We start from the raw sequence: 144179 nt of genomic DNA on the forward strand, positions 1-144179 counted from the left end.
AAACTTAGTAAAATTTCAGCTTAAGATGACAAATTTCTATCATTTATCCAATTATATATCTTAACTTGAGTCACAAAGATACCCTAAAGTGCCAGATTCAACCTTAAAACTTACCAAGTATGCAAAGATAATTACTTACCATGAAGATATTGATTGCATAAGTTTGATTCTCTTAAATATTTCTACATCTTCCCAGGGCTAAGTGTCCCAGGTGATGCAGATCCACTGAGGGAACGGTGATCAACCCAATTCAAGCAAGGTAAGTGTTATAGATTGAATTGTGTCCTCCCATAATATGTGTCAATTTGGCTAGTCCATGATTCCCAGTGTTGTGTGACTGTCCATCACTTTGTCCTCTGAAGTGATTACATATGATGTTAATGAGGTGGAATTAGTGGCAGTTATGTTAATGAAGCAGGACTCACTCTACAAGATCAGGTTGTGTCTTAAGTCAGTCTCTTTTGAGATATAAAAGAGATCTGAGCAGAGAGACAGGGGGACTTCATACCACCAAGAAACAGGAGCCAGGAGAATAGTGCATCCTTTGGAAGACCAGATAAGTTGTGGAATGACAAAAAGGACATCATACATGAAGATTGCAAGACATCATTAAAAAGAAAGACCAAAATGGATGTCAGAAGAGACTCTGAAACTTGTTCTTGAACATCGAGTAGCTAAAGCAAAAGGAAGAAATGATGAAGCAAAAGAGCCGAACAGAAGATTTCAAAGGATGGCTCAAGAAGGCAAAGTAAAGTATTATAATGGAACGTGCAAAGACCTAGAGAGAGAAAACCAAAAGGGAAGAACACACTCAGCATTTCTCAAGCTGAAATAACTGGTGAAAAAATTCATGCCTTGAGTTTCAATATTGAAGGTTTCTGTGGGGAATATACTGAACGACACAGGAAGCATTAAAAGAAGATGGAAGGAATACAGAGTTGCTGTACCAAAAAGAATTGATTGACATTCAAACGTATCAGGAGGTAGCATATGATCAAGAACTGATGGTGCTGAAGGAAGAAGTCCAAGCTGCAATGAAGACACTGGCAAAAAACAAGGCTCCAGGAATTGACAGAATCGAGATGTTAACAAATGGATGCAGTGCTAGAAGTGCAAACTTTGTCCCTGCAAAGAAATTTGGAAGTCAGCTACCTGGCCAACTGACTGGAAGAGATCCATCTTTGTGCCCATTCCAAAGAAAGGTGACCCAATGGAATGCAGAAATTATCAAACAATATCATTAATATCACACACAAGTAAAATTTTGCTGAAGGTCATTCAAAAGCAGTTGCAGTAGCACATCGACAGGGAACTTCCAGATATTCAAGTCAATTCGGAAGAGGATCCAGAACAAGGCATATCATTGCTGATGTCTGATGGATCCTGGCTGAAACCAGAGAATACCAGAAAGATGTTTACCTGTGTTTTATTGATTATGCAAAGGCATTCGACTGTGTGGATCGTAACAAATTATGGATAAAATTGCAAAGAATGGGAATTTCATAACACTTAATTGTGCTCATGAGAAACTTGTATTTAGACCAACAGGCAGTCGTTTGAGCAGAACAAGGGGATATGGTGTTTTAAAGTCAATAAAGGTGTGTGTCAGGGTTGTATTATTTCACCATACATATTCAATCTGTATGCTGAGCAAATAACCTGAGAAGTTGAACTGTATGAAGAATGCAGCATCAGAACTGGAGGAAGACTTATCAATAACTTGCGATATGCAGATGACACAACCTTGCTTGCTGAAAGTGAAGAGAACTGGAAGCACTTACTGATGAAGATCAAAGACCACAGCCTTCAATATGAATTACACCTCAATGTAAAAAAAAAAAAGAAAACAAAAATCCTCACAACTAAACCAATAAGCAACATCATGATAAACAGAGGAAAGACTGAGGTTGTCAAGGATTTCATTTTACTTGGATCCACAATCAATACCAAGCAGCAGTCAAGAAATCAAATGACGCATTGCATTGGGCAAATCTGCTGCAAAAGGTCTCTTTAAAGTGTTAAAAACAAAGATGTCACTTTAAAGACTAAAATGTGCCTCACTCAAGCCATGGTATTTTCAATTGCCTTATATGCATGTAAAAGCTGCACAATGAATAAGGAAGACCAAAGAATCGATGACTTTGAATTGTGGTGTTGGTGAAGAATATTGACTATACCATGGCCTGCCAAAAGAACGAACAAATTTGTCTTGGAAGAACTACAGCCAGAATGCTCTTTAGAAGCAAGGATGGTGAGGTTTCGTCTCACCTACTTTGGACATGTTATCCAGAGGGGCCAGTCCCTTGAGAAGGACATCGTGCTGGTAGAGTAGAGGGTTAGAGAAAAAGAGGAATACCCTCCACAAGGTGGATCGACACAGTGGCTACAATAATGGGCTCAAGCATAACAACGATTTCGATGAATGTGAGGTACCAGGCAATGTTTCGTTCTGTTGTACACAGGGTTGCTATGAGGTGAAACTTACTGGAGGGCACCTAACAATAACAACATTAACAGATACTAGACTTCATTTTCACATCTGTCCATCTACTGGGACCACAGCACTCACTGGTAGGACAGCTGGTGCATTCTGTATCTCTCCCTTGGGTTTTGCGTGCATGCAAATGACTTCCAGGGTCATTCTAATGACAGTCTGGTGCTACACCCATCCATCAGCTGTGCTCTCCTGCTCTTTCCTCTTGTACACATCTGTCGGTTATCTAGTGCTGCCATAACAGAAATACCACAAGTGGGTGGCTTTAACAAGGAGAAGGTTATTCTCTCACAGTCTAGAAGGCTAGCAGTCCAAATTCAGAGTGCCAGCTCCAGGAGAAGGTTTTCTCCTTCTGTTGGCTCTGCGGAAAGGTCCTTTTCATCGATCTTCCCCGGGTCTAGCAGCTTCTAAGCGCAGGGACCCCAAGTCCAAAGAATGAGCTCTGCTCTTGGTGCTGCTTTCTTGGTAGTATGACATTCCCTTGTCTCTCTCTCTGCTTGCTTCTCTCTGTCTTTTTTTTTTTTTAATTTTTTGTTGCACTTTAAATGAAAGTTTACAAATCAAATCAGTCTCTCATACAAAAATTTATGTACACATTGCTATATACTCCTAATTGCTCTCCCCCAATAAGGCAGTCTGCTCCTTCCCTCCACTCTCTTTTCATCTCCATTCCACCAGCTTCTAATCCCCTCTGCCCTCTCATTTCCCCTCCAGATAGGAGATGCCAACATACTCTCAAGTGTCTACTTGACCCAAGAAGCTCATTCTTCACCAGCATCTTTTTCTATCCCATTGTTCACTCCAGTCCCTGTCTGAAGAGTTGGCTTTGGGAATGGTTCCTGTTTTGAGCTAACAGAAGGTCTGGGGGCCATGACCACCTGGGTCCTTCTAGTCTCAGTCAGACCATTAAGTCTGGTCTTTTTATGAGAATTTGGGGTCTGCATCCCACTGCTCTCTTGCTCCCTCGGGGTTCTCTGTTGTGTTCCTTGTCAGGGCAGCCATCAGTTGTAGACAGGAACCATCTAGTTCTCCTGGTCTCAGGCTAATGTAGTCTCTGGTTTACGTGGCCTTTTCTGTCTCTTGGGCTCATAATTACCTTGTATCCTTGGTATGCTTCATTCTCCTTTACTCCAGGTGGCTTGACACCAATTGTTGCATCTTAGATGGCCACTGGCTAGCATTTAAGACCCCAGATGCCACTCTCCAGATGCAGAATGTTTTCTTAATAGATTTTATTATGCCACTTGACTTAGATGTCCCCTGAAAACATGGTCCCCAAACCCCTGCCCGTGCCTTTGAAGCGATCAGTTTATTCAGGAAGCTTCAGGAAACTACTTCGCTTTTGGTTTAGTCCAGTTGTGCTGACCTCTCCTGTACTGTGTGTTGTCTTTCCCTTCACCTAAAATAGTTCTTATCTACTATCTAATTAGTGAATACCCCTCTCCCTCCCCTCTCTCGTAATCATTGAAGAATATTCTCTTCTCCGTTTAAACTATTTCTCGAGTTCTCATAATAGTGCTCTTATACAATATTTGTCCTTCTGCAACTGACTAATTTCGCTCAGCATAATGCCTTCCAGGTTCCTCCATGTTATGAAATGTTTCACAGATTCGTCACTGTTCTTTATCGATGCGTAGTATTCCATTGTGTGAATATACCACAATTTATTTATCCATTCATCCACTGATGGGCACCTTGGTTGCTTCTATCTTTTTGGTATTGTAAACAGTGCTGCAGTGAACATGGGCGTGCATATATCTGATCGTGTAAAGGCTCTTATTTCTCTAGGATATATTCCAAGGAGTGGGATTGCTGGATTGTATGGTAGTTCTATTTCTAGCTTTTTAAGGAAAGGCCAAATCGATTTCCAAAGTGGTTGTACTGTTTTACATTCCCCCAAGCAGTGTAGAAGTGTTCCAATCTCTCCACAGCCTCTCCAACATTTATTATTTTGTGTTTTTTGGATTAATGCCAGCCTTGTTGGAGTGAGATGGAATCTCATTGTAGTTTTGATTTGAACTTCTTTAATGGCTCATGATCGTGAGCATTTCCACATGTATCTGTCAGCTACCTGAATGTCCTCTTTAGTGAAGTGTCTATTTATATTTTTTGCCCATTTTTTAATTGGGTTATTTGTCTTTTTGTAGTTGAGTTTTTGCAGTATCATGTAGATTTTAGAGATCAGGCGCTGATCAGAAATGTCATAGCTAAAAACTTTTTCCCAGTCTATGGGTAGTCTTTTTACTCTTTTGGTGAAGTCTTTTTTTTTTTTTTTTGGATGAGCATAGGTGTTTGATTTTAGGAGCTCCCATTTATCTAGTTTTTCTTCCTCATTGCTAGTAATGTTTTGTATACCGTTTATCCATGTATTAGGGCCCCTAACATTGTCCCTATTTTTTCTTCCCTGATCTTTATCGTTTTAGGTTTTACATTTAGGTCTTTGATCCATTTTGAGTTTGTTTTTGTGCATGGTGTGAGGTATGGGTCTTGTTTCATTTTTTTGCAGTTGGATATCCAGCTATGCCAGCACCATTTGTTAAAAAGACTGTCTTTTCCCCCATTTAACTGATTCGGGGCCTTTGTCAAATATCAACTACTTATATGTGGATATATTTACGTCTGGATTCTCTTCTGTTCCATAGGTCTATGTATCTGTTGTTGTACCAGTACCAGGCTGTTTTGACTACTGTGGCGGTATAATACTTTCTAAAATCAGGTAGAGTGAGGCCTCCCACTTTGTTCTTCTTTTTCAGTGATGCTTTACTTATCCGGGGCCTCTTTCCCTTCCATATGAAGTTGGTGATTTGTTTCCCCATCTCATTAAAAAGTGTCATTGGAATTTGGATCGGAATTGCATTAAATCTATAGATAGTTTTTGGTAGAATAGACGTTTTTACAATGTTAAGTCTTCCTATCCATGAGCAAGGTGTGTTTTTCCACTTATGTAGGTCTCTTTTGGTTTCTTGCAGCAGTATGTTGTAGTTTTCTTTGTATAAGTGTTTTCAATCTCTGGTCAGGTTTATTCCTAAGTATTTTATCTTCTTGGGGGCTACTGTAAATGGCATTTATTTGGTGATTTCCTCTTCGATGTTCTTTTTGTTGGTGTAGAGGAATCTAACTAATTTTTGTGTGTTTGTCTTGTATCCTGATCCTCTACTGAACTCTTCTATTAGTTTCAGTAGTTTTCATGAGGATTCCTTAGGGTTTTCTGTGTATAAGATCATGTCATCTGCAAATAGAGATACTATTACTTCTTTCTTGCCAACCTGGATGCCCTTTATTTCTTTATCTAGCCTACTTGCTCTGCCTAGGACCTCCAGCACAATGTTGAATAAGAGTGGTGATAAACGGCATCCTTGTCTGGTTCCTGATCTCAAGGGGAATGCTTTCAGACTCTCTCCATTTAGGATGATGTTAGCTATTGGCTTTGTGTAAGTGCCCTTCATTATGCTGAGGAATTTTCCTTCTATTCCTATCTTGCTGAGAGTTTTTATCATGAATTGGTGTCGAACTTTGTCAAATGCCTTTTCTGCATCAATTGATAACATCATGTGATTCTTGCCTTTTGTTTTATTTATATGATGGATTACGTTAATTGCTTTTCTATTGTTGAACCACCTCTGCATACCTGGTATGAATCCCACTTGGTCGTGATGAATTATTTTTTTGATATGTTGAATTCTACTGGCTAGAATTTTGTTGAGGATTTTTGCATCTAAGTTCATGAGGGATATAGGTCTGTAATTTTCTTTTTTTTGTGGTGTCCTCACCTGGTTTTGGTATCAGGGATATGCTGGCTTCATAGAATGACTTTGGGAGTATTCCATCCTTTTCTATGCTCTGCAATACCTTTAGTAGTAGTGGTGTTAACTCTTCTCTGAAAGTTTGCTAGAACTCTGCAGTTTAGCCGTCAGGGCCAGGGTTTTTTGTTGTTGTTGTTGTTGGGAGTTTTTTTTTTTTATTAATTTTTCTTTTGTTATGGGTCTATTTAGTTGTTCTACCTCTGTTTGTTTTAGTTTAGGCAGGTAGTGTGTTTCTAGGAATTCATCCAGTTCTTCTAGGTTTTCAAATTTGTTAGAGTACAATTTTTTATAGTAATCTGATATGATTCTTTTAATTTTAGCTTGGTCTGTTGTAATATCACCCAGCTTATTTCTTATTTGGGTTATTTGCTTCCTTTCCTGTTTTTCTTTTGTCAGTTTGGCAAATGGTTTATCAATTTTGCTAATTTTTTCAAAGAACCAGGTTTTGGTCTTGGTAATTCTTTCTCTTGTTTTCTGTTTTCTATTTCATTTAGTTCTGCTGTAATTTTTAACATTTGCTTTCTTTTTGTGTCTGAGGGGTTTCTTTTGTTGCTCTCTTTTTATTCGTTCAAGTTGTAGGGATAATTCTTTGATTTTGGCCCTTTCTTCTTTTGGATGTGTGCATTTATTGTCTTGAAGGGTTCTGTATATTAATCTTTTGTATTGTGCATCCGGTAATTCCAGGAAGGCACTTTCTTCTAGAAGATCCATTGATTCTTTGTTTTGAGAGCTTGTTGAAGTGATCATGGTCTGTTTCTTTATGTGACTTGATATTGACTGTTGTCTCCGAGCCATCTATAAGTTATTGTATTAGCTTATTTTACTTTTGCTTACTGTATCCTAGCTTCTTTCTTTGTTTTGTTTTGATATGCCCAAATGGGTTGCTTGAGTGAGCTAGCTTGATTATTTTTGTCTTTGGCGCTCTAACATCCTATCACCAGATGGCTAGAGGTGTTATCAAGTATGTCAGTCTAGGAGTCCACTGATTTTTCTTGTATGAATTCAGCTGAGGTGTCCAGGTAGCTGATCATCAAATGTGTGGTACAGGCTCTGTCCTACAGTCTTAGAGGGGCAGGGGTGATTGGTGTAGGTACCGGTGTCTGGTTGCAGCAGCGGGTCATGCTGTGAGCAAGGTAGGAAGGTGAGAATCATCCCCCAAGTATCTCTGAGGACTGCGTGTCCCTGTTCCCTAGAGCATACAGGTGGGTGGGTTCTACAGGTGGACCATGGGCACTCAGTGTTTTTGGTTGTAAGGAGTGGGAGTTACCAGTTATCCTTGGGCCCCTGTTGTGGGTGGCTGGGTGATCTGAGTGGAGCCATCAGTCCTTAGGCCCCTGATGTGGGTAGTTGAGGACCCTGTTTAATAGGCAAAGTGGTGTCAAACATCAAACACCCACCTCTCCACAGCACAGCTGAAAACAGGTGTAGTCTGCCAACAAGGGCCTATTCTCCTGAAATAGGTCCACACAGCTCCATGCAGGGGGAAAAGGTACTCAAAGCCCACAGACCATTTCTGCCTGGACAGGAGCTGCTTCTGTCCTGAGCTTCCCAGGTTAGTGGAGCTAGCAAATTATCTTTTCCTCCAACTGCAAATTTATTCCTTCTCCAAGTCCAGGAGGATGGCTCTAGGTGCTCGACAGGGCCTATCTCAGGCCCAGGGAAATCAAGAGCCACTGAAGCCGGCTTGGGCGCGGAGGGGCGTGGTAAAATATACACAAGTACTTAGCTTTTGCTGACAGCGCCATTCCTCTTTGGTTCTGGAGGTGTGAGTAGGCTGTGTTGCTGGCTGCTTCTCCCTGAGGAAACTGCATCCAAATGCTATTATCAGCCCTCAGCTGCCACTCCTGGGAATGGTGCCTGAGGGCTCCTGGCAATTCAGGTCTGGTAACTGCTCTCTGCTTCTGAACCATCTCTTCCTCTCCCTGCTGCTCAGTTCATTTTCTAACTTTGCCTTTGATGTTCAGGGCGGCTAGCTTGTCATAAATATACTTGTTTCACTTGTTTTTTCGGGTCTTTGTTTAAGATGGTTTGCGAGAAGCACCTGTCTGTTCTGCCATCTTTGCCCCACCTCTCACTTCTCCCTTTCATACCTCAAAAGAGATTGGCTTAAGACACAACCTAATCTTTAGATTGAGTCCTGTCTCATTAACATAACTGCCTTTAATCCCACCTCGTTAACTTCATAGAGGTAGGATTTACAACACATGGACAATCGCTTCAGATGACAAAATGGTGGACAATCACACGATACTGGGTTATGGACTAGCCAAGTTGACACACATTTTTAGGGGGACACAATTCAATCCATAGCATTCTACCCTTTGGCCTCTGGAAATTCATGTCCTTGCCACATGTAAAACACATTCACGCCATTGTATCATAGCAAATGTCTTAAATCAATTCTAAGTCCAAAATCTAAAAATTCCTCTTCATCTGTGAAATCTAGAATACAAGTTGTCTGCTTCCAAATACAGGAGCGGAACAAGCAGAAGCTAGATGTTTCCATTATAAATAGGAGAAATTGGATCGAATCCTGCCTCATTAACATAACTGCCACTAATCCCATCTCATTAACATCATAGAGGTAGGATTTACAACACATAGGCCAATCACATCAGATGACAAAATGGTGGATAATCACACAATATTGGGCATCATGGACTAGCCAAGTTGACACACATTTTTGGGGGGGACGCAATTCAATCTATAACACCTACATAATATTTTCTCCTGTACAGCAGGGCTTCCAACTCCGTTTATGACCATCAGTGGTCCTGCCTTCAATGTGCAGCCTCACCTGAAATTAAGCAATAATATCTAACCCTAAATCTCACTTTTTCTCCCTATGTCCCTAACCACCAACGGCCCGTGTGTGATAATTAAAGTCCTATTGAATAAGTGAATGAATGAATGAATTATATACATGATGATAAATGTCATCAAAGCTGTGCATATATAAAATGTTTGCTTTTCCTCTTAAATTTATGTTTGTTTTTCCCCTCTCTTGACAGAACAGACTCAAAAGTTGGTGCTGATCGTAATGACTCCCTTTTGAGGCCCAGACAAGCAGAAGGCACATCTATCATTCAGATTTTATATTTCTCCTTCAGGGCAAAAGATACACTAGCTTAATAGTGGTGACTGCCTTAGAAATGAAAATTCTTCTTGTGCTTCTGTATTTACCAGCTTTCTTCTGGGAACTGTATATTCCTAAAAGATATGTTCTCTCTGTCTCCCTGCCTCTCTCCTTTCTCTCTTTAGTATAAAACACTGCCTTAATAAAAATACCTCCGATTTTGACAATTGCTCGAAACTCCATTGTAATAAACTTAATCTGCCTTTAAAAGACCTGTGAACTTTTTGAAGTATTTTAGACAATGCAGGGGTGTCAGGAAGCTGTTTGTTGTTTGTTTCTCTAGCTCTAAGGATTGCAGTAGATGCAGAATATTACCAAAAAGGTAGCATTTTAGGCAGAGGAGGGTATGTGAAAAATGAAGCTCCATCAGGGTGAAGGACTTTAACGAAGGGCACCTATCGACAGTTTCAAGAACCAGTGGTTGGTTTAATGAAGACAAAGCTTTGAGGTGAATTTCCTCAACTCAGCATATGTCATGGTTCCATCCGCTCCTGCACGTCAAGTGTCTTGAAAACTGGATACGTGCAGCAGCCTCCTCGCATCCTCCTCCCGCATGCTATGTAAGAACCTTGTGGAGAGTGCAGCACTTCTGTTTGCACCGACAGACAAGGGCTCGTCTCTTTGGATCTACGGAAAAGTACATCAGAACTCTATGGACTAATGTAACAATGTCCTTTTAGATTAAAAAATATACATATAAGCGGGCTGTCTCATTGGGGGAGAGCAATTGGGAGTATGTAGCAAGGTGTATATAAGTTTTTGTGTGAGAGACTGACTTGATTTGTAAACTTTCACTTAAAGCAAATAAAAATTATAAAAATATATATATACATATATTTGCAAATACAGCATATGCTTTCAATAAAAAAATGGAGAATAACCCATGTCACTGAACAGCTTGTATAGAAATTGTCAAATGGGAACATCAACTGCTGTGTAAACCTTTATTGAAAACACAATATTATTAAAAAAAAAAAATCAGCGAAACATTTGCATGAAAATACTTCCGTTTAAAATAGCGGTGGGTAGAGCAGTGTGTTAGTAAGCCCCATAGGCAGCTTTTCAACTCCGAGAAAACTTCCCTGTCCAGCACTGAGATCTGAGGCCTGAGGGGGAGGAGGCTCTTATCACAGGGAGATCTTGGAACCAAGCATTGCTTTTTCGGCTAAAGAAAATTCACAGCCTGGCAAATAAAATATAAAATGTTGAAAAAGCTAGGCCAGGCCGACCATGACTCCCTCCTCCCTGCTCCCCACCCCCGCAGTTCAGAGCCACTGAGAGGAGTGGGGGTGGGTGGGGGGAACTGCAAAGAAAGAGAGGAGCTCCAGCCTGGTGTGGGTGATCTGGGACCACTGGGTAGTTGGGGGTGGGGGAAGAAGAGGACTTCTCCTGGGAGATGGCCAGTCCTGGTCCCAGTCCACAGGACACCTGCATGCGGGAGGGTCAGAGCAGAAGGCAAGAGTAGAAAGGTCCAGGTGTGAAGGCCTGAGACCCTCCCCCACGGGAACATCTTAAAGTGGCTGTGCCCTGAGACAGAGGCCCAGAGGGGCTGAGGGGTGCAGATGAACCCAAACGGGTCTTCTGTTTTATGACAAAAACACTAGTATGCTTGGTCAGTGACCAAGGACCAGGCTGGGCCAGGCTACTCAGGAGATGCAGGGTTGGGCCCACGTAGAGGAGTGGCCACTCCAGGCCTGGTCCGGGCCAATTACATCTCAGCCTTTGCAGCATGGGACAGAAGAAGGGCGAATATCAAGGTGCTCTTCCAAGGCCGAGCCCCCTTTGCATTGACCCCACTAGGGATAAAGGGACAGGCATGCCCTGAATTAATGGACTTTTGAACTTGAGATGTTTGAAGAATCACTGGCATGTCTGAGTGGTCCTGGAAGCAAGTAGAACCAGCTTTCTGCTCTCAGGCAGGAGGCAGCAGCAGGAGAAGTTCAGTTCTGGGAGAACGAAGAGTTACATTTTGTATGTCTGTGTCCATGGACCACAAATGTCATCTGCTCTGCTAGGAAGGTCATCACAGAGAATTTGATATTGGTGGAACAGGAAATACTGGAAGTTTATTTTAGAGAATGAGGCCTTCAGTTATGGCCTCCCAGAGCCTCTGAAAGAGAAGGCCTGTAGATTACGCCAACGAAGGCATGGTGGTGAGGAACTATTTCACTTTTCCATGGAGAATCGTCATTAAAGCCTCAGAGATTTGCGTTCTCCATTAGAAATAGCTGATTTCAGTATTCAACGATTTAACATATATTTGTGATGTGCCAAAGAGCATGCTAATTGCTTGAGAACACACTGGTAAGCAAGATACCAGTTTTTAATAATAGTAGAAAACACTTAAGTACCAAGCACATGTATATTAACACATGGGATACTTACAAATTGCCATTTTACAGATGAGGAAACTGATGCAAAAGAGGGTAGAGGGTCAGCGAAAAAGAGGAAGACCCTCAAGGAGATGGACTGACTTCGTGGCTACAAGCTCAAGCATAACAACTGTGAGGATGATGCAGGACCAGCCAGTGTTTCGTTCTGTTGCACAGAGGGTTACTATGAGTCGGTACTAACTCGATGGCACCTAACAACAGCCTTCTGAACTGGGAGAAAATAAATTTCTGCTTTTTGAAGACACTTCTTTATGGTTTTTCTGTTATAACAGCACTAGGTACCTAAGACTGTTACCGTATGCGGATTGGGGGAGCAGTGCTCAGAAAAGGGCACCAGGAAAAGAGCAAAGAGAAATTTCATCATTTCCTGATACTTCCTGGCACTGGTATTAGAAATGATTGCCAGTGAAAACCTGCCTCAGATCAACAACTGAGTGCCTTTCATTTTAAAATGTATTCAGGACACGTTCTTAATTATTTTCAGAAGTCTTGCTCCCTATCTTGAAAATCATGAAAAAATACATGAGCAACAAAAAAGACATAGTGGAGCACCCTCTTAGCTGCCACAAACTGGCTGTCAGAGCTGGGAGCAGTCCTTGGTCTAGTGTTCTGAGCTGTAGGGTGAGGAGACTGATTGAGGCTACCAGTAACCAGTGCCATCTAGTCACCTCTGACTCATGGTGATCTCATGTGTGTAAGAATAAAACTGTGCTCCACAGGCTTTTGAAGACTGGTCTTTCAGAAATAGATTGCCATGCATTTTTTTCAAAGCAACGGTGGGTAGACTGGAACCTTTAACCTTTCAGTGGTTAGCAGCTGAGCTTTAGGGACATTGAGTCCTAAAGCCCTATCCAGCTCTGGCATCCTAATCTTTCCCCGTTGTTTGTAGTTTTTGTCTCTTATACCTTACACCTAAACTCTCAAAGTTTGCGCTTTACTACTAACCGTAAGGTTGGCGGTTAGAACCTACCCGGTGGTTATGTATAAGAAAGGCCTGGCAATCTGCTTCCCCCCATGAGTCAGATGTACTCTGACAGCTTTCTAAAAAATTTTAACCGTACACCTTACGTTTCTCCACAAGGTAATTCAACATTAAGTGCTAACAGACTAAAACTAAAAATGTGTAACCCCATCAGGACGTTAACTGTGTTCTTGCGCGCCCTCCCGTTGTTCTCCTAGGCTGCAGAGTGCCCTCCAGAACAACTGCAGGTGAGCAGTGCTGGGAACCGTACCACTGCGCACCCCACGGTCCCTTCTCCAACGTGCCTGTGTGTATGTTTAGGTGCTGCCAGCATTCACTGTGTTAAAGCACGGAAGATTAGCTTCATTACAGAGCCATCAAAGTTCGGGCTGCAAGCTCCCGTGGAGTAGAGCAGTGTGACCACACCCAAGCATGCCGGCGTCGAGTCTGTATTCCCGTCGCTCGGGGAGCAGCTGCTCCTTAGGCCCGCAGCCCTGAGCCCGGGTCTACGCGTTGGCGAAGACCCGGCCGTCCGCCCCCCGTGCCTTCCCGCAGGAGCGCCCCGCGCCAAATGCGGAAGATTGAGAAAGACAACGAGGTCGCGTTTCCTCCGCTGAAACACACCGCCTCGGTGTCTCCAGGTTCATTTCGAGTCTGGCCCACGCGTCTGCCGGGCCTGGGCCGCGCGCACCACTCCCGCAGCCTGCCTGTATCCGGCTCCCCAGAGTCCTCAGACCTGCACCTCCGGCTATTCCTTTACCGGGGCGCACCGGCAAGGCCCCTCTCCGCGCGCAGGAGGGAGCGCGCCGTCCGGGACGGGGCCTCGGCGCGGGACCCGGCACGGGGCGGGGCCTCAGCACCCGGCAGGCACGGAGTCGGAGCCCCGGCGCGGAAGCTGGCTTGGAGCGGGGCCTCAGCGCAGGGGCGGGACCGCAGCACGGGGGCGGGGCCGGGGTGTCGGGCAGGCGGGGCTGTGTGGCGGGGCTGGGCTGCGGGGCGGGGTGTCCGGGCTGAAGCGCGGGAGGCGCAGAAGGGGTGGAGCGGGCCCGAGGGGCGGGGGCACGACGCGGCCGGAGCTCCCCGGGCTGTCCCGGCTCCCGGCCCTTCTCCGCTGGCACAGCTGTGAGGCGGACGGACTGGCGGGGAAGTTTTTAAGACTGGTTTCAGGGGCAGTGGAGGTGGTGGAAACCGGGGTTCTGCGCCCTCCGTCGCCGCCGGCCTTCTCAGCGACCCACAGTTCCGCAACCGGGAGGAGGCTGGAGGTCGCCGGGCCCGACCGAGGCAGCAATGAAGCCGTGCCGAGAAGACGAGGCGGCGGCGGCCGCGGGGGACCCCTGGAAGGAGTGTTTTGAGGTGGCCGTGCAGCTGGCGCTCCGGGCAGGAAAGGTCAGCGGCTGGCCCAGGTGGGGGGGACGCCCCTTGAGCACCTCCTCTGCGCCCCTGCGCTCTGCGCTCTCTGCAGTACACTTCCTCCTCTGACTCCCTTTCCTCTCTACTTCGTTTCTCCTCTCCACCCCATCTGCTTCCCTGCGCGTCCTCTCCGCCCTCTGCGTGCCCCTTGTCCCTCCGCCCCGTGCGCGCCCCTGCTCCCCCTGCGCGCCCCTCTGCCTTCTTGCGCGCCTCTCTGCCCGGTGCCCTACTGCCCACGCGCGCCCATGTCCTTCCGCCCCTTGCACGCCACTCTGACCCCTGCGCGCCCCTTTCCCTCCGCCCCCCCCCGAGTGCCTCTCAGCCTTCTACGTGCCCCTTGTCCTTACCCCCTCCTGCGCGCCACTCTGCTGCCTTGCGCACCCCCGTCCCTCTGCCCCTTGCGCGTCCCCTCCACCTCCTGCACGACCCCGCGAGCGCCGCTCAGCGCCCGATTGGAGTCGCCCGTTTCCTCCCGCATCCACCCGGGGCAGGCAGGGGAGGACCGGTTCTGGCCAGGTCACGCCCATCGGGAACTTTTCAAGTCCTAAAAAAAAAAATAGTTGGAAGGAAAGGCGCGCTATCTCTGGCGAAGCTGCAGAGAGCCCGGCTCTGCGGGGCGCTGTGCGGGCGCTTCCTGCGGGAGGGCCCGGTGGGGTGGGCGGCGGCCGGCCCGGGCTTCGGGTTCTGTGGGACCGCGTGCCGCTGCCGTCCGCCCGCCGCAATCCGCCAGTGCTGGGTGTGAGACTGTGAAAGGAGCTCTTTGTGTTTTGTTTCCTGGACAAACCTTCCCTTTACCTTCCTTTAGCCCCAAGGAGCTGAGGGAGGTGATCGTCTCCTTTGTCCTGTCCCGTCCTCTTCCCCAGTGGCGGGCGCAGCCACCAGTGAAACTTACCGGACACAGCCTCTCGCCTTCGGCAGTTGAATGGCTAACTGTAGGTTACTTGACCTTTGCGTTTGAGAGAGTAAGTTAGAATATATTAACTATGCAAATCCGCCTAGGACTTTAAAAATCCCTTCAAGGCTAGAATACAGCGCCTGTTTGTTTTGAAGGAGCTTGATGGGTCCAGTGGCCCGGCCGTGAGTGTGCATGTCCCGGAGTTTACTCCCCACCCGCCGAGAGATCTGGCATTGCTGTTGGTCTTTCTTGGAGCATCCCAAGGTTACGCTGACTCTGATTTCGTACCGTGATTAGTACAGACCGCTGGATGGGAAGTTGTTCTACTGACGACCGGTGAGCACCAAGCAGCAGGGCTAAAGAGCGGTGAGCCCAAGCAGCAGGGCTAAAGAGCGGTGAGCCCAAGCAGCAGGGCTAAAGACCGGTGAGCCCAAGCAGCAGGGCTAAAGAACAAACCAAAAAACCAAACTTGTCGCAGTGGAGCTGATTCTGACTCATAGCGACCCTGTAGGGCAGAGTAAATCTGCCCCCACAGAGTTCCAAGGAGCACCTGGTGGATTCGAACTGCCGACCTTTTGGATGGCAGCCATAGCACTTAACCGCTATGCCACCTGGGTTTAGGATACAGTTAAAAATAGAGTGCTGCCCTTTTTCTCATTTTCGTTTTTTGTATGTTTGTTGCCTGCGTTTCCTCAGTACCGAGAGCAGTGCATGAATCATGGTGGCTACCAATTGGTATTGCTAGGTGAGTGGGTGAGTGGGTCCCCCCAGATCTGTCAGGTGTAGGTTGGGTTGATAGGAAGATGGCTTCCTCTGTGTGGTTTGCTTGTTTGTTTAAGGTACATCACTGATTTCTTTTGGGAGATGAAGATGGCCAGAAGGAGTGGTGTGGGCAGATTTTATATCCAAACAGCATTTTTTTTTTTTTTCCTGATCTAATAGTCTGAAAATGCTGTACGAGTTTCACCTATAAGTTAAAATCGGTTGTTAAAATCGGTTGTTACCACTCTTAAATTTGCGGTGTGTTCTTACACACGAAGTAGAGAGTGCTTTACCTTGATGTGACTCCCCTAAAACCAGTTGTCACAGAGTTGACTCCAGCTCAGGGCGATTCCATGTGTGCCAGAGTACACCTGAGCTGCACAGGGTTTCAGTAGCCGATTTTTCAGAAGTACATCTCCAGGCCTTTCTTCCCACATGCCCGTGGGTGAACTCAAACCTGCAACCTCTTGGTTAGCAGCTGAGCATTTTAACTGCACCACCCAGGGACTCCATGACACTTGTGATCCCCTTTAAAAGTTAACCTTCAACGGGAAAGGGCCCTCTTTGTGTTAAATACTAAAGACTCGACCTCAAAAGACTGTGTGACTTGTAAGGAGTGTTGTGAAACTTCACCTTTTGCCTCCATCACCTTTCTTTTTGAGGAAGGAAAGGCCCCACACCACATGGCGGTGAGACAAAACAGGAGCTGCAGGCGGAATGCTTCCTGGAAAGCAGCTCTGCTGTCTGCCTGGAGCCCTGCTCCCCGTCCCGCTCCGACCCCACCTGCTGTCCAGGGAGAGCATCATCAGGATGTTTAGGAACTTTACCCAGTGCCCTGGAATCGATTCCGACTCATAGGAACTTTAGATCCCACAGTAACATTTTCTCCCTTGAGGCTTTGGGGAGAAGCCGGCTCAGGATCCAGAAGCTACTGTGTAAACTAGGGTGAACTAAGTTATGGGTGTCTGTGGCTTTTCAAATTTAGTTGCTTAAAGAAACTGGTTTATTTTATTTAACAAGCTCATAGAGCTTTCAACGTGGCAAGCACAATTCTAAGAGTTTTACAAATTTTAACTTATTTAAGAGATATTTTATGTGTTTGTAACTTGCCAACAACAAGAAAACTTTTTTTTAAAAGAGGGGAGGAGTGCCATTAGGAGTCCGGTCAGGAAGCCTTGGCTCTGGGGCTCTCTTCAGCATTATGCTGATGCTTCCTGCCTGCTGGGCAGTAGGTGAGAGAATAATCGGTGGCTGGGGAAAACAGAAGCCATCCGAGGTCATCGTAACCTAGATGAGAGGGACAGTTGGCTTAATAATGCTCTGGCGATAATCGGGGTGCGAACTGGAGAAAATGTGGGCTCCAGTCCGGTAGCCCAGTGAGGAAGGAAAAGGTGGTTCATGTGGTCGTTTTTGAAGCCCTCCTTAGCTAAAGGAGTGTATGGCACAGTTTGAATGGCCTTGTGGTCCAAATGCCCACTCTCACCAGTGCCCAGGTGCTCTGTTCGTCTTGCTGTGTTTGCCACCCTCAGCTCTCTGTTTTCTACATACTGAAAGATGATGAGCACAGAGGGGTGGACCTCTCAAGAGCTCAGTGTTAGCTGCCCTTGATCATTCAGACATTGCTTCAGGTTAGGGCAGTCCTAGGCCATTTGCTCCAACTTCCCCCTTTGCCCTCTCCTTTTGTCCCACCCAGCGAGAGGCCTCCCTTCCCCAAAGTGCCGCCTTCTCCAAAATGGCTCCCCTGTTCTCTCTCCGTCTTTCCTCCTTGCCCCTCCACCACGCCATCCATCCTTTCAGCTTTTCTGGAGTCATCCCTTTTCTTCCAGTCCCAACCACCTGCACTGCTGTGGGCCAGGGAGCACCCTAGGCTACCTGCAGCCCCACCCCCCCCCCAAAAAAATGCTAATAGCAGTAATCATTGACTTTGGTATTAATCGTTTCTTTCTCTTCTGTGTGAGCAAAAGTTCTTGGAAGACTAAGCCTTTTTAACCCTTTCATTACTACATTTTTTTCTCAAATTTTTTTTATTTGATGGCACGTGTTTTCAGTATTGGAATCCGTGCTTACTAATTGAGTGTGTTTAAATTTTTGGTTGGTAATACGGAGTTTGAGAAATATGATCTGGTAATACAGGCCACCAATGAGGCAAGTGGCACTGTGGCACCCCCAACCTGTAGTACTACAGTATACCAATGTGGCGCCCCCAATTTGTGGTACGGCAGTGTACCAATGTGGCGCCCCCAATCTGTGGCATGGGAGTGTACCGATGAGAACTAGATAGATAATTTGTTGCAGTGCCTTTCCATTAGCTTACATGGGGAACCTCTGGTTTACCAAACACAACACAGAAAAACCAAAATAAACCCATCAGGGCTCCCTAACTGTCACACAGGAAAGCCATAATTATGCTCGCAAGCCTTACCTCAGAGAAGTAAAGGGAAAAAAGGCAAAAGCTTATAAAACTAACACATCTAGGAAGGATCACCCAACAGAATGTTCAACCTGCACAACAGTGAGGCTCCAACTCTGGTCTGCTGAGCTTCATGTCCTTCAAAAGGGACCCACCTCGATGCTAAGTGCATTAGAACCAGAATAATGTCTAATCTCTGAGGACAAAAGGCATAAGAAGTGGCCGACATACTGTGAACCCAATGGGAATGAGAAAGTTTTCATTCTCCTGCAGGCCCAGATTAGGTTTTGTTGGGCCTAAAGCTTATACAATTTGGGGGGCCCACTTTAAGAAAGAAAATACAGAAGTATGAATTCAAAATAGGATTCAAAACTTACTGTTTATTTAGAGTAAGAAAAAAATCAGAACAATATGAATTTTAAGGTGTTCACAAATAATACAAACATCACAAAATTCATAAAAATAACAATTCATTAAAAAAAAAAAGTTTTTGTTGAGTTGATTCAGACTCATGGCGACCTCCTGTGCGTCAGAGTGAACTGTGCTCCACATGGTTTTCAGTGGCTGATTTTTTGGAAGTAGATCACCAGGCCTTTCTTTCAAGTTTCCTTTGGGTGTACTTGAACCTCCAGCCTTTCAGTTAGCAGCCAAGTGCTTTAACTGATGCACCATCCAAGGACCTTGTTTCTTTCCATGATCTGCATATTTTGAGCTGGCATAGATTGCTGCAATTTGATAGTTTGCTCTAGACTGGACTTTGCTTATAGATGCAGTTGTTGCTCAAAGTTCCAACCAGAATGCGTTTTTCAGATCAACGAACATGCATGTCTCCTCTGAGTACTGGTTTGGTAGAGAAAGGCAATTTCAACATTGGCAATCTAAAATGGAGGGAGATAAAGGCATGGAGTGGCCAGCTTACACGTTTGATGGGTGTGCTTATACTCATTGGGGGCACCAGGGAGGATCCCCACTGAACAGATTCCCTTTTTTTCCTGATAGATCTGGGGAAGAGAGGGTGGGGGAGATGCTGATAGGATTATATGATTCAGCTGTGAGCGTTGATTGTTAACAGGTTAATTGTGATTGTAAAATCTGTAATTGTTGAAGCCATAACTAAAAGAATGGCCTAAGGGGAGGAACTGCTGGACTGGAGTACGGTAGCTGAAGGTAAAGCCCTTTAAGGGTTTTGCTATACTGATACTTTGTGAGGCTCAGAGCAAGGGAATAATCTTCTCTTCGGTAAATTTCATCAGACACCAGAAAAGGTAAAGCCAAGACAACTTTTGCAAAACCTGACCAGATCAGATAGACACTTAGAGCAGACCTGAATGGCTGGTACCTGAGAAACCTCACCTTGAGGACTCTGTGCCCTACTGAAGGATTGATTTAAACTAGTAAAATGGTTGGGAGGGGGAAGTTATTCTCCAGGTATGAAAGAACCATGGCTAGAAAAGCCAGGGGGTGGCCTGTGGTGTGATAGGTTACTTTTATATGGCCTTTCTCACCATGGTCTTGTAACTCCTACCAAATTATTGGTGGGACTATGCAAATAAGATGCCTGTGGCCCACCAAGGGAATGGGAGGCCTTGCTAATAATGCAAATATGGTGCATGGCACCCTTGTGGAGTGGGACCATGCAAATATGGTGTACGGAACCCTAACGGGGTTGGTCAGCCGTGCCATCCCATTAGACTTAAAATGAGCCATCCCAGAGGCGGAAAGGAAGGAACTTACTATCACCAAGAAAGAAGAACTTGGAGCGGAATGTGTCCTTTGGGTTCTTCTAGACCCAGGAGACAGAGAAAGAGAGCCGTAACACTGGAGATGGTAAGAAGCAGTGGCAGAGAAATGGCGGCAGCAGAACAAGGAGACTGGCATGAGAAGGCACAATGGGCTTCCCAGCCAATGGAGCAAGGTAGCTACAGTGGGTGTACCAACTCATGGAGCAAGAGAGCAGAGCACCTTCAGGCAAAGGCTTACTCATGAAGTGGCCTGCCTTTGGGCCCTTGTTGGTTGGGCTAAAGAGCTTTGTAACACTTGGCCAAGCCGGGTAGAGTCCAGGCCCAGGGGCTGAGAGAGAGAGAAAGCCTTCCTCTAGAGCGGGCACCTTGAATTTGGACTTCTAGCCTTCTAAATTATAAGAAAATAAATTTCTGTTTGTTAAAGCCCCCACTTGTGGTAATTCTGTTATAGTAGAATTAGGTAACTAAGACAGAATTTGGTACTGAAAAGTGGGGGTGCTGCTCTAACAAATACCTAAAATGTGGAAGTGGTTTTGGAATTGGGTAATAGGTGGAGGCTGGAAGAGTTTTAAGGTGCCTAATAGCCTAGATTGCCTTGAAAAGACTGTTGGTAGAATTATGGATGTCAAAGGCAATTCTGGTGAGGGCTCAGAAGGAAATGAGGAGAGCTAAAGAAAAAGTCTATCTTCTTAGAGAACATATATGGCGTCAGCAACAGAATGTTGCTAGAAATGCACTTCTGCTGAGGCTTTGGAAGAAAATGACGAACATGGGATTGGACAGTGGAGGAAGGGCAATGCCTTTTATGCAGTGGTAAAGAACTCGTCTGAATTATGTTCAAATGTTTGGTGGAAGGTAGAACTTGTAAGTGATAAACTTGGATATTTCACTGAGGAGATTTTTAAGCAAGATCTTAAAGGGACCACATGGTTTCTCCTTGCCACTTATAGTAAAATGTGAGAGGAAGGAGATAGACTTAAAAATGAACTGTGCAAAATGAAAACAGGACTTAAAGATTTGGAAAATTCTGTTGTACAAACTAAGAACACGTGTCCTAGAATTTTCACCAAGGAAGTGGCTACACAATCTTTTGTTAAAGAGATTAAGCCTGTGACTTATGGAGCTAACCAGCTACCACAACAGAAAACCCATCATCTTGGACTGAAGAGTACAGAGAACAAAAGGAAAGAACACTGCCTGCCTCTTGGAATTCTGCAGGCAGGAAACAGGTCAAGATAGCGACATCTGTTATCCTTTAAGAAAAGAAAAGGAGCATCCCTGGAGCAGCTTGGAGATCAGCAGACCCATTGGAAGGATTACAGGAAGAGGACCTTCTCAGTTTCAAAAGGTGGGGCCACAGTCTCTGGGATCTCAAAGAGTAGGGCCACAGCCTCCTAGGTTTCAAAGAGTTGGATCTTTGCCAATTCAGTTCCAGAGTGTGGGGCTGCCATTAAGGTGTGCCACAGGGATACGGCCACTACCTAAAGCTGAGGGGGTGGGGCATGGCAGAAGAACAGGGCCTGTCAGGGCTGAGGGGGTGGGGTTGCCACTTATGGACTGGGAGATGGGGCTGCCCAAAGCTGAGGGAGCAGAGTTGCCTTCTCAGTGGGCCTCAAAGGCAGAGCTGAAGCCCAGAGCCCAGGTGCTTCCACCCGGAATCCAGAGGGCATGGCCAACACCCACATTTTGGAGGACAGGGCCATTGCCTGCATGGTGTCAGAAAAAGAGAGGATTATTTTCAAGCATTGAGAGCTAATGTAATTTATTCTACTGGGTTTTGGATTTGCTTGGTGCTTGTTATCCCTTCTATTTCTCCCATTTGTAATGGGAATGTCTGCCTTGTGCTTGTTGTACCATTGTACTTTGAAATCAGATAACTTGTAATCTAGATTTCACAGGTGTACAGATGAAGAAGAATTTTCCCCAGGATGGAATATGGCTAAAATCTCACTCATATTTGATTTAGATGCTTCAGAAGATGAGATCTTGGACTTAAGAGTTGATTTAAGGCTTTTGGGATGATATGATGGGGTGAGTGTGTTTTGCATGTGGGAAGAACATGAATTTGGGGGGGTCAAAGCATGGAATGTTATGGATCAAATTGTGTTCCCCAAAAATATGCGTTGTAAATCCTAACCTACCCTGGTGGCATAGTAGTTAAGAGCTAAAGCGGCTAACCAACAGGTCGGCAGTTCAAATCCACCAGGTGCTCCTTGGAAACCCTATGGGGCAGTTCTACTCCTTCCTATAGGGTCGTTATGAATTAGAGTCAACTCAATGGCAACGGGCTTGTGGGGTTTTTTTTGTTTGTTTTTTTGTGTGCCTGTGATTATAATCCCACTTGGGAAGGGGTTGTCTTTGTTAATGAGGCAGGATTAGTTCAGAGTGTTCTGGAGTCAATCTCTTTTGAGATATAAAAGAGATTAAACAAGGAAGCCAGCAAGGGGAAATGGGGGAAGAGAGATGCCAAGCCACAGGACCAGAAGCTTAGAAGGGACAAGGGCCTTCCTCTAGAGCCAACAGAGAGAAAGCCTCCCCCTAGAGCCAGCACTCAGAACTTGGACTTCTAGCCTCCTAAACTGTGAGGAAATAAATTTCTGTTTGTTAAAGCTACCCACTTGTGGTATCTCTGTTATAGCAAAACTAGATAAGTAAGACAGCAGCCAAGTACATTAACCATTGCACCACCTAAAGACCTTGTTTCTTTCCATGATCTGCGTATTTTCACCACCAGCTGCCACTGGACATACTCACCTGCCTCTCTGCCCCTGTATTTTAGGTCTCCATGCCAGATCAGTAAGCATAGTGGACTGTTGGAGCATTTCTGGAAGGCACTCATGCGTAAGAATGCCAACAGTAATTTACGGACAGGTGTGACTACAAATCCCACAGATATATCCCATCAAGTCCAAGGTCAATGAGTCTCTCCTCAGCTTTCCTTGAGCCAAAATTGGCCATATCTATTCCAGTACCATCTGACAGTACGTCTGATGGGAGGGAGGTCATGGTGGAAAGAGACAACAGTTAGGTAGACAGTTAAAATAGCTTGTTTATGCAAACTTAAAAAATGTGCTCTTGTATAACCACATGGACACTTTACTAGGGCCTCTTGCAAAGCCTCATGCAGGTAAGGGCCTTGGAGCTTAAGCTTCACTCACTTCATAATGAATTCATCTCTGTTTACGTGTAACATAAAATGGTAGGATAAAGCAGAAAAACAAAATCCAGTACCCCACCCTCAGTACCCCAGATTCACTGCCCGTCTCACTACGCTCACTGGCAGATTACATGCCCAACCCAGCCTTGAGAAGTGGGGGCCGTTGTTCTGACCTACTGCCTGGCCCTTTGTCTGCCAGATCCAGCTACTCAGAGTTTTAAAAAATGGGTTTCATTCTCTTGGTTTCCTGAAAACCATCCTATCCCTCCAAGGCTGGCTCCTGTGATACTCCCTCCTTTATGGACACTTCAGCTAAAAAGGGGCTCCTTCCCATCTGACCTTCTGCACCTCTCCTGGAACTCTACCCCTGCCTGGCCACTAGTCAGTTTTTACTGGCTCTGTGAACTCCTGGGCTGGATGAGTCTTTTGGATGTAACACCCCTCTGTCCACCTCTGGCTCCTAGAACAAAGTGTGCTGTTGGTGGGCTCTGTACCCAGGATTGCTCACTGGTCTCTCTTGCTTTGCCAGCACAGCTTTGTTTTTATTATTATTTTATTGTGCTTTAGGGTGCAAGTTTGTAACTCGAGTTAATTTCTCATACAAAAATATTTGTACATGTATTGTTATGTGACAGTAATTGCAATCTCTATAATGTGACAGCACACCCCCCCTTTCCACCCTGGGTTTCCCATGTCCATTCACTCAGCTCTTATCCCTTTCTGCCTTCTTATCCCTCCTCTGGACAGGAGCTGCCCATTTGGTCTCATGTATCTAATCTTTGTCTGAAGAGTTGGCTTTGGGAATGGTTTTAGTTCTGGGTTAACAGCGAGTCCGGTGCCATATCTTCTGGGGTTCTTCTGGTCTCAGACCAAACCATTAAGTCTGCTCTTTTTACTTGAATTTGAGTTCTGCACCACACTCCTCTCCTGCTCTGTTAGAGACTGTCTGTTGTGTTCCCTGTCAGGGCAGTCATTGGTGGTAGCCAGACACCATCTAGTTCTTCTGGTCTCAGGCTGATAGAGTCTCTGGTTTATGTAGCCCTTTCGTCTCTTGGGCTAATATTTTCCTTGTGTCTTTGGTGTTCTTCATTCTCCTTCGCTCCAGGTAGGTTGGAATCACTTGATGCATCTTAGATGGTTGCTCACAAGCTTTTAATACCCCAGACCCCACTCACCAAAGTAGGATGCAGAACATTTTCTTAATAAACTTTGTTATGCCAGTTGACCTAAATGTCCCCTGAAACCGTAGTCCCCAGACTGCTTCCACTGCTAGTCTGTCCCTCAAAGTGTTTGGTTGTGTTCAGGAAACTTCTTAGCTTTTGGTTTAGTCCAGTTTGTGCTGACTTCCCCTGTATTGTGTGTTGTCCTTCCCTTCACCTAAGATAAAACCCATAATTCTTGTCTACTATCAAAAAAAAAAAAAAAAACTAGTTTTTTTTTTTTTTTATCTAGTTAGTAGTGAATTCCCCTCTTAATCGCTCCCCACCCTCATAACCATCAAAGAGTGTGTTTAAACCTTTTCTTGAGTTCTTACAATAGCGGTCTCATACAATATTTGTCCTTTTGCAGCTGACTAATTTCACTCAGCATAATGCATTCCAGTTTCATCCATGTTGTGAGATGTTTTACGGATTCATCATTGTTCTTTATCATTGCGTAGTATTCCATTGTGTAAGTATATCATAATTTGTTTATCCATTTGTGTATTGACAGGCACCTAAGTTGTTTTCATCTTTTTGCTATTGTGAACAGTGCTGCAGTGAACGTGGGTGTGCATAACCTATTCATGTGACAGCTCTTATTTCTCTAGGGTATATTCTAAGGAGTGGGATTGCTGGTTCCTATGGTACTTCTATTTCTAGCTTCTTAAGGAAGGGCCAAATCGATTTCCAAAGTGGTTGTACCATTTTACATTCCCACCAGCAGTGTATAAGTGTTCTAGTCTCTCCACAAGCTCTCCAACATTTATTATTTTGTGTTTTTTGGATTAATGCCAGTCTTGTTGGAGTGAGATGGTATCTCATTGTAGTTTTGATTGGCATTTCTCTAATTGTTAATGATCGTGAGCATTTCCTCATGTATCTGTTAGCTGTCTGAATGTCTTCTTTGATCAAGTGCCTGTTTATATCCTTTGCCCATTTTTTAATTGGGTTATTTGTTTTTTGTTGGTGGTGTTTTGCAGTATCTTGTAGATTTTAGAGATTAGGCCTTAATCGGATATGTCATAACCCCCAATTTTTTCCCAGTCAGTAGGTTGTGTTTTTACTCTTTTGGTGAAGTCTTTTGATGACCATAAGTGTTTGATTTTTAGGAGCTCCCGGTTATCTAGTTTCTCTTCTGGTGTTTGTGCATTGTTAGTTATGTTTTGCAGTCTGTTTATGCCATGTATTAGGGCTCTTAGTATTGTCCCTCTTTTTTCTTCCATGGTCTTTATCGTTTTAGATTTTATATTTAGGTCTTTGATCTGCCATGAGTTAGTTTTTGCACATGGTGTGAGGTATGGGTCTTGTTTCATTTTTTTGCAGATGGATATCCAGTTATGCTGGCACCGTTTGTTAAAGAGACTGTCTTTTCCCCATTTAATGGACTTTGGGCCTTTGTCAAACATCAGCAGGTGAATGAATTTCCATCTAGATTCTCAATTCTGTCCCTTTGGTCTGTGTAACTGTTGTTGCACCAGTACCAGGCTGTTTTGACTATCATGGTGGTATAATAGTTTCTAAAATCAGGTAGTGTGAGGCCTCCCACTTTGTTCTTCTTTTTCAGTAATGCTTTAATTATCTGGGGCCTCTTCCCTTTTCATATGAGGTTGGCGATTTGTTTCTCCATCTCGTTAAAAAATGTCATTGGAATTTGAATTGGGATTGCATTGTATCTGTAGATCACTTTGGGTAGTATTGACATTTTCATAGAGTTGAGTCTTCCTGTCCATGTGCAAGGTATGTTTTTCCACTTATGTAGGTCTCTCTTGGTTTCTTGCAGTAGTGTCTTGTAGTTTTCTTTGCATAGGGCTTTTACATCTCTGGTTAGATTTATTCCTAAGTATTTTATCTTCTTGAGGGCTATTGTAAATGGTATTGATTTGGTGATTTCCTCTTCAAAGTTCTCTTTGTTGGTGTGGAGGAATCCAACTGAATTTGGTAGGTTTATCTTGTATCCTGATACTTTGCTGGACTCTTCTATTAGTTCCAGTAGTTTTCTTGTGAATTCTTTGGGGTTTTCTGTGTATAAGATCATATCATCTGCAAGTAGGGATACTTTTACTTCTTCCTTACCAATTTGGATGCCCTTTATTTCTTTTTATAGCCTTATTGCTCTGGCTAGTAACTCTATCAAAATGTTGAATAAGAGTAGTGATAAAGGACACCCTTGTCTGGTTCCTGTTCTCAAAGAGAATGCTTTCAGACTCTCCATTTAGGATGATATTGTATAAATGCCCTTTGTTAGGTTGAGGAATTTCTCTTCTATTCCTATTTTGCTGAGAGTTTTTATCATGAATGGCTGTTGGACTTTGTCAGATGCCTTTTCTGCATCAGCTGATATGATTGTGTGGTTCCTGTCTTTTGTTTCATTGATGTGATGCGATGTAATTGTTTCTCTAATGTTAACCGTCCCTGCATACCTGGTATGAATCCCACTTGGTCATGGTGAATTTTTTTTTTTTTTTTTTTTGATATGTTGTTGAGTTCTATTGGCTGAAATTTTGTTGAGGATTTTTGCATTTATGTTCGTGAGGGATATTGGTCTGTAATTTTTTGTGTGTGTGTGGTGTCTTTACCTAGTTTTGGTATCAGGCTATGCTGGCTTCATAGTTCGGGAGTATTCCATCCTTTTCTATGCTGTGAAATACCTTTAGTAGTAGTCGTGTTAACACTTCCTTGAAAGTTTGGTAGAACTCTTCAGTGAAGCCACTGGGGCCAGGGCTTCGTTATCGTTGGGAGTTTTTTGATTACCTCTTCAGTGTCTTCTTTTGTTATACATTTATTTATTTGTTCTAGCTCTGTTTGTGTTAACTTAGGTAGGTAGTGTGTTTCTAGAAATTTGTCCATTTCCTCTAGGTTTTTAAATTTGTTGGAGTACAGTTTTTCATAGTATTCTCTTAAGTTTTTTGTAAAAAATTTTATTGTGTTTTATGTGAAAATTTACAAATCAAATCAGTCTCTCATACAAAAATTTATATACACCTAGCTGTATACTCCTAATTGCTCTTCCCCCAATGAGACAGCACACTCCTTCCCCCCACTCTCTCTCTTTTCGTGTCCATTCGGCCAGCTTCTGACCCCCACTGCTGTCTCATCTCCCCTCCAGACAGGAGATGCCAACATAGTCTCATGTACCTACTTGATCCAAGAAGCTCGTTCTTCACCAGTATCATTTTCTATCCCATTGTCCAGTCCAATCCCTGTCAGAAGAGTTGGCTTTGGGAATGGTTCTTGGGCTGAAAGAAGGCCTGGGGACCATGATCACCAGGGTCCTTCTAGTCTCAGTCAGATCATTCAGTCTGGTCTTTTTACGAGAATTTGGGGTCTGCATCCCACTGCTCTCCTGCTCCCTCAGGGGTTCTCTGTTGTGTTCCCTGTCAGGGCAGTCATTGGTTGTAGCTGGGCACCATCTAGTTCTGGTCTCAGGCTGATATAGTCTCTGGTTTATGTGCCCCTTTCTGTCTCTTGGGCTCATAATTACCTTGTGTCTTTGGTGTTGGTCATTCTCCTTTGCTCCAGGTGGATTGAGACCAATTGATGCGTCTTAGATGGCTACTTGCTAGTGTTTAAGACCCCAGATTCCGCTTGCTAAAGTGGGACGAAGAATGTTTTCTTAATAGATTTTATTATGCCAATTGACTTAGATGTCCCCTGAAACCATGGTCCCCAAACCCCTGCACCTGCTACTCTGGCCTTCGAAGCATTCAGTTTATTCAGGAAGCTTCTTTGCTTTTGGTTTAGTCCAGTTGTGCTAACCTCTCCTGTATTGTGTGTTGTCTTTCCCTTCACCTAAAATAGCTCTTATCTACTATCTAATTGGTGAAAACTCCTCTCCCTACCTCGCTCCCTCCCCCATCTTGTAACCATCAAAGAATATTTTCTTCTTTGTTTAAACTATTTCTTGAGTTCTTATACTAGTGGCTTTATACAGTATTTGTCCTTTTGCAACTGACTAATTTTACTGAACATAATGCCTTCCATATTCCTCCATGTTATGAAGTGTTTCACAGATTCATGAGTGTTCTTTATGGATGCGTAGTGTTCCATTGTGTGAATATATCATAATTTATCCATTCATCCATTAAGGGGCACCTTGGTTGTTTCCATTTTTTTGCTATTGTAAACAGTGCTGCAGTAAACATGGGTGTGCATATATCTGTTCATGTAAAGGCTTTTATTTTTCTAGGATATATTCCAAGGAGTGGGACTGCTGGTTCCTATGGCACTGGGTTTTTTTTTTTTTTTTTTTTTTTATGGTAGTTCTATTTCTAGCTTTTTAAGGACGTGCCAAATCGATTTCCAAAGTGGTTGTACCATTTTGTATTCCCATCAGCAACGTATAAGTGTTCCAGTCTCTTCACAGCCTCTCCAACACTTATTTTGTGTTTTTTGGATTAATGCCAGCCTTGTTGGAGTGAGGTGGAATCTCATCGTAGTTTTGATTTACATTTCTCTAATGGCTAATGATCGTGAGCATTTCCTAATGTACCTGTTAGCTACCTGAATGTCTTTTTCGTGAAGTGCCTGTTCATATCTTTTGCCCATTTTTAATTGGGTTATTTGTCTTTTTGTAGTTGAGTTTTTGCAGTATCATGTAGATTTTAGAGATGAGGTACTGATTGGAAATGTCGTAACTAAAAACTTTTTCCCAGTCTGTAGGTAATTTTTTTACTGTTTTGGTGAAGTCTTTGGATGAGCATAGGTGTTTGATTTTTAGGAGCTCTCAGTTATCTAGTTTTTCTTCTACATTGTTAGTAATGTTTTGTATACTGTTTATGCCATGTATTAAGGCTCCTAATGTTGTCCCTATTTTTTCTTCCCCGATCTTTATCATTTTAGATTTTATATTTAGGTCTTTGATCCATTTTGAGTTTGTTTTTGTGCATGGTGTTAGGTATGGGTCTTGTTTCATTCTTTAGCAGATGGATATCCACTTAGGGCAGCACTATTTGTTAAAAAGACTGTCGTTTCCCCATTTAACAGACTTTGGGCTTTTGTCAAATATCAACTGCTCATATGTGGATGTATTTATGTCTGGATTCTCAATTCTGTTCCATAGGTCCATGTATCTGTTGTCATACCAGTACCAGGCTGTTTTGACTACTGCGGCGGTATAATAGGTTCTAAAATCAGGTAGAGTGAAGCCTCCCACTTTGTTCTTATTTTTCAGTAATGCTTTATCTACCTGGGGACTCTTTCCCTTCCATATGAATTTGGTGATTTGTTTCTCCATCTCATTAAAAAATGTCTTTGGAATTTGGATCGGAATTGCATTGTATCTATATATCACTTTCAGTAGAATAGACATTTTTACAATATTCTGTCTTCCTATCCGTGAGCAAAGTGTATTTTTCCACTTACATAGGTTTGTTTTGGTTGCTTGCAGTAGTGTTTTGTTGTTTACTTTGTATAAGTGTTTTACATCTCTGGTAAGCTTTATTCCTAGGTATTTCATCTTCTTGGGGGCTAGTGTAAATGGTATTGATTTAGTGATTTCCTCTTCAAACTTCTTTTTGCGGGTGTAGAGGAATCCAACTGATTTTCGTGTGTTTATCTTGTATCCTGATACTCTGCTGGATTTTTGTATTAGTTTCAGTAGTTTTCTTGAGGATTTTCTAGGGTTTTTTCTGTATAAGATCATGTCATCTGCAAATAGAGATACTCTTACTTCTTCCTAGCCAATCCGGATGCCCTTTATTTCTTGATCTAGCCCAGCTGCTCTGGCTAGGACCTCCAGCACAATGGTGAATAAGAGTGGTGATAAAGGGCATCCTTGTCTGTTCCCGATCTCAAGGGGAATGCTTTCAGACTCTCTCCATTTAGGATGATGTTGGTCATTAGCTTTGTTGAAGAATTTCTCTTTTATTACTGTTTTACTGAGAGTTTTTATCATGAATCGGTGTTGAAGTTTATCAAAAGCCTTTTCTGCATCAAGTGATGAAATCATGTGATTCTTGTCTTTTGTTTTATTTATGATGGATAACATTAATTGTTTTACAAATGTTGAAGCATCCCTGCATACCTGGTATGAATCCCACTTGGTCATGGTGAATTATTTTTTTGATATATGTTGTTGAATTCTACTGGCTATAATTTTGTTGAGGATTTTTGCATCTAAGTTCATGATGGATATAGTTCTGTAATTTTCTTTTTTTGTGGAGTCTTTACCTAGTTTTGGTGTCTGGGATATGCCGGCATCATAGAATGTGTTTAGGAGTATTCTGTCCTTTTCTATGTTCTGAAATACCTTTATTAGTAGTGGTGTTAACTCGTCTCTGAAAGTTTGGTAGAACTCTGCAGTGAAACAGTCTGGGCCAGGGCTTTTTTTGTTGTTGTTGGGTTTTTTTTTTATTTTTTTATTACCTTTTCAGTCTCTTTTGTTATGGGTCTGTTTAGTTCTTCTGCCTTTGTTTGTGTTAGTTTAAGTAGGTAGTGTGTTTCTAGGAATTCATCCATTTCTTCTATGTTTTCAAGTTTGTTAGAGTACAATTTTTCATAGTCATTCGATGTGATTCTTTTTATTTTCAGTTGGGTCTGTTGCAATATCGCCCATCTCATTTCTTATTCAGGTTATTTGCTTCCTGTCCTGTTTTTCTTTTGTCATTTTGGCCAGTGGTTTACCAATTTTATTAATTTTTTCAAAGAACCTGCTTTTGGTCTTGTTAATTCTCTCAATTTTGTTTTGTTTTGCTTTGTTTTCTATTTAATTTAATTCTTCTCTAATTTTTATTATTTGCTTTCTCCCAGTGCCTTTTGTTGCTCTCCTCTTCTGTTAGTTTAAGCTGTAGCGATAATTCTTTGGGTTTGGCCCTTTCTTCTTTTTGTATGTGTGCATTCAGTGATATAAATTGACCTCTGAGCACTGCTTTCGTTGTGTCCCAAAGGTTCTGATAGGAAGTGTTTTCATTCTCATTAGAGTCTATGAATCTCTTTATTCCACCCTTAATGTCTTATATAACCTATTGTTTTTTGAGCAGGGTATTGTTCAGTTTCCAGGTGGTTGATTTCTTTTCCCTGCTTTTTCTGTTATTGATTTCTACTTTTATGGCCTTATGGTCAGAGAAGATGCTTTGTAATACATCAGTGTTTTGGATTCTGGTAAGGCTTGGTTTGTGACCTAATATGTGGTCTATTCTAGAGAAAGTTCCGTATCTCTAGAAAAGAAAGTATACTTGACTGCTGTTGGGCGGAGTATTCTGTGTATGTCTATAAGGTCAAGTTGGTTGATTGTGGCATTTAGATCTTCCGTGTCTTTATCGAGCTTCTTTCTGGATGTCCTGTCCTTCACCAAAAGTAGTGTGTTGAAGTTTCCTATTATTATTGTGGAGCTGTCTATCTCACTTTTCAATGCTGATAGAGTTTGTTTTATGTATCTTGCAGCTCTGTCATTGGGTGCATATTTAATATAGTTATATCTCCTTGGTTATATTGTCCCTTTAATCATTAGTGTCCTTCCTTATCCTTTCTGATAGATTTAACTTGAAAGTCTATTTTGTCAGAAATTAATATTGCTACTCCTGCTCTTTTTTGATTGTTGCTTGCTTGATGTATTTTTTTCCATCCTTTGAGCTTTAGTTTGTTTTGACTGTAAGTCTCAGCTGTGTCTATTGTAGGCAGCATATAGATGGATCGTGTTTTTTAACCCATTCTGGCACTCTCTGTCTCTTTATTGGTGCATTTACTACATTTACATTTGGCGTAATTATGGATAGGTATGAATTTAGTGCTGTCATTTTGATGTCTTTCTTTGTGTGTTGTTGACAGTTTCTTTTTCCCACTTAATTCTTTGTGCAGAGTAGTTTATATATTGTCTTTTCTTCATATTTGTTGTTGTTGATTTTCTTTCTGCTGAGTCTGTATTTTTTTCTTGTATATTTTTTTTTTTTTTTGATGTGTAGGATAGTTTGTCTCCTGTGTGGTAACCTTAATATTTACAACTCTTCTTCTAATTTTAAACTTAAGTTTTATTTCTTTGTATCGCCTTGTCTGCCTCTACATATGAAAGATTTATGACTACATTTATTAGTTCCTCCTTCTCGTTTTAATGTTGTCTTCTTTTACACAGTAGGATCATTGTTTCCCTGTTTTGAGCCTTTTTTAATCTCGATTTATTTTTATGATTTACCTGTCTGGGTTGACATCTGATTGCTCTGTCCAGTGTTCTAGTCTTGGGTTCATACCTGATATTATTGATTTTCTAACCAAAAAGCTCTCTTTAGTATTTCTTGGAGTTTTGGTTTGGTTTTTACAAACTCCCTAAACTTCTGTTTATCTGGAAATGTCCTAATTTCACCTTTATATTTGAGAGAGAGTTTTGCTGGATATATGATTCTTGGCTGGCAATTTTTTTCCTTCAATACTTTATGTAAGTCATTCGATTGCCTTCTTGCCTCCATGCTTTCTGCTGAGTAGCCTGAGCTTATTCTTATTGATTCTTCTTTGTAGGTGACTTTTCGTTTATCCCTAGCTGCTCTTAAAATTCTCTCTTTATCTTTGCTTTTGGCAAGTTTGATTGTAATATGTCTTGGTGTTTTTCTTTTAAAACCTACCATATTTGAAGTTCAATACACATCTTGGATAGATATCTTCTCCATATTTCATGATATCAGGGAAGTTTTCTGCCAACAAATCTTCAACAATTCTCTGTATTTTCTGTTATCCCTTCCTGTTCTTGTACTCCAATCACTCGTAGATTATTTTTCTTCATAGAGTCCCTCGTGATTCTTAAAGTTTCTTCATTTTTTAAAATTCTTTCATCTAAGTTTTCTTGAAATATATTGGTGCCAAATGCTTTATCTTCATGTTCACCAATTCTGCCTTCCACTTTGCTCAATTCTGCTCCTCTGCGTTTCTATCGAGTTGTCTACTTTTGTCATTTTATTGTTAATCTTCTGAATTTCTGATTGCTGTCTCTCTGTGGATTCTTGCAGGTGACTAAATTTTTCATTATATTCTTGAATAACTTTTTTAATTTCTTCAACTACTTTATCTGTGTGTTCTTTGGCTTGTTCTGACTATTGCCTATTACCTTCCTAATTTTGTTTCTGATGTCTTGAAGAGTTCTGTATATTAATCTTTTGAATTCTTCATTTGGTAGTTCCAGGAAGGCACCTTCATGCAGAAGGTCCGTTGATTCTTTGTTTTGAGAGCTTGTTGAGGTGATCATGGTGTGTTTCTTTTTGTGTCTTGATATTGACTCTTGTCTCTGAGCCATCTATAAGTTATTGTATTAGTTCATGTTTGCCTACTGTATTATAGCTTCTTGCTTTGTTTTGTTTTGATATGCCTAAATGGGTTGCTTGAGTGAGCTAGCTTGATTATTTTTGTCTTTGAAGCTCCGACATCCTGTCACAAGATGTGTAGAGGTGTTATCAGGTATATCAGTCTAGGAGTCCATTCACTTGTATGAATTCAGCTCAGGTGTCCAGGTAGCTGATCATCAAGTGTGTGGTACAGGCTCTGCCCTACAGCCTTAGAGGGGCAGAGGTGATTGTTGTACATACCGGTATCTGGTTGCAGCAGGGGGTCATGCTCTGAACAAGGCAGGGGCTGAGAATAGTCCCCCACATGTCTCTGAGGAAAGGGTGTCCCTGTTCCCTAGAGCGTACAGGTGGGTGGGTTCTGCAGACGGACCATGGGCACCCAGTGTTTTTGGTTGTGAGGACTGGGAGGTACCAGTTATCCTTGGACCCCTGTCGCGGGAGGCTGGTGACCTGACTCGAGCCACCAGTCCTTAGGCCCCTGATGTGGGTAGTTGAGGACCCTGTTTAATAGGCAAAGCGGTGTCAAACATCAAACACCCACCTCTCCGTCGCACAGCTGAAATAGTTGTAGTCTGCCAACAAGAGTCTTTTCTCCTGAAAAAGGCCCACATTGATCCGTGCGGGAGGAACAGGTATTCAAAGTCCATGGGCCAGTTATGCCTGGACAGGATCTGCTTCTGTCCTGAGCTCCCCTGGTAAGTGGAGCTGGCAAATTTCTTTTCTGTCAATTGCAAATTTATTCCTTCTCCAAGGTCGGGAGGATGGCCCCAGGCGCTCACCAGGGCCTTTCTCAGGCCCAGGGAAATCAACAGCCACTGAAGCCGGCTTGGGGGCGGGGGACACAGTTAAATGTATTCACGTGCTTAGCTTTTACCAAGAGCACTATTCTTCTCTGGTTCTGGAGACATGAGTAGGCTCTGCGGCAGGCAGCTTCTCCCTGAGGAAACTGCAGCTGAATGCTAGTACCAGTCCGCTGTAGCTGCTCCTGGGAGTGGTGCCTGAGGGATCCTAGCGATTCTGGTCCAGCAACTCCTCTCCGCTGCTGAACTGACTTTGCCATCCCCTTCCGCTCAGTACATTTTCTAACTTTGGCTTTGATATTCAGGGCTCCTAGTTTGTCATAAATATAATTGAGTCACTTGTTTTTTCGGGTCTTTGTGTTAAGGGGGATCGCAGGAAGCGTCTAGCTAGTCTGTCATCTTGGCCCTGCCTCCTGATAATCAGTTACAATTTTTTAAATTTCAGTTGGGTCTGTTGTGATATCGGCTTTCTCATTTCTTATTCAGGTTATTTGCTTGCCCTCCTGTTTTTTCAGTTTGGCCAATGGCTTATAGATTCTGTTGATCTTTTCAATGAACCACTGTTTGGTCTTGTTAATGCTTTCCATTGTTTTTCTATTTCATTTATTTCTGCTCTAATTTTTATTATTTGCTTTCTTCTCGTGCCCGAGCGCTTCTTTTGCTGCTCTCCTTGTATTTGTTCTAGTTGTAGGCTTAGTGTTTTGATTTTAGTCCTTTCTTCTTTTTGGATGTATGCGTTTATTGCTATAAATTGACCTTTGAGTACTGCTTTTGCTGTGTCCGAAAGGTTTTGGTAGGACGTGTTTTCATTTTCGTTTTATTCTGTGAACTTTATTCTGTCTTTAATTTCTCGTATAACCCAATAGTTTTTGAGCAAAGTATGGTTCAGTTTCCATGTATTTGATTTATTTCCTTTTGCTTTTTCTGCCTTTGATATCTACTTTATGAGTCGAAATCAACTCGATGGCAGTGGGTTTCATGTCGTTATGGTCAGAAAAATGCTTTGTAATATTTCGATGTTTTGGATTCTGTTAAGGCTTGCTTTGTTGCCTATTAATGTGATCTATTCTGGAGAGTGTTCCCATGTGCTTTGGAAAAGAATGTATACTTGGCTGCTGTTGCTTGAAGTGTTCTGTATATATCTATGAGATCAAGTTGGTTGATTGTGGCATTTAGATCTTCTATGTCTTTATTGAGCTTCTTTCGGAATGTTTTTTCACCGAAAGTGGTGTGTTGAAGTCTTCTACTGTTATTGTGGAGCTGTCTGTTTCTCTTTTCAATGCTGTTAGAGGTTGTTTTGTGTATTTTGGAGCCCTGTCATTGGGTGTGTAAATATTTATTATGGTTATGTCCTCCTGGTGTATTGACCCTTTAATCATTATATAGTGTCGTTTCTTATCCTTTGTGGTGGATTTTCCTTTAAAGTCTATTTTGTCAGAGATTAATATTGCCACTTCTGCTCTTTTTTGGTTGTTGTTTGCTTGGTATGTATTTTTCCATCCTTTGAATTTCGGTTTGTGTCTCTAAGTCTAAGGCGTCTCTCTTGTAGGCAGCATGTAGACGGATCGTGTTTTTCTAAATCCACTCTCTGTCTCTTTATTGGTGCCTTTAGTCCATTTACATTCAGTGTAATTAGTGATAGGTATAAAAAAAAATTTTTTTTTTTTATGAGTTTAGTGCTGTCATTTTGATGTCTTTTTTTTGTATGGTGTTGACAGTTTCTTTGTTCCAGTTAATTTTCTGTGCTGAGTCATTTTTCTTTTTTTTTTTTTTTTTTATAATAACTTTTATTAAGCTTCAAGTGAACGTTTACAAATCCAATCAGTCTGTCACATATAAGTTTACATACATCTCACTCCCTACTCCCACTTACTCTCCCCGTCTTGAGTCAGCCCTTTCAGTCTCTCCTTTCTTGACAATTTTGCCGGCTTCCCTCTCTCTCTATCCTCCCATCCCCCCTCCAGGGAAGAGTTGCCAACACAATCTCAAGTGTCCACCTGATATAATTAGCTCACTCTTCATCAGCATCTCTCTCCCACCCGCTGACCAGTCCCTTTCATTTCTGATGAGTTGTCTTCGGGGATGGTTCCTGTCCTGTGTCAACAGAAGGTCTGGGGAGCATGGCCGCCGGGATTCCTCCAGTCTCAGTCAGACCATTAAGTTTGGTCTTCTTATGAGAATTTGGGGTCTGCATCCCACTGATCTCCTGCTCCCTCAGGGGTCCTCTGCTGAGCTCCCTGTCAGGGCAGACATCGATTGTGGCCGGGCACCAACTAGTTCTTCTGGTCTCAGGATGATGTAGGTCTCTGGTTCATGTGGCCCTTTCTGTCTCTTGGGCTCTTAGTTGTCATGTGGGCTTGGTGTTCTTCATTTTCCTTTGCTCCAGGTGGGTTGAGACCAATTGCTGCATCTTAGATGGCTGCTTGTTAGCATTTAAGACCCCAGACGCCACATTTCAAAGTGGGATGCAGAATGTTTTCATAATAGAATTATTTTGCCAATTGACTTAGAAGTCCCCGCAAACCATGTTCCCCAGACCCCCACGCTTGCTCCGCTGACCTTTGAAGCATTCATTTTATCCCGGAAACTTCTTTGCTTTTGGTCCAGTCCAATTGAGCTGACCTTCCATGTATTGAGTGTTGTCTTTCCCTTCACCTAAAGCAGTTCTTATCTACTGATTAATCAATAAAAAACCCTCTCCCACCCTCCCTCCCTCCCCCCCTCGTAACCACAAAAGTATGTGTTCTTCTCAGGTTTACTATTTCTCAAGATCTTATAATAGTGGTCTTATACAATATTTGTCCTTTTGCCTCTGACTCATTTCGCTCAGCATAATGCCTTCCAGGTTCCTCCATGTTATGAAATGTTTCAGAGATTCGTCACTGTTCTTTATTGATGCGTAGTATTCCATTGTGTGAATATACCACAATTTATTTACCCATTCATCCGTTGATGGACACCTTGGTTGCTTCCAACTTTTTGCTATTGTAAACAGAGCTGCAATAAACATGGGTGTGCATATATCTGTTTGTATGAAGGCTCTTGTATCTCTAGGGTATATTCCTAGGAGTGGGATTTCTGGGTTGTATGGTAGTTCTATTTCTAACTGTTTAAGATAACGCCAGATAGATTTCCAAAGTGGTTGTACCATTTTACATTCCCACCAGCAGTGTATGAGAGTTCCAATCTCTCCGCAGCCTCTCCAACATTTATTATTTTGTGTTTTTTGGATTAATGCCAGCCTTGCTGGTGTGAGATGGAATCTCATCGTAGTTTTAATTTGCATTTCTCTAATGGCTAATGATCGAGAGCATTTTCTCATGTATCTGTTGGCTGCCTGAATATCTTCTTTAGAGAAATGTGTGTTCATATCCTTTGCCCACTTCTTGATTGGGTTGTTTGTCTTTTTGTGGTTGAGTTTTGCCAGAATCATGTAGATTTTAGAGATCAGGCGCTGGTCGGAGATGTCATAGCTGAAAATTCTTTCCCAATCTGTAGGTGGTCTTTTTACTCTTTTGGTGAAGTCTTTAGATGAGCATAGGTGTTTGATTTTTAGGAGCTCCCAGTTATCGGGTTTCTCTTCATCATTTTTGGTAATGTTTTGTATTCTGTTTATACCTTGTATTAGGGCTCCTAGGTTTGTCCCAATTTTTTCTTCCATGATCTTTATCGTTTTAGTCTTTATGTTTAGGTCTTTGATCCACTTGGAGTTAGTTTTTGTGCATGGTGTGAGGTATGGGTCCTGTTTCATTTTTTTGCAAATGGATATCCAGTTATGCCAGCACCATTTGTTAAAAAGGCTATCTTTTCCCCAGTTAATTGACACTGGTCCTTTGTCAAATATCAGCTGCTCATACGTGGATGGATCTATGTCTGGGTTCTCAATTCTGTTCCATTGGTCTATGTGTCTGTTGTTGTACCAATACCAGGCTGTTTTGACTACTGTGGCTGTATAATAGGTTCTGAAGTCAGGTAAGGTGAGGCCTCCCACTTTCTTCTTCTTTTTCAGTAGTGCTTTGCTTATCCGGGGCTTCTTTCCGTTCCATATGAAATTGGTGATTTGTTTCTCTATCCCCTTAAAATATGACATTGGAATTTGGATCGGAAGTGCGTTAAATGTATAGATGGCTTTTGGTAGAATAGACATTTTTACTATGTTAAGTCTTCCTATCCATGAGCAAGGTATGTTTTTCCACTTAAGTATGTCCTTTTGAATTCCTTGTAGTAGAGCTTTGTAGTTTTCTTTGTATAGGTCTTTTACATCCTTGGTAAGATTTATTCCTAAGTATCTTATCTTCTTGGGGGCTATTGTGAATGGTATTGATTTGGTAATTTCCTCTTCGGTGTTCTTTTTGTTGATGTAGAGGAATCCAAGTGATTTTTGTATGTTTATTTTATAACCTGAGACTCTGCCAAACTCTTCTATTAGTTTCAGTAGTTTTCTGGAGGATTCCTTAGGGTTTTCTGTGTATATAATCATGTCATCTGCAAATAGTGATAACTTTACTTCTTCCTTGCCAATCCGGATACCTTTTATTTCTTTGTCTAGCCTGATTGCCCTGGCTAAGACTTCCAACACGATGTTGAATAAGAGCGGTGATAAAGGGCATCCTTGTCTGGTTCCCGTTCTCAAGGGAAATGCTTTCAGGTTCTCTCCATTTAGAGTGATATTGGCTGTTGGCTTTGCATAGATGCCCTTTATTATGTTGAGGAATTTTCCTTCAATTCCTATTTTGGTGAGAGTTTTTATCATGAATGGGTGTTGGACTTTGTCAAATGCCTTTTCTGCATCAATTGATAAGATCATGTGGTTTTTGTCTTTTGATTTATTTATGTGATGGATTACATTAATGGTTTTTCTGATATTAAACCAGCCTTGCATACCTGGTATAAATCCCACTTGATCAGGGTGAATTATTTTTTTGATGTGTCGTTGGATTCTATTGGCTAGAATTTTGTTGAGGATTTTTGCATCAATGTTCATGAGGGATATAGGTCTATAATTTTCTTTTTTTGTAATGTCTTTACCTGGTTTTGGTATCAGGGAGATGGTGGCTTCATAGAATGAGTTGGGTAGTATTCCGTCATTTTCTATGCTTTGGAATACCTTTAGTAGTAGTGGTGTTAACTCTTCTCTGAAAATTTGGTAGAACTCTGCAGTGAAGCCGTCCGGGCCAGGACTTTTTTTTGTTGGGAGTTTTTTGATTACTGTTTCAATCTCTTTTTTTGTTATGGGTCTATTTAGTTGTTCTACTTCTGAATGTGTTAGTTTAGGTAGGTAGTGTTTTTCCAGGAATTCATCCATTTCTTCTAGGTTTTCAAATTTGTTAGAGTACAATTTTTCATAATAATCTGAAATGATTCTTTTAATTTCATTTGGTTCTGTTGTGATGTGGTCCTTCTCATTTCTTATTCGGGTTATTTGTTTCCTTTCCTGTATTTCTTTAGTCAGTCTAGCCAATGGTTTATCAATTTTGTTAATTTTTTCAGAGAACCAGCTTTTGGCTTTGTTAATTCTTTCGATTGTTTTTCTGTTCTCTAATTCATTTAGTTCAGCTCTAATTTTTATTATTTGTTTTCTTCTGGTGCCTGATGGGTTCTTTTGTTGCTCACTTTCTATTTGTTCAAGTTGTAGGGACAGTTCTCTGATTTTGGCTCTTTCTTCTTTTTGTATGTGTGCATTTATTGATATAAATTGGCCTCTGAGCACTGCTTTTGCTGTGTCCCAGAGGTTTTGATAGGAAGTATTTTCATTCTCGGTGCTTTCTATGAATTTCCTTATTCCCTCCTTGATGTCTTCTATAACCCAGTCTTTTTTCAGGAGGGTGTTGTTCATTTTCCAAGTATTTGATTTCTTTTCCCTCGTTTTTCTGTTATTGATCTCTAGTTTTATTGCCTTGTGGTCTGAGAAGATGCTTTGTAATATTTCGAAGTTTTGGACTCTGCAAAGGTTTGTTTTATGACCTAATATGTGGTCTATTCTAGAGAATGTTCCATGTGCGCTGGAAAAAAAAGTATATTTTGCAGCAGTTGGGTGGAGAGTTCTGTATAAGTCAATGAGGTCAAGTTGGTTGATTGTTGTAATTAGATCTTCCGTGTCTCTGTTGAGCTTCTTACTGGATGTCCTGTCCTTCTCCGAAAGTGGTGTGTTGAAGTCTCCTACTATAATTGTGGAGGTATCTATCTCGCTTTTCAGTTCTGTTAAAATTTGATTTATGTATCTTGCAGCCCTGTCATTGGGTGCGTAAATATTTAATATGGTTATGTCTTCCTGATCAATTGTCCCTTTTATCATTATATAGTGTCCTTCTTTATCCTTTGTGGTGGATTTAAGTCTAAAGTCTATTTTGTCAGAAATTAATATTGCTACTCCTCTTCTTTTTTGCTTATTGTTTGCTTGATATACTTTTTTCCATCCTTTGAGTTTTAGTTTGTTTGTGTCTCTAAGTTTAAGGTGTGTCTCTTGTAGGCAGCATATAGATGGGTCGTGTTTCTTTATCCAGTCTGTGACTCTCTGTCTCTTTATTGGTGCATTTAGTCCATTTACATTCAGGGTAATTATAGATAAATAAGTTTTTAGTGCTGTCATTTTGATGCCTTTTTATGTGTGTTGTTGACAATTTCATTTTTCCACATACTTTTTTGTGCTGAGGCGTTTTTCTTAGTAAATTGTGAGATCCTCATTTTCATAGTGTTTGACTTTATGTTAGTTGAGTCGTTACGTTTTTCTTGGCTTTTATCTTGAGTTATAGAGTTGTTATACCTTTTTGTGGTTACCTCATTATATACCCCTATTTTACTAAGTAAAAACCTAACTTGTATTGTCCTATATCGCCTTGTATCACTCTCCATATGGCAGTTCAATGCCTCCTGTATTTAGTCCCTCTTTTTGATTATTGTGATCTTTTACCTATTGACTTCCATGATTCCCTGTTATGTGTATTTTTTTTTTTTAATTAATCTTAATTTGTTTGTTTTTGTGATTTCCCTATTTGAGTTGATATCAGGACGTTCTGTTTTGTGACCTTGTGTTGTGCTGATATCTGATATTATTGGTTCTGTGACCAAACAATATCCTTTAGTATTTCTTGTAGCTTTGGTTTGGTTTTTGCAAATTCTCTAAACTTGTATTTGTCTGTAAATATCTTAATTTCGCCTTCATATTTCAGAGAGAGTTTTGCTGGATATATGATCCTTGGTTGGCAGTTTTTCTCCTTCAGTGTTCTGTATATGTCGTCCCATTCCCTTCTTGCCTGCATGGTTTCTGCTGAGTAGTCAGAACATATTCTTATTGATTCTCCCTTGAAGGAAACCTTTCTTTTCTCCCTGGCTGCTTTTAAAATTTTCTGTTTATCTTTGGTTTTGGTGAGTTTGATGATAATATGTCTTGGTGTTTTTCTTTTTGTATCAATCTTAAATGGGGTTCGATGAGCATCTTGGATAGATATCCTTTCGTCTTTCATGATGTCAGGGAAGTTTTCTGTCAGAAGTTCTTCAACTATTTTCTCTGTGTTTTCTGTCCCCCCTCCCTGTTCTGGGACTCCAATCACCCGCAGGTTATCCTTCTTGATAGAGTCCCACATAATTCTTAGGGTTTCTTCATTTTTTTTAATTCTTTTATCTGATTTTTTTTCAGCTATGTTGGTGTTGATTCCCTGGTCCTCCAGATGTCCCAGTCTGCATTCTAATTGCTCGAGTCTGCTCCTCTGACTTCCTAGTGTGTTGTCTAATTCTGTTATTTTATTGTTAATCTTTTGGATTTCTACATGTTGTCTCTCTATGGATTCTTGCAACTTATTAATTTTTCCACTATGTTCTTGAATAATCTTTTTGAGTTCTTCAACAGTTTTATCAGTGTGTTCCTTGGCTTTTTCTGCAGATATCCTAATTTCATTTGTGATATCATTAAGCATTCTGTAAATTAGTTTTTTATATTCTGTATCTGATAATTCCAAAATTGTATCTTCATTTGGGAAAGATTTTGATTCTTTTGTTTGGGGGGTTGGAGGAGCTGTTACGGTCTGCTTCTTTAAGTGGTTTGATATGGATTGTTGTCTCCGCGCCATCACTGGGAAACTAGTTTTTCCAGAAAATCCGCTAAAAAAAAACTGCAGTCAGATCCCTATCAGAGTTCTCCCTCTGGCTCAGGCTATTCAGATGTTAATGAAGCCGCCTGGGGAGGGTGGGGGAGGGAACAGAGAGATAGGAGAGTAGCACCTCAGAATATAGCCAGAGTTGCTTGTCTTGCTTGGAATGACTGTTATATCTGAGATTCCCGCGGGCGCGTCGCCTATGTGTGCTGGCTGTGTGGAGATTGCCCCCAGGGGGTCTGGCCCGCTGGAGTCACGGTCAGATCCTCCGCTTCCAGCCCCACGCCCAGCGTCAAGGCTCCCCTACTGGGACGGTGCACTCTCAACTCCAAAATCAGTCGCTGCCTCCCGGGGACTTCTCGTCTCTCCAGCCGTGTGGCCGTGCCGCCCCCGTGAACCAGGTGGGCCCCCTCCCGGGGTTAGTTCAGATGGGTGGAGTAGCTCCCCGTGCTTGTGCCGCGACCGAGTGTCCCGGCTGGAACGCTGTTCTCCCCACTCCAATACCAGTCGCTGCCTCCCGGGGACTTCTCCTACCGGCTGCGTCCCACGCCGCCCGTGCGACCCGGCTGGTCCCCTTCCCGGGGTTAGTTCAGGGGGTGGAGCAACTCTCCGTGTTTATGGCGTACCTGCGTGCAGTCCAAATCCCTGCGGGACGGTTCTCCGGCTCGGATGCTGCTCTTTCTGCTCCAAGATCAGTCACTGCCTCCCGGGGACTTCTCCTACCGGCTGCGTCCCACGCCGCCCGTGGAACCGGCTGGTCCCCCTCCCGGGGTTAGTTCAGGGGGGTGGAGCAGGTCTCTGTGCTTGTGCCGTACCTGACTGGTACTCTGGCTCCAGGCTCTGGAAACTATCGCTGCTTCCCCATATTAGTTCGTTCTCCGTCTCTAAATCTGTGTTTGTTGTTCAGGGTTCGTAGATTGTTATGTATGTGATCGATTCACTTGTTTTTCCGTGTCTTTGTTGTAAGAGTGATCCGAGGTAACGTCTGCCTAGTCCGCCATCTTGGCTCCAAGATCGTCATTTTTCTTTATGTATTTTCTTTTCATCTTTTTTATTGTTGTTGCTGTTGTATTTGTTGAGTCTTTGTTTTTCATGTTTTTTTTTTTTTTTGATGTGTAGGATTGTTAGTTTCCTTTTTTGTTACCTTAATATTTACATCTATTTTTCTAAGTTTAAGCCAGTCTTTTATTTCTTGAAATCATCGTGCGTTCCTCTCCATATGAAAGTTCTATGGCGTTATTCAGTCACTCTTTTTTGTTTTAATGTTGTCGTCTTTTTACGTATTGACATCTCTGCTTCCCTATTTTTAGTGTTTTAGCTTAGATTTATTTTTGCAACTTCCGTTTCTGGGTTGATATCTGGTTGTCGTGTCCTGTGTTCCAGTCTTGGGTTGTTATCTGATGTTCTTGATTTTCTAACCGGAGAACTCTCTTTTGTATTTTATGTGATTTTCGTTTGGTTTTTACAGATTCCCTGAACTTCTCTTTATCTGGAAATGCCCTAATTTCGCCATCATATTTGAGAGACAGTTTTGCTGGATATATAATTTTTGGCTGACAGTTTTTTTTTCCTTCAGGGCTTTATATATGTCATCCCATTGCCTTCTTGCCTGCATGGTTTCTGCTGAGTAGTCAGAGTTTAGTCTTATTGACTCTCCTTTGTAGATGACTTTTCATTTATCCCTAGCTGCTCTTAAAATTCTCCCTTTATCTTTGGTTTTGGCAAATTTGATTATAATGTGTCTTGCTGACTTTCTTTTGGGATTCGCCTTGCATGGTGTTCAATAAGGTTCTTGGGTAGATAGCTTCTCATCTTTCACAATATCAGGGATGTTTTCTGCCAATAAATCTAAAACAATTCTCTCTATTTTCCTGTGTTTTGGTAATCCAACTTCTTGTAAGTTATTAGTCTTGATAGAGTCCCACATAATTCTCAGGGTTTCTTAATTTTTTTGAATTCTTTTGTCTGATTTTTCCTCAAATAAATTGGTGACAGGTACTTTATCTTCTGTCTCACTGACTTCCATTGCCTTACTTCTGCTCCTGTGACTTTCTGCTGAGTTGTCTAATTCTGAAATTTTATTGTTAATGTTTAGAATTTGTGTTTGCTGTCTCTCTGTGGATTCTTGCAGCCTGTTAAATTTGTTATTATGCTCTTGTACAACCTTATGTTCCTTGTTGTTTTGTCTGTGTGTTCCTTCACTTGGTCTGTGTTCTGCCCTATCTCCTTCCTGATTTCTTGAAGAGTTTTGTATAGTAATCTTCTGAATTCTGCCTCCAGTAATCCAAGATATTATCTTCCTCCTGAAGGTTTCTTGGTTCTTTGTTTTGGTCACTTGTTGAAGCCATCATAGTCTGCCTCTTTATGTGATTCAGTATTGACTGTTGTTGTCAATAAGTTATCATATTTATCTATTTTAGGTTTGCTTACTGTGTCCTAGCTTCTTGTTTTGTTTTGATATGTCCAAATAGGCTGCTCGTGTGAGCTACCTTGGTTATTGGTGTCTTTGAAGCTCTCACATCCTGTCACCAGGTGATTAGAGCTGCTACTATGTATATGAGCCCAGGAGTCCATTTACTTGTGTGGATTCAGCTCAGGTGTACAGGTTGTCAGTCACTGAGTGTGTGGTGCAGGCTCTTACCTACAGTTCTAGATGGGCAGGGCTATGTAGGGGTGTTTGGAACCAGCATGGGTATCTGTCTGCAGTAAGGGGTTATGTGCTGAGCAAGGTAAGGTGCTGATGGCTGCCCCTGAGTGTCAGGGTAGAAGGCATGTCCCTGTTCCCTAGAGCTTATAGGTGGATGGGTTTTGCAGCTGGGCTTTGAACACCCAGTGCTGTTGCCTGTGAGGACTGGGAGGCACCACTTATTCTTGGACCCCTGTTGTGGGTGGCTAGGTGGAGTAGATGGAGCCACCAGTCCTCAGGCCCCTGAGGTGGGTAGGTGAGGACACTGCTTAATGGGCAGGGCTATTTGAAATGTCACGAATATGCCACTCCTCCTTAGCTGTTGCAGTTGAAAATATGCTTCAGGTATATACCCTGTTATACTGAGCTAATCCCGCACGCATCTGTCAGTTTGTCGTACTGGGGGCTTGTGTGTTGCTGTGATGCTAGAAGCTATGCCACCGGTATTCAACTACCCGTAGGGTCACCCATGGTGGGCAGGTTTGAGCTGAGCTTCCAGACTAAGACAAAGTCAGAAGACCCAGCAGTCTACTTCTGAAAAGAATCAGCTAGTGAAAACCTCATAAATAGCAGTGGAACATTGTCTGATATAGTGCCGGAAGATGAGCCCCTCAGGTTCGAGAGCACTCAAAATATAACTGGGGAAGAGCTGTCTTCTCAAAGTAAAATCAACCTTAATGATGTGGCTGGAGTCGACCTTTTGGGACCTTCGTTTGTGGATATGGCATGACTCAAAATGAGAAGACCAAAATCAAAACCAAACCCACTGCCGTCGAGTCAATTCTGACTCATAGCAACCCTATAGGACAGAGTATAACAGCGCCGTAGAGTTTCCAAGGAGCACCTGGTGGATTCGAACTGCTATCCTTTTGGTTAGCAGCCATAGCACTTAACCACTAAGCCACCAGAGTTTCCATCAAAATGAGAAGAAATAGCCGCAAATATCCATTACCAATCAGAACATGGAATATATGAAGTATGAATCTAGGAAAACTGGAAATCATAAATAATGAAATGGAATGCATAAAGATCGGTATCGTAGGCATTAGTGAGCTGAATTGGACTGGTATTGGCCAGTTTGAATTAGACAATCATATGGTCTACTATGCTAGGAATGACAGCTTGAAGAGGAATGGCATTGCATTCGTCATCAAAAAGAACATTTCAAGATTTGTCCTGATGTACAACACTGTCTTAAAAAAAAAAAAAATTTTTTTTTTCTCACAACACTGTCAGTGATAGGATAATATCCATATGCCTATAAGGAAGACCAGTTAATACAATTATTATTCAAATAGATGTACCAACCCCTAAAACTAAAGAAATTGAAGATTTTTACCAACTTCTGCAGTCTGAAATTGATCGAATATGCAGCCAGGATGCACTTATTGGTGATTAGAATGAGGAAGTTGGAAACAAAGAAGAAGGATTGGTAGTTCGAAAATATGGCCTTAGTGATAGAAATGATGCTGGAGATTGCATGATTCAATTTTGCAAGCCCGACGACTTCTTCATTGGTCTTCAACATAAACGGTAACTATACACGTGGACCTCACCAAATGAATTACACAGGAATCAAATCTATTTCTGTGGAAAGAAACGATGGAAAAGTTCAATATCATCAGTCAGAACCAAGGCCAGGGGCTGACTGTGGATCAGGCCATCAATTACTCAAATGCAAGTTCAAGTTGAATCTGAAGAAAATTAGAACAAGTCCACAATAGCCAAAGTACGACCTTGAGTATATCCCACCTGAATTTAGAGACCACCTCAAGAACAGATTTGATGCATTCAACACTAATGACCGAAGACCACACAAGTTGTGGAATGACATCAAGGACACCTTACATGGAGAAAGCAAGAGGTCATTAAAAAGACAGGAGAGGAAGAAAAGACGTAAATGGATGTCAGAAGAGACTCTGAAAGTTGTTCTTGAACGTCGAGTAGCTAAAGCAAAAGGAAAAAAATGATGAAGTAAAAGAGCTGAACAGAAGATTTCAAAGGGAAACTTGAGAAGACAAAGTATGATGACGTGTGCAAAGACCTGGAGATAGAAAACCGAAAGAGAAGAATACGCTCAGCATTTCTCTAACTGAAAGAATTGAAGAAAAAATTTAAGCCTCAAGTTGCAGTATTGACGGATCCTATAGGGAAAATATTAAACTACACAGGAAGCATCAAAAGAAGATGGAAGGAATACACAGAGTCTGTATACCAAAAAAAAAAAAAATTTTTTTTTGTATACCAAAGAGAATTGGTCGACATTCAACCATTTCAGGAGGTAACATATGATCAGGAATCGATGGTACTGAAGGAAGAAGTCCAAGCTGCACTGAAGGCATTGTCAAAAAATAAGGCTCTGGGAATTGACGGAATACCAATGGAGATGTTTCAACAAATAGATGCAGCGCTGGAAGTGCTCGCTTGTCTATGCCAAGAAATTTGGAAGACAGCTACCTGGCCAACTGACTGGAAGAGATCCATAGTTATGCTCATTCCACAGAAAGGTGATCCACAGAATGCCGAAATTATCAGACGTTATCTCATTAATGTCACTCACAAGTTAAATTTTGCTGAAGATAATTCGATAACGGTTGCAGCAGTACATTGGCAGAGAACTGCCAGAAATTCAAGCTGGATTTAGAAGAAGAACATGGAATGAGGGATATCATTGCTGATGTCAGATGCATCTTGGCTGAAAGTAGAGAATACCAGAAAAATGTTTACTGTGTTTTATTGACTATGCAAAGGCATTCTGCTGTGTGGAGCATAACAAATTATGGATAACATTACAAACCATGGGAATTCCAGAACACTTAATTGTGCTTGGGGAACCTGTACACAGACTAAGAGACAGTCATCTGAACAGAACAAGGGGATACTGTATGGTTTGAACTCAGGAAAGGTGTGCATCAGGGTTGTATCCTTTCACCATACTTGCACAATCTGTGTGCTGAGCAAATAATTTGAGAAGCTGGGCTATATGAAGAATGCAGCATCAGGATTGGAAGAAGACTGATTAATAACCTCCTATATGCAGATGACACAACCTAGCTTGCTGAAATTGAAGAGGTCTTGCAGCACTTACAGCCTTCAGTATGGATTACACATCAACATAAAGAAAACAAAAATCCTCACAACTGGACTAGTAAGTAACATCATGATAAATGGAGAAAGTATTGAAGTTGTCAAGGATTTTATTTTATTGGGATCCACAGTCAAAGCCCACGGAAGCAGCAGTCAAGAAATCAAACAACGTATTCCATTGGACAGATCTGCTGCAAAAGTCCTCTGTAAGTGTTGAAAGGTGCAGATGTCACTTTGAAGACTAAGACACCTGACCCAAGTTATGATATTTTCAGTCACCTCATATGCATGCAAAAGCTGAGTGATAAATAAGGAAGGCCAGAAAAGAATTGATCCCTTTGAATTGTGGTATTGGAGAAGAATATTAAATATACTATGGACTGCCAGAAGACTGAATAAATCTCTCTTGGGAGAACTACAGTCATAATGTTCCTTAGAAGCGGGGATGGTGAGACTTTGTCTCATGTCCTCTGGACATGTTATCAGGAGGGACCAATCTCTGGAGGACATCATGCGTGGTAAAGTAGAGGGTCAGGGAAAAAGAACAAGACTCTTGATGAGACGAATTGACACGGTGGCTGCAACATTGTACTCAAACCTAGCAATGAGTATGGTGCAGGACTGGGCAGTGTTTCGTCCTGTTGTATATAGGCTTGCCAAGAGTCACAGTAGACTCAGTGGCACTTAAAAACTGCAGTGTAGCTAGCAGTATTACCTATTTGGTTAAGTTGGCATCCATGCTCACATAATTGTGACCATGTAAATGTAATTGATATTTGAGCTAGGTAGTATAGTTGTATTTCACATTCTTTTATTTTTACCATTTTTATTTCCTTAAAGTTAAAAAAAAAAAAGTTTTTCATTTTCTTAGTTTCCTGCTTATCATCAGCCATCTTCCAACTTCTCAACAGAATTTTTAATTGTCTCCTCAGTTGGGTCAGACACATTAGGTTCATTGCTGTAGAGCGGTGTTTCTTTGAGTGGATCAAAGTCACCTGGAGGTCTTGTTGGAACACAGATGGCTGGGCCCCACCCCCTAATGTCTGATGCAGTAGGCATCACCAATGTCGGGCCCCACAGGACTATAGTGGGACCACCCTGGCTGCTGCGCGGGGCTCTGGAACACTGCAGTGGGACCAGCATTGGTTGTCTGATAGGAACTATTAGAATAGTTCAAGTGAAAAATGGACTGGGATGAGCGAAGAAGATGGCAGAAAGGTTTAATTTTGAAGGTTGAGGTGGCAGGATTTGCTGTTGGATCTGATGTGGGGGGTGAGAGAAAGACAGGAGTCAAGGATTTGGCCCGAAGAACTGGGTAAATGGATTTGCCATTTACCAAGACTGCAGGAGGAGCAGGGAAATCAGGGGCTCTCTGTTCCAGGCACGTAAAGCTTGAATTGCCAGCCAGTGTCGAAGTGGAGAGGTTGAGTTTGGAGTCCGGAGTTCTGGGGAGAGGTTGAGGGTGGAAACGCAAACTCCGAGTCATTGGCATGGGTGGCGGGGCAGAGGGCAGGAAGAATGTGGGGTTGTTGCTGAAGGGCTTTGCCCTAGGATGACCCCAGGTCAAGCTGCGACTTTTCCTCAGAGGATTCCTAAACATCCATCTGTGGAGTTCTCTTCTTTGGGTAGTTCATTTCTCCAGGAAAAGCCCCTTCCTGTCCTGACTGGCTGACAAAGCTGGGCAGCTGAAGGGAGGACAGTGCAGGGGGTGGGGTGGGGGTGGATTTCACCACTTACAGGAACTTCACTTGTGTCCTCTCAGTCCCCACCTCACCTTGCCCTCACTGCTCAGTGGTTCCCAGGACAGTCCTCTGGCTTTGTAGCTCCATGGGGCCCATTAACATTTTTAAACTTTTAGCCAACATATAACAGCACTGAAATAGCATTCCTTTGAGACAACAATAACAAGAGCTGAGTAGCTGGTGGTCTCAGTGTGTCCAGGGCCCCACTACTCTCTGACCTTTGGGTGAGAGGCCAGCTGTCATTTGTCTGAAGTATCATTGTAAGGAAAGTGACATATTACTTATACCCATTTTGCTAACAAAAGCTGCTTGAGAAAAATGGGAAGGAGCACTTTTTTTCAAAGGCATTTGCACCTGCAGCCCTTCTTTTAGCCTCTAGCCCAGCCCTTGGCACACTGGGGAGCTGATCGAGGCCCCCTCTACCCCCATAGTGAGTGGGAACCCTGGACTTTGTGGCCCAGAGATGCTTACTTGCTGAATAAAAGTCCCCACCACCTGTCTATCAGTTTGTTGTACTATGGTGGCTTGTGTGTTGCTATGATGCTAGAAGTTATGCCACTGTTATTTCAAATACCAGCAGAATCATCCATGGTGAACAAGTTTGAGTAGAGTTTCCAGACTAAGACAGACTAGGAAGAAAGGCTTGCTAATCTACTTCTGAAAATTGCCCAGTGAAAACCCTGTCGATTACAACATAGTAATATTAATGGTCGTGAAGATGGTGCAGGACCAGGGACCATTTCATGCTGTGATAGATGGGGTTGCCATGAATCTGTGGCCACTAACAACAGCAAACCAAATGAAGTGCTAGTTAGTAGAGATTATATCTCTTGGGTCAAGGGTAGAGGGTAGGCTGAAATCTCACCACTTAGCCTAGCGGATGAAAACACTGCTCATGAGTCCCAGTCCCCTCCTCGGAGCCTTAGTAGTCAGGCAGTGGAAGCACTGAAATGGAGACTTGGAGAAGGAAAACGGGAGTTGTTTTTTTTTTTTCTTTTTATTAACTTTTATTGAGGTCCAAGTGAACGTTTACAAATCAAGTCAGACTGTCACATATAAGTTTATATACACCTTACTCCGTACTCCCACTTGCTCTCCCCCTAATGAGTCAGCCCTTCCAGTCTCTCCTTTCGTGACAATTATGCCAGCTTCCAACTCTCTCTATCCTCCCATCCCCCCTCCAGACAGGAGATGCCAACACAGTCTCAAGTGTCCACCTGATATAATTAGCTCACTCTTCATCAGCATCTCTCTCCTACCCACTGTCCAGTCCATTTCATGTCTGATGAGTTGTCTTCGGAAATGGTTCCTGTCTTGTGCCAACAGAAGGTTTGGGGACCATGACCGCCGGGATTCCCCTAGTCTCAGTCAGACCACTAAGTATGGTCTTTTTATGAGAATTTGGGGTCTGCATCCCACTGATCTCCTGCTCCCTCAGGGGTTCTCTGTTGTGCTCCCTGTCAGGGCAGTCATCGATTGTGGCCGGGCACCAACTAGTTCTTCTGGTCTCAGGATGATGTAGGTCTCTGGTTCATGTGGCCCTTTCTGTCTCTTGGGCTCTTAGTTATCGTGTGACCTTGGTGTTCTTCATTCTCCTTTGCTCCAGGTGAGTTGAGACCAATTGATGCATCTTAGATGGCCACTTGTTAGCATTTAAGACCCCAGACGCCACATTTCAGAGTGGGATGCAGAATGTTTTCATAATAGAATTATTTTGCCAATTGACTTAGAAGTCCCCTTAAACCATGGTCCCCAAACCTCCGCCCTTGCTCCACTGACCTTTGAAGCATTCAGTTTATCCCGGAAACTTCTTTGCTTTTGGTCCAGTTCAGTTGAGCTGACCTTCCGTGTATTGAGTATTGTCCTTCCCTTCACCTAAAGCAGTTCTTATCTACTAACTAATCAGTAAATAACCCTCTCCCACCCTCCCTCCCTCCCCCCCCCGCCGTAACCACAAAAGTATGTGTTCTTTTCAGTTTATACTATTTCTCGAGATCTTATAATAGTGGTCTTGTACAATATTTGTCCTTTTGCCTCTGACTAATTTCGCTCAGCATAATGCCTTCCAGGTTCCTCCATGTTATGAAATGTTTCACAGATTCGTCACTGTTCTTTATTGATGCGTAGTATTCCATTGTGTGAATATACCACAATTTATTTACCCATTCATCCACTGATGGACACATTGGTTGCTTCCAGCTTTTTGCTATTGTAAACAGAGCTGCAATAAACATGGGTGTGCGTATATCTGTTTGTGTGAAGGCTCTTATTTCTCTAGGGTATATTCCGAGGAGTGGGATTTCTGGGTTGTATGGTAGTTCTATTTCTAACTGTTTAAGATAACGCCAGATAAATTTCCAAAGTGGTTGTACCATTTGACATTCCCACCAGCAGTGTATAAGAGTTCCAATCTCTCCGCAGCCTCTCCAACATTTATTGTTTTGTGTTTTTTGGATTAATGCCAGCCTTGTTGGGGTGAGATGGAATCTCATCGTAGTTTTAATTTGCATTTCTCTAATGGCTAATGATCGAGAGCACTTTCTCATGTATCTTTTAGCTGCCTGAATATCTTCTTTAGTGAAATGTGTATTCATATCCTTTGCCCACTTCTTGATTGGGTTGTTTGTCTGGAAAAGGGGAGTTTTTGAGTCCAGGTTCTTCTCTCTCTTCTGGCCTCATGTTGGGCCTGAACCTCAGGCTGGCCTGGTTTGCACCTTTCTGCTGTGCAACGTGAGGGAAGATTTCAGCCAAGAGACGGCTTTATGCCAGTGTAGTTCCTCTGTCCACCATCCCATCCCAACTGCAGGGGTAAGGGGCAGTGTCTCAGCCCCTGGGTCATTCATTCAGAGGCAGTAAGAGTTCCAGGAGGCCTATCTGCAGACCGGCCCCAGGCCACAGGCAAATCAGTGCTCCTAATATGATGATGCAGTCTTATGGGAGAGGCCTCTCTGGGGCCTCAGGGATTGGGAAGGCTTCCTGGGAGAAGTCATACCTGAGCTGTATCTTAAGCAGGCATCAGCCAAAAGAATTGGGAAGAGAAGGGTCCAAAGCAAAGAAAGGAAAATATGAAAACAGTATGATGTGAAATAGAATGCAGCACCAAGGAACCGCAAGAAGTCGATTTTGGCTGAAGCTTAAGGCGGAAGAGGAGGGTCAGGTTCCAGGGTGGAAGAAGTTGGGGACATGGAGTAGGGTTGTGGATGGGAAGTCATATCCAGGACTGACCTAGGAGGAGGTACTAAGTGACTGATTAATTGTAAGTTGAGGTGGACTCAGTGGAATTGTAAGCGGAGGGTGAAGGAGACCTGGGAATAAAGAACATCTTTTGGGGCCTGGCTTGGGCAACTCAGTGAATTTCATTGCATTAGAAAGAAATCGGAATTGGAGATGGGAGTGTGGAGTCCCTCAGTCCTGGTAGCTGCAGTCATGGAGGAGTCGGTTTAACTTAGCGATTGAGAATTTGGACTCTGTAGCCAGATTACCTGCATTAGAATCCTTTTCCCTGCACTTCCTAGCTGTAAGACCTTGGTAAACTTTCTGAATTTCTTAAAATGAGATTACTAATTACTATAAAATGGTGAGAGTAGTAGTACCTGTCTAACTTCAGGGATGATGATGAGAATCAAGATCTGCCCAAGGCTGATCCCTGTGAGGTGGAGGTCAGACATACTTCCAGTCTCCAACCTTCTTACCAGTTCTGACACCAGCCATCCCTCCCATGGCACTCTCCACTTGTCTTCTGGCTTTGGTAACCTGTTGCATTGGCCACACAGAACTCACAGATCATTCTTACAGTTAAGTGGTTTGTTAAGGAACAGGATATAACTCAGAATCAGGGAGCAGGATAGCTCTCTCAGCTCTTCTTGACCATGAGGACAGGCTCCTCTCGGCCCCCTGAGGGCAGGCTCTTTTCAGCTCCCTTAGGACAGGCTCCAGGTGGCCCTGCCGTCTGTCATCACCAACTCTGCTGCTTGGCCCTTTACAGGCCAGTCGCTGCCTTCACTGTTACAGCCCTTGATCTATGTTACAGCTCATTTAGGAGGTTCCTTTCCTCTTTTCTCTGTGTCTTTCTTCCTGCCTCTTTCTGTCTCTAAAATCTTCTGTGGGGCTGGCTGCTTAAATATACAAACTCCTTGTCACTATTAAGGCATGGCACTCCCACCAGGGCCATGAACTGACCAATCCCCGCTCCGTAGGCCACAGACACTTCATATGCATAGTAGATTACAACTAACCTCATTTGCATAGTCTATTGACCAATCCCTTTAAGGTGCATACCTATCACAGGGCAGGCTGCAGTGCAGCACTAGACAAAAGGTATTAAAACCGAGTTGTTTACAACTTGCACAGGAAATGTCAGTCAACCTGGACAAAAGTACAAACCCTCTGGGGTAGAAAACTAGAGCAAAGGTAACTCCTCAGGGTTTAGGGAAAAAATCTCTCTCTCTCAAGCTGTTTTTCCAAAGAACCAAGGCAGAGGCCACATAAAGGAACTCATTTCACCACAGTTACCCTCAGAATTCTTGTGAGGATTAAGTAAGTTGGCATGTGTGAACTGCCTAGAACAGTGCTGGAACATAGTGAGCCTCAGTAAGTGCGAGCATCACTGTTGGTGGTAAAGGTGATGATGGTGAAGTAAATGAGACCCCCAGGGAGCGTGACCCTAGAGGACTTCAAGGACTAGTCTGAGGGAGAAAAGCCCAAAGAGCAGCCAGAGAGGTGGGGGAGAGCGAGTAGAGGAGGACCATGGTCATAAAAGCATTCTCTGTCATCTCACCCTCCCTCCAGGGGTTTTATGGGTGGGAATAGAGTGGGCTGAGGAGTGATGAGAGCTTAGAAAGTAGAGACAGCAGTTCTGAAGAAACTTAGCCATGAATATAAGAGGGAGAAGTGATGTTTAACGTTAAAGAGACTTGAGCTTACTGGCTTATGGACCCAGGAAAACTTGGGGGACCATAGAACCACCAACTTCCCCTCCTCTTTTCCATGGTTAAGGTTGTATGGTGACTTGTGATACATTGATACATGTCAACTGCTAACCATGTGTGCTCTGTGATAGCCTCATTATTGTGTGGTGTCTGATGAAGGCTGTGGGCTTGGTTGACTGCCGCATTCACTGGTATTCAAAGAAGTCTATCATGTTGGCTCAGCCTAGACCATATGGGAGTCTCCTCAGACTGTGCTCTGAGAGCCACACTCTGGCACTGTCCTTCGTGAGCCCTGCCTTGTGAGTAACTGTGCAGAGTCCAGGTTTTAAAGCACACAAGGGTGACTCCATGGTGATGGACGATAACGTTGTGTGGCGGACTTGGGGACAGTGTCACAAACCAAGATACTGGGCAGATAAGAAAAAGGCCCTTGGACATGCTCAAGAATATGTGGGCTTCTGATGCCTTTGAAGCTGAAGCTGATGTTATCCTCTTCTTTTGAATCCTAAGTTCAGGCTTTAGTGACTTAAGGCCTGTGTTTACCATGTCACACATTAATAGAATGTTGTTTGGAGGCAGATACTCAGGCAGGTCTGGAAGGTGCATAGTTAGTGAGTAGCTGAAAAGCATTAATCAAAAAAACAACAATATGGACTAGCTCATTCCCCTGGGTGGCACAAATGGTTAAGCACTCGGCTACTAACCGGAAGGTTAGCTGTTCAAACACACAGAGGCATCTCGAAAGAAAGGCCTGGCAACCTGCCTCGAAAGGTCACAGCCATGATAAACCCTATGGAGCACAGTTCTACTCTGCACACATGGGTCAACATGAGTTGTAATCGACTCAGCTGCAACTAGCATTTTAGTTTAAGACTGAGAGAAGATAATTGGTAAAGACATCAGCAGGTGATTCACCTGGCAGCCCACTGACCATCCCACAGTGAATGCTAATATGGCTAAAGGGCATCTGGTTAAGTTTAGTATTTACTATTTAAAGTACAGTAGTTTATTGAGAACACTCTGTCACCACTCAATAGGGGAATGTATGAATTAAATTTTTCTTAACCTAATATTTTGGCATCCTGATTGAGATCTATACATTATGTATATGATAGGTTGTTGGGCCTTTTTGGTCTTAAGTCATTAAATTTTGTCAGATACGTGCTTTCCCAAATAGCTACGTAGGCCCCTGTTGTTAGGTGTTGGTTCCAATTCATAGCGACCCTGTGTTCAGGAGAACGGAACGCCGTCTGACCCTGCGCCATGCTTTCCCAAATAGCTACGTAGGCCCCTGTTGTTAGGTGTTGGTTCCAATTCATAGCGACCCTGTGTTCAGGAGAACGGAACGCCGTCTGACCCTGCGCCGTGCTTTCCCAAATAGCTACGTAGGCCCCTGTTGTTAGGTGTTGGTTCCAATTCATAGCGACCCTGTGTTCAGGAGAACAAAACGCCGTCTGACCCTGCGCCGTCCTCACGGTCGTTGCTGTGCTTGAGCCTGTCGTTGCAGCCACTGTGTCAGCCCATCTCTCTGCGGCCTGTCGTTGCAGCCACTGTGTCAGCTCATCTCTCTGCGGCCTGTCGTTGCAGCCACTGTGTCAGCCCATCTCTCTGCGGCCTGTCGTTGCAGCCACTGTGTCAGCCCATCTCTCTGCGGCCTGTCGTTGCAGCCACTGTGTCAGCCCATCTCTCTGCGGCCTGTCGTTGCAGCCACTGTGTCAGCCCATCTCTCTGAGGCCTGTCGTTGCAGCCACTGTGTCAGCCCATCTCTCTGAGGCCTGTCGTTGCAGCCACTGTGTCAGCCCATCTCTCTGAGGCCTGTGTGTGTATATAAATCACTTTGTGTATCAAGTCCTTTACCTACATTGCTCATTTAATTGTTACAGCAACCCCAGGTCTCAGATACTATTTTTATTACAGACGAGGACACCGAGGCTCAGAGAAGCTAAGTGGCTCCACTGAGGCCTTCCAGTGGGATTCAAATTCAGGCCTATCTGATTCTAAAGTGTAGGTTTATCCTCTCTATTCCCTATTGATGTTATAAAATTAGAATTACATTTTAAACACGAAAATTTTTCACACGTATTTTCTTCATGAAGGAGAACTACAGGGTCTTCAACAAGTTTTTTGAGATGAGCTGACTGTTATAACTCCTTCTTGATGGCAGGTCGCTAATTATACACCTTTCCATGTGTGGAAACCCATATGGTAGATTTGGTAAAGTCCCGTGACGATGCACATTGCTGCTGTGGGCCAGCAGTCTTCCTGCTCCGCGTGGCGTGGAGGTGGGAGGGGGCGGGGGAGTCTGGACTACAGAGATGAAGGCAGAGCACCTGCCCTCAAGAAGCGGGCAGTCTGGTGGACAAGGCAGGACAGGGGCCTGTAGTCACAAAATACTGTGGTACGTGTAGTTGCCAAAGGGTGCATTTGGTGCCATGGGAACCATGGGCCAGGAGAAGGGCCCAAGCGGCTGGATGGGTGACAGAGGGACACACAAGACGGTGTCCTGGAGGAAACCTGCTGGAGTTGTGTCCTCCAGGACAGATGCACAGGAATTGATCAGGGGCATCATTCCAGGCAGAAGATACAGGGATGAGAAGAAGGACATCTGACAGTCATTGAGCGTGGGGTGGGGGCATGGGCCCAGGCAGGAAGAGAAGCCAAGGGCCGACCAGGTGGGTCTGCCACTTTCCCGGCAGGCCCGCTGAGCCCAGGGAAGGTTGCGCAGTGGAGTGCCGTGGGGTCTTTCTCCTGGAGAGGCCACTCTGCTCAGAAGGAATGAGGCAGAGGCCAGCACAGCATTTGGAGGTCATTGCAGCAATCCCAGCAGGAAGTGAGTGACCACAGGGAACGGGAAGGGCGACATAGTCTGGGAAAATTAATCAGAAATAAAATCTAACTGTCTTGGCGTGTCACTAGGTGTGGGCGACTTGTGAGAAGGAGGAGCTGAGAGTGATGCCAGGCTCCTGGTTAGGCATCTGAACAGATGATAACGCCAGGGCCCGAAGGGAAAGAAGCCAGCTGAGAGAGGCCTGGCTACACATGCTGCATTGGAGGTGGTCGGAGGAAGGAGACGTGGAGGCCCTGGGTGTGGTGTCTACAGCAAGAGGAGACGGGGGGAGTGTGGCTTTGGCTAGCCACAGGCCAGAAAGGCTGTCCTGCCATTCAGGGTCACAGACTTTCTTGTGACGCACACTCACAAAGAAAACAATAACAGCAACAATAGTAACAAATGTTGATAAAAACAAAGAGAAGAAAAATTAGCTTTAAAAAAGAACATGGTCCAACATACTGCTTCCGAATCTCTCTCTTCACGTCTTTCTGTTATTTATAGTCAGGGGCTCTGTCCCTGCCCTAAAATACGCCCAGATTACATCAGATGTCCTCCAGATGGCCCACGTGGTCTCCTGAGGCCCCTATCCCGTCAATATACTAGAGTTTTTGTATTTTGGATCCGGAAAAACAGTTGCTAGGTTAGATATGCTTACGAAGAGGGCTTGTTAAAAGTCTTTTTAGATTTTAGTTAAATATAAGCCCAGTGTGCAACTGCCCAGAAATCTTCATTCATTCTTTCCTTCAACAAATGCTTACGGAGCTCCACCAATATGGTGGCCTATATTGTCTACAGAACCCATCTGTGGGGGTAGGTAGGTCTGGGCATAGGGTAGCTCTGCTTCTTGATTCACCAGGGACCCAGGTTTTCTTTCTCTCTCTCTCTCTCATTGCTCTAGGGTGACCACACCTAGGTGCAAGAGAGACAGAGGAGCAGACTCTTCATGGTGGCCACGTGGCTGGCTAAAACGTAGGGGTTCTGTTCCTAGAGGGAAGATGGGAGACTAGATATTTGGAGTAAAATTGTCTTTGCTGCAAGGCCAAATCTCAAAGGCTATTGTATGCCACCTCCAGGATTTTTTGTTTTATCCTGATAGTGATAGGGAGCCACTAAAGTGTCTTCTGCTGGGAGGATACACGATGAAGGTGAGTGTTTTGAAAGCTTACTCTGGACTTTGTGGGGAGTGGATTTGGATTCCATAAAGGAGATCTTGCCTGACTTCAGGAGGTAGAATTAATAGATGGAGGCTAGAGGATGACAGAGTTCAAGCACATCTTAATGAGACAATTAAAAAAAAAAAACAAGCAAAACAAAACAAAAAACAAGTGGTCTGTATTTGCACAAACATTAGTTGATGCAGTTGGGAAAATGTTGTAGGATCTATTCAAGCAGTCTAATGTGAATTTGATTCATTCATTCAAAGAATCGTGTGTGCCTGATCACCATGAGGTATGATCCTAGATGCTATGGGTACGGCAGTGAGCAAGGAAAGGCTCCTAGAGCTCATGCTTCAGTGTGGAGAGGTGTGTAGCCAATAAACAAACAGATCACAAAATGGTTTCAGATAGTGATAAGTTCCAGACAAAAATGTCAAGTTCCTGAGGCATAGCAAACAAGGTTAGGGTCAGTGGGGCTGCTGGAGTGGCTTAAGGGGGGTGAGCATGGAGTGAGTTGTGGAAGATGAAACTGGAGGGGCTGGCAAGGGCCTGGTCATGTAAGATTTGGGGTTTTGTCTTAAGATCCTGTAAAAATGGCATGAGGGTGGTATCTGATTGCCTCAAACTTCACAAGGGGTAAGGAGAATCAAGATCAACAGCCCAAGGCTGATTCCTGTGAGGCAGAGGTCAGATATGCCTCCTCTCTCTGCCATCTTTACCAATTATGACACCAACTGGCCTTCCCATGGCACTCTACTTTTCTGCTGGGCTTGATAATTCCTTGTAATGGCCAAACAGAACTCACAGGCAATACTCATGGTTATGGGGTTTATTAGGGAAGTTACAGATTACAGTTCAGGTTCAGGAACACCCAGGATACAGTTGTTCCATCAGGACAGCTCCTTCCCAGTCAGCATGCCTGTCTCTAGCCCTGGGCCTCTACGCTGCTGAGGCAAGTGTTACAAAGCTCTTTTAGCTCTGCCAATAAGTGTGCCCCCAAGACGCTGCACTTCACCAGTAAGCCTCCTGCCCAAAGGCACTCAGCTTTCTTGCTGTGGGGGCTGGGAAGCCCACTGTGCCATCTCCTGCTGGTCTCTCCTGCCACAGTTGCTCTGTCACAGCTTCTTGCTGTGTGTTACAGCACTTTCTCTCTCAGTGTCCTGATTCCAGGAGCTTCTCAGCACAGGGATCCAGGGTCCTTGCACTCCGCTCTTGGCTATTCTTCCTTGGCGGTGATAAGATCTTCTTCTTCCACCTCTCAGATTACTCATTTTAAGCCTAATGGGATGGCAAAACTGACCAATCCCCTCAGTAGGGTTCCATTTACTTTATTAGCATGGTCCCACCCAATCATTTGGGGGGAGTTACAAGACCATGGTGAGAAAGGCCACACAAAAGTGATTAATCACACTGCAGAGCCACAGGAAGCCATTGGGTACCTTTAAGCAGCAATGGAATTGGAGCTGATCAGTGTTTACAGATCGCCCATCCAGCTCTGCATAGAGAATAGGTCGCAGAGGCTACAAGGGTGGATGGCTAGAATACATGACCTTTATTGTAAGGATGCTTCCCATCTGGGGCACAACAAGTGTAAACAAAGGCCTGTCTTCTCAGCAGTGTTCTTCAAAGTGGAGTCCAAGCACTCCCCTGATGGTGAGGTCCTGGGCCCATTTCAGACCTGCTGAGTAAGAACAGCCCTGTCTCCTGACATCCTTTCTCCCTGGTATTGAGAGCCTGCTTCAACACCCCTGCTACTCAGGTGTGGTCCTTGGCCTCAGTATCTGCACAGAGTGGGTTAGAGATGCACAGTCTCAGACCATACCCAGACTTCCTCCATCACAATGTGTTCTATAACAAGGTATGTTAGGGTTTGAGAAGGCCAGTGACACACACCTGGTCGGGGCGTTTCCCGCCCTCTCTCTAACCATACACACGCACACTCTCACATGCACACACACATACATGCATGCACACTCATGCTGAGTTGCTTCACAAGGTGCATGGTCAGTGCCAGTGGTCTGTGGACAGGAAGTTTGGGCTAGCTCAGAAGTTAGAGATTCCTGGAGGAGAGGGCAGGTGTGACATGAGCTAGATACTGAGTTTGAAATCAGTAAACAAGGAACCTGTAGAGATACATTTGGTGGGAGACTGCTCTTTGCAAATTGAAAATTAGTCTGACAGTGAAGGGCAGGATATTGCAAATAAAAGAAGCAGGAAGACCCTCAGTAGCAGACGTGGTGGCAGAGAGCTCTATGTGGCGGTCACCTTCAGTGCATAGTGCTTATTTTGTGTATTATTCCTTACACTCCATGTTCTCCATAATAAATATCTGTTATTTTTGTAACCGAGATGAAAAAAGCAAAACTCCTGTCTAGGCTCAGGGGTAGATGGCCTGGCACTGGATGGGCAGTGAGTTTAGAGGAAGCGGCCACCGTGAGAAGCATGAAGAGAGGCCACCGGATGCCGAGGGCAACTCCTGCTTATTCCTTAAAATTCCGTGTAAGCATCATCTCCTGCTGGAAGTCCTCCGGGTGAATGTCCTTCACCCACCCCCTTGGGCCTCATTAGCACGTAGCCTGGTGCCTGGCATTAAAGGCACTCTCAGATGCCGTCAAAGGCTGAAGGGTGCTGTAAATGGGTAGCCAGGTGATTGGTGCTGCTTCGAGGGAGGACAGGGTTCTGAGTGGTAGCCCATTTGGGAGGAAAGGTCCAAAGGTGTTTTTAGGTGTTGTGAGTTTGTCATCATGGCAGGCAGCATCTCATTGTTAAAGCAGACAGAAGAAGAAAGGCCGGGGCTGGGAACGGAGATGGCCTTTTATTTCACAGGACTGGAACTGATCCCAGTCTGCAGTGTCGTGTGACTGATCAACCACTCTATGCCATTTGTGCTCAGCGCTCAGGCTACCAGGGGCTCCTGGAATGAGATTAGGTTGGGTGGGTGGACTTGAGGTCTGGCTCAGTCCTGCTCCTGCCGCATCTTTTGGCCATGGTGGGTTTAGACTGGATGTGTTGGCACGGGTATCTGGCACCTCTGCGGAACCTGCACCTAAGCTCAGCCCAGGCGCTGCCTGGAGCTACTTGGCATCAAAGCTAGCTCACTTGCTCGTTAGCAATGCCCTGACCCAGATCAGGAGTGTGAGCCAGCTTCCAGTTCTTGGAATACATCCAAGCTTTCCCAGGTTTCTTAGTTTGGACATTTTTAATCTGAATTCAAGAGCATATCCCATTTCATTTGATTCATAAAGTGAAAACTCATAAATTCAAATTCATGGAATTATATGGGGCAAAGCTGTGTTACATTTTCTTACTCCATTCAGGAAATTTCTATAAATGAAGCTTCATGCTCTTCGGTAGGAAAAAATAACTTCAAATGGTGAGACTCTCTTGTGCAAAGAATAGTGGTTGGGTAAGAGGACCAGTAGGCATCGAACAGGGAGTCTTAGGTGTGACATCGGCCTGGCGGATCTGTCGAGAATGGCAGAAGTCAGTGGGCACAGACCACGCCCTCTGCCTGCCCCACACTGACTCCAGAGTGGGCCTCAAATGGGTCAGTGGGATATTGGAAGTGACCCACCTCCTTACCTTTATTTCAGATCATCAGAAAAGCCCTTACTGAGGAAAAACGTGTCTCAACAAAAACATCAGCTGCAGACCTTGTGACAGAAACAGATCACCTTGTGGAAGATTTAATTATTTCTGAGCTGCGAACTCGGTTTCCTTCGCACAGGTGGGTGTATTCTTGGGGGAAGACACCCCATAGCACCCTGTCCTATGCATAAACAAAGCCAGGTCCAAAAGAGGGAAGCCGTGCCGTGAGTTGATGAGGGGCAAACACATAAAACATAAGGTTTATGGTTTGAGCCCTGATACTTCAATTGTATATTAACCAAACTGAGCCTCGTTTTCATTCTTTGACTCTTGTCATTGTGGCAGGGGGTGTCTCATTGTTAAAGCAAACAGAAGATGTCTGCTTTAACATGGAGATGGCTTTTTATTTCACAGGACTGGAACTGATCCCTCATGTCAATATAAACCCAAAACCAAACCCACTGCCATCGAGTTGATTCTGACTCATAGCGACCCTATAGGACAGAGTAGAACTGCCCTGTAGAGTGTCAAGGGAGCACCTGGCGGATTCGAACTGCTGACGTCTTGGTTAACAGCCGTAACACTTGGCCAGTATGCCACCAGGCTTTCCGATACTGCCTCACAAATATTGAAAATGGTCCACCTTTTATAGCATGCTCAGAGGAATCATAAGCCACTTAGCATATTTCTGGAGAGACCCAGAAGGGCAGCAACCCACCCCACAAAGCCTGAGCAGTCATGTTCCCTGGCAGCCTCCTGCCTGTCCAGCTACCCCAGGCAAACATTCCCAAAAGGGTGGGGCCCAGAGTGGGGCCCCAGGCCCACCATGTGCTGTGTGCTCCTCTGCCAGTAGTCACTGATGCACCCCTTGTGAAGATTAAGGTTGTGTGTCAAGTTGGCTGGGCCATGATTCTCAGTGGTTTGGCAGTTACGTAATGATGAAATTTGGCAGTTATGTCATGGTGTAGTCATCCTACATCATATTCATGATGTGATCAACCAAGGGGGGTTTCCTCAGGGGTGTGGCCTACATCCAGTATATTTATGGACATTCTGGCAAAGCTTGCTTGCTTGCTGTGGATCCTGCATCCAGCTTATCATCCTCTGACCTCCAGTTCTTGGAACTTGAGGCAGCAGCCTGCCGTGTTGCCTGCCAGTCTTGGGATTCTTTGGCCTTCACAGCCTGTGAGCCAGCAGACTGCTGCCTGACCTGCCGACCTTGGGTTTGTCAGCCCCTGCAGCTACCTGAGTCAGGAGAAACCTTCAGCCTGATGCCTGACCCACGGACTTGGGGCTTGCCAGCCTCTATAACTGCATAAGTCATTTCCTTGAGATAAATCTCTCTCTTTCTCTCTGTATATATGTTAAAAAAAAAAAACCAAACCCAGTGCCGTCGAGTCGATTCTGACTCATAGCAACCCTATAGGACAGAGTAGAACTGCCCTGTAGAGTTTCCAAGGAGCGCCTGGCGGGTTCGAACTGCCAACCCTTTGGTTAGCAGCTATAGCACTTAACCACTATGCCATCAGGGTTTCCCTCTGTATATGTATGTATATATAAAACCCGTTGCTATCAAATCAATTCTTATTCACAGGGACCCTATAGGACAGTAGAACTGCCCTATAGAGTTTCCAAGGAGAGGCTAGTGGATTTGAACTGCTGGTCTTTTGGTTAACCACTGCACCACCAGGACTCTGTGTGTGTGTGTGTGCATGTGCGCGTGCACATGCACGCGCACTGGTTTTTCTTCATTAGCTTTGCTTCTCCAGAGAACCCAGCCTAAGAGTCCACTTGTCCAGGAGACAGCTGGGCACAGGGCCTGTTCTCTCCCCTGGATATGTCAAAGGGGCCTGTGTGAGAATGCCATTCTCTTTTCTCCCTCTCGGGGCCCCTCAGGCCCCTCCTTTGCCCCTGGAGTTCTACAGAACATATTTTGAAAACCACTGCCTTGAAGGCAAGGGGTCATTTTCCTTCCTTATTTAGAATAGCCTAAAGAGGTAGGATTCCTAAAACTGGAATACCAATTATTGGATTTCTAGGTATAGATTTTTGTAGCTGTCAGATTCCACGTTTAATGTACTTAAAAAAAAAAAAAATTTTTTACGTGGCGTAAATACACAAGGCAGCTGCCCTTGGCACCCATCCCTCGGAGATATTGCAGGTTCTATTCCAGACCACCGTAATAAAGCAAACATCACAATAAAGCGAGTCACATGAGTTTTTTGGTTTCCCAGTACATATAAAAGTTAATTGTGCAGTAGCGTTATGTCTAAAGAAAAATGTACATACCTTAATTGAAAAATACTTTATTGCTTAAATATGTTAACCATCATCTGAGCCTTCAGCAAGTTGTAATCTTTTTGCTGGTGGAGGGTCTTTCCTTGATGTTGATGGCTGCTAACTGATCAGGGTGATAGTTGCTGACGGTTGAGTGGCTGTGGCAGTTTCCTAAGATATGACAACAGTTAAGCTTGCCACATCGATTGACTCTCCCTTTCATGAAAAGTTTCTCTGTAGCTGTTTGATAGCATTTTACTCACAGAGGAACTTCTTTCAAAATTGGAGTCAGTCCTCTTAAACCCTGCCACTGCTTTATCAATTAAGTTTATGTAATATTCTAAATCCTGTGTTGTCATTTCAACAATATTCACAGCATGTTCACTAGGAGTAGATGCCATCTCAAGAAACTACTTTCTTTGTTCATCCATAAGAAGCAACGCCTCATCCTTTGAAGTTTTATCATGAGATTGCAGCAATTCAGTCCCATTGTCAGCCTCCACTTCTAATTGTAGTTCTCTTGCTGTTTCCATCACATCTGCAGTTACTTCCTCCACTGAAGTCTTGAACCCCTCAAAGTCATCCATCAGGGTTGGAATCAACTTTTTCCAAACTCCTGTTAATGTTCATATTTTGACATCCTCCCGTGAATCACGAATGTTCTTAATGGCGTCTAGAATGGCGAATCCTTTCCAGAAGGTTTTCAATTTACTTTGCCCAGGTCCATCAGAGGAATCACTGTCTACGGCAGATGTAGCCTTATAAAATGTATATTTCTTAAATAATAAGACTTTAGAGTTACTCCTTGATCCATGGGTTGCAGAATGGATATTGTATTAGGAGGCATGAAAACATTAATCTCCTTAAACATATTCATCAGAGCTCTGGGTGACCAGGTACATTGTCAATGAGCAGTACTATTTTGAAAGGATTCTTTTTTTCTGAGCAGTAGGTCTCAACAGTGGGCTTAAAATATTCAGTAAACCATGTTGTAAACAGATGTGCTGTCATCCAGGCTTTGTTGTTCCATTTATACAGCACAGACAGAGTAGATTTAGCATAATCCTTAAGGGCCCTAGGATCTTTGGAATGATAAATGAGCATTGGCTTCAACTTAAGGTCACCAGCTCCGTTACCCACTAGCAAGACAGCCTGTCCTGTGCAGCCAGGCACTGACTTCTCCTCTCTAGCTATCCAAGTCCTGGATGGCATCGTCTTCCAACATAAGGCATCTTCTTCGTCCACACTGGAAATCTGTCGTTGAGTGTGTCCACCTCCATCCGTCAGCTGGATCTCCCGGATACCCTGCTGCAGCTTCTACAGCAGCACTTGCTTCTTCCCCTGGCACTTTCATGCTGTGGAGACGGCTTCTTTCCTTAAACCTTGTGAACCAACCTCTGCTAGCTTCAAACTTTTCTTCTGCAGCTTCCTCCCCTCTCAGCCTTCAGAGAACTGAAGAGAGTTAGGGCCTTGCTCTGGATTAGGCCTTAGCTTAAGGGAATGACGTGGCTGGTTTGATCTTCTGTCCAGACCACTAAAACTTTCTCTGTATCAGCAGTAAGGCTGTTTCACTTTCTTACCATTCGTGTGTTCACTGGAGTAGCACTTTTAATTTCCTTCAAGAAGTTTTCCTTTGCATTAACAACTTGGCTGTTTGGTGCAAGAGACCTAGCTTTCAGCCTGTCTTGGCTTTCCACATGCCTTCCTTACTAAGTTTCATCATTTCCAGCTTTTGATTTAAAGTGAAAGATGTGTGATGCGACTCTTTCTTTCACTTCAACACTTAGAGGCCATTGTAGAGTTATTAATTGGCCTAATTTCAATATTGTGCTTCAGGGAATAGGGAGGCCTGAGGAGAGGGAGAGAGATGGGGGAAGGCTGTTTCGTACAGCAGTCAGAACACACACAACATTTATCAGTTAAATTCACCATCTTACATGGGCATGGTTCATGGTGCCCCAGTACAATAGTAACATCAAAGATCACTGAGCACAGATCACCATGACAGATAAAACGATATTGAAAAAGTTTGAAATATTATGAGAATTACCAAAATGTGATACAGGGGCACGAAGTTGAGCACATGCTGTTGGAAAAATGATGCTGATAGACGTTGCTGTGTGTCATCGGATAAAGTTCATGTGTTCTGCAGATGAGCACAGCTTCCCTGCCTCCACCCCTGCAGCCTCAAGGGTCCCCAGGACCATCAGCTTAAAGCAGTGGGTTTCACTAGGGGATGTATCAGGATCACCTGGGGAGCTACTCCAAATGCTAAGGCCATGTCTCCCTCTAAAAAAGGCCTCAGAGACTCTGATACACACACCTAATCAAGAGTGGGTAGTTTAGAGCTATGATTTCTGCGATCATTAGGGTTGTGTGTCAACTTGACTAGGCCGTGATTCTCGGTGGTTTGGCAGTTGAGATATAGTTTGGCAGTCATATATTGATGTGATCACTTCCTTGATGAGATCTGATATAACGTGATCACATCCATGATAGGATCTGCCATGAGTAGCCAGTCAGTTGTAAGGGACTTTTCTTGGAGGTGTGGCCTGCATCAAATATGGATGGACTTTCTGGCAACGCTAGCAGGCTTTTGCTCAATCTGGATCCTCCAACTGGCTCCTTTTCATCTGATCCACCAGTTTTTGACACTTGAGCTAGCAGCTTACTTGCTGTCTTGCCTGCCAATCTTGCGATTCCTAGTCTGCGAGCCAGAGTCTTTCTGTCTGACCTACTGATCTTGGGTTCACCAGCCCCTGCAAATACATGAGTCAGGAGAAGCCTCCAGCGTGACTTGGGCTGTTCCAGCCTCTGCAGCCGTGTGATATAAATCTCTCTCTCTGTATATATTTATATGCTTTACTGGTTTTGCTTCTCTAGAGAACCCAACCTAAGATAGTTTCCAAATCTATTCCACAAGCGAGGGCTAGTCTAGGCCCACGTTTTCATCAACCAGCAGCACAGCACACCAGCAGGGGAATGTGATGGGGTGTCAGGTTTTGGTGGCCCCTCAGTCAGGCCCCAGCTCTTTGTCCCACCTCTGTCTTGGTTTGGAGGAAAAATCTGGGATGAGGGCTGGAGGCCATTAAGTCGCTGCTCCATTCTCCTCTCAGTTTTCCTAGAATATTCAAATTAAATGAGATAATTTTTTCAGCATATTTACGTGAAGCTTTTTTTTTTTTTTGATGCTTTTTGCCAGTGACTAAGATTAAAAAGAAAGTTTTCGAATCTTGGCCGTTTAATTGCATTTTAGATCATAGAGAAATTGATCAATTTGTGGTGAGAAAATACGTATTGTAAAATAGTATGTTCTGCATTCAAAGCATTTAAATATACCATTAAAAACATGGTTCCCTAAGACTGCCTATCACCCTTTCTTAGGAAGGACTTCATTAACTTAGATCTTTCCTCGTTTTTAGTCTTTTATGAAATAATATTAAAGATAGATTGCAACTAGTTTTTTAAGTAAAATTAAAAGCAACCCAAGGTGGTCTCCCTGGTTTTATTATCTTGTTTCACTCATCTGTGAAATCTGAAGCCTGGTCCCTGGTCTGGGAGACAGGAAACAACTGGGTCAAAGAACTGTGAGGTGTGAAGCGGGCCGCAGCCCCCTCGGGGTTCTGACCCACCGCTAACGCACTGCGGTGGTGACCGAGAGCCTGATCCACCGTTAACGCACTGCAGTGGTGACCGAGAGCCTGCCAGCGCGTCAGGGCTGGGGCTTCTGCACGGACCTCTGCAGCCCTGTCCTGGCATTGACCACATAGCCCTGGCTGCGTCGCTGCCCGAGCCTGTTTTGAATTGATAATTTTCAGTTAGTTTTAAGTCCCAAGTCAGTGTGTGTGTATGCGCATGCCCATGTATGCGTGCATGTGTGGGTGTGATTGTGTGTGTATGCATGTGTGCACATGTATATGAACAGGGAGGAGAGGCAGAGTCTCAGCTTTAGATCCTAAGCTGTGCTGACCTGAGTCTCTGAATCCAACGGGCCATGGGGCATTCAAGGATTGTGCTGGTACCTGCTACTCAGGTTGATGCTGTGAATTCTACAAAATGCTTGAAGTCAGAAAAGAGAATCTCCTTCCCAGAGCTGAACTGAGGATTTTTGCAAGCTTCTGTTTTCTGGGCATGTATGCAGTGTTTACCTAAAGCAGCCAGGTGCTTTGCTGGGCCTGTGAATTGTACTGGGGCGGTGTTCAGACATGAGTAGCATCGCTGAACTATTACTCGTGTAAACCCTGGGTGTCCCCTTTTGCTGAGAAGCCTTGTTGAAGGTCATCTAGGTTGACACAGGTGAAGGGAAGGGGGCAGCAGCTGGAGGTGCCTGGCTCCTGCAGCCCCTTCTCTGCCTGGCCTGGGACGGCTGGGGACACGTGGCTCATCCATCCAGGGAACCCAGTGCCCTGTACTGAGCCAAACTCGGAGTGACACTTTTCGAATGAATGAGTCAGACAGCACGTCAGCGGAGTCCTCACATGAACACACTGTCCCCTCACCCACCAGGTGGACGTTTGCTTCAGTCCTTCCTCCCGCTGTGTCTGCTGGGCTTTCTTGTGGCCCCTGGGCCAGAGGCTGCTGGGAGCTGGCGGGAACTGGCCGCAGTTTGTGGAGATGGGGCAGACTGACATCAGCTGCTTCTGGTAGACTGCAGGCATAATGGCTCTGGCTTCTTGTAGCAAATTAAACAAACTTATAAGCTAGAAGAAAATAAAGTCCTACATGCAGCTGGTTGTCAAAACTATAAGGACTGTTTGTTAACAGCTATTTGAGGGGGAGAAAAGAAAAGGAGTTAAATTATGGAGCAGAATATATCACTCTAATGTGTTAGTTACTAAGCTTCTTACCTTAACCCAGTTGCTCCCTGTGCTCCTCTTCTGCATTATGCAGGCTGTGAAATGTTCTTTGAGTTTCCTAGATGTAGTCACAGGCATTTTTTCCCTTTGTGTTATGAGTTCCATGTAGACGTTCAATGACTTCATTAAGGTCTTCATTATTTCACACATCCATCCAAGTGAATGTCTGCAGAGAGGACTCACCTCCCTCTCTGCGGAGAGCTGGAGAATGTTCTCTGTCATTCCATAGGGATTAGCTTTCCCCTGAAGAAGATCAGGTATAAGTAGATAAAGGTTCCACATCCCTCCCCATATACCAGGGCAGTGCTTATTGGTGCCTCCAAGGCTGCTGTGGTCCAGGCCTCTGTGGCCTCCCATAGGCCCCGCCCCATACTGCTGTCCTCAGGAAGGAAGCAGTGGGAAAACGGCCCCCATTCCTCCTGTCTACTTTCACGTGGGCAGTCGGGCTGATGTGCAGAGTGCAAGAGGTGAGCAGACTCCGGGGCACGAGTAGCCACCTGCAGAAGCCCAGGGCTCACCCATGGTAATTGGAGTTATTTCCACCAAAAATGCCATGCAAAACGAAAGTTTTGTTAGCCAAAAGTGTCATGATTGTTGCTGCAAAGACAAGCTGCTTGGCAAGCTCTGCGGACAGCGTTACATGCGATTTTCTCATGGCAAACAGGCCTTGTGGCCCTACATGTCATATGAGCCCACTCAGTGAGTGGATAAGTGGCCTTGTGCTGCACCCAGCATGGTTAGGTAGTGCTGCAGACAGGCCCTCCGTCCCTTTCTGCCAAGAGACCCAGTCTTTCCTCCTCAATTCCAGCAGATAGCAGCTTCTTGCTTAACCTCGGGTCTACAAAGGGGAGCTCCACTTCCTCCTCAGTTTCCTGGGAACCTAGCTTTGTACGTGAGTCATTCCTGCTCCCTTCTTGACTTGAGCAATATCTTTTCATTCCTTTATCAACCTTGTGCCCAGTTCAGACTTTGGCACTTGGTTCTTATATGTGTGTTTCATTTGGGTGCAGATCCCTTTTCTTTAAAAACAAAACTGCAGCCATTTCAGGGGAATAAAACCGTGCAGCTACCGAAGAAAACACTGAAAACAGATTTAATTCCTTGAGTCTTTAGTGAAGACAAGTGGCGGGGTTAGTGCCACTTACAGTAGTAATTTAATGAAGCAGTTCTTTGTACGCAGGTTACCATAGGGTCAGGAGTTGCAGTGCCTGCCCCACACCCCTCTCCCCCGGCCAGCATGGCTCATCGCTCATCAGGCCTTTACCTCAGCATCAGTTCCATGCAGACTTGTATGGGGAACACCAGCCCCTGGAACAGGACTCTGGCTGCTGGGCCACGTGGCCAGCCCCATGGTAGTGGTGTTGGGGACCCTTGGCTAATTCACTACTAGAAGCACATGGAGGGGAGTGATGGTAGAGAGGCCATTCCCAGAAGGTGGGAGTGGGGTGCAGACAAAGGACGGGTACCCTGAGTCCCCCACATCTTGTCTGCTCTGTCCACCCACACTAGGTTGTGCACTTCTCGGGGGCAGGTTGTGCTTCCAGAGCCCGCAGGCAGTGCGCTGTTTCCAGGGGCATGGGTCTCTCAGCTGCATGCTTGGTGCTGCCCATCATCCCACATGTGGTTTTCACATCCTATCCAGGGAGAGCCAGTGAGTGGAATGCGGGGAACAAGGGAGAAGAGGTGGGGACAGCACCTGATGGATACATGAACCTCAGCGAACACAGTGGTGTACTTCTGATAGCTTATCTATAAAGGGAGGCCAGGCACTCTGTGGAGCGTCGAGAGCACGTATCCCTGATCTGTGAAGTGGAACAGTGGCCTCCACGTTGCTGGGGGACCATGTGTGTTATACGAAGCACTTACTGTGACTGTACGGTGTTGTAGGCTAGAATAGCTCTGCCTGGTAGCTGTCCTGTGATGACAGAACGATTTCATACCTGCTCTGTCCACTACAGTAGCCACTTACCACATGGGGCTACTGAGCCCTTGAAATGTGACTACTGTGACCAAGGAAATGAATGTTCACTTTCATTTAATTTTAATTGATTTAAGTATAAGCAGCCACATGTGACTAGCAGCCACTGCACTGGGCACCACTGTGCTCTGATTGGCCCCACTGTGGACTGGAGGTGGAAGGAGAACCAAGGACAAACTAAAGATGACTGCGCAGTTTGGGTCTGAGCCATCGCTGAGGTGGACGCAAGTAGAGACACTCGGGAGTCCCTTTTTGTGCAGGCTTATTATAAGATGTTGGTTGTCTTAGGTCCCTAGCAGGAAACAGCTGCACATTGCAGTGAGGGTAGATTCGGGAGGGCTGATTGACAGAAGGATTCATCAGGAAGAAGGGCCAGGCATAGGGGCCCCCTGCAGATAGCGCAGAGCCTGAGGGGCAGCAGCAGAACCAACATGCTTCTGGGCCTGAGGGGTGGAGGACAGAACTTGAAAGACGAAGTGTTAGAGGAGGCCCACTTGGCAGGAGTGTGGCGGGGGGGGCACCTCAGAAGGGGAACCTGGGAATAAATATCCCAACCCCACTCTCTCCTGGCTTTCTCACATCCTGGGGTTCCCCTTGGTCAAGCCCAAAAGGAAGCCAGAGATCAGAGTGCCACTGATGTGAAGACTAGGGCAGAGAGGTGCTGGGGGGGGCGGGGGAGCGGAGTGGAAGCAGCAGATGCCACGAGCACTCAGCGCCCACAGAGGGAACAGCACACACCACCTGTGTCTGCAGTTTTGCAAGCCACAGGGCCTGGGGCCGCCTGCGGAATTGTCAGCTGCCAGTGGTCCTTAGCACCTGGGGACTGGTGGAAGGCGGGCCCTATTTTCATCAGTGTCTGTGCTTTCCCTCCTGTCGGTCCTCCGGACTGCGTGCTGGCTCTGCTTTGTAAGCTCTGTATCCTGACACTTTCTCTCCTTTGTTCTCTGCCTGGCCTGCTCTGATTTCCCTTTTTTTGAAACTCACACATGCACACGGAGGTGTCAGTGTGCTTTCTAGATCCTCCTGGCTAGCAGGGTAGCAGACAGATTGAAAGCAGATGCCTCTGTTCAATCCAAAGAAATCTCCTTACTATATCTCCTTTTTTAAATGGGACTTAAAGTAATTTGAAACACTTTGCTTTGAGTTATTGAGTTTTCTTGATATTAGCTGGTTCCTTAAAGTCTGCCACTCCATCCTGTCCACCACAGGTTCATTGCGGAAGAGTCTGCTGCTTCAGGCGCAAAGTGTGTGCTCACCGCCAGCCCCACCTGGATCATTGACCCCATTGATGGGACCTGTAACTTTGTGCACAGGTGAGCATAGCACAGAGGACCTCCATGTCAGTGTTTAAAATGTCCTTTTCTCTAAGTATTGTCTTTCCAAAAGCAGTATTTTTTAGGCAGAAGTATATAAGCAAAAAGGAACCCTGGTGGGCTGCCAACCAAAAGGTTGGCGATTTGAAACTACCAGCGGCTCTGCGAGAAAAAAGACCTGGTGATCGGCACCTATAAAGGTTACATGCCAGGAAACCGTATGGGGCAGTTTTGCTGTGTCCTATGGGGTTTCTATGAGTTGAAATCGACTTGATGGCACACAACATGTAAGCAAACCTGTAGGAGGTTTATAGTCTCATTAAAAAGATGATTAAAAAGTTTTCCATTTGTGAGGGACTCAGACTATATAAAAAATCTCCACTTGTTTAAAAACCACTGTTCATGTTTAAAATGTCTGGTGGAGTTTAAACAGGACCCTTTTAAAAAATCCCCCTGAAGAATCACATAGGATTAGAAAACGAAACCAGTGAGAGGGCAGCCCCAGGGGCCAGGAGCAGCAGATTGAAGAGTGTTTTGGGAGATAGGAGCAAACTGAGATGAGACGAGAACCCTGACTGGAGCTGGCTGGGCCTGAGAGGCCTGGTCTGGGCAGACTACAACAGAGAGTCTGTGGGGAGGTTGCAGCTCCCTTGGGGGAACAGAGGGAAGGGAGGCTGGGCCTGGGGAGCTGTACTTGCTGTGAGGACATGACAAGGATGTGGCTACTGGAAGCTCTCGATGGGGGGAGAAGGGTGTCAGACTTTAACGCTTGAAGCTAAAACTGTAAGTGGGTGTCCATGATACAGACAGCCAAGGCCCCAAGGTCATTACCATTAATGGTTTCTGTCTTAGGCTGGGTTCTCTAGAGAAGCAAAACCAGTAAAGCGTATAAATATATAGAGAGAGATTTATATTGAGGAAACAGCTCACACGAGTGTAGGGCTTGGAACGTCCCAAGTCCTTGGATCAGGATAGAGTCCTTTCCCAAATCATGGAGCCACAGATGCTGGTGAACCTAAGATGAGCAGGTCAGAGAGCAGGGATCCCACTCACAGGCTGTGAAGGTCGAGGAATCCCCAAGGTCCTCAGGAAAGACCTCAAGGTTTCTCCTGAGTCACTTAGCTGCAGCGGTTGGCAAACCCAAGATAGGCAGGTCGGGGAGCAGGACTCTTGCTTACAGGTATGAAGTTGGACAAATCCAAAGATGGACAGGTAAGCTGCTAGCTCAAGTCCCAAGAACCAGAGGTCAGACAAGAGACAGCTGCTGGATCCAAAACAAGCCAACAACTTTGCAAGGCAAGCAGGAAGGAAGTAGGCAGTGGAAGGTGGAGAGATGAAGGCTGAGGGGGTGGTGAGCTGCCACAGGCCCCACCCGCACCGGTACCACTCAGCAGATTCCATCATGGGGATGATCACATATCAAATTTCAACAGGGAAGTGATCACAACATTATACAACTGCCAAAACCATGACATTCATGGCCCAGCCAAATTGACACACAGTCTTAACCATCACAGTTTCCAAAGAGGTGATTCTCAGAATTTAGCATGAGTAAGAATCCTTGACAGAATGCAGAAATTATGAAACAATATCATTAATATCACATGGAAGCAAAATCCTGCTGAATGTAATTCAAAAACAGCTGCTGTCGTATTTTGACAAGGAACTGCCAGAAATTCAAGCCAGATACAGAAGAGGACATGGAACGAGGGCTATCACTGCTGATGTCAGATGGATCTTGGCTGAAAGCAGGGAATATCAGAAAGATGTTTACCTGTGTTTTATTAACCGTACAAAGACTTCCAATTGTGTGGATCATAACAAATTATGGATAACATTATGAAGAATGGGAATTCCAGAACACTTAATTGCGCTTATGAGGAACCTGTACGTAGACCAACAGGCAGTCATTTGAACAGAACAAAGGGATACTGCATGGTTTAAAATTGGAAAAGGTGTGCAGCAGGGTTGTTTCCTTTCATTACACTTATTCAATCTGTATGCTGAGCAAATAATTTGAGAAGATGGACTATATGAAGAAGAACAGGGCATCAGGATTGGAGGAAGACTCATTAACAATCTGTGATAAGTAGATAACACAACCTTGCTTGCTGAAAGTGAAGAGAACTTGAAGCACTTACTGATAAAGATCAAAAACTACAGTCTTCAGTATAGATTATATCTGAACATAAAGAAAACGAAAATCCTTACAACCGGACCGATGAACATCACCATGATAAATGGCAAAGAAACTGAAGTTGTCAAGGATTTCATTCTTGGATCCTCAGTCAACACCCATGGGAGCAGCAGTCAACAAATCAAATGACGCATTGCATTTGGGCAGATCTCCTGCAAAAGACCTCTTTAAAGTGTTAAAAAGCAAAGATGTCACCTTGGAGACTAAGGTGCATCTGACCCGAGCCATGGTGTTTTCAGTTACCTGATATGCATGTGAAAGCTGGAAAATAAATAAGGAAGACCGAAGAAGAATTTACGCATTTGAATTGTGTTGGCAAAGCATATTGAATATACCATGGACTGCCAGAAGAATGAGCAAATCTGTCTTGGAAGAAGTACAACTGGAATGCTCCTTAGAAGGGAGAATGGCAAGACTTCATCTCATGTACTTGGGACATGTTATCAGGAGGAAGCAGTTGCTGGAGAAGAACATCATGCTTGGTAAAGTACAGGGTCAGCGAAGAGAGAAAAACGGTCAGCTAGATGGATTGACACAGTGGCTGCAACAACGAACTCAAACATAGCAACAACTGTGAGGATGGCGCAGGACTGGGCAATGTTTCATTCTGTTATTCCGATGGGTGCTATGAGTTGGAACCAATTTGAAGAGACCTAACGACAACAAAGAATGCCCCGGACAGCTGGTTAGGACGGGTTCTGACTTAGCAAGTCAGGCTGGGCCACTGATGTGCATTTCTAATCAGCTCACAGCAATGTGATGCTGCTGGACCACACCGAGAGCCACTGCCATTGAAGACCAGGAAACTAGGAAATGCGTAATTTTAAGGAGGAAAGTGGGAGGGAGCCAGATTATGGGGCTCCTCACCCTTGGTATTATAATCTTTTATGTTTTCTTTCAAACGTTATGTTTATGTGTAAGGTGCGTAATTGCAGTATATCATATTAATAACATGTTTCTAAATGTGGCTTATATTGAGATTTTAATCATGCCTGTGCAAGGTGACCCTTCTGAGGCAATGGAATAGTGCCATCTGGTAGCAGCAACTGTGTCGCCACAGCTGTAACTTTAACTGAAGAGTGACCCCCTAGAGCGTTCATGGAGAAGAGTGTTTCTGTTCAGGTGTGTTCTGCTGCAGGGAACACCTGTTCCTTCTGTTCCACTCACCTTTGCAGTGTACTCGTGATGGGGTGCAGTGGCAGAGACCCACCTCATAGGCCAAGTCCGCAGGTCCATTGGAAGGTCTTCCATAGCTCCTCTCACCCCAGAGCCAAAATTGCCAAGGTCTCTGCTCTCTGTAGCCCAGCAGGGAATGTGGGGCCAGAGAAGCAACTTGGAGGACAGCATAGTATTAAAAACAAACTGTATTATTGACCCGTATATTTCCAGAACACACTGAGGGTCACAGCCACAGAAATGCTCACAGTCTAAAGGCACCTGAAAGCCTTTTGGTAACTGCGGCTCAGATGTGAGTTGTTCATTTTGTGTCTAACAGTGTTGGGACTAAAGCAAGCGCGAACTGCTCTTCTGAGCATGGGAGGTAGAGGGAGGCTGGTTCGTGGCACACTCGCCTGGTGAGCCGGCACAGTAGCAACCTAACGCTGCACGCTTCTGCGGCGTCACACTCACCTTGTGTGACTGAGCTCTTTTCCTGTAAGGCAGCAGCACCCAACTTTTCCTTGTTCTACCTGTTCTTGAGCTCTGATGATCTCCAAATAAAGAAGAGATCATTTTTAAGACATTGAGCATCAGGAAAAAGTCACAAAATAAAGCCCCAGGCAAACTGTAACTTGACAACCAGCCTCCCACCTCCATGGCTTGCCCCTGCTGTTGGCTGCGTGGAGCTCACATGGGAAACAGGGATAAGAGGGGATGTTATTGTTATTGGAATGTAGCCCGTGGTCGGGCCGTGGCGCTGCCTCCTGGCCCTTCCTCGCACCCGGGATGTGGGTCTTGCCTTTTCCGGAGCTCTCTGCGACCCTCTAGATCTCTGAGAACCATTCTTAATTGGGTATTAGATGGTCGTAGTTGAATTACATCAGTCTTACGTGACTTCGAGAATCTGCTTTCTTTCAAGGTAACTGACGATGTGGTCAGCTAAGCTTGTTTGTCTTGGACACAGTTTGTAAAATTGTGGGAAGTATTAAAAAAAAACACCCTCACTGTAGAAAGAACCTTCTGTCCTCCAGGGACATTGCCACACAGGGACTGCTAAGTCCATTTGTTGGTCAAGATCCCTGTTGTTTTTCAAGCATCAACCACCCTGTTTCCCTTGCAGATTTCCAACCGTGGCCGTCAGCATCGGGTTTGCTGTGAACCAAGAGGTACCTGCTGTTCACTCTTCCTCCCTCCATCCCTGAGGGCCCCTCGATCCTGTGCTGTTCATATCTTTCCTTTTGCTTCTAACTCTGGGCTCCTGTTTTTCTCGCCTCACCATGTGCCTTTAGTCATGACTAGTAAATACAAGTACGAGTTTTTCAATCTTGAAAGATAAGCTCGCGAAAGTAAGCCAATCCAGACTGGTTTAGGTATGGATGTGGATGTATGTGTGATTGTAGGTGTGGGTGTGGGTGTAGGTGTGAGTATAAGTGTGGGTGTGGGTGTAGGTGTGAGTATAGGTGTGGGTGTGGGTGGGTGTGGGTGTAGTTGTGAGTATAGGTTAGGTGCGGGTGTAGGTGTGGGTGTATATGTGAGTGTAGGGGTCAGTGTGTCAGTCTGGGTATATGTGTGAGTAGGTGTATATGTGACTGTGGGTGTATGTGTGGGTGTAGGTGTGGGTGTGGGTGTAGGTGTGTATGTGTGGGTGTATGTGTGGGTGGGTGTGGGTGTAGGTGTGAGTATAGGTGTAGGTGCGGGTGTACTTGGGTGTGGGTGTGTATGGGAGTGTAGGGGTTGGTGTATGTGTCAGTCTGGGTATATGCGTGAGTAGGTGTATATGTGAGTGTGGGTGTATGTGTGACTGTAGGTGTAGGTGCGGGTGTGGGTGTAGGTGTGTATGTGTGGGTGGGTGTGGGTGGGTGTGGGTGTATACGTGAGTGTAGGGGTCGGTGTATGTGTCAGTCTGGGTATATGTGTGAGTAGGTGTATATGTGAGTGTGGGTGTGTGAGTGTAGGTGTGGGTGTACGTGTGGGTGTAGGTGTGTATGTGTGGGTGTATGAGTGTAGGTGTGTACATGTGGGTGTATGTGTGAGTGTGGGTGTAGGTGTATAGGTGTGGGTGGGTATAGATGTGAATGTAGGTGTGGGTGTATATGTGAGTTTAGGGGTCGGTGTATGTGTCAGTCTGGGTATATGTGTGAGTAGGTGTATATGTGAGTGGGGGTGTGGGTGTGTGAGTATAGATGTAGGTGTGTGTGTACATGTGGGTGTAGGTGTAGGTGTGGGTGCAGGTGGGCATGTGTGTGGGTCTTGGTGGACGTGTTGTGTGGCTCCGTGGCCTCCATGGTTTGGGTGCCACGCTGAAGGCGCCTAGAGGCGTTCTGAGCACATGGTACAGGCGCAGTCTCCGTCTGAGCCCCAGGCATGTGGTCTAGTCACATACCAAACAAGTTCCTAGTTTAGGAGAGCACTTTTAATCCCAATATTCTATTAATTCTTCTTTCTCCTCATTTAGCTATTAGTGTGAAAGTGTGGTTATTTCAGGATTCCCATCAGCCCTCTGAATTAAGCAGCATCATCAGAACAGCGTAACAGACTTGGGACTGAGGTTTACACTTTGTGAATCAATTTAAGCAATAACCCATAGAAAAGCCTTAATTTCTTTGTACTTGCTGTAGTTTTATTTAAATAGGGCTGGTTGCTCTGTGTTTTTCAAAAGCAGCACTCTTTTAGAACACAATTTTTACAGCTTAATCCCCAAAATTAGCATGTTTCCTAGCATGGAAACGGAGAGAAGCCTATACCCACCTAAGAGTATCCAGGATGAAGAAAAGCTGGCATTTCAATGCTGGCATTTGGGGACCTGCTCTGTTCAGCATGTCATGGAGATGAATGAGTGCAGGAGGTCCAGCAGTTGTCTTCAGAGGGCCAGTGCTCGTGACCACACACCACAGTGGGTCAAGAGGGGCTCACCAGGATTGAATAGGGGTGGGGCGGGCTTGTAGTGCAGCCCCCTGGGGCCAGAGTCTCAGTGACGCCCCCTCTCCACAAATGCAGGGCCACCACAGACAGCCCAGAGTAACACTAGAATGTGCCTGGATTTGAGAATCCTCTTAAAGCCAGGGTATGGGGGAGCGGTAGGGAGGTGGTAATTGGTTAAACATTGCTGGAAGGTCGCGGACTCTGTATAAATGTTGACTGAACGACTCCTCCAGAAATAAGCCTTGCTCTGCAGGCTGAGGGTCCATTCCAGTGGGGTGAGTACACCCCAGGGCTGGCCAAGGCCTTCCCTAGGCATTCGACAGGGTGGGTCTCCTCATTTTCCTCCCTCAGCCAACTCAAAGCCTATCGGACTCATTTTCGTTAGCCCCAAATGGTAGAGAAAAGGGAGCAGGAGCTCCTGGAGGTGAGGTAGCCTTACTGCCACCTTTACCTCCTCTTCCTTCTGCGAGGCCGTGGGCTGCTCGCCTGCTCAGGGATGAGCCCCTCTTTGGGGACTCACGCGTTCTCCTGGGGGTGTCCTTGTGTGTCTGTTACTCCGTTGACTTTACAGATGCATTCGTAAGTCTGCAATTTTGAAGATTTCCTCTGGGGTTGGATTAGAGCCAAGGTAGCCTTTATTTCCCCCCCTTCACCCCCCCCGAAAATAAAAGCCTCCCTAAAGAATCAGCGTTTTCAGTAACTTTTGGTTATGAATGCTTGATTATTACATTAATTTCTAATACAGTTTTAAATATAATTATTTACAAAAAGGAAGTTGGCTTTCTTGCCCAGTCTAATATTGAATCCATATCCTGATTTTTTGATTCCTTTGTGGAAGGTAACTTCTAGTACTTTGTCACTCCGTCTGTTTTAACACTTAGAGTAGCTTTCATCTTTGAATGACCACGTTGTGTTTCGTGTCAGATAAGTGACCGGCATTGTTTAGTGTCCTGCCTCTGTATTCGCAGCTGGAATTTGGAGTGATCTACCACTGCACGGAGGAGCGGCTATATACAGGCAGGTGTGGCCGGGGCGCCTTCTGTAACGGCCAGCGGCTCCGGGCCTCCAAGGAAACAGGTGGGCATCTTAGCACTCTCCCAGCTCATTTTAAATGAAGAAATGTGAGTGGAATGTGCCTTGAATCATCATTGCACCACACAGCAGTGAAGATCTCCTGCCGGTGGTGTGATCCCATTTTAGGGGCATTGTGTCCCTGATGTACTGGACGTTGAGCCAGTTCTGTATTTTTGTTAATTTTGTAAAGCTTTTGTTACTGTGCCAGAATTAGATAAGTAGTTCCATTCTATTTTGAATTCACATCTTTCATCTTTAAGAGAAAAGAAATCCAGTTGCCTGGTCTTAGTGGCCCAGGGCCAAGGACAGAGGGACAGACATGCTGGCCTCTCCATGCACAGGTGTGCTCTGCCATACTGCGGTCCCCACCTGCAATTGGTGGCACCCTGTGAGTTTCTTTGGTAAGATGACCAATCACGGAAATGAGTCACGTCAGCAAGTGGTGTTTTCAGGCACCAGAGAAGTGTCTCTGGTATCATGGCTCACCTTTACTGTTCCTTCACACAAGGTCTCAGGGACCCTCGGTAGCTTCTCCAAAGCCTTCTGTGGCTACTGCGGTGCCTGAGCTGCATGTAACGGCCTCTACCGCCCATCTCTCAGTATGCCAGCTTAGGGTTCCCACCCGCTCTGTTAGCCTTTCTCCTACACTGATGATTTGTTGCATTGTGGCACAGGTACAGTAGGGGACAGAAAAATACAAGACAGAAATAAAGAGAAGAGTCCCAGACTAGAAGCAGTTAACAGCTCCCTAATGTCCTTCTGTTTGGGTTTGGAAAAGTAGAAAGCACAGTCCTGCTAACTGGCGTGTTTCTGAAACTGGATGTCCTAAAATAGCTGCCCCTCCCCCTCCGTTATTTCCATTCGCCAATCGTCAGCCTCAGTCTGCGGCTTCCACACTTTCCCTTCTGAGCTCCCATCCTGTCCGTACCACCTCCCCTCTATACCCGTTCCCAACCCCTCTCTCTCCTTAAGTTCGTTATTGTCATAAAATAGGTCTAACAAAGGGTTGCCATTCTAGCCATTTTTAAGTGGATCATTCACTGGTGTTAATTACTTTCGCCATGTGGCGCAACCATCACCACAGCCTATTTCCAAAGTTGTGCATCACCACAAACCAGAAACTGAGCGCCCTTTAAGCAGTAACTCCCCGTTCTCTCCCCTCCCCCCGCAGGCTCTGGTAACCACTAATAAACTTTTGCCTCTATAAATATGCCCAGTCAAGGGATTTCATGTAAGTGAGAGCATAAATATCTGTCTTTTCCAACCTCTCTCAGATTCCTTTCCTAGCTCACTTTCTTTCATTGTCTCTGTTTATTCTGCCATTTCTTCCTCCATGGATGACAGCCATGTGCCTGCATGGCCTCAGAAGAAGTGACAGGGATTAAGATATGATCCCTGCCCTCCATTGTTCTTTCTCTAGCGAGTGCTCCTCTCTAGCAGTGAGCACACAGTGATCCCAGTAAGCACAGTGATCCCATGTGATCCAGTGAGCACACAGTCATCTTGTGTGATCCCAGTGAGCACACAGCAATCCTGTGTGATCTCAGAGAATACACAGTGATCCTCTCTGATCCCAGCGAGCCCGTGATCCCGTGTGATCCCAGTGAGCCCAGCGTGATCCCATGTGATCCCAGTGAGCACACAGTGATCCTGTGTGATCTCAGAAAATACAGTGATCCTGTGTGATCCCAGCGAGCCCACCATGATCCCGTGTGACCCCAGTGAGCACAGAGTGATCCTGTGTGATCCCAATGAGCCCACTGCGATCCCATGTGATTCCAGTGAGCACACAGTGATCCCGTGTGATCCCAGTGAGCGCACAGTGATCTCGTGTAACTGACCCCATTGAGCACACGGTGATCCCGTGCGACCCCAGTGAGCACACAGCGATCCCATGTGACCCCAGTGAGCACAGTGATTCTGAGTGATCCCAGTGAGCACACAGTGATCCAGTGTGATCTCAGTGGATACACACTGATCCTGTGTGACCCCAGTGAGCCCACAGTGATCCCGTGTGGTCCCAGTGAGCACACAGTGATTCCGTGTTATCCCAGTGAGCACACAGTGATCCCTTGTGAACCCAGTGAGCACACAGTGATCTCGTGTAACTGACCGCATTGAGCACAGTGATCCCGTGCGACCCCAGTGCGCACACAGCGATCCCATGTGACCCCAGTGAGCACAGTGATTCCGAGTGATCCCAGTGAGCCCACAGTGATCCCATGATATCTCAGAGGATACACACTGATCCTGTGTGATCCCAATGAGCACACAGTGATCTTGTGTAACTGACCCCATTGAGCACACAGTGATCCTGTGTGACCCCAGTGAGCACACAGTGATTCCGTGTGATCCCAGTGAGCGCACAGTGATCCAGTGTAATCTCAGTGGATACACACTGATCCCGTGTGATCCCAGTGAGCCCACAGTGATCCCGTGTGGTCCCAGTGAGCCCACAGTGATCCCGTGTGGTCCCAGTGAGCCCACAGTGATCCCGTGTGGTCCCAGTGAGCCCACAGTGATCCCGTGTGGTCCCAGTGAGCCCACAGTGATCCCGTGTGGTCCCAGTGAGCACACAGTGATCCCGGAGCCACAGCAGGGAGCCTTGCATGTTCTGCAGCAGGGCAGTGCCTACACCTTGTGTGATGTGATGGTGAAGAATAGGACTGCAGAGAGACTGGATGGTGGGAGACAGAAGAGGAGGCTACTGAGCAGACCATGTGAGCGCTCCCCAGAGCAGCAGGGAAGGGAGGATGTAGAGGCTTCAGAGGTGGAAGTTGGCAGGATGTACAACCCATTTACTGCTTCCAAATGCCTGAGGGATTTCAGAGCAGCTTCCAGCCCTACCCTGTTTCTCCCTCTCCCGTAAATGCTTTGTTTGGTTGTATAAAAACTAGCATTAATTATAGCTTTGCCTGCCAAGAGGTAACCACTTAGCCTAATTATGTAATGCAATAGTGAAGAAACATGTTACTAAACTTGCTTTAGATGAACTTTGCTCTGTATTCCATTTAATTATAACACTACCCTCTATTCACACACACTCAGACTTCCCGATTGACTGCCTGTGTAGCTTAGTCACGCATTACAACTGCACATCTCCAGTGGACTCCAGACCTGCTCACTAAGGCCCTGGCTCGTCTAAGCCCCATAAAGGCAGAGGACTTTGTCTAGTTCATCACAGTAGGCACTTGAGAGCTGTTAGTAGAATGAAAGGATTCTCACAGTATGTGTTACTCAAACCAGGGCTTCAAACCATTTCCTTCCGGTTTGAACCCCTGCTGATAATTTGCATTTCTAACAAGTTCCCAGGAAGTTACACTAAGAATCACCAAAGATCTTATTAAAATACAGATCCTGATTCAGTGTATCTTGGGGTAAAAAACACAAATTCTTGTCAGGGAACTTGCTGGAAATGCAGATTCTCAGCAGGGATTCCAACCTGAGTGAACAGTTCCAAGCCCTGACTCAAACACTGTCCTAAGACCCGCCCTCTACAGTAAGAGGGCGTTCTCTGCTTTACACTGTAGCTGTCCTGATGGTTCTCACTTCTTTCCAAATTGCCCATATTCCAAAACTTACTTGATTTTTACTTTTAAAAAAATTCTGACATAAGATCCAGCGTGCTGTTGTCAACCTGGTCCTTTTCTTCTTCATGGTGACTGGATTTCTGTAGGAGGCGATATAGCGCACTCTTAGCAGCGTGATCCGTAGTTGTCATGCAGGTCTGGTTTCACATCTTGATTCTGCTGCCTTCTAATTGTGTGACCTGGGCAAGTAGTCAACCTCTCTGAACCTTCGTCCTCATACATAAAGTGAGGAGGAGGATTGGCGATAACTGTGAGCATTAAATCTTCAATGTTGGCTTAATAGAAGACACCTGGATTCTCACAGCCACTTCTGTATTCAGTCTGTTCTAATGTATTGTTTTGATTGAAGTATGTGAAGAATATCTGGCATCACGCAGGTACATAGTTGGAAAAGGAAGGAATGTTTTTAACTTAAGACCTAAGTTGATTTTTAAATGTAAAATTTATGAGTTTACACTTAGGTTTGCGGTTCAGATTCATGCCTGCAGGGGCTCTCTGCTTACCCTTTTCTGCCTTGTAGTGCATATCCTCTCGCCTGTGTACAAAGCTTAGTTCACAGTGACACAGGAGTAATAAAGTTGTGGTGTCACACAAGGACTTTTTCGCTTTTCCCACAATACACGTGTCGGCTTCTAGAACGATACAGCCCTACTGTCAACAAGTGATTACTGAAACGAAGTTTTGTTTTTGTTTTTATATAGCATTCTTAGTACCCTCTTTTTGGGTTATTGTCTACTGATCTCTGTTGTCAGCAATACTGAACTTAGCTAGTAACCTCACCATGCCCCTCTTCTTGTACCCAAATCCAAAACTAAACCCAATGCCGTCCAGTCAATTCCAACTCACAGCGACCCTATAGGACAGGGTAGAACTGCCCCGTAGGGTTTCCAAGGCTGTAAGTCTTTATGGAAGCAGACTGCCACGTCCTTCTCCCACGAGGTGGCTGGTGGGTTTGAACTGCTCACCTTCCGGTCAGCAGCTGAGCACTTAACCACTGTGCCACCAGGGCTCCTTATACTCTAGTATATGATTTTAAAATGATATCCTTTTACTCTCAGTACTCTCATCTACAAGACAGTTGGCAAGCTTACTCTTCTTGTCACATGTGCTGTGCATTGTCTTTCCGTGATGGTTGACCTGTATGTGCATTGTCAGCACATGTGTGTGCCCTGCTCTCATCCTGTAGCCACTGCTTCGTCTTCGTTCCTCAGGTATATATATTTAATACCCGCCACTAGTCCGTTAGGAGCCCTGGTGGCACAGTGGTGAAGCGTTCAGCTGTTAACCAAAAGGTCAGCAGTTAAATCCACCAGGCGCTCCTTGGAAACCCTATGGGGCAGTTCTACTCTGTCCTGTAGGGTCGCTATGAGTCAGAATTGACTCAACAGCAGCGGGTTCACTAGTCCTTTTTGTCAGTGTCTCTCCAATCATTTTGATTGTGTAAAGCTATTTAGTACAATATTTCTCAAGCTTTCTGGTCTCCGTTGCTGTTGTTAGTTGCCATTGAGTCAGCTCCGACTTGTGGTGACCCCACGTGCAACAGGATGAAGCGCTGCCTGGTCCCGTCCCGTCTTCACAGACAGTGGTCTGCTGTAGTTCGTTGTTGAGGCCCCTGTGTGTTTTGAGTGCCTTCCCACCAAGGGGGCTCACCTTCTAGCACTATTGTATCAGACAGTATTCTGTTGTGATTCATAAGGTTTTCATTGGCTAATTTTCAGAAGTAGATTGCCAGGCTTTTCTTCCTATTACGTCTTAGTCTGGAAGCACCACTGAAGCCTGTGACCCTGCTGGTATTTGACGTACTGGTGGCATAGCGTCCAGCATCATAGCAGCATGCCAGCCACCACAGTGCACCAAACTGGCAGGTGGGTAGCTTTTGATCTTAGGACTCATTTATACTCTTGAAAAAATTATTACAGATACCCAAAGAGCTTTTGTTTATTTGTGTTGTATCTATTGATATTTATATATTAGAAGTTTAAACTGAGAAATGTTAAAAATATTTATTTAGTAATTTATTCTTTAAAAACTCATTACACATTAACACTAATAATAATATAGTTTTATGGGAAATAACTATATTTTCCTAAACAAACAAAAAAAATTAGTGAGAATATTGGCATCATTTTATATTTTTTCCACATTTCTTAATGTCTTGCTTACTAGAAGATACCTGTATTCTTATATCTGCTTCTGTATTCAATGAATTATAATATATTGGTTTGATAGACGTATGTGCAGAAAATCCAGCCTAACGCAAATAGGTAGTTGAAAAAGGGAAGAATATTTTAATTGTCTTTTCAGATAATTGAGAATATTCTTCTTTGAGAGTACAGCAAAACTCAAAAGTGTTGTTTCTTAAAGGTTAATTGCAGTGTGAGATCTAATGACATATTGATGAATTTTTTTTTTAGTTCAGTTACATTGAAACCCATTAGGCCGTCTTGTGCTTTGAATGGATCATTTATCTGTGGATGATTTCGTAGCATCATATTGAGAATATGGGTTCACTGAGATTCTCAGCTCTTCTGAATGTTGTACGCATCAGTATACGATATTTAAAAATTCACAATCATTAAAATCACCACTTTTCATCAGAAGTTTTTAAGTATTGGGAAGATGTCAAGCTTACAATGGTAGATACAAGTTTTTCCAAATTCTAATTTCCATTTGAAATTTTTAATTGGCAACCTTGGCAATTGAAGTGACAGACTCATTTCTTTCATTTTCAAGAAAATGCCTTCTAAATACCCAAGTCTGAATAAAAAAAAAAAAATAGATGTAGTTTATCTGTCAGTCATCCTTTCAAGTGAAGATGATGCTCCGTATACAGGAAGTAAAGGCTCCCCACTAAGCCCTGTGCCTTTCCTCAGGACAGCCAGTGTTTTTGGTGTGCAGCAAAAGCTCTCTGTGTGCACTTTCCATTTCATCACACTGGATATTCAAAAGATGTGTGCTCAAGTTTTAAGATTTAACACAGTATTTTTTACTGCTTCCTCATTAAGTAAAAATGGCATTATTTTCTTTTATTTACTACACATGTGTAGCGGTGAAGAATACAGTAATACTCATACAGCTGGTACAGTTGCCTTGCTTTGGTTAAGGCAACTTTATCAGCAAATTACACATCATCGCTTTTGCATCATTAGTGTAAACGTTAACACAGTGAAAAAGACAGATAATGCCTTGGTGTTATTATGAAAATTGTTTTAACTTCACAGATTCTCGAAAGAGTCTCAGGGATCACACATTGAGAACTTCGGCTCTAGCAGATATCTCCAGAAGGGTTCGTGGAAACAGTGTTCCCTGAGTTCTTGCGTTTTCATAACAGTTTATCAGTGGCCTGTATACTTGAAAGTCAGTTTTGTTTTGTTTTATTTATTTATTTTTTGGTAATAAAACCCACGGCTTGTGTTTTCTTGTCTTAAATTGTCACCTTTGTCTTCTAGCATTAGTGTGTTGTTGAAAAGTCTGAAGACAGTTCAATATTCTTTGCTTTATAAGGGGCTTTAGTTTTTTGCCCGATGTCCCAAAGGATTTTTTTTTTCTTTAGAGTCTAGAAATTTTATTAGAATATGTCTCAGCATTGTCTCTTCTGAGTCAGTTTTCTCAGGTATATTGTGTGCCCTTTCAGTATGTAATTTCAAGTCTTTTTTTTTTTTTAATTTCAGAATTTTTCTGTTTTCTTGAATATCATTTTTAATATTTGTTCTTTTCAAATTTTTATTCATTTTTTTCCCTTTTCTGGGACTCCCATTATATGTGTATTGAGTCTTCTTCGCTTACCCTCTGTCACTTCCTCTTGAATCCTTTTTATCTTTTTCACCAGTTTACAATTTTAAAAATTTCCTCTTTGTTCACCCTCAGTTTCTTGTAAAGCATAACTTATTGTGTTTATTTATTCTTACGTCACTTACAGTTTAGTATTCCTTTCTGAAATACTTTCTAGTTGTGGTGTACTGGTTAAGAGTTCAGCTGCTAACCAAAGATCGGCAGTCCACCAGCCGCTCCTTGGAAACCCTATGGGGCAGTTCTGCTCTGTCCAGTAGGGTCACTGTGAGTCAGAATTGACTCAGTGACAGTGGGAATTCTTTCCTCAGTTCTTTTACCTCTAATTTTGAGTTATGCTGTTCCTTCATATCTCCTTTATTTCTTTGAGATTATTTTGAAACATTACACAAAGCTTTCTGCTGTGTTGTGGACAAATTTTTTTGACATTCTTTCAGTGGCTATAGGGATGATATATTCCTCATTAGTATCTTTTTTCATATAATAATTGCGTGTGTGATTCAACTATAATTCTTTTTGGTTATTTTTCTTTGAAAAATTTTTTCCAGAGTTCTAGCGAGGGGAGAGTTTCAAGAGAGTTTTTGTCGTTTCATGACTCTGGAGCTCCCTCTTGTGTTCATTTTCTGAACTGTTCAAAAAATTGGTCTTGTCCTAGATGTGTAAAGGGAAACCCTGGTGGTGCAGAGGTGAAGAGCTGGGAAACCCTGGTGGTGCAGAGGTGAAGAGCTACAGTTGCTAACCAAAAGGTTGGCGATTTGAATTCACCAGGTGCTTTTTGTAAACTCTATGGGACAGTTCTACTCAGTCCTGTAGGGTCAGTGTGAGTCGGAATTGACTCAACAGCAGCGGGTTCGGTTTTTCTTTTTTGGTTTTCAGATTTATAACCTTCTGGCTGCTGACAAAAAGGTCAGCAGTTCGAATCCACCAGGCTCCTTGGAAACCCTATGGAGCAGTTCTGCTGTGTCCTGGAGGGTCGCTGTGAGCCAGAATTGACTCGACAGCAACGGGTTTTTTGGTTGGTTCCCCTCCTTCACTGTTATCTGAATATTTTCTCTTCCTCTGCTCCTGTGAGTTCTTTCTGGTCAGTTTGGAATTCACTCCTGTCAGTTTCTCCTCAGGGCTGGGTACTGCCCTAGAAGGGAGGCCTGCTGGGTCAGCTGTGAGAGCTCAAGGGGCTCTGTCTGCTCCATCCCCTCAGACCATACCACACACCCCACACCAAGGGCCCGTGACCTGACATGTGCACAGCCCCTGCGGTCTCTGCTGCTCTCACGTTGGCCTGCAGAGGTTCCCGTGAGTACCCGTGGGGGATTTTGAGGTCTTACATTCTCAGGTCCCATAGCTGCACAACGCACCTCTCTTTCTCCTGCACAGGCCCTGAGACCACACAGTCTGCGACTGTGGGAGGCTTGCCCACCCACTTGTCTTTGGAGGTTTGGGTATGCCTTGTGAATGTAGGTATTTTGTAGATGATGACTAAGGTGCACCTGACCCAAGCCGTGGTGTTTTTAATCACCTGATATGCATGCGAAAACTAGACAATGAATAAGAAAGACCGAAGAATTGACGCCTTTGAATTACTGTGTTGGCAAAGAATATTGTATATACCCTGGACTGCCAAAAGAACAAGCAAGTCTGTCTTAGAAGCAGTACAGCCAGAAAGCTCCTTAGAAGCAAGGATGATGAGACTTCATCTGGACTTGTTATCAGGACTTGTTATCAGGAGGGACCAGTCCCCGGAGAAGGACATCATGCTTGGTAAAGTAGAGGGTCAGCGAAAAAGACGAAGATCCTCAACAAGATGGATTGACACGGTGGCTGCAACAATGGGCTCAAACGTAACGATTGTGAGGACAGCACAGGACCAGGCAGTGTTTTGTTCTGCTGTACATAGGGTCGCTATGCGGTGGAACTGACTCGAACGGCACCTAACAACAACAACAAAGTTGCTGTCTGTTGTTATGGGAGGGTATTTGGAGAGATTAAAAAAGTTGCTCTTGCATAGAATCCCAATTCTGACCTTTCTAAGATTCTAATCAGTGCTTGTGTTTTAGTTTTTGTGTTTATTTTTTTCAAATTACTTGTTGATTTTTATAAAAAATAATTGAAATGAAATTCAAATAACATAAAATTAACCATTTTAGAGTGACTAATTCAATGGCACTCAGGACATTCAAAGTATAGTGCAATCAAACCCCTTACCCGTTAATCAGTTTCTACCCCTTTCCCCATCCCCCAGCTCCTGGCAACCAGCAGTCTGTGTTCTGTCTAGTACTTAAGTTTTTTTTTTTTTTTTAATAGATTTTATTATGCCAATTGACTTAGATGTCCCCTGAAACCATGGTCCCCAGACCCCTGTCCCTGCTACGTTGGCCTTCAAAGCATTCAGTTTATTCAGGAAACTTCTTTGCTTTTGGTTTAGTCCAGTTGTGCTGACCTCCCCTGTATTGTGTGTTGTCTTTCCCTTCACCTAAAGTGGTTCTTATCTACTATCTAACTAGTGAATGCCCCTCTCCCACCCTCCCTCCCTCCCCCCTCTTGTAACCACAAAAGAATGTTTTCTTCTCAGTTTAAACTATTTCTCAAGTTCTCTAAATAGTGGTCTTATACAATATTTGTCCTTTTGCAACTGACTAATTTCACTCAGCATAATGCCTTCCAGGCTCCTCCATGTTATGAAATGTTTCACAGATTCCTCACTGTTCTTTATCGATGCGTTAAGTACTTAAGTTTTTAATGGTCTTTAAGAAGTCTGAAAGAATTAGGGCGGTTTATAAAAGCACATACAGGTGTAAGTGTTGTCACAAGACCTGTACATTCAGCAAAGTCAGTTCGTGACCATAAGCAATGTTTTCTGGACTTAAAAGCACAATTGTCTCTTTCTCCATGAATACACAGTGCGTACAAATGACTTTCTACTCTTACCTTTAAGTTGCAAAACATGCCTTACGATGAACCAGCTTCCATCCAGTCAGTTCTGGCGCGTGGCGACCTGGCGGTTGTCGGAGCGGGCTTGGCGCGTGGCGACCTGGCGTTTGTCGGAGCGGGCTTGGCGCGTGGCGACCTGGCGGTTGTTGGAGCGGGCTTGGCGCGTGGCGACCTGGCGTTTGTCGGAGCGGGCTTGGCACGTGGCGACCTGGCGTTTGTCGGAGCGGGCTTGGCGCGTGGCGACCTGGCGTTTGTCGGAGCGGGCTTGGCGCGTGGCGACCTGGCGTTTGTCGGAGCGGGCTTGGCACGTGGCGACCTGGCGTTTGTCGGAGCGGGCTTGGCGCGTGGCGACCTGGTGTTGTCGGAGCAGGCTTGGGCCCCATATGGTTTTCAGTGGCTGATTTTTCAGAAGTCGATTGCCAGGCCTTTTTTCTGAGGCACCACCAGGTAGACTTGAACCACCAGCCTTTCTGTTACCAGCTGAGCACTTAACTGATAGTACTTTGTAATACTCTGGGTATTTTAACTTTATACTGCTCAAGCAGAACAAGGTTTTTCAGACTACCTGAAGGCAAGAAATATTTAAATAAAAAAAATATATATATAAACATTTGATTAAGAGCTAAAATATTATAAATATAGGACAAAATGTAAAATACACAAATAATAGTAATTGTGGATAATTAGTCAGAAATAACCATAATACAAGATAATATTCTATAAAAAAAAAATAGAGGGTCCTATAATAAATTTTTACCTTTTTTCCCTTTACCTGGGGCAAAATAAAACAAGTAAGAAACATTTTGCCTGTAGGTGGCAACACTCAGACTTCCTTTTCAGTCTGTTCTTGGTGTTACCTGGGAAGAAATACATTATTCAGAGCAAGAAAAAGTATACATACTGCAGGTAGAAGAAAAGAAAGGCATTGGACTCAGCAATACCATTTTACAAATTTAAAAACTATAAGAAGGAACTGTTTGTTTCACAAAATCACCAGACGAGCCTGTGTTTAAACCTGGGCCCCACCACTTATGGGCTGTATGATGTTGGGCAGGTTATTCTCTAAGCCTCAGTTTCCTCATCTGTAAGCCAGGGGGTGTGGTGAGGAGGAATGAAGTAATGTAAAGTGCTTAGCACGGGCCTGTCTGGAAGGTAGTGAGGACTTGGTTAATGCTACTTAATTTCCCTTTGTCAACTAGCGCGAAACCCATAGCCCTGGACTTGACCGTCCTGCTCTGGGGCAGATCAGCCTTCTTCCTTCCTCAGCCCTGTGTATAGGGAAAGTGTCTGTCCAGGCTGGCACTGCCCCTTCTGCTCACTCCACCATCGTTCCTTCCCTCAGATCACAGGAGGCTGGGCCAGGCCTTGACTTTGGGGAGAAGTCACATATTAAGTACTTGATGAAAAGTAGCTATTTATCTCCTTATGGAAATTGATTGTCCACCTTTCTAGTCTTGGAAGGAAATCTTCGATTTCTTGCTTAGTATCTTCCCAGGGTGATACTGTGGTACTGGAGCCAGGAAGTGCCCTGCATGTAAGGCTTTTTTGTTTTTGTTTTTTGGAATTTTTCTTCAAAGAAATTCTATTATTTGCATTAAAATATATTGTCAAAGTTCATAGAGTTCTTGTTTTTTCAAAAGGCCATGCTTAAAACTAAATACGGATGCTTTAAAACTGAAATACTTGTGTAGACTGTGAGTCGCCATGGTTTTCGTTTTTCTTTTTTGAATATTGCATTTCAGGTGAAAGTTTATACAGCCGATTAGATTCCCATTCAGTAACGCATACACAGATTGTTGCACGACATTGAGTAGAATCCGTGCAATGTGTTGGCACTCCCGTGATTTCCACCCCGCCCGCCCTGTTTGCACCCATCCAGTTTCCCCGCTCCTCCTTGCCTTCTCATCTTTGCTTTTATGTAAATGTTGACTGTTGGGTCTTGTGTAGTTGATTGTTTAAAGGAGCACTTTCCTTATGGGCATTATTGTTTACTTTTTAGGCCAGTATATTATTTGGCTGAAAGGTGACCTCCAGGAGTGGCGTCAGTTCCAGGTTAAAGGGTATCTTAGGGCGATAGTCTCAGGGACTCCTCCTGGTCTCTGTCAGTCCAGTAAGTCTGGTCTTTTTATGAACTTGAGTTTTGTTTTATGTTTTTCTCCCATTCTAACCAGGACCTTCTTTTGTGTCTCTGGTCAGAACAGTTGGTAGTGGTAGCCAGGCACCATTTAATTCTTCTGGTCTCAGGCTAGAAGAAACCACGGTTCACGTGGGCCATTAGTCCTATGGGCTAATTTCTTCCTTGAATCTTTGCTTTCCTTCATTCTCCTTTGCTCCAGACAATAAGAGACAAATAGTTGTACCTTAGGTGGCCACTCTAAAGCTTTTAAGACCTTAGACACTACTCACCGAACTAAGGTGTAGAACATTATGAACTAAGTTGGACCAGTTGACCTCGTTGTCCCATGACACTATGATCCTGAGCCTTCAAACCCAGTAAATCAATCCCATGAGGTGTTTGGGTACGTCTAGGAAGTATCCATAACTGTGCCTCCGTGTTCTATTGTGTACATGAATATATATGCAGCACATACAAACGTGTATACATACACCCACAAATATATATACGCACACACGTACTCCCATACACCTTCCCACACCCATATAGCATATATATGTACCTATGTAACCACACACATATTTTTGGTTGTTATTACTGTTGTTGCAAAATTGTATACGTTATAGCATTTACCATTGGTGTACCTCTCAGCGTCTTCATTTACCTTGGTCAAGTTGTGCTGACTTTCCCCATATTTTGTATTGCCTTTCCCATCACCAGAATTAACACATGTTTACTATCTTACACCATCAATTGCTCATATGCAAGTTCAAGTTGAAGCTGAAGAAAATTAGAACAAGCCCACAAAAGCCAAAGTATGACCTCGAGTATATCCCATCTGAATTTAGAGACCATCTCAAGAATAAATTTGACGCATTGAACACTAATGACCGAGGACCAGATGAGTTGTGAAACGGCATCAAGGACATCATATATGAAGAAAGCAAAAGGTCATTAAAAAGACAGGAAAGAAAAAAAGAAAAGAGGCTAAAGACCAAAATGGATGTCAGAAGAAAGACTCTGAAACTTGCCCTTGAACGTAGAGTAGCTAATGTGAAAGGAAAAAAAATGATGAATTAAAAGAGCTGAACGGAAGATTTCCAAGGGTGGCTCAAGAAAGCGAAGAATTAAAATGACATGTGCAAAGACCTGGGGTTAGAAAACCAAAACAGAAGAGCAAATTTGGCATTTCTCAAGATGAAAGAACCAAAGAAAAAATTCAAGCCTTGAGGTACATACAATATTGAGGGACTCTGTGGGCAAAAAATTGAATGGCACAGGAAGCATCAAAAGATGGAAGGAATACACAGAGTCACCGTACCAAAAAGAATTGGTCAATGAACCATTTCAGGAGGTAACATATGATCAAGAACCAGTGGTAGCAAGGCGGAAGTCCAAGCTGCACTGAAGGCACTGGTGAAAAACAAGGCTCCAGGAATTGATGGAATTCCAATTCAGATGTTTCAACAAAAGGATGCAGCGCTGGGAAGTGCTCACTTGTCCCTGCCAGGAAATTTGGAAGACTGCTTCCTGGCCAACAGACTGAAAGAGATCCATATTTGTGTCCATTCTAAAGAAAGGTGATCCAACAAAATGCAGAGATTATCGAACAATATCATTAATATCACATGCAAGTAAAATTATGCTGAAGATAATTCAAAATGGCTGCCAGAAATTCAAGCTGGATTCAGAAGAGGACATGAGGGATGTCATTTCTGATGTCAGATCGATCTTGGCTGAAAGCAGAGAATACCAGAAAGGTGTTTACCTGTGTTTTACTGACTACGCAAAGGCATTCAACTCTGTGGATCATAACAAATTATGGATAGCATTGTGAAGAATGGGAATTCTGGGACACTTAATTGTGCTCATGCAGAACCTGTAAATAGACCAAGAAGCAGTTGTTCACAAAACAGAGCAAAGGAATACTGTGTGGTTTAATATGGCAAGACTTCATCTGACATACTTTGAATATGTTATCAGAAGGGACCGGTCCTTGGAGAAGGACATTATGCTTGGCAAAGAAGTCAGAGAAAAAGAGAAAGACGCTTAATGAGTTGGGTCGACACAGTGGCTGCAACAATACGCTCAAGCATCGCAATGATTGTGAGGATGACACAGGACTGGGCAGTGTTTCGTTCTGTTGTCCACAGGGTCACTATAAGTCAGAACCAACTAGATGGCACCTAACAACACTATCTAGTGAGGGATTCTCCCCTCCCTCTCCCATCCCTGATTACCTTCCAAGAAGGCTGCTTTCTGTGTGTATACCTCTTCTTCCCTTTGTATAAAACTGGTTTCATGCAATATTTGTCTTTTTTATGTTTGACTCAGCATAATGTCCTCCAGATTTATCCATGTTATAAATGTTTGACGGACTCATCATTATTCTGTATCGTTGCATAGTATTCCATTATATGTATATACCACAATTTGTCTATCCATTCATCCATTGATGGGCACTTAGGTTGTTTCTGTCTTCTTGCTCTTGTGAATAATGCTGCAGTGAACATGAGTGTGCATATGTCTATTCGTGTCACTGGTCTTATATCTCTAGGATATATATCTAGGAGTAGGATTGCTAGATCATGAGGTATTTCTATTTCTAGCTTTTTGAGGAGTGCCAAACCATTTTCTATAGTGGTTGTACCATTTTACAATCCCACCAGCAGTGTGTAAGAATTCTGATCTCCCCGTAACCTCTCCAGCTTTTGTTGTTTTCTGGTTTTTTTTAATCAGTGCTGTTTTTGCAAGGGTGAGATGGTATCATGTGGTTTTGATTTGCATCTCTCTGTTGGCTAATGATCACGAGCATCTCTTCATGTGTTAGTTGCCCTCTTTGGTGAAGTGTCTGTTCATTTCCTTTGCCCATCTATGTATTGGAATGTTTGTCTTTTTGTTGTTGGGTTGCTGAAGCTTTCTATATATTTTAAAGATTAGACCCTTGTCAAATATGTTGTTACCAGAATTTTTTTCGCAGGCTGTAGCTTCTCTTTCTGCTCTTTTGGTAAAGCCTTGATAAGCATAAGTATTTCATTTTTAGGAGGTTCCAGTTTTCTAGTTAATTTTCTGTTGTTTGTGTGTGTTTAATTAGTTTGATAGCATATTTATACAAAAAATTAGGATCCCTAGCTTTGTTCCTATGTTATCTTCCAGGAACTTTGTAGTTTTTAGCATTTACGTCTTTGATCCATTTTGAGTTAGTTTTTGTGTATGACATGACGTATGGATCCTGTTTCATTTTTATGCAAACGAATATCCAGTTTTGCTAATACTGTGTGTTAAAGAGACTATCTCTTCCCCATTGAATGGACTTCAAACCTCTGTCGAAGATCAGCTGCCCATAGATGGATGGATTTACTTCTGGATTCTCAATTCTGTTCCATTGATCTATGTGTCTGTCATTGTACCAGTACCAAGCTGTTTTGGTTACTGTGGCTGTATAGTAAGTTCTGAGATCGAGAAGTGTGAAGCCTACTGCTTTGTTCTTCTTCAATATTGCTTTAGCTATTCAGGGCCTCTTTCCTTTCCGTATAAAATTGGAGATTAGTTTTTCCCTTTCATTGAAGAATGTTGTTGGGATTTGAATCAGGGTTGTATTATATCTATAGATAGCTTTGGGTAGTATTGACATTTTCACAATGTTAAGTCTTCCAACCCATGAGAATGGACTGTTTTTCCATTTATGTAGGCCTCTTTTGGTTTCTTGCAGTAGTGTTTTATAGTTTTCCTTGTACAAGTCTTTTACATCCTAGTTAGATCAATTTCTAGGTATTTTATCCTTTTGAGTGCTGTCTTGGTTATCTAGTGCTGCTATAACAGAAATTCCACAAGTGGATGGCTTCAAGAAACAGATTTATTCTCTCACAATCTAGTAGGCTAGAAGTCCTAATTCAGGGCGTCGGCTCCAGGGGATGGGGGAAGGCTTTCCCTCTCTGTCGGCTCTGGAGGAAGGTCCTTGTCATCAGTTTTCTCCACCTAGGAACCTTGGGTCCAAAGGAGGTGCTCTGCTCCCAGTGCTGCTTTCTTGGTGGTATGAAATCCCCAACTCTCTGCTTACTTCCCTTCATTTTCATCTCTTGTAAGATAAGAGATGATGCAGGCCACACCCCAGGGAAACTCCCTTTGCATTGGATCAGGGATGTGACCTGAGTAAGGGTGTTACATCCCACCCTAATCCTCTTTAGCTGGGATGGTTAAGATTGTGTGTCGACTAGGCTGGGCCATGATCACTTCCCTGTCAAAATTTGATACGTGATCACCCCCATGATGGAATCTGCTGAGTGGTACAGGCGGGCGTGGGGCCTGCGGTGCCTCATTACCCGCTCAGCTTTCATCTCTTCGCCTTCCACTGCCTTCTTCCTTCCTGCTTGCCTTGTCAAGGTTTTCGGCTTGCTCTGGATCCAGCAGCTGCCTCTTGTCTGACCTCCAGTTCTTGGGACTTGAGCTAGCAGCTTACCTGTGCATCTTGGGATTCGTTGATCTTCACAGCCAGTGAGCAAGAGCCCTGCTCCCCTACCTGCCAGTCTTGGGTTCACCAGCCCGTTTGGCTACATGAATCAGGAGAAACCTCGCGGCCTTGCCTGCCGACCTTGGGATTCCTTGACCTTCACAGCCTGTGAGTGGGAGCCCTGCTCTCCGACCTGCCAATCTTGGGTGGACCAGCTTCTGGGGCTCCGTAAATTGGGAGAGGCCTCTATCCTAACCCACAGATTTGGGATGTTCCAACCTTTACAATCGCATGAGCTGTTTCCTTGATATAAATCTATGTGTATATATATATTTATATACTTCACTGGTTTTGCTTCTCTAGGGAACCTAGCCTAAGACATTAGCATAATATAATCTTTCCTCATTAACCACAGGCAGAGATTAGAATTTACAACACATAGGAAAATTACATCAGTCACAAAATGGAGGACAACCACAGGATACTGGAAATCATAGCCTAACCAAGTTGACACATATTTTTGGAGGACACAATTCAGTCCAAGACAGGACTATTGTAAATTGTATTGTTTTCTAAATTTCCGTTTCAGAGTTCTCCTTGTTAGTGAAGAGGATCCCAACTGATTTTTGCATGTCGATCTGCATAGAGGGTTTTATTCTCTTGATCTTACCTCTCAGAAAATCACTTTTAAAATATATATCCCAGAGTTTTTTTTTTTAAGGGATAGCTTTTGGGGACATGGAAATAGCACAGGATCTCGCATACCCTGTTGGTGGGGGTGTAACATTGATACCTCTTTTTTAGAGGGCAATTTTGCAGTATTTATCAGAATCTAAAATATGCACACTTTTTGATCCAGAAAGCCCACTTCTATTGATCTATCCTGAAAATATTAACATGACTGAACAAACCTATATAGAAAGGATAATTATTACAACATTGTTTATAATATTAAGAATTGGAAATATTCCTCTCTAGGGAAATGGTTAAATAAATTGCAGCTCTTCCAGTGCGTGGAATACAGTACAGTCATTAAGAATAAAGTAAATTCGTATATACTGACGGTGAAAGGTGTACATGATATAGTTTTATCAGCAGAGGAAGTAACAGGATAAGCTACAAAATTGTCTTTAAAACTACTGCATTTGGACACAAGTGTGAATTTGTGTAAGACTTAGAGTGAAATAAGTCAATAAAAAGTAGAATGAGGTTAGGCAGGTGTCCCTGCTGCGTCACTTCCTGTTTCCTCCTACCTTCCTTTGGGGCAGTTTATCCTTCTTCCTTATTTTCCTGGTTAAAATAACATAGTAGCCATCAAATTTCTTTGTAAATCTTAATTTAACAGGCACTCCCAAAATTATGATACGTTATTTTTCAAAAGAGCATTGCTAACTAAAATAATTATAATTCAGAATTAATTTCCCCTAAAAAACGTCATTGTACATAGTGATTAGATTCTTAGGTTAGCCAACAAAATCTACCAACTCAAAAATTCCTCCCATAAATTTAAAATACTATAATTTAACAAACCAAGCCAAAACAAAAAGACTCTTAGTGTTTTCTTTAATGCCGGCATTTGAGGGAAAGTGTTCATTCATTCAGTCTTCAGTAACAACTTATCTGGTACCTGCTGTGCCTAGCCCCACTGATGTGAGGGAGGACCATGATGAGCTCTCCTTCATGGAGATGGCCCTGCCAATGCGGAGCTTACAGTCTAGAAGGCGAGACAAGCTTTGCACAGTCGTGGGAGAGCAGTGCACCTCTGGTCACACGGGAGGTGTCGAGGCCTGTGGGCATGCATAGCAGGTGTGAATCTGAGAAGGCGATGTTTTCCCTGAGACCTGTGGAGCTGGACAGGGAGGAGATGAGTGCCCCAGACATGAGCATGGAGGCCGCCATGCCCTGAGGCCTGGTCAGCAGAGAGCATGGTGAGAGTGGCATCCAAGGAGCTGGAAAGGCAGGCTTTGCAGTCGTGGTAAGGAGTTTGAGCTCCACCTAAGGAGTGGGAAGCATCTGAAAGATTTTAATGAGGGTTGTGAGGTTGTCAGATTCCCATTTATAGAAGACCACCTGGCCACCCTGGGGAGGAGGTGAGGGAGGAGGCAGGGTAGATGCATACCGCTCTGGCTATTCCTGTGGTCCAGGGGAGAGGGCATGGGGCAGTGGTTGGAGACAAGCAGGCAGTCAGGACTGGAGGCAGAATGGGCTGGACTAGGCAATGGACGGTGTGGAGAGTGAGCAGGCAAAGCCAGCAGCTGCCCAAATAATGACAGGAGGGGACACAGGAAGTCAGACACAGTTGGGAGGAGAGGTCATGAGTTTTGGAGAAGTACAAATGGGACATTGACAGGGCAGTTGGCTGTTATCTGAAACTCAGAGGAGGGGTTTGGCCTAAAGATAAATATTTAGGAGGGAAGACTAACCCTAGGACAGGTCCTTGAGGGATGTCGGCCTTTGAGGAGATGTGGGAGAAGAGCGCAGAGAGGACCAGTGTCGCAGTGCGGAGAAATGGGAATAGGGATGGTCCCTTGGCTGGGCACTGCTCAGAGCATGAACAGAGTGACTACAGGATGTGTACTGGAAGTCACAGGCAGACTCCGCAGAGAGGCTTAGGGCAGTGAGGAAATGGGGGCAGCGAGTGTGAGATCCTTCAAAAGAGAAATAGAACAGGAGCTGGGGGTGGGGGATTCACTTTATTCATCCTCTAAAAAAGTGTTAATGGCGCCAAGGCAGGCAAGGTCCCTGCCCTCAGAGCTTCTATGGGGAAGACAAGTGGTAACAAGGTAATGCATAAATGAGCTGATTTCAGACAGAGATGAACACCATGAAGAAAGGCTTCCTGTGGGGTCAGGGAGAGACTTGGGTCTAAATGCTGAAGGGAGGGAGTGGCAGAGAGGGAGGAAAGACCATAGCTTGGATATGGACTAGAGAAGGGGCAAGGGGGCAGGGCCTAGAGAACAGTGAGGGGGCTGGCCTTGATGGAAGAAGCAGCCCCGGATGGTGATGGGCTTTGTTGGGAGAATGTGGAAGGAAGTACCACTGGGCGCTTTATATTCTCTCTGCGCTGAGTGGCAGTTTGAGGAGAAGGTTTAAAGTCATCACCGGGACAGTTGGAAAGCAAGGTAACCAGGGCCATGTTTCGGCCCCAGGTGAGAACTGTGGTGATCTTTGTGGTTTCAGTCAGCCCAGGGCATGGCATTCCCCCGAGGTAGCCCAGGTGCTGGGAGGAGAAAGCAGGGAGGTGGGTTCTCTCCATCGGGATTTTGCCATGTTGGAGTCTTGGAGGGTTGGCATTTTGCCGTGCAGGTGTGGTGGAGGACAGAGGGTCAGTGAAAATGGGGCAGTGGCAAGAGCGAGGCTGGAATGCTGTCCCCAGGGCCCGTTCAGTGCTGCAGGAGTGGGTGGTAGGGGCAAGTGGTCTTATATTCTAAATGTGAGGCTCCCCTTGATAAAGGGACTGGGTGCCCCTTGCTCTACTCTTATACTTGGTCATGGCTGTGGGATTTTATGCCTTGCAAATATAAGGGGAAGGGGTATTTGCAAGACTCAGTCGTCCAACAGTTGTAGGAGAGAGAACATAATCCAAGAGAAACTGTCTCTACTTACAAAGGAAAGGTGGCCCAGCGTGGACTCAGCCAGACCACGAGATGTAAAGGGTGGAGATCGAGCGGCCCAGAGCGAGCAAGTGCGGCAGTTCTCCAAGAAAGGACCGTCCAACTGGCCACCCCCTCCTCAGCGGTGGGAGACGGGGAGGCAGGAAGTGCTTCCCACTCCCATGTAGGGGACAGCTGCAGACGAGCTGACCTTAACGCGGGTAGTCTTCGTATTTTAAACTTAAGGAGGTGTTTTTCCCAAGCACTGAGCCTACATTGCTGTGGCTCACAAATCTACTTAAAAATGCTGGATGACTGCTGAAGGGCCCCCAAACACTGCCCCCTAATCACCCAGCATTCTGTGTGACTCCGCCCCTCAGGAAAGCCCACGCCTCTTGCAGCTCCTACTGTTACTACTTTATGCCAAAGTAGAAATTAACACTTGCGAGTTATTACTAATTCTCAATTGCTGTAGGAGTGGATATGTTTAGTACACATTCTAAAGGGGAAAAAAAAAATAGGCTTCATACTGTGCTCTGAAGAGAGCAAACCTTGACCTCCAGCATAGGACCCAAAGCCAGGCTATGGGTTAAAAAGAGGTCTTTTTTCCTGGGAAAACACCACCTCCATTTGTGACCAGGTATGATGGGGCTAGGAGGGGTCACCATGGCCAGGTGACTGGATCCTGTGCATTGAGACCTGGAGGGATGACGGTGGCTCTTGGATACCCAGGCCAGTGTCTGAGGGAGGGGGCGGGGGGCTGTCAGCGCCCCTGAGGCAGCATGTGTCAGGTGCCATGTGCCCTAAGACACAGGGTCCGAGGCAGACACAGCTTCCATGCTGGCTGTGTCTACAATGAGTAATTCAGACCTTCTGAGGGCAGGCGGCTTTGGTGTAGAGCCGAGCATTTCTCAGAAAGTGTTTAAAGTATAAAACGAGAACCTCTGATAATAAAAGGAAAGGGGGAAATGGGTGTAGATTCCAACTGAGACAGAAGTCTGGCTCCTAGATGAGAGGGTGGCTTTGGAAGTGCTGACAAGGATCAGGCCCACTGCGTGAAATCGTCGATGGAGTCCAGCTTTCCCTCCAATTTGGGGAGTAGGTGCACTTTGCTCCCTGGACGTACTTGGTGCCTGAGCAACAAGACCTGACGAAAACATGGCCTGGACTAAATTTAGCTATGTTTGGGTGCACCGAAAAGCAAGGACAAACTCTTCCCAGTCCCCTGCAGAGAGAAAGCTAGGCCAGGAGCCCCGTCACACAGTCCATCCCAGAGCCAGGCCTTCCGGTGGTGCTCCAGCCAGGAAGTAGCTTTCTCTGCAGCGCTGCCTGCTGCTTCCCTGTTGAGAGGCTCCGAAAACCCTTCTTTTATGTTGAGGGGGTTCCTGCTGAAACCTCCCTTTCCAAAGACAACACGATTGAAAAGCCTTTTTATCCACAGGGATAATATTTCCATCCGTGTGATCTTGGCAGTTAGAGAAAGGTTTGTAAAGACAGATTTATTTGGTGAGGCTTTTTTTCCCCTAAATGTTGGATGTTTCCCAGCTTACAGTCATTTTGCTTTTACTTGTGACCGAACGATGGTGAGCTTCCTAAGCTGCCAGATGAAGGACTCCTGAGAAGAGACAACCTAAAAGTCTGCTCCCCCCGGCACTGTGAAGCAGAGAGCCACTCCCGCGGACGGGGGGCTGCCAGAGTGAGAATGTGACCATCTGTCTGCACCACACCCTTATTTTTTAGCACCGCTATCAGAAAAACCGCATTTATGACATAAACCACCCAAAAGTGATATGTTCTCTGAGAAAGAATAAGGGGCTGGTATTTGAAGTCTGCTTTGGAAACCCTGGTGGTGCAGTGGTTAAGAGCTACAGCTGCTAACCAAGAGGTCAGCAGTTCCAATCCACCAGGTGCTCCTTGAAAACCCTGTTCTGTCCTGTAGGGTTGCTATGAGTCAGAATTGACTCGATGGCACCGGGTTTGGGTTTTTCTTTTTTTTTTTTTTTTTGGTTTTCAGGGAAAACCCCAACTATTCAATTAGAACCAATGAGACTTGATTTTTCTGATTATGGGAAATTCTTTCTATTGCAGATCTCTCAAAGGCCTTAGTTTTAACAGAAATCGGTCCCAAACGTGACCCTGCCACCCTGAAGTTGTTCCTGAGTAACATGGAGAGGTTACTCCACGCCAAAGCTCATGGGTATGAACTTTTAATTCCTGGAACACCCTGTCACCAAAGGGAAAAGTGGCAAACACACAATCTTGCTACAAACCCCCAGGGATTTAGAGAGGAAAAGAGCCATACGTGCTATAGGGACAGAGGAGTACATAGCCTCCTACTGTGGCTTCAGATAACACCACGTGACGCATGTACCCCCACCCAGACACCATCTCAGCCCAGGAGCAGTGTAGCCAGGCACTGGGAAGGTGGCAGGAAGACCTTTATACCTTCCCTGTCCATGCTTTGAGAATGCAAGTAGCTGATCTCAGGCCATCCAACCAGTGGATCCCCTGTGTACTTAGAGTCGCTTGAAAATCGACTTGGCTTCAGACAGACCAGGAACCTAATAAGCATTCAGGGAAAATCAATCAAAGTCCAAGTGAGCCCTCTTCATCTTTCATTCTCCGTCTACATCTGTACCGTAACTACTAGCCATGTGAGGCTGTTAAATTAGTTTGTTGTTGTTAGGTGCCATTGGTGTTGTACATAGCAACCTGTATATAACAGAACAAAACACTGCCCGGTCTTGTGCCATCCTCACAGTCTTTGCTGTGTTTGAGCCCATTGTTGCAGCCACTGTGTCAATCTATCTCCTTGGGGGTCTTCCTCTTTTTTCTTTACCCTCTGCTTTACCAAGCATGATGTCCTTCTCCAGGGACCTGTCTCTCCAGGTAACATGTCCAAGGTACGTGAGACAAAGTCTTGCCATCCTAACTCCATTAAAGTAAAATTTAAAATGTGGTTCTTCCATTGCTGCGTTTAAGTGGCCACATGCAGCTAGAAGCTGTTGCAGCATGAACACATCTGTCTGGCACTTGTCACCAGAGACCCCGTGGCTCATAATCAGTGGTGTTCAGAGAAGGGGTGACTGGGGACGAAGTCTGTGCGTGCACTATTTTAGACAAGCCTGACTTGAAGGTGGTCCCCTTTGGGTGCAGACTACTGCTAAGCAGGCTCTCCCACTTTCCTCCAGGGTCCGTGTGATCGGGAGCTCCACCTTGGCCCTCTGTCACCTGGCTGCGGGTGCTGCAGATGCGTACTACCAGTTTGGCCTGCACTGCTGGGACCTGGCTGCCGCCACAGTCATCATTCGTGAAGCCGGTGGGATCGTGATGGACACGTCGGGTGAGTCCTGTTTCAGGTCCTCAGGGCACAGCGGAGCAGACACTAGATCAGCAAAGCCACAAATGCCGTGTCCAGGGCCGCCCTGGCTGACTTTCCCCACTTCCTCAAAGCTTCTGCCAACGAGATACCAAGCAAAGGCACCTTAAACACAGTGGGCCCAGCACTAGACTTCTTCCTTCTCATCTGTCCCTCTGGGTAATAACACACTGCACTTGACACTGAGATAACTTTGGCAGTTTTCAGAGGGCGCACACACATCCACACCTCTTAAGAACCCCAGGAGACAGGCAGGTGTGTGTTCCCCAAGACTGCAGAGCTGTACAGTCGGCGAGTAATGCATGAGAAGAGCATACTGGAGACTGGGTGGTCCTTCTCCACCCCACCCTCTCATAGCTCCGTAGTCCGGAGCTTGTCCGTAGAGACACTATGGCTGTCTTTTAACCTTGGATATGTGCAGTTGGCCTTCCATAATGTGATTTCTGCTTTTTCCTATTTCTCCTTTGAGAGGCCCTAATTGAGCTACCAGAAAGGTATAAAAATGAAGAGGAATCAGCCTTATGTGGTAAGATGACGGGGGCAAGTTTTATGTTAAAAAGGTCAGATGCTGGTTTTCCTCTGTGAGCACAGGCCATGCAGTTACACCTGCCTCGTGGTCCCCAGGGAGAGACAGGCTTTATACTCTACCCCTCCTCCTCCAGTGTGACCCACAGCAGCAGCATTGGGAGGTGGTCAGAAATGCAGAATCTCAGGTCCTGGACAGAGTCTGCATTCTCGTAAGGTCTCCAGGATTCATGTGCACATTAGACTTGGAAAGAACTGTCTCACCCTGCTTGGGTCCAGCTGATAACTGGGGTCTGGGTCCCAAGTGCTGAGCTCACATTCTCTGTGCTCCCAGTGAAATTTTGCAGACTCCCTGGTCGGTGTGGCACCTGACTACGATCCAGTGGGGGTAAAGCAATGATGAAAGGCCTAACCCCTCGCTTTGACCTGCTTGCATCTTGACTTTCTAGAGCAGCCTGGTGAGGCACCCAGAGCTTGAGAACGGTTGGGTGAGCTTGTTGTTCGGTGTATGCTCATGTGGTCAGCACTCCAGTGATGCAATGTCTGTCCCCCTCTTTCGTCCTCAGGTGGGCCTCTTGATCTCATGTCTTGCAGAGTGGTTGCTGCAGGCACCCAGGAAATGGCAGTGCTCATAGCTCAGGCCTTACAAACTATTAACTATGGGCGGGACGATGAGAAATGAAAAGGACAGACGACAGAAAGAGCAATGCTGACACAAGGAAGAGCCAGCCTGTCTGGAACACTGAGACTCAAGATGGATCCCCTCCCTTTAACCGCTTGTTCTCAGTGTCAGATGTCTGATGCGTTCCTAACCGCCCCAGAGGGAGATGCTGTGCTAAAGCGTGTGGCTGTCTTTTTAACCCATGGATTGGGTGTGTAGCTGGTTTCTCTCTGTAATCTCACTTGGCCTTTTTCAGGCTAGTACGCGTTCTTCTGTTGGGGCCAAAACCCAACTCTTGTATAGCATCATATTTATAATTCAGTCTTGATATTTCTTTCCAGAATGCAAATCTCAGGTAATAAGGCTTTGGAACTGTTAATAAAGTGGGTTCGTTCTCAGGCCCTCCCCTGTGATGCTTTAGAACACAATAAATCAAAGTCGCAGCTCTGCTGATCTGTGTCCCTATGATGCGTGTGTTGCCCATCGGCCCGCAGGTCCGTAGTTAGGCTCACTGGGAAGGTTTGCGTATTTAACCTACAGCGACAGTGTTCCTCTTTCGTTCATGCCTTTGATAGGCACTATGAAAGCTACTTCAGTAATTAGCATGTTAGTATTCAAATTCAAGGTATGGGGCAGACTTCAGAACACCAAATAGCTCAAAAACGTATCTCTGAAGGCCATCGTTTTTGTGGTCAGTTCGTGAGGAGAAATTCTAATCAGGATATTAACTGACTTGCCAGGTATCTTTTCTGAAGTTTTGAATTGGGAAAGTCAGTCTTAAGACAGAGGGGAAATTCCAACCCACTTCTAAACTTTTCTGTCATATTCTTGACTTTAACATCACCAACAACAAATGTGGAATATTTAAAAGTGTCCCTGATATTTGCTGTCTGGCCTTGGTGTTCCCCCTGGGTAGCTTTGAGAACCAGGGTCACTTGCCAGCCTAGCTGTGAGCCTTGGCGCGAAGTTTAGTGCACGTGGAGACTAGCTTTTGAAACAGGTGCTTGATAAATGCTTATTGAATCTATGAATATTCTCTTACCCTCTGGGCAGATCTGACCAGCTGAGGTTGGCAGATGTCCCAGTGGACTAGCACCCACCCCTTCCCAGTCTTCATCTGCTTATCTACCACGGAGGACCCTGAGCTGTCTGAGACTGCTTTGAATTGGGCCACATTCTGCCTGGTGTCATTAGTGCCTTAAACTTTTCAAGGACCCTGAAAAAAATTTCTTTCCAAGTGCCTACCTTACTCATGTGTTACTGTTTCTGGAGCCTCTGGAGTCACAGGCAGAGAAGACGTCATCTTCACACTCAGGAGTTTATAGTTCAAGAGTGGAGAACACCAGGACATCGATAGCTGGTATTTTAGTCATTCTTCCAACATATTGGTCATATATATATATATAGTGTATGTGTGTTATGTTCAGATTCATTTGGGACAAAATATGTAAGCATGTAGCTAAGGTTTCCTGAATGAGGTGAGTTTTAGCAGAGATTTTGAAGAATATTAATGACATAGAGTAATGTAAGTGAAAGTTAACTCGGGCTCAGGGGAGTCAGCCCTACAGATGCCTGCTGGGGGAGCAAGCAGGACAGAGTTCAGCAAGCTTTCGAGGTTCAGACTGATAGAGTAACTGACCAAGAGGACACTTTCATATTCATATTAATCAAATGAGATATTTATAAATATAATTCTCTAAGCTATATAGTTTCATAACTTAATTTACTGGGTTTTCTATAGGAAAAGATTATGATCACTTTTTAGAAATTATTTTTGGTGAGTGTCTGCAAGTCACCTCGTGGTGACAGGCTTTTCTCTGTAGGGGCTGGACTTAGTTGAGGAGACAGTCAAGAACCTGGAAGTGCAGTGTTAAATGCAGGAGAGCTTTGGGAGCTGTAAAGGAGTAGGGTTCTTTTCTATTGGCTTAATAGGGAACCTGGCGAAAGGCTTATGCCTCAACAGGCTTTAGGTACGTGAGGAGTCAGTGCCTTATGCAAAGATGCCAAGGGTAAAAAGGGTGTTATAAATATGTCAGGGCCCATGCTCAGATACAGCGCTCCCACTGTCCTTGCATCCATCATGTCCCTAGTAAATATGCTGAACGTAATGTTTAGTAAAAGTAAGCGAAAACATACCTGCTGTTTCAGCCCTCCAAGCTTCTAAAACATTGTTGTGAGAGTTTAGGAAAATTACTAGGGCTCATGTTGACAGTTTATAACCTGTGCTCTGTGTGGACGGCACTGGAAGAGATCGTCTCTTGACAGTGATAACACTTTTTTGTCATTGTTGAGAATACACACAGCAAAACATACACCAATTCAATAGTTTCTACATGTACAATTCAGTGACATGGATTACATTCTTCAAGTTGTGTAACCGTTTCCACTCTCCTTTTCTGAGGTGTTCTTCCCCCATTAACATAAACTCACTTCCCCCTAAGGTTCCTGTCTAATCTCGAGTTGCTATTGTCAGTTTGATCCCATATGGATAGCTATACAAAGAGCGTAATGCTCAAGGCAGACATTTTTTTACTAGTTAAAGCTAAAATATTGTTTGATTTTAAGAAGACTTCAGGGGGTATTTTTGGCTTAAGGTTTAAAGATTATCTCAGGGCAGTAGTTCCAGGGGCTCATCCAACTTTTCATGGCTCCAGGAAGTCTGGGGTCCATGAGAATTTGAAATTCTCTTCTACATTTTTTTCCCTTTGATCAGTATTCTGCTATGGAATCTCTGATCAAAATGTTCAATAGTGGCAGCCAGGCACCATCCAGTTTTTCTGGTCTCATGGCAAAGGAGGCAGTTGTTCATAGAGGCAATTAGCCACATTCCATATCCTCCCCCTATTCCTGACTCTCCCTCCTGTGTTGCTCCAGGTGAATAGAGACCAATTGTTGTGCCTTGGATGGCCACTTTCAAGCTTTTAAGACCCCAGACACTATGCAACCAACTTATGCTTATTGAGTACTGAGTTTCAGTTTATGGTGATAGAAAAATCTCATTGATCAAGGATTGCACAGCCAATTAATGTAATTGCTGTCAATAAGTTGTACACTTGTAGAAAATTGAATTGGCAAAAGTTGTGTAATAGATGTATTTACAACGACAAAAAAAAAAAGATTTGCTCAGAGGCTGCTTATGTACAACCAAACACTTCATGGGATCTGGTTTCTTGGTTTAGAGATTTAGGGCCGTGGTTTCATAGGACATCCCAGTTAACTGGCCTAATAACGTGTTTAATGCTTCTGTTCTACCTCCTAGGTTGTTGTGTGGTGATAACACTTTTAAAAACCTTTTTTTTCCTAAATACCTGTCTCATGATCTGTAGGCTGTATGTACACCTACCCATAGATGGTCTTTACTGCCTTGCATCAACCCACATATACCAGTGAAGATGCCACTAAAATGAAGTGTCAGGGAACCTTCCTCTAAACCTACATGCATTGGTAGGAAAAAGAGAGAAACAAAGAAAAACAATACCAAAATATTATAATAAAATTTATGTCATTTTCAACGTAAATAAATATCTTAGGCATACTTTGGGACATTGAAAACATTGATGTGGATTATTGAGCATAAATGTTTAATGCTTAAAGATTCAGAAGAAAATGTATAGAAGGATGGAAAGAGTACTGGACAGGGATCGGGAATTCTGGTTCTGAGTTCATGTCTTGGTTCTCTTTTAATTAGCTCTGTGACCTTGGGCAAATCGTTGAAGGAACCCCAGGTCCCCAAATGGTACCTGTAAGAGATCTCCAGGGCTCTTTCCAGACTCAGTTACTATCAGCCTGTGAACCAAGTAAATAAATGCCATGCCTTACTGAGGACACTGGCAGGAAGAGAGAAGAGTGTGTGTGTTTTCCAGCTGTGATAATCAGAAAATAAATTGTGTTTTTAATTAACTCTGAGTTTTTTGCATATCTTCCCATAGGTTCACTTTAGAGTGAGAACTGTGCTTTAGCATGTCCTGTTATAGTTTTGTCCTTGAAGAAAGAGAGCATCCTCAGTGTCAGACAGACAGCTGTTCTGGGCCCTGCCACCATGGGACCGAGCACCCCGGGTTCCCCATGCACCTAACTGATGACTTCCCAGAGCACAAGTACGGTAATCTCTGAGAAGACGGGTGCATATTTCTTTGCTGGAAATAGTTTGATAGGTCATTTTACTGCTTTGTTAGCATTAATTTTGTTTAACGGGGCTTTTCAGTAAATGCGATTAGATTATTTTAATGAGTTTAAAATGTGTGCTGAAGTTTTACCAAATTGTTTATCATCCTTTTAGGCTTAGACATATAAGTTTTTTTCTCTCACAGAACATATATAACCCTTCTGAGTATATATGCAGATACACAAGAAGTTCCTCAAATTCTTTGATATGTACTTCTGAGGGTAACACCCATTAATCATATAATGTCTTTTACTTCCTAAATGTTTTATGGTGTTTTTTCAAAGAAATAGCTCCCCCCCAGGACAAGTCTCTCAGAGTCCTAAGGAGAGCAGAGGACCGTGGAGAACATGGCTTCAACATGGCCTGAGCTACAGTGCCCATAGACATGCCTGCTCCACACGTGTTTGCGCTTACCACGTTTGTTCATTCACTCAGTTGCTGAGAGTCAGAAGCTGACTTCGGTAAGCTTTTGGCATGAGCATGATCATTGCCCCCTCAGGCCCCATCAGGACCGGGGAACCAGAGAGAACCTCTGGAGGATGGAATGTGCCTGAGACCCTGCAGCACTGATGCCTGACCCTTGACCCCAGCCCAGAGGAAGGCTCAGCACGGAAGACCCTTCTGCAGCGCATCTACTTTTGTGGGTTTCAAGGTCAACAAATCTGGGCTCACCATGTCATTTTGACTTCCTTACAAAATAATGTTCACCTGCGGAAACACTGGTGGCGTAGTGGTTAAGTGCAACAGCTGCTAACCAAGAGGCTGGCAGTTCAAATCCTCCAGGCGCTCCTTGGAAACTCTATGGGTCAGTTCTACTCTGCCCTATAGGGTCACTATGAGTTGGAATCGACTTGATGGCAGTGGGTTTAATCTTTGGTAGGGCACTTCCCAAAATGCTTTACTTTTGCCCTAGTTTTTCCCTTTATCAAAACAGTTTTACTCAAAGCATCTTGTGGATGAAAGCTGTCATAATGTTTTAGTGCCTTAATTATCTAACTTCAGATGATATGTAAAACATTTGTCCTGGCATGTCACTAAATGTCACTATCCAAACAGACCAGGAATCAGGAAACTTGGATTCTGGTCCCAGTTTCACCTATGGTAGCTGTGTGACCTTGAAAATCACATGACCTCTCTGTCTTCAGTAAAATGTGTAAATTGCCCCACTGTGGTAGTTAAGGTTGTCTGTAGACTTGGCTGAGCCATGATTCTCAGCAGTTTGGCAGTTACATAATGATGTAGTCATCCTCCGTGATGTGATCTGATGTCATCAGCCAGCCAGTTGTAAGGGGTGTTTCCTTGGGAGTGTGGCCTGCATCTAATATATATATACATATAGACGTTCTGGCAAAGCTTGCTTGCTTACTCTGGATCCTGCACCTGGCTCGTCATCTTCTGACTTCCAGTTCTTGGGACTTGAGCCAGCTGCCTGCCATATTGTCTGTCAGTCTTGGGTTCGTCAGCCCCTGCAGCTGAGTCAGGAGAAGCCTCCGGCCTGACACCTGACCTACAGACTTAGGACTTGCCAGCTTTTACAACCACACGAGCCATTTCCTTGTATACAACATGTATATATACATATATACACATATGCATACATTTATATATATGCTTCACTGGTTTTGCTTCTCCAGAGAACCCTACCTAAGACACTTCCTACCTCATAGGGATGGTATGAGGATGTTGTGGGACAGCATATGTCAAAGTGTCAAATGCTATGAAATATTGAGTGAGATTTTTTACAGTTAAATATTATCCCAGAGTAAAAAAGATCACAGTATCTTTCAAAACCAGATGGGATTGTCTAGCTATTGGAGAAAACTAGAAATATTTAGTATGTCAAGTTGCACCACACTTAGACTGGCTCTGCCTGATTTATTAAACCACTTACAATCTGTTCTGTAATTACTCTGCATCCATGAATTTGGGCAGTCTCAGAAAATACCTTCTGTAGCTTTCCTCAATTATAAAGCGTGCAGCACACTTTAATCTTTGTGCTTTTTGTGTGTGTGTGTGAAGCCAAGGTATAGGCAGAGCAGACTGTTAAAAGCATAAGCAAAGAACTAAATCAGTGGCTTGAACGCATAGATGCTTTCCAGGAGCATCGGGACATTTGAACCAATGCTTTGGGTCCACAGCAGGTGGTGGGAAACATGGGGCTGTGGACCTGGCACACCTATGTTTGGTGAGCTTGAGCTACCAATGGAGCCTTTCTGGGCCTCTCTGGAAAGTTGACTAAAGTGAGCTCCTCCTAGGATCACAAAGAGTAAATGGACTCGTGTGTGCACTTGGTGGCATCAAACAGAAGGGCCAGAAAGCAGGAGCCAAAACCAAGCATCAGAGTTGAGGGCTTCTCTCCTGGCTGCTTCCGACGCCTGTCTTCCTGGGCTCCATCAGGCTTCCCAATTTCAGTCCCACAAATGACTTCACCTTCCTGTGAGTGAAGACTTCGGGATGGAGTGAAATTAAATCATCTTGTAAAGGCCCCTTGTAAAGAGATGTTAGAAGGCAAAAACCTGAACATCCGTATGTTTATGTATGGAGTCAGCCAAGTGCCTGGGCCAGATTCACCAAAAGCATAGGCGAGCCATGGAGTTTCCTGTTTTTAACCTGGGCCTGTCATCTCAAGCATCACTGAGTCACAACACACACACACACACGCCATTCCAGCCCTACAAATTTTGTGAACAAAAACTGAGTGAAAGAGGGAAGGATGACAAAGCCAAAGATGAGGACCTAGTGTATAAAAAGAGAAGGATTGTTACAAGAGATCCAAAATCAGGAGGAGTTCCAAAGTCAGGAAGGCAGGGTTTAAACTCCCACAGAGTCCATGGAAGCCAGTGAGAGGCAGGGTCCCCAGCACTAAGCTGACTAGAGAGGCCCCAAGAATCTCAAGTTCAGAGGAAGAGGATGGGGGAGGAGGTCAAAATGTGGATGACAAGAGGGAAATGACTCTGGCCACTGAGGGTGGCAAGATTTGTAGGTGTGACTCAGAGTATACGTACATGTTCACATGCAGGAGGCAAACAACTTCCTAGAATGTGTCATTTTACTTAGGCCTCTTGGAATGCAGAGATTTCTGCTTGTGACTTCATATATTCCCATCTTAACATAAATATTTATAAAAAGACAGTCCTTGTCCTCAAGAAATCCACCAGAGCCTGAAGGTCCCCAGCACCCCGTGGGTGCCTGGCTCATGGTAGTTTCACTGGAGACAAGCTGAGGCTTCTCAAGAGCCAGGAGGCCCCGACGAGAAGTGGGTCAATGACAAGGAAGTGCTGAAGTGCTGGGCTTCCTGGAGGCGGTGGTAACGAATCTGAGCTTTGAATGGTGAGTAGGGGTTAGGTAACGAATCAGGTGGAGTCAGGGAGGACTGCGTGGCTGGGTGGGGTGGGGAGGGTAGTGTTATTGTGGTGGAGGAGATGATCAAGGACACTGGGGGCCTTGTGCACTAAGCAAAACAGTCAAAATTCATCCTGAAAACATTTGAAAAATACTTTTGTCTCACTAGTATGTGTCAACATCTGATGGTGAGCTGGTTACGTAAAATTTTAAGTGAGAAGCAAGGGAGCTCTCAGGTGCAATGTGATTCCATGAGACAATTAGTCTCATCGCTCATCATTCATAGTAGGGCTGCCCTCTCTTGGATTGAATGACCTGATACATCTATCCATAAACTAAGTTTGGAGCTTTAGCAGTGTCTCCTGGGGGCCTCCTGAACTGAACAATGGATCTCAGAGGTTGGGGGGCCCCTTAGGAATCACCTGGTCCAACTTTCTTCACGAGGTGAATGACCTGACCCCCAACCTCCAGTCCCAACAGTGGTACCAGCTCAAGCCGTCACCAGCCTTTTGGTAGATTACGAATGTGCCTGACATTCTTAGCACTAGAAAATGAAAACATTGATAATTACTTCAGTCAACCTTCTAGGGAGGAAGAAGACCATGAATTGCTCAGGTCAAATGGGTGTGAAATCTCACAACCACCTCTTGGGAACACTGTCCGTGGATTAGGAACTTTGCCCAACTCAGCAGAGGGCGTACCCTCCTCCCACCTCCCTCAGGATGGCCTCATTGCTCACAATAGCATCAGCCAAGGGCACAACCAATGCCAGCACCAGGTTCACCAAAACCACCTTGAAAAGGTTCAAGATGATGAAAAGCTCTTTTGTTCTTGTGTCCTCCCTGCCACTGTTTTGGGTTGATGCCTCCGATTGCTGCGTACCTTGTGTTTCCTGGTCATGAAGCTTTGGTTCTCCACATCTCAGCACAGAATGTCAGTGAGGGTGCCCAATCCTCCGCCCTTGAAATGGTGGTAGCTTCTCATTCTTCCCACACTTTGATTTGGGGGACTAGTAATATTTTTTATAAGTACGTTCAACTTTTTCTATCCCCATACACACCTCTATCTTTAGAGGTAACTCGTGTCTACAGCACCTGTGTCTCTGGGTGCTGCATCATGAGCTGGTCTACTTGTTGGTTTTCCCCTTCAGATGCTTAATTCCCTCTGGACTGCTAAGGCAGCTTCCATTGTCCATCTGCTTTCCAGTTTCCACAGTAGGGTTGTATTTCTTGTCAGCTGCCATATCTTTTGAGATATAAAAGAGAGACAAGGAACACAGGAAGCTGAGCTATCTCAGTCTCAAAAGGTATGGTCATGACTTCTGGGGTTTCAAAGGGTGGAGCCATGGCCTCTGGTGTTTCTAAAGGTGGAGTCAACACTCAGATGGACTAGGAGAATGGTGCACCTACAGCCAAGGGAAAAGAGTTGCTGTCCCAGTGGCTCTGGAAGGTGAAGTTGAAGCCCAGGGCCAAGGGCCCTCCACTCGGAATCTGAAGTGTGGCCAATACCTAGAGTCTGGAGGGCAGGGCCATTGTGTAAATTGTCTCAGAGAACAGAGAATTATTTTCAAAGCTTTGATGGCTAATGTGTTCTGCTGACTTGCTTGGTGCCTGTTATCCCTTCTTTCCTTTCAGTTTCCCCTGTTTGTAATGGAAATGCCTAGCTTGTGCCTGTTCTGCCACTGTACCTTTGGAAGCAGATACCTTGTATTCTACATTTCACAGGTGAAGAGGAATTTTTGGATCTGGACTTGGAGTTAAGACTTTTGCTACGATATGATAGGATGAATATGTTTTGCATGTTGCAAGGATGTGATTTTGGGGGTGCCAAAGGGTGGAATGTTGTGGATTGAATTGTGTCCCACAAAAATGTGTATCAATTTGGCTGGGCCATGTTTCCCGGTATTGTGTGATTGTCCACCATTTTGCTATCTGACGTGATCTTCCTATGTGTCGTAGATCTTGTCTCTGTGATGTTAATGAAGGGGGACGGGCAGCAGTTGTGTTGATGAGGCAGGATTCAATCTACGGGATTGGATTGTGTCTTGAGCCAGTTTCTTTTGGGATATAAAAGAGAGAATTGAGCAGAGAGACAGGGGGACCTCATACCACCAAGAAATTGGTGCCAGAAGCAGAGCGTATCTTTTGGACCTGGGATTCCTTCACACAGAAGCTCCTGGTCCAGAGGAAGATTGATGACAAGGACCTTCCTCCAAAGTCAACACAGAGAGAAAACCTTCCCCTGGAGCTCATGCCCTGAATTTGGACTTTTAGCCTTCTTTACTGTGAGGGAGCAAAATTCTCTTTGTTAAAGCCATCCACTTGTGGTATTGCTGTTATCGCAGCACTAGATAGCTAAGACATTTGCTTGCTCCCATACATGAGTGAACTTGATCATTCATGGGCTTTCAAATAAGGTAGGCATGTTCCAGTCTGCTACACATAGTTTCTTTCTAATCTTTACAATAACCATGTACATTAAGAATTATTTTTCCTGCATGCCACTTTGAAGAGTGGCGTCTTCAGTCTTAAACACTAGCAAGCGGCCATCTAAGATGCTTCAATGAGTCTCAACCCACCTGGATCAAAGGAGAATGAAGAACACCAAGGGCACAAGGTAATTACGAGCCCAAGGGACAGAAAGGGCTACATGAACCAGAGACTACATCATCCTGAGACCAGAAGAACTAGATGGTGCCCAGCCACAACTGATGACTGCCCTGACAGGGAACACAACAGAGAACCTCTGAGGGAGCAGGAGAACAGTGGGATGCAGACCCCAAATTCTTGTAAAAAGACCAGACTTAATGGTCTGAGACTAAAAAGACCCTGACGGTCAGGGTCCCCAAACCCTTTGTTGGCCCAGGACAGGAACCATTCCCAAAGCCAACTCTTGAGACATGGGTTGGACTGGACAATGGGTTGGAAAAGGATGCTGATGAGGAGTGAGCTTCTTGCACCAGGTGGACACTTGAGATTATGTTGGCATCTCCTGCCTGGAGGGGAGATGGGAGGGTACAGGGGGTTAGAAGCTGGCAAAATGGTCACGAAAAAAGAGACTGGAAGGAGGGAGCAGTCTCTCTCATTGGGGGGAGAGTAATTGGGAGTATGTAAAAAAAAGTAAGGTGTATATAAGTTTTTGTGTGAGAGACTGACTTGATTTGTAAACTTTTACTTAAAACACAATAAAAATTATTTTTTAAAAAAAAGGTTTTTCCACTAGTTAGAACTACCGCACGATCCAGCAGTCCCACTCCTTGGAATATATCCTAGAGAAATAAGAACCTTTACACGAACAGATATATGCACACCCATGTTCATTGCAGCACTGTTTACAATAGCAAAAAGATGGAAGCAACCAAGGATTCATCAACGGATGAATGGATAAATTATGGTGTATTCATACAATGGAATACTATGCATCAATAAAGAACAGTGATGATTCTGTGAAGCTTTTCATAACATGGAGGAACCTGGAAGGCATTATGCTGAGTGAAATTAGTCAGTTGCAAGAGGACAAATATTGTATAAGACCACTATTATAAGAACTCAAGAAATAGTTTAAACAGAGAAGAAAATATTCTTTGATGGTTACGAGAGGGGGGAGGGAGGGTGGGAGAGGCGTATTCAGTAATTAGATAGTAGATAAGAACTACTTTAGGTGACGAGAAAGACAACACAATACAGGCGAGGTCAGCACAACTGGACTAGACCAAAAGCAAAGAAGTTTCTGGAGTAAACTGCTTCAAAGGCCAGTGTAGCAAGGGCAGGGGTTTGGGAACCATGGTTTCAGGGGACATCTAAGTCAATTGGCATAATAAAATCTATTAAGAAAACATTCTGCATCCCACCTTGAAGAGAGGTGCCTAGGGTCCTAAACGCTAGCAAGCGGCCATCTATGATGCATCAATTGGTCTCAACCCACCTGGATCAAAGGAGAATGAAGAACACCAAGGACACAAGGTAATTACGAGCCCAAGAGACAGAAAGGGCCACATAAACCAGAGACTACATCAGCCTGAGACCAGATGGTGCCTGACTAAAACCGATGACTGCCCCGACAGGGAACACCAACAGGGGACCCCTGAGGGAGCAGGAGAGCAGTGGAATGCAGACCAGAGATTCTGGTAAGAAGACCAGACTTAATTATCTGACTGAGACTAGAAAGACCCCGGTGTTCATGGCTCCCAGACCTTCTGTTGGCCCAGGACAGGAACCATTTCCAAAGCCAACTCTTCAGACAGGGATTGGACTGGTTAATGGGTTGGAGAGGGATGCTGGTAAGGAGTAAGCTTCTTGGATTAGGTGGACACTTGAGACTATGTTGGCATCTCCTCCCTGGAAGGGAGATGAGAGAGTAGAGGTGGTGAGAAGCTGGCAAAATGGACAGGAAAAAAGAGAGTGGAGGGAGGGAGCGGGCTGTCTTATTAGGGGGAGAGCAATTGGGAGTATGTAGCAAGGTGTATGTAAGTTTTTGTGTGAGAGACTGACTTGATTTGTAAACTTAGACTTAAGGCACAATAAAAAAATTTTTTTTTAATTATTTTTCCACAAGAAATAGAACTACCATACGATCCAGCAATCCCACTCCTTGGAATACATCCTAGAGAAATAAGAGCCTTTACACAAAAAGATATATGCACACCCATGTTCATTGCAGCACTGTTTACAATAGCAAAAAGATGGAAGCAACCAAGGTGCCCATCAACAGATGAATGGATAAATAAATTATGGTATATTCGTACAATGGAATACTATGCATCAATAAAGAACAATGATGAATCCATGAAACGTTTCATAACATGGAGAAATCTGGAAGGTATTACACCCTGTAAAATTAGTCAGCTGCAAAAGGACAAGTATTGTATAAGACCACTATTATAAGAGCTTGAGAAATAGTCTATATAGAGAAGAAAATATTCTTTGATGGTTATGAGAGTGGGGAGGGAGGGAGGGAGAAGGGTTTTCACTAATTAGATAGTAGATAAGAGCTATTCTAGGTGAAGGGAAAGGCAAGAGGCGATACAGGAGAGGTCAGCACAGCTGGAGTAAATCAAAAGCAAACAAGTTCCCTGAATAAACCGAATGCTTCTAAGGCCGGCATAGCAGGGGTGGGGATTTGGAGACCATGTTTTCAGGGGACATGTAAGTCAATTGGCATAATAAAATCTATGAAGAAAACATTCTGCATCCCACACTGGACAGTGGCATCTGGGGTCTTAAATGCTAGCAAGCGGCCATCTAAGATGCATCAATTGGTCTCAACCCACCTGGAGCAAAGAAGAATGAAGAACACCAGAGACACAAGGTAATTATGAGCCCAAGAGACAGAAAGGGCCACAAAAACCAGAGACTACACTAGCCTGAGACCAGAAGAACTAGATGGTGCCTGGCTACAACCGATGACTGCCCTGTCAAGGAGCCAACAGAGAGCCCCTTAAGGAGCAGGAAAGCAGTGGAATGCAGGCCCCAAATTCTCATAAAAAGACCAGACTTAGTGGCCTGACTGAGACCAGAAGGACCCCAGAGGTCATGATCCCCAGACCTTCTGTTAGCCCAAGACAGGAACCATCCCCTCTTCAGACAGGGACTGGACTGGACTATGGGATAGAAAGATACTGGTGAAGAATGAGCTTCTTGGATCCAGTACACATATGAGACTATGTGGGCAGTTCCTGTCTGGAGGAGAGATGAGAGGTCAGAAGGGGTCAGAAGCTGACCAAATGGATACAAAAAAGAGTGGAGGGAAGGAGTGTGCTGTCTCGTTAGGGGGAGAGCAACTAGGAGTATATAGCAAGGTGTATATAAATTTCTGTGTGAGAGACTGACTTGATTTGTAAATTTTCACTTAAAAGCACAATAAATTTTTTTTTTTTAATTTAGTTTTCTCCTCTTGAAGAAATGAGCCCTGGTTGCACAGTGGTTAAGAGCTCAGCTGCTAACCAAAATGTTGGCAGTTCAGATGCCTATGGAGCAGTTCTACTCTCTCCTATAGAGTCCATTAGTCGGAATCAACTCGATGGCAATGGGTTTTTCTTTTTCTTGAAGAAATTGGGGTAAGGACCCACAGGGGCAAAGTCTGTGCCAGCCTTCTTGGCTTGGAGATGATGTTTGAAGTCATACACACAAACCAGACACTAAGTTAAGTCGTAGCATATGTTGCTAAGATATGTTCCCATTGTCATGTCCCTGTAGAGTTAGTTTTCAGACCTACAGGTAGAACTTTTATTTTGCCCCTGTTCCATTGCATCTTGGCAGCTTTTGGCCACCTTGCAGCCTCTAGATCTCCTGGAATTATGATTCCCTCTTCTTCTTTTTCCAATCATGACAGTGCTGAGGCACCCAGACTGAGGCAGGTGCATTTTCCCCAAGCCAATCATTTCACATCACCTAACCCCTGCCTCAGAGCCAGTTACTCCCAGAACGCACTGTGGGGCTGCAAGTGCATTTGCTGCAGGAGAAATGGGTATTGGGACAGAAAGTGGTCGCCTAAGGATTAGATGCAGTTAGCCCCCAGTGGTCCCAACAATGTTGCAGTTAGCTTCCAAAACCCATGGGGTATCTCCACATTGGGTCACCCTAATTCTTAGGAACCAATCCTTTCAGACCTGTTTATGCCGATGGTTCATTATGCCGGGCTGGAATCCGGGGGTGTGGCCACTTCGTAGGAGCAGAGGGCTCGCTCCTCACGGAACTCTAGGTCCTGCTCCTCCAGAACAAGTGTTCTGAAAGCTGTGAGCCCACAGATTGGCCTGGCCTTGCAGAGACTGCTTGGCTCCTTTGGGCCACCCAGGAAGCCCCCTTCTCTGTGGACTGATTGTCTTAGCTCCTGGGGAACTTGCAGGTATTCTCTGCACACAGAGGTTGTCCTGGTCCGGTTCTGGCTGGAGGATCTGTGGGCATGGCCAGATGGGGAGTGTGTGCTCCCCTTGCTGTTTGCGGACATCCTCGCACATCTGCTCCTAACATGGGTGCTGCTCAGAAAACACCCGGGCTGAGGGTTTCCTGAGCCGTGGGTGACACCCAAGATCGGTTGCCCTTAGGACAGCTTGAGCTTAGCTGCAGCCTCTTCTGTATCAGGATGGAGTGGACAGGGGGTTCAGGAGTTACGACAGTAATCATCACTCTTCTGTGTTATGTGATGTATTGTCTGTGTATGACAAAAGGGTCGACTAAACCATGGCTAAAGTAAAGATACGAAGTATAATCCAAGTCCAGCAAGGAAAAAAAAGTAATAAAATCAGTTCATCCAGAGTTTAATCAAGCGAAGACCCATGGCTACGATAATGACCTTGTTGTTAGGTGCCATTGAGTCGGTTCCAACTCATAGCGATGCTATGCACAACAGAACAAAACACTACCTGGTCCTGAGCCATCCTTATAATCGTTGTTATGTTTGAGCTCATTGTTGCAGCCACTGTGTCAATCCACCTCGTTGAGGTCTTCCTCTTTTCCGTTGACCCTGTACTCTGCCAAGCCTGATGTCCTTCTCCAGGGACTGATCCCTCCTGACAGCATGTCCAAAGTATGTAAGACGCAGTCTCGCCATCCGTGCCTCTAAGGAGCATTTTGGTCGCACTTCTTCCAAGACAGATTTATTTGTTCTTTTGGCAGCCCATGGTATGTATATTCAATATTCTTCGTCAACACCACAATTCAAAGGTGCAACTCTTCTTCGGTCTTCCTTATTCATTGTCCAGCTTTCACATGCATATGATGTGATTGAAAATACCATGGCTTGAGTCAGGCACACCTTAGTCTTCAAAGTGACAACTTTCTTCCTCAACACTTTGAAGAGGTCCTTTGCAGCAGATTTACCCAATGCAATGCGTCTTTTGATTTCTTGACTGCTGCTTCCATGGCTGTTGATTGTGGATCCAAGGAAAATGAAATCTTTGACAACTTCAGTCTTTTCTCTGTTTATCATGATGTTGCTCATCGGTCCAGTTGTGAGGATTTTTATTTTCTTTATGTTGAAGTGTAGTCCATACTGAAGGCTGTGGTCTTTGATCTTCATTAGTAAATGCTTCAAGTCCTCTTCACTTTCAGCAAGCAAGGTTGTGTCATCTGCATGATGCAGGTTGTTAATGAGTCTTCCTCCAATCCTGATGCCCCATTCTTCTTCATATAGTCCAGCTTCTCAGATTATTTGCTCAGCATACAGATTAAATCGGTATGGTGAAAGAATACAACCCTGATGCACACCTTTCCTGACTTTAAACCAATCAGTATCCCCTTGTTCTATCCAAACAACTGCCTCTTGATCTATGTAAAGGTTCTTGTGAGCACAATTAAGTGTTCTGGAATTCCCATTCTTTGCAATGTTACCCATAGTTTGTTACGATCCACACAGTCGAATGCCTTTGCATAGTCAATAAAACACAGGTAAACATCCTTCTGGTATTCTCTGCTTTCACCTAGGATCCATCTGACATCGGCAATGATATCCCTGGTTCCACGTCCTCTTCTGAAACCAGCCCGAATTTCTGGCACTTCCCTGTTGATACACTGCTGTAGCCGTTTTTGAATGATCTTCAGCAAATTTTGCTTGCGTGTGATATTAATGATATTGTTCTATAATTTCCACATTCAGTTGGATCACCTTTCTTGGGAATAGGCATAAATATGGATCTCTTCCAGTCAGCTGGCCAGGAAGCTGTCTTCCATATTTGTTGGCATAGACGAGTGAGCACCTCCAGCGCTGCATCTGTTTGTTGAAACATCTCAATTGACATTCCATCAATTCCTGGAGCCTTGTTTTTTGCCAATGCCTTCACAGCAGCTTGGACTTCTTCCTTCAGTACCATCGGTTCCTAATTATATGCCACCTCTTGAAATGGTTGAATATCGACTAATTCTTTTTGGTATAATGATTCTGTGTATTCCTTCCATCTTCTTTTGATGCTTCCTGCGTTGTTTAGTATTTTCCCCATGGAATCCTTCACTATTGCAACTCAATGCTTGAATTTTTTCTTCAGTTCTTTCAGCTTGAGAAATGCCGAGCATGTCCTTCCCTTTTGGTTTTCCATCTCTAGCTCTTTGCACATGTCATTATAATATTTTACTTTGTCTTCTTGAGCCGCCCTTTGAAACCTTCTGTTCAGTTTCTTTTACTTCATCAATTCTTCCTTTTGCTTTAGCTGCTTAACGCTCAAGAGCAAGTTTCAGAGTCTCCTCTGACATCCATCTTGGTCTTTTCTTTCTTTTCTATATTTTCAGTGGCCTCTTGCTTCATGGATGATGTCCTTGATGTCATCCCACAACTCGTCTGGTCTTCGGTCACTAGTGTTCAATGCATCAAATCTATTCTTCAGATGGTCTTTAAATTCAGATGGAATATACTCAAGGTCATACTTTGGCTCTCATGGACTTGCTCTGATTTTCTTCAGTTTCAACTTGAGCTTGCATATGACCAGTCTGCCCCTGGTCTTGTTCTGACTGATGATATTGAGCTTTTCCATTGTCTCTTTCCACAGATGTAATCAATTTGATTTCTGTGTGTTCCATCTGGTAAGGTCCATATTATGTTGGTGAAAGAAGGTATTTGCAATGAAGTCATTGGTCTTGCAAAATTCTATCATTCTATCTCAGGCATTGTTTCTGTCATCAAGGCCATATTTTCCAACTACTGATCCTTCTTCTTTGTTCCCAACTTTTGCATTCCAATTACCAATAATTATCAATGCATCTTGATTGCATGTTCGATCAATTTCAGACTGTAGCAGCTGATAAAAATCTTCTGTTTCTTCATCTTTGGCCCTAGTGTTTGGTGCGTAAATGTGAATAATAGTCGTATTAACTGGTCTTCCTTGTAGGCGTATGGATATTATCCTATCACTGACAGCGCTGTACTTCAGGATAGATCTTGAAACGTTCTTTTTGACGATGAATGCAACACCATTCCTCCTTGAGTTGTCATTCCCAGCATAGTAGACTATATGATTGTCTGATTCAAAATGGCCAATACCAGTCCATTTCAGCTCACTAATGCCTAGGATATTGATGTTTATGCATTCCATTTCATTTTTGACGATTTCCAATTTTCCTGGGTTCATACTTCGTACATTCCAGGTTCCAATTATTAATGGATGTTTGCAGCTGTTTCTTCTCATTTGGAGTCATGCTCCACCAGCAAATGAAGGCCCCCAAAGCTTTACTCCATCCACGTCATTAAGGTTGACTACTTTGAGGAGGCAGCTCTTCCCCAGTCATCTTTTGAGTGCCTTCCAACCTGGGGGGCTCATCTTCCAGCACTATATCAGACAATGTTCTGCTGCCGTTCATAAGGTTTTCACTGGCTAATGCTTTTCAGAGGTAGACTGCCGCGTCCTTCTTCCTAGTCTGTGTTAGCCTGGAAGCTCAGCTGAAACCTGTCCTCCATGGGTGACCCTGCTGGTATCTGAATACCGGTGGCATAGCTTCTAGCATCACAGCAACATGCAAATCCCCACAGTACGACAAACCGACAGACACGTGGGGGAATGACCTTGGAGAAGCCATTTAATCACATTTGATTACACTGAAGATGGAATCGGAGTTATACTGCTGGGCATTGACTTCTACAGTTTTGTGATAGTAAAAGGTATTGCCAATTAAATAAGTATTTCATGGACAGGGACCATGGCTTTTATTTCCTCAACATCTTCCCAGTATACTGGGGAAAATCTTAATTCAACTCAGTTCAACATGCTAGTAATCATTTATTTCATGTGTCCTAACACCACTTACTAGGGTATGAAATCTTCAGTAGGATACTTATACTTTCTGTACCTCAGTTTTCTAATCTGTAAATAGGGATAATAATGGTACCTATTTGTAGTGTAAGGAGCCCTGATGGTGTAATGTTCTAAGCACTTAGCTGCCAACCAAAAGGTCAGTGGTTCAAACCCACCAGCAGCTCCAAAGAAAAGACTTGGTGATCTGCTCTTGCAAAGATTTATAGCCTTGGAAACCCTATGGGACAGGTCTACTCTGTTCTATAGGGTTGCTATGAGTTGAAATCAACTCTAGGGTACACAGCAATAACAACAGCCTTCACAATGTAGTGCCTGGGTGTCACAATCAGCCACTAAATAAAGGTTGACAGTTTGAATCCACCCAGAAACACCTCAGAATAAAGGCCTGACAATCTACTTCCAAAAGCTCACAGCGTTAAAATGGAGCACAGTTCTACTCTGACTCAACAGGAACTGTTTTTTTTTAACCCATAGGGTAGGGGGCAGTTGTGGTTCAGTGGTAGAATCGTCCCATTCTATGTGGAAGACCTGGGTTTGATTCTCAGCCTGTGCAGCTCATTTGCAGCCACCACTCATCTGTTAGTGGAGGCTTGTGGAAATCCTATGGATCACAGCATCCCCTATGCAGCCTAGATGGCGATGGACCAAGCAACATTTCCTTTCATTGTGCAGAGGGTCATCATGACACAGAAGCTAATAACATTCATACGGTAAGGATTAAAGGAGATAATACATGTAAAGCACTTAGTGCCATTCCTAGTCATATTGAGCATTTGACAAATGTTATTATTTTTAGTTCTGAGCTAAGTGCTAGAGTTGCTTATAAAACATCATTCCTGCCCTCAAGAAGTTTATGATTTGGGGCAAAGGTAGACATTCATGTATATAGATATATTACCACCATTAAAAAATATAATAACAAAGTGCTGGGGGAGGGGCAGAGAAATGTATCATGTCTAGGGGACACTAGCAGGTTTTACAGGAGAGGTTACATTTGAGCTATATCTCAAAGGAAGACTTAGAATTTAGATGGGTAGCATCACGCTCCATGGAGAAAGAGACACCTTATAGGCAGAAGAAGCCACATGAACACCATTCAGACCTGGAAGTGCCTAGTAAACTCAGGATTGGTGACAGCTAGGTGTGACTGCAGGGTAGGAGATGGGGTGGGGTGGTAGGCAATGAGGTAAGAGAATAAGAATAATAGCAGTTAGCCCTGAGTGACTGCTTACTCTATGTTAGATACAACAGACCAGAGGAAGATCATAGAGCTTTATGACCATGCTAAAGACTTGGTGATTTATCCTGGAGACAATGAGGAGCCCAAGAAGATATTTGAGCAGATCCCTATTTGCAGAAGGAGGGAGCACAGAGCAGGCTCTCAGTAAATGTACGCCAAATTAAGTTGAATTGGGTTCAGTTTATGTCTCTGGTAGCAAGTCACATGTAAGTATAAATGAATATAAAATAGAGGGGTGGAGCCAAGATAGAAGCTTAGTCACATGCACCATAATGCCCCCTGCACCAAAGACCAAAAAAAAAAAAACAAGTGCAACAAAGGCAGGTAACAATATGGGAACACTGAACATCAAAAAAGATCTAAGAACCGAACTGAACACCAATTGGACAGAATAAAGAAAGCAGTGAAAGAGGAGTAACACAGAACAGAGGAGTTCAGCCAGCCATCTCAGCCCACCGTGCTAACTTAGGACAAAGCCAGCAGTGACTTGGGGCAAAGAAAACAACAAGGCAGCTTCACGACCTTCCCAAAAGAGACAAAGAGCCTCCATAGACACACACGGAAAGAAGCAGAAACAGGGAAGGTGCCAGATCCAGAACTGAAGATACTCAGGAGTGGCAGTCCTTGACCTCAGGGCTGAGTGGTGTGTGTACCCACAGAGTGTCAGCAGGAGCTCTCCCACCCAACTGGTCCCTGGACTCCCCAGGCCCTCGCACTAAGGAGAGGGCAGGTCCCACTCACTGGCTGCAGTGGACTCCAAGTGCCTTGACACTCACGTACCCTAGCTAGAGGAACACACTCCCCCACAACCCATCCTCCTGATTAGAGGCAGTAGAGGGTTCCGTACCCCAACAACCTTGCCTGTCTGGGGGACCACAACACAAGCCTATTCTTTTCTCCCCACCCCAGCCAACCCTGACAACTACACCCCTTGCCCACCCAACAAGTGAGACTAGGTGCACCCTGGTGTGTGTGCCTGCCGGCCACCTACTCCCCACCAAGGGCCTCGTGGAGGGCAGCAGCAGCAGGACAGTGAGAGAGCTCTCCCACCGCTCCCTTCTCCTTTCCCCCCATCCATGTGAGGTGGCACCACTGTGTGCACATCCACCAGGAGCAACTCCATCTCTTAACCCACCCAGTGAGGGGTAGAAGAGCCAAGACTGCGCACATCCCACCACAGCCCCTTCCTACCCCCCCTCCCCACCAACTGACATGAGGCTGCACCACTGTGTGTGCATCTGCCAGGTGCGGCTCTCTCCCTCAACCCACCCAGTGAGGGGCAGAAGAGCCATGACTGTGTGCACATCCCCCATAGCCTGTTTGTCTCCTTCTCTCTGCCTGATGCAAGGCAGCACCACTGTGCTCTCATCCACCAGGTATGACTTCATCCTTTAACCTTCCCAGCAAGGGGCAGAGGAGCTATGACTATGTGCACAAACCCGCTGAGGCCCTTTCTTCTCTCCTCCTAAGCAGCGCAGGACAGAAGAGGAGTGAATGCACATGTGTCCACCTGCTCTACCTTCCTCCTTCTTCCCACAACCAACAGATGCAGTGAGACTGAGTGAACATCTGCCTGCAATTCCTCCCTCCCTCCTCCTGCCCAGGAGGAGGTGGCAGTAGAGTGGCTGCATGAATGTCTGCCTGCTGCCTCCCCTTGACCGTCCATACCTCCCTCCCAACCAGCAAGAGAGGATGAGGACACCCCCACTTGCCCACCACACCCACCACATTGGCCCCTCTACCTGCACAGAGAGCACCATTCCTCACTCTTGTGCCACTAAACTGAAGACAGAGATCAAAGCTCAACTAACCCACCCTCAGCTGCCACGCAAGGTCAGTAAACAGAGACCCAAGCTCCCACACCTACCTGCCACTCCACTAGCCCAAAGACAGGGAGTGGTCCAGCGACCAGAGCACCACTCCAGCCACATCTGCCAGGAATCACCAAAACAAAACAAAACAGGACCCAACCAAAAATTATACAAATGAAAAATAAATACAATAACCCCATAATATCCTGGAGACAACAGATAATAGTAAGCCACCTAAAGAGGCAGGGCACAATGGCCCCAGGAAGTGACATAATAAAGAACTATAAATCCTCCTTGAGGAAGAAAAGGTAATGGAGCTTCTGCTAAGGAATTCAAAAGGCTTATGTATAGGATATGCGAAGGAATCAAGGAAAGCACAGATAAAACTATGGAAAACACAGACAAAACCAAGGAAAGCACAGACAAAACACTAGAAGGATTCGGGAAAACAATACAAGAACAAAATGACAAAATAAATGGACAATTGGAAATAATACAGAAACAGCAGCTAGGAATCCAGAAGCTTAAAAATAAAATTTCAGAAATTGACAACTCAGTGGAAAGTCACAGGAGTAGAATTGAAACAACAGGAGACAGCATCAGCAGAATAGAAGACCAATCCTTCGACACTGATCTGTTCAAGGAACAATCAAAAAAAAAAAAAAGAATTAAGAAAGCCTAAGAGTTTGTGGGACACCACCAAGAGGAATAACATACATGTGATTGGAATCCCAGAAGGGGAGGAGTCAACAAAAAGCACAGAAAGAATTGTCAAATGTGTGCTGACAGAAAACTTCCCTAATATCATGAAAGACAAAAAGATAACCACACAAGGAGCACAACGAACCCCATACAGGATAAATCTCAATAGAAGAATACCAACACATCATAATCAAACTTTCGAAAACCAAAGACAAAGAATCCTGAAAGCAGCTTGGGAAAAAATGAAAAAATCACCTACAAAGGGGCATTGATAAGACTAGATTCTGATTACTCAGCAGAAACAATGCAGGCAAGAAGGCAATGGGGTAATATATATAAAACTTTGAAAGAAAAAAAACTGCCAGCCAAGAATTATATATCCAGCGAAATTATTCCTCAAATATAATGATAAAATTATGATGTTACCAGATGAACAGAGATTAACAGAATTTGTAAAAATCAGACCAACTTTGCAAGAAATGTTATAGGGAGTCCTTCGAACAGAAAACAAACAACACACCAGACAACAGACTGAGATTAAAACACATGACAGCGTTAGACAGTTATCAACTCAGATAAAGAACTCTCAAAAATAAAATAAAGCTAAAAGTTGGAAAACAGGGAACCAGAGATGTCGATCTGTAACTGACGATCACTTCAAAACATAAAGGGGGAATAAAGCGTATAGGTTTAGAACTTCCATATGGAGAGGAAGTCAAGGCAATATCAAGAAATAAATTACTGCTTTAAATTTAGGAATAAAAAGGTAAATTGCAGGGTAATCACAAAGAAACCCACCAAACCTACTCATCAAAAATAAAAGGAGGAAATCATAAAGACTCAGTACACACAAAATCAAAAGTGACAAAGGAAATGAAAAGACACGCCACGATAAAAACAAACAAAAAGAACCAGCACAGAAAAATAAGCAGAATGAAGACACCATCAACACCACAAAAAAATCATAAGAAAATGACAGCAATAACTCATACCTATCAATAATCACACTGAGTGAAAATGGCCTAAAAGCACCAGTAAAGAGATGGAGATTGGGAGAATGGATTAAAAAAAAAAAAAACATGACCCATCAATATGCTGTCTGCAAGAGACACACTGTAGACACAAAGATATAACTAAATTAAAACTTAAAGGATAGAAAAAGATGTATCAAGCAAACAATAACCAAAAAAGAGCAGGAGTGGCAATATTAATCTCTGATAAAATAGATTTTAAAGCAAAATTCACCATAAAAGACAAGGAAGGACATTATACAATGATCAAAGGGTCAGTCCAGCAAGAGGACGTAACCATAACAAATATATATGCACCCAACAACAGAGCTCCACAATATATAAAACAAATGCTGATAGCACTGAAAAGACAAATAGACACTTCCACAATAATACTAGGAGACTTTAACATACCACACTCAGTGAAGGACAGAATAACTAGAAAGAAACTCAACAAAGACACAGAAGACCTAAATACCACAATCAATCAACTACACCTCATAGACATATCAGAGCATGCCGCCCAACAGCAGCAAAGTACACATTCATCTCTAAAGCTCATGGATCATTCTCCAGAATAAATCAACTTTTAGGGCACAAAACAAGCCTCAACAAATTCAAAGACATTGAAATAATGCAAAGTGTCTTCTCTGATCACAACACTATAAAAGTAGAAATCAATAACATGAAGAGCAAGGAAAAAAAATATTTCATAAACGGAAACTAAATAATACCCTGCTTAAAAACTACTAGGTAATAGAAGAAATCAAAGATGGAATTTAAAAATTCCTAGAACCAAATGAAAATGAAAACACAGCATACCAAAACCTTTGGAACACAGCAAAAGCCGTGCTCACAGGCCAATTATAGCAATAAATGCACACATCAAAAAAAGAAGAAAGGACAGAAATCAATACACTAACTCTACAACTCAAACAGAAAGCAGCAAAAGAAGCCTACAGCCACCAGAAGAAATGAAATAATAAAAATTACAGCAGAAATAAATGAAACTGAGGACAGAAAAAACAATAAAAGAATCAACGAATAACTAAAAGCTGGTTTTTTGAAAAGATTAATAACATCAACAAACTGCTGGCCAAACTGACAAAAGATGCAAATAATCCAAAAAGGAAATTAGATGGATGACATTACAACAGTTCCAACTGAAATAAAAAGGATCATAACAGAATACTATGAAAAATTATATTCCAACACATTTGAAAACCTAAAGGAACTAGACAAATTTCTAGAAACACACCACCTACCTAAACTAACACTAACTGAGGTTGAAAATTTGAACAGACCCATAACAAAAGAAGAAATTGAAGGGGTCATTAAAAAAAAAAAAGCCTGGTCCAGACAGCTTCACTGGAGAATTCTACCAAACATTCGGAGATGAGTTGACACCAGTTCTACTCAACCTATTCCAGAATATAGAAAAGGAAGGAATACTTCCAAATTCATTCTATGAAGCCAGGATAACCTTTATACCAAAGCCAGGCACACAGACACAGACACAGACACACACACACACACAAGAAAACAAAACTCGTTGCCATCAAGTTGATTCTGACTCATAGTCACTAAATAAGAAAACTACAGACCAATATCCCTCATGAGTGCAAAAATTCTTAACAAAATCCTAGCCAATTCAACAGCATATCAAAAAAAAACTTTTTTTTTTTTTTTTTACAAAAAAATAATACATCACGACTAAGTGGGATTCATACCAGGCATGCAAGTTTGGTTCAACATTAGAAAATCAATCAACATAATCCACCACATAAATAAAACAAAGGAAAAGAATCATATGGTTGTATCATTCGATGCAGAAAAGGCATCTGATAAAGTCCAACACCCATTCCTGATAAAAAAGACTCAGCAAAATAGGAATAGAAGGGAAATTCCTCAACATAATAAAGGGGAATTTATACAAAACCAACAGTCAACATTATCCTCAAAAGGAGAGAATCTGAAAGCACTCCCCCTGACAATGGAAACCAGACAAGGATGCCCTTTATCACCACTCTTATTTGACATTAAATTGGAAATCCTAGCAAGAGCAATAAGGCAAGAAAAGGAAATAAAAGGCATACGTATTTGTAAGGAAGAAGTAAAACTATCCCTATTTGCAGATGATACGATCCTATGGATAGAAAATCCAAAGAACTCCACCAGAAAGCTATTGGAACTAATAGAAGCATTCAGCAAAGTGGCAAGATACAAGATCAACATACGAATAACAGTTGGATTCCTCTACATCAACAAAGAGAACTTTGAAAAGGAAATCAGGAAAATAATGCCATTTACAGTAGTCCCCCCGCCACAAAGAAAATTCTTAGGAATAAGTCTAATCAGGGTCATAAAAGACTTATACAAAGAAACCTACAAAACACTACTGCAAGAAACCAAAAGAGGTTTACATAAATGGAAAGACATACCATTACTCTTGGACAGGAAGACTTAATATTGTGAAAATGTCAATACTACCCAAACAGATACATAGATATAATGGAATCCCTAACCAAATCCCAACAGCATTCTTCACCCAGATGGAAAAACTATTCACTAACTTAATATGGAAGGAAAACAGGCCCTGAATAAGTAAAACTTTATTAAAAAAAAAAAAAGAACAAAGTAGGAGGCTTCACACAACCTGATCTCAGAACCCGCTATACAGCCATGGTAGTCAAAACAGACTGGTACTGGTACAACAACAGACACATAGACCAATGGAACAGAATTGAGAACCCAGACGTAAATACATCCACCTATGGATAGCTGATCTTCAGCAAAGGACCAAAGTCTTTTGAATGGGGAAGAGACAGTCTCTTCAACAAATGTTGCTGGCAAAATTGGATATCTACGGCACTGGGTTATCTGTAGAAAAATGAAACAGGATTCATACTTCACACCATACACAAAAATTAACTCAAAATGGATCAAAGACCTAAATATAAAACCTGAAACTATAAAGATCATGGAAGAAAAAATAGGGACAACACTAGGACCCTAATATATGGCATAAATAGAATACTAAACATAACAAAATGCACACACAGAAGAAGATGAAGTAGATAAGTTAGACAACTTAAAAATTAAACACTTATGTATCAACAAGGGTCACTTATGCTCATAGGGTCACTATGAGTTAGAATTCACTCGACAGCAACAGGTTTGGTTTGCTCAACAAAAGACTTGAAAAGAATGAAAAGAGAACCTACAGATTGGGGGAAAAAATGGCTACAACATATCTGACAAGGGTCTAATCTCTAAAATTTATAGAAAATTTCAACACCTCAACAAAAAAGGCAAATAATCCAATTAAAAAATGGGCAAAGGATATGAACAGACACTTCACCAAAGACATTCAGGCTGTTAACAAACATATGAAGAAATGCTCACAATCATTAGCAATTAACCCAGTGCCATTGAGTGATTCCGACTCAAATTAGCAATTAGAGAAATGCAAATCAAAACTACAATGAGATAGAATCTCACTCTGACATTACTGGCACTAATAAACAAAAACAGAAAATAACAAATGTTGGTGAGGAGCCCTGATAATGCAGTGGTTAAGAACTACGGTTGCTAACCAAAAGGTTGGCAGTTCAAATCCACCAGCCGGCCCTTGGAAATCTGATAGTGCAGTTCTACTCTGTCCCATGGGATTGCTATGGTCAACATTGACTTGATGGCAACGGGAATGGGGAAAAAACGGTGAGGATGTGGGGAGATTGGAACTCTTACACACTGCTGGTGGGAATGTAAAACGGTACAACCACTATGGAAAATGGTATGGTCCTTCCTCAAAAAGCTAGAAGTAGAAATACCATATGATCCAGCAATCCCACTCCTAGGTATATACCCTAAAGAAATAAGAACTGTGACATGAATAGACAAATGCACACCTATGTTCATTGCAGCATTATTCACAATAGCAAAAAGGTGGAAGCAACTTAAGTGCCCAACAATAGATGAGTGGACTAACAAGCTGTGGTACATAAACACAATGCAACGATAAAGAATAATGACGCATTCACAAAACATCTCACAACATGGATGAATCTGGTGGGCATTATGCTGAGTGAAATAAGTCAATTGAAAAAAATGACAAATATTGTATGAGACTGCTATTATAAAGCAACAACAAAAGGTTTGCACACAGGGGAAAAAAAAAAAAAACTATTTGGTGGTTACCAGGAATGGGACAGGGAGGGAAGAAATAGTAGACACATGTTAATATTGGTGAAGGGAAAGCCAATACACAATATGGAGAAGTCAGCACAGCATGACCAAGGCAAGAGAAGACATGGGGACGAACACAAGAATGAAGGACAACTATGTTTTTTTTTATGCTAACTACCACAGCATAGACAATCCTGCAACAATAAAAGTGACAAACAGTAATCTACAAATGGACACATAGATAAATAGGTAGATATACCAAGAGGTGAGGGAGGCCGTAAGGGAGCACACCTACCAGCAGATACAGGTTTTGGTGGTGGTAATTTCTAAATACATAATGCTTCTCATATATTAACACAGACAATAAAGCACATGAGTGGCAGTCAGGGAAATCTCTTAGACATAACCAAACACCTCGCAGGATAAAGTTCCTAGGCTCTGAGGCAGGGGATCATAGACTTGGGGGATTTCTACGTCAATTGGCACAACATAGTTCTTAAAGACAATGTTCTACATCCTACTGTGGTGAGTAGCATCTGGGGTCTTAAAAGCTTGTGAGCAGCCGTCTAAGATACAACTATTGGTCTCTTCTAGTCCAAAGCAAAGGAGAGTGAAAAATACTAAAGACTCAAGGGAGCAATTAGTCTAAAGGACTAATGGACCACATGAACCACAACCTATATACCACCCCGCGACTCAAAGAAGTAGATGGTGCTTGGCCACCACTAGTGAGTTTGCTGACGAGGATTACACCCGAGGTCCCTGAGAGAACAGGAGAAAAATGTAACAAAAGATTAAATTCACAAAAAAGACCAGACTTACTGGCCTGACAGAGACTGGAGGAACCCCTGACACTATGGCCCCTGGACACCCTTTTAACTCAGAATTGAAGCCACTCCCAAAGCTCACCTTTCAGCCAAAGATTACACAGGTCTATAAAACAAACAATAACACACATGAGGAACGTGTTTCTTAGATTTGTCAAATGCAGGAAATTGGGCAACACCTTTCCCAAAACAAAGACAAGAAGGCGGGAAAGGACAGGAAAACTGAATGAATGGAACTGGGGAACCCAGGATGGAGAGGGGGAGAGTGCTGACACTTCGCAGAGATTGCAACCAATGTCATGAAACAATTTGTGTATAAATTTTTGAATGAGAAGCTGATTTTCTCTGTAAACTTTCACCTAAAGCACAATAAAAAAAAAAAAGTTTAAAAAAAGAATATAAGTCATCCTAGGAATGAAGTAGTCCAAACTTAGTTGATAGCTAGGAATAATGAGTAAAGGAAAAAACTTTTTTTTTTTTTTTGTAGATTACAATATTCAAGATACTTGGCTGGTTTTTTAATCAATGAAGATATAAGGAAAAAGTAGGGAAACAGCCAATTATTGTTTTTCTTGCCTCCATAATGGCCCACTGAACTAGCAAGCTTAAACAAAACAAGTGTAAAGGATCTAAACGTGGTTTCTGATGCCCTAGGTGGTGGAGAGAAGGAAAGAAGGAAGACTAATCCTTGGGCTGTGACAGAAAGGAGTCACCCTGAGGGCCACGGGTGAAGGCGATGTGCAGTCGCATTTCTGTCGTATGAATATGGATGAATTACATGTTTCTGAGCAGAGGCCAAGTTTATAGTGGGTACTATAAACTATGGGTACATGTGGAGCTCATCTTTGCACTCTCCAATTGACTTGTAAGGCATGTTCAGGGACACAAAGCTGTACATGTGTTGAGGCATGTGTATGGGCATGAAGAAGTAACATAATTGCTAATATGGGCCCAGAAAAGACCTAAGCTATTGAACTAGTACATCCGCTACCATTTGATCTTCTCCAGAGTTTTATAGAATATTATCTTAGTCATCTAGTGCTGCTATAACGGAAAGACCACAAGTGGATGGCTTTAACAAAGAGAAACTTATTCTTCATAGTAAAATAGCCTAAAAGTCAAAATTCAGGATGTCAACTCCAGGGGAAAGCTTTCTCTGTTGGCCTTCTCATCAATCTTCCCCCAGACTAGAAGCTTCCTCGCACAGGGACCCCAGTTCCAAAGGATGCACTCTGCTCCTGGCACTGCTTTCTTGGTGGTATGAGTTCCCCCTGTCTCTCTGCTTGCTCCTTTCTTTTATACCTCAAGAGATTGCCTCAAGACACAATCCAATCTTGTAGAATGAGTCTTGCCTCACTAACATCATAGAGGCAGGATTTACAACATGTAGGAAAATCACACAATACAGCCCAGGGAAATTGATACACACATTTTTGGGGGACATAACTCAATCCATGACAAATATGCAAGCTTGCAATCACCCGAGTATTTATGAACCTCAGTGCTTCCCCACTGATATTACCAATTTGGCTATTGACGACTACGGCTGGGGAATCTTTAGGCAAAGCATAGAACATGAGAAGAGGGGAGGAAGGAAAAACCAGCTGGCAATAGATAAATACTTCTCTTCCTACAGGCTTCCAGCCACCTTCTGGTCAGGGCAGTGAGGAGCCATTTGGAGCCAAAAGGGAGCAGGAGTCATTGTGTTGTGTAAGAAAATCCCAGGGCACTGGAGTCACCACTCGAGACAGTCCATAGCATCTTGTCCCTGGGCACATACAAAGGATGACCCTTGCTGTCCCTTGGCTTGGAATAACCTCCACTGTATTTCTACATTGCCTCCAAATTGCAGTCTTTGAGAAAAGCGTCAGGGTGGCAGGGCTACTGAATGGCATGGCAGGTCACGCTTTGTTCATTGACATGGTGTATCCTGGCCCCTGAGCAATTTCAGGCCTTCAGGAAGGTCAGTCTGGAGTATTCTGGTTTTTACTTTTTTACATAATTTGCATAAATAAATTACATCGTTTTATGTGTTCAGATCCATTTCCACTATTCAAAACAAGGTGTAAACTTTTCTATAATCCCAGAAATGTCCCTCGTGCCCTTTGCTGTCAGCCCTCCTCCAGTCAATCACTTTCTGACTTGTTGCTATGTATTATTTTTTTTTAATTGAGGCTATAATTACATATAGTAAAATGCATAGTGCTTAGGTATACATACAGTTTGTGAGTTTTGACAAATACCTATACATACCCATGCCACCAACACCCTAATCAAGATCTAGATCTTTACAGAAGAGGCAAGTGGGTAGAGAAAGGTTCATTAGTGGTTGCCGGGGGCAGGGGAGGGGGAAATGGGGAGTTATTACTTAAGGGGTACCAAGTTTCTGTTTGGGGTGACGAAAATCTTTTGGAAATAGTGGGATGGTTGTACGGCATGGTGAATGTCACGAATTTTACATTTAAAAATGACTAAAATGGCAAATTTTTTGTTACATGTATTTTACCAGGATAAAATTTTTTTTTTTAATCTAGATCTTTTCCATAACTCTAGAAGTTCCCTTGTATCCCTTTCCAGTCTATACCACCCTTACTTCAGGGTAGCTACTATTCTGATCTCCCTAGTAGATCATTTTGTCTGCTCTTGAGCTTCACATAAATGGAATCATGCAAGGTGTGCTCTTCGATGTCTGGCTTCTTTCACTGAGCTGTATTATCAATTTGCATTTGATGACTCTGGCTGGGGAATCTTTATGCAAAGCATAGAACAGGAGAAGAGGGACTGTTGGAGTTGGGGGGAGGAAAAATCAGCTGGCCATCTGGGTATCTTGGCTGCATACCTTTTCTAGGTTTGTTGGTCCCCTGGGGCATTTTGTATCTACTGTCACCTGGTGGCTGGCAATAGATAAATATCTCGTCTCTTCCTACAGGCTTCATTCAGGGTAATATTTTTAAGATCCATCCATGTTGCTGTGTACAGCAATAGTTTTTTCCTTTTTTTTTGTACAAATACACCAAAATTTGTTTATCCGTTCTGTTAATGGAGTTAGAGTTGTTTCCAGTTTTTGGTTATTATTAGTAAAGACGCTATAAACATTCTTTTTGTGAACAAATGTTTCATTTCTCTCGGGTAAAATACCCAGGAGTAGAATTGCTAAGTACTAGGGTAAATGTAGAAGCCCTGGTGGCGCAGTGGTTAAGCACTCGGCTGCTAACCAAAAGGTCTGTGGCTTGAACTCACCAGCCACTCTGCAGGAGAAAGATGTGGCAGTCTGCTTCCATGGAAGTTACAACCTTGGAAACCCTGTGGGGCAGGTCTAGTCTTTCCTATAGGGTTACTACAGTCCGACTTGTTGGCAACAGGTTTGGTTTTTTTGGGATAAATGTATGCTTCACTCTAAAAAAAAAAAAAAAAAAAACTGCCAGAGTCATCCAAAGTGGTTATAACATTTCACACTCATACTAATTATTTTTAATGAAAGTATCTTTTACATATGGTAAAGTTCATTAAATATACACTTCTGCACATTTTGACAAGCTCATCAAGTTGTGTAACCATCCCTCCACCACCACGATCAGGACATACAAGTCCATCAACCCCCAGATTCCCCAGTCCCTCGGTAGTCACCCTCCTCCTCCCCACCACCAGTTCCTGGTTACCACTGATGTTTTCTGTTCTCATATTTTTGCCTTTTCTGGAATGTCCTGTAAATGGAATTATATAGTATATAGTCTTTTGAATGAGGCTTCTTTTGCTTAGCATGATGAATTTGCGGTTCATAAAATTAATGTTTTACGTAGTTCATTCCTTCTTGTTGCTGCAGAGTATTCCAGTTGAGGCACATTTGAGATGTTTCCAGTTTAGGGCTGTTATGAATAAAGCTGCTGTAAACACTCATGTACAAGTTTTTGTGTGAACACAGTCTTATTGCACTTGGGTAAATACCCAGAAGCAGGATGGCTGGGTTGTATGATTGTGTGTGTAATTTTATAAGAAACTGTCAAACTCGTCCAATTTGCATTCCCAGCAACACTGCATGAGAGTTCCAGTTGCTCTGCATCCTTGGTAGCACTTATTGTCATTAGTTTTTGTTTTTTTTAATTTTACATATCCTAATGGGTTTTAAGGAAATCCTTGTGGAGTAGTGGTTAAGTGCTACGGCTGCTAACCAAAGGGTCGGCAGTTCGAATCCGCCAGGCGCTTCTTGGAAACTCTATGGGGTAGTTCTACTCTGTCCTATAGGGTCGCCATGAGTCAGAATCAACTGGATGGCACTGGGTTTGGTTTTGGGGTTAATAGGTTTTAATGGTGCACTGGTAGTGCAATGGTTAAGAGCTCAGCTGCTAACCAAAAGGTCAGCAGTTCAAATCCACTAGCCACTCCTTGGAAACGCTATGGGGCAGCTCTACTCTGTCCTACAGGGTCACTATGAGTCAGAAGCAACTTGACAACAATGGATTTGGTTTGGTTTTAAGAAGGTTTTAATTGGTACTTCTCTAATAATAAGGTTGCCCATCTTTTTAACATGCTTATTTGCATCCAGTTATCTCCTTTATTGAAGTATCTCTTCAAATCTTTTGTCCATTTTTAATTGAGTTGTTTTCTTATCATTGAGTTTTGAGAGTTCTTTATATACTCTGCATACAAGTCTGTTTATCAGATATTCAATTTACAAATATTTTCTCCAAATCTACAGCTTGTCTTTTCATTCTAACAATGACTTTCAAAGAGCAAATGTTCTTAATTTTGGTTAAGTTCAACTTACCAATTTTTTCTTTTATGGGTTGTGATTTTGATGTAACTAAGAGATCTTTGCCTAATCCAAGATCAAAAATATTTTTCTCTTATTTTTTGTTCTAGAATATTTAGTTTTAGATTTTATATATTGAGTACATTACTTTCATCAATGTTTAGTAGTTTTCAGAGCCCAAATTTTGCACATATTTTGTTAATTTCTACCCAAGTATTTCATGTTTTTTAGTACTACTGTAAATGATACTGTGTTTTTTGTTTCAATTTTGAATTATTCCCACCACCCATCCAACAGTTTTTTTGTACTGTGGTGGCTTGCGTGTTGCTATGATGCTAGAAGCTAGAAGCTATACCACTGGCATTTCAAACAACAGCAGTGTCACCCACAGTGGACAGGTTACAACAGAGCTTCCAGACTAGGAAGAAGGCTTGACAATCTACTTTGGAAAATTGGCCAATGAAAACTCTACAGATCACAACAGAACAGTGTCCGATATAGCGCTGGAAGATAACATCGATAGGCAACTGCCAGAAGTTCAAGCCAGATTCAGAAGAAGACGTGGAACAAGGAATATAATTGCTGATGTGGTACGGATCCTGGCCAAAAGCAGAGAGCACCAGAAAGATGTTTACCTGTGTTTTATCAACTACGTGAAGGCATTCAATTGTTTGGATCATAACAAATGGTGGATAACATTAATAAGAATAGGAATTCCAGAACACTTAATTGTGCCCATGAGAACGTGTATATGGATCAAGAGGCAGTCGTTCAAACAGATAAAGGGGATACTCCATGGTTTAAAATTCGACGGGGCTGTATCATTTTACCTTACTTATTCAATCTGTATTAAAAAAAAAAGAAAAACAGTGTCGTCGAGTCGATTCTGACTCATAGTGACCCTATATGACAGAGTAGAATAATTCCAGGAGCTGAACTATGTGAAGAAGAATGCACCAGGATCGGGGGAAGAAGCATTAACAACCTGCAATATGCAGATGGCCACAGCTTTGCTTGATGAAAATGAAGATGACTTGAAGCACTTAATGATGAAGGACAAAGGTTCAGTATGGATTACACCTGCACGTGAAAGAAAAGGAAAATCCTCACAACTGGACCAATAAACAACATTATGATACATGAAGAAAAACTTGAAATTGTCAACAAATTCATTCTACTTGGATCTACAAACAATGTCTGTGGAAGGAGCAAACACCCAAACAATGTATTGCATGAGGCACATCTGCTGCAAAAGACCTCTTTAAAGTTTTAAAAAGCAAAGATGTTACTTTGATGACTAAGGTGCTCCCCACCCAAGTCATGGTCTTTTCGGTCACCACATAAGCGTGTGGAAGCTGGACAATGAAAAAGGAAGACAGAAGAAGAATTGATGCTTTGAGTTGTGATGTGGTCAAAAGATATTGAATATAATGTGGGCTGTCAGAAGAACGAACAAGTCAGTCTTAGAAAAAATACAACCAGAATGTTCCTTAGGCGAAAGGATGGTGAGATTTCGGCTCCCTGACTTTGGATACATTGTTAGGAAAGACCAATAACTAGAGAAGGACATCATAGTTGTTCAGTGAAAATGAGGGAAGCCCTTGATGAGATGGATTGACACAACAGCAACAACAATGGGCTCAAACACCAATGATCGTTAAGATGGCACGGGACCAGGCAACATTTCCTTTTGTTATACACAAGGTAACCATGAGACGGATCCGACTCAGTAACAGCTAACAGCAACAGTATGTAGAAATACCATTGATTTTTGTATATTGGCCTTGCATTTTGGGACCTGGCCGTACTCACTTAATTCTTTCTAGTAGTTTTTTTTGTAGATTCTTTAAGTGTTGTCATCGCAAATAGTGAAGTTTGATTTCTCCTCTTCCAATCTATACACCTCTTTTTTTTCTTTTTTTTGTTGTTTGTTTTTTGCACTGCCTGGCACCTCCAGTTTAATAGGAGTGGTGAGAGTGAACATCCTTGCTTCGTTTCCAGTCTTGCGAGGAAAGCATTCACTCTTTCACTGTAAGTATAATGTCAGCTTAGGTTTTTCTATTGCGATATAATTCAGGTACTATCGAAGTTACCGTTTTAGTTTATAATTCAGTGGTTTTAGTATATTTACAAGGCTGTGCAGCCATCGTTTGGGTTGTTTCCACTTTGTAGCTATTATAAATAATTCTGCTGTGAATGTTCGAGTACAGGTTTTTGTATGCATGTATGTTTTTACTTCTTCAAGAGTGAAATGAGTAAACTGAAGATTGAATGTCACTTGGGAGTCGAATTGCTGAATCACATGTTCTATGTTTAACTTTTTAAAGAACTGCCACACTGTTTTCCCCAGTGGCTGCACGATTTTATAGTCCCACCGGCAATGGATGAGGGTTCCACTTTCTCCACATACTTGCCAACACTTGTTATTTTCCTTTATTTTTATTTTATGAGAGCCACTCTAGTGGGTGTGAAGTAGTGTATCATTGTGGTTTTTATTTATATTTCCCTAATGACAAATGATGTTGAGCATCTTATGCATATTGGTCATTTGTGTATTTTCTTTGGAGAAATGTCTATTCAAGCCTTTTGCCCGTCGCCTAATTGGGTTGTTTGTCTTTTTGTTGTTGAGTTGTAAGAGTTCTTTATATATTCTGGGTAGGAAACCTTATCAGATATATAGTTCCCAAATATTTTCCCTCATTCTGTAGGTTGTCTCTTCACTTTGTTGATAAACTCCTTTGAAGAACAAAGTGATTAATTTTGATGAGGTCCAATTTATCTAGTTTTGTCTTTTGTTGCTTATGCTTTGGTGTCATATATAACAATCTATTGTCAAAAACAAGATCATGGAGTTTTACCCCTACGTTTTCTTCTAAGAGTTTTGTTGTTTCAGTTCTTATATTAGGTCATTGATCCATTCTGAGTTAGTTTTCATACGTGGTATGAGATAGGCATCCAACTTTATTCTTTTGCATGTGGAGATCCAGTTGTCCCAGCATCTGTTGTTTAAGATACTATTCTTTCCCCCATTGAATGGACTTGGCACCCTTGTTGAAAATTGACATAGATGTGTGGGTTTATTTTTGGACTCTCAATTCTATCCCATTGGCCTATATGTCTATCACTACACCAGTAACCTGGTGGTACAGTGGTTAAGCATTTGGCTGCTAACCAAAAGGTCAGCAGTTTGAGTCCACCAGCCACTCCTTGGAAACCCTATGGGGCGGTTCTACTCTGTCCTATAGGGCTGCAATGAGTCAGAATCAACCCAGTGGTAAAGGGTTTGGTTTCTTGGTTTCTTTATACCAGTACAGTCTGTTTTGATTACTGTCACTTTCCAGGGCCCCTTGCAATTGCATACAAATTTGAGGTTTGGCTTTCCCATTTTTGCAAAAAATGCTGTTAGAATTTTGATAGGGGTTGAGCTGAATCTGTAGTTTATTTTAGGTAGTATTGACATCTTAACAGTATTAGGTCTTCCAGCCCATGAACATGGGATGTGTTTCCCTTTATTTAGGTCTTCTTTAATTTCTCTCAGCAATGTTTTATAGTTTTCAGTATACAAGTCTTTCACCTCCCTGTTTTAATTTATTCCTAGGTATTTTTAAAATTCTCTTATAAATGTAATTGTTTTCTTAATTTCCTTTCCAGATTGTCCATTGCTGGTGTATATAAACACAAATGCTTTTTGTGTGTTGATCTTATACCCTGTAACTTTGCTGAATTCATTTATTAGCTCTAATGGCTTCCTTGTGGATTCTTTGGGATTTTCTATGTATAGGATTATGTCATCTGCAAAAAGGGATAGTTTTTCTTCCTCCTCGATTTAGATGACTTCATTTTTCTTGCTTAATTGCTTTAGTTAGAACTTCCAACACTATGTTGAGTAGCAGTGGTATACATCTTTTAAGTGTATATAATGGTGTTTTAAGTTCACACACAAGGAGAAGTGGGTAAACTTCTTTTTTCTTTTCTCTTTTTGGGAATATTAATCGACCTATCCATCAGATTCTTTATACCAAACAAGAGTCAGAAACTGCAAATTAAATAGGAAAGATGTGGAGGGCTCAGGAAGACAATAATTATTACCATGTAGTTTTAAAGCAAAAAATACATTGCTTTTAGCATGTTAAGAGTGAATATCATCTGTAGACAACTTTTATTAGTGAGTTTCTGAGTTGTTGTTTTTCTCTCTCTCTTTCCTTTACAAATTGGCTGTAATTATAAGCTGGAAAGGTTGGAAATGCCTGTCTCTGGCCAGTCCTGGATGTCACATAACAATAGAGAGGTTTCAGACAATGTTAGAAAATTTCGTTTTTATGAAAGCTTCTCCTTTTCTGAATTCCTGGCTGTAGAATCCCAGTACGTCATTTAATGAATGTGCTTATGAATTCACAGAGTGAACAAGCTTGAAACACATGCTCCATTTATTGCTCTAATATGATCCTTCCTGAAATGCCAAAAGGATGCCCTTTCAAACAAGTTCTTTTTGTTCTGACCCCAGTCTACAGTCAGAGCTCGCTCTGTCCCACCTAAAAAGGATGGTCAGCTCCAAGAGCCACTACCCATCACAGAAACCCACTGCAGTTGCACACCCTGAGCGCTCACCTCCAGGCCAAGGAGGCCGACGTCCCCAGGGGCCTTGTCCCTTCAGAAGGTGAGTTCTCATCAGGCCTCAGGCCTCAGGGGTGGGCCAGCCCAGGGTTACTAACCCCTACTCAGCCTAGGACTCTGAGCCATGCCAAGGGACAGGGCTGAGCAACCATTTGTGGGTTTCAATTGGAGACACCCAACCTGACAGGGTAAAACACAGGGACGTTCCCAAAGAGTAAAAGTGGAGGCCCCAGGGAGCGCAGAGGAAAGCTTTCCAGCGGGAAGGCAGAAGAGGCAAAGGTGCAGAGATACAGGAAGGAAGGTGCATCTCTACTTCCAGAAAGAGCCAGAGTGTGAACCAAGTCCATAATAGAGCCAGCTGTGACCCATCACCTCTCCCGTAGCCTCCTCTTCGTCAATTTTGTATCAGAATCAGAGCTATAAACCGACTGAGAAGATAAAACACATATAAGTAGTGTTGATGTTTGCCAGAATCGATTTTCTGAACTGAAATAAACAGATCAAAAGTAATGATACAGATTACCAGATGGCTATCCAAAGAGGAAATAACTTATACTCCACCAGCAGTAAGAGAATAAGTTCGCATTTCATTGCACCCTCACCAGTACCGAGTGGTTTCTTGTTAGAAGTCTTTACTAAAGTACAGGAGAAAGGTGCTATCAAGCTTGTTTTGATTTGTATTTATATTCCTTTGGTCACTTGTAAGCTTGGACATTTTCCCACAAGCCACTTGTTTTCCCATTTTTGAAAACTATTTCTTTACGTACTTTGAAGAGGTAAGCTTCGAACTAAGCTTTTCTTATTGTTAAAAGTACACACAACAAAACATACACCAATTCAACTATTTCTACATACACAATTCAATGGCATTGATTATATTCTTAAAGTTGTGCAACCTTTCTAGCCTGCATTGTCCAAATTGCCCCTCCCTCATGAACTCACTGACCTCTAAGCTTTCTGTCTAACCTTTCAGTTGCTGTTGTCAATTTGATCCTATAGAGATTGCTCTTCAAAAGGCAGACATTTAACTAACCTATTGTTTGGTTTTAAGAAGACTTCAGGGGATATTTCTGGTTTAAGGTTTGAAGGTTATCTGCGGGGGAGGGGTGGTTCATTCAGCCTCAGTGGCTCCAAAAAGTCTGGATTCCATGAGAATTTGGAGTTCCGTTTCATATCTTTCCCTCTTTTGATCAGAATTCTTCTATAGAATCTTTGATCGAAGCATTCGGTAATGGTAGATTGGTACCTTCCAGTTCTGGTCTCATGCATGGCAAGTGAGGCATTTGTTCATGGAATCAGTTAGGCATGCATTCCATTTCCTCCTCCTGTTCCTGGCTCTCCCTCTTCCTTTGCTGCTCCAGGTTAATAGAGACCAATTATTGTACCTTGGATGGCCCCTGGCAAGCTTTCAAGACCTTGAAATAAATTTAGAAGGAGGATATTAAAAAAAAAA

The 144179-nt window shown here is 43.7% G+C and overlaps 1 protein-coding gene across 9 annotated transcripts; it reads left to right on the forward strand.

The window, feature by feature from the left end:
- The first annotated feature begins 13825 nt into the window (after positions 1–13825).
- IMPA2 (inositol monophosphatase 2) lies at positions 13826–116460 on the forward strand. 9 transcript variants are annotated; one of them, XR_010323499.1, is made up of 9 exons: positions 58174–61447; positions 62542–62675; positions 72856–72960; positions 77436–77481; positions 80206–80314; positions 102866–102974; positions 103969–104120; positions 105248–109439; positions 110007–116448. XR_010323499.1 is itself a non-coding variant. In XM_064294744.1 (8 exons), the coding sequence occupies exons 1-8, from the start codon at positions 14075–14077 to the stop codon at positions 105361–105363; spliced, it is 870 nt and encodes a 289-aa protein (XP_064150814.1). In that variant the 5' UTR covers positions 13827–14074; the 3' UTR covers positions 105364–116448. The 9 variants fall into 9 exon arrangements, 6 of the variants coding, with proteins under 6 accessions (XP_064150812.1, XP_064150814.1, XP_064150813.1 ...); XR_010323500.1 differs by having other exon boundaries at positions 105248–106702; positions 109031–116446; XR_010323501.1 differs by having other exon boundaries at positions 105248–106702; positions 109272–116445.
- Positions 116461–144179: the final 27719 nt, after the last annotated feature.

This window comes from Loxodonta africana, chromosome 11 (genome assembly GCF_030014295.1).
Source record: "Loxodonta africana isolate mLoxAfr1 chromosome 11, mLoxAfr1.hap2, whole genome shotgun sequence".
Taxonomy (NCBI): domain Eukaryota; kingdom Metazoa; phylum Chordata; class Mammalia; order Proboscidea; family Elephantidae; genus Loxodonta; species Loxodonta africana.

Excerpts from the sequence above, each read along its gene's own strand:
- IMPA2 (XM_064294740.1), top strand. The coding sequence starts at position 61,298 with ATGAAAAAAGCAAAACTCCTGTCTAGGCTCAGGGGTAGATGGCCTGGC. Across the intron at positions 61,448-62,541 it reads CTTATTCCTTAAAATTCCGT|ATCATCAGAAAAGCCCTTAC; the intron begins GTAAGCATCATC and ends CCTTTATTTCAG. Across the intron at positions 72,961-77,435 it reads ACCTGTAACTTTGTGCACAG|ATTTCCAACCGTGGCCGTCA; the intron begins GTGAGCATAGCA and ends TTTCCCTTGCAG.